The sequence below is a fragment of the Scomber scombrus genome, chromosome 6, assembly GCF_963691925.1.
Source record: "Scomber scombrus chromosome 6, fScoSco1.1, whole genome shotgun sequence".
NCBI classification, from domain to species: Eukaryota; Metazoa; Chordata; class Actinopteri; order Scombriformes; family Scombridae; genus Scomber; species Scomber scombrus.
In genome coordinates this window covers 14,271,419-14,387,805 of record NC_084975.1, presented here as the reverse complement: position 1 = coordinate 14,387,805, position 116,387 = coordinate 14,271,419, and the positions used below count along the sequence as shown (strand labels likewise).

The 116,387-nt window shown below is 40.0% G+C and overlaps 5 protein-coding genes across 9 annotated transcripts; 3 read left to right on the top strand and 2 right to left on the bottom strand.

The window, feature by feature from the left end:
* Positions 1-4,472: 4,472 nt before the first annotated feature.
* Positions 4,473-59,294, top strand: itpr2 (inositol 1,4,5-trisphosphate receptor, type 2). Its single transcript, XM_062420030.1, has 57 exons — positions 4,473-4,810; positions 9,974-10,044; positions 10,303-10,421; positions 10,509-10,595; positions 11,443-11,601; positions 12,410-12,508; positions 12,816-12,899; positions 13,007-13,153; positions 13,895-13,990; positions 14,231-14,275; positions 15,751-15,902; positions 16,674-16,773; positions 16,862-17,022; positions 17,113-17,254; positions 17,462-17,620; positions 18,805-18,977; positions 19,327-19,446; positions 19,666-19,848; positions 20,025-20,276; positions 20,368-20,515; positions 20,913-21,060; positions 21,454-21,641; positions 21,741-21,864; positions 21,983-22,040; positions 22,256-22,421; positions 22,771-22,938; positions 23,518-23,604; positions 23,695-23,820; positions 23,920-24,042; positions 24,295-24,495; positions 25,497-25,748; positions 25,882-26,007; positions 26,190-26,318; positions 26,658-26,778; positions 27,033-27,214; positions 27,337-27,476; positions 28,247-28,355; positions 38,341-38,461; positions 38,743-38,930; positions 39,060-39,240; positions 39,977-40,230; positions 40,326-40,526; positions 40,728-40,838; positions 41,147-41,242; positions 41,349-41,468; positions 43,014-43,148; positions 43,231-43,423; positions 43,648-43,773; positions 45,238-45,413; positions 45,511-45,675; positions 45,828-46,011; positions 47,472-47,558; positions 48,629-48,750; positions 48,960-49,125; positions 49,217-49,377; positions 55,961-56,122; positions 57,892-59,294. The coding sequence occupies exons 1-57, from the start codon at positions 4,719-4,721 to the stop codon at positions 57,970-57,972; spliced, it is 8,067 nt and encodes a 2,688-aa protein (XP_062276014.1). The 5' UTR covers positions 4,473-4,718; the 3' UTR covers positions 57,973-59,294.
* A 5,961-nt stretch (positions 59,295-65,255) lies between these two features.
* Positions 65,256-72,040, bottom strand: sspn (sarcospan (Kras oncogene-associated gene)). Its single transcript, XM_062421482.1, has 4 exons — positions 71,952-72,040; positions 70,753-71,011; positions 69,012-69,098; positions 65,256-67,152 (listed from the first exon to the last, which is right to left on the bottom strand). The coding sequence occupies exons 1-4, from the start codon at positions 72,038-72,040 to the stop codon at positions 66,793-66,795; spliced, it is 795 nt and encodes a 264-aa protein (XP_062277466.1). The 3' UTR covers positions 65,256-66,792.
* A 707-nt stretch (positions 72,041-72,747) lies between these two features.
* bhlhe41 (basic helix-loop-helix family, member e41) lies at positions 72,748-74,908 on the top strand. Its single transcript, XM_062420992.1, has 5 exons — positions 72,748-72,930; positions 73,025-73,091; positions 73,242-73,349; positions 73,456-73,567; positions 73,911-74,908. Exons 1-5 carry the CDS (start codon positions 72,869-72,871, stop codon positions 74,852-74,854), a joined length of 1,293 nt encoding a protein of 430 aa, XP_062276976.1. The 5' UTR covers positions 72,748-72,868; the 3' UTR covers positions 74,855-74,908.
* A 2,728-nt stretch (positions 74,909-77,636) lies between these two features.
* On the bottom strand, positions 77,637-91,196 carry LOC133982125 (ras association domain-containing protein 8). Of its 3 annotated transcripts, none has more exons than XM_062421046.1 (6): positions 90,889-91,196; positions 85,013-85,215; positions 82,952-83,751; positions 82,519-82,716; positions 81,817-81,961; positions 77,637-79,723 (listed from the first exon to the last, which is right to left on the bottom strand). In XM_062421046.1, the coding sequence occupies exons 2-6, from the start codon at positions 85,113-85,115 to the stop codon at positions 79,602-79,604; spliced, it is 1,368 nt and encodes a 455-aa protein (XP_062277030.1). In that variant the 5' UTR covers positions 85,116-85,215; positions 90,889-91,196; the 3' UTR covers positions 77,637-79,601. The 3 variants fall into 3 exon arrangements, with proteins under 3 accessions (XP_062277030.1, XP_062277031.1, XP_062277032.1); XM_062421047.1 differs by having other exon boundaries at positions 81,823-81,961; XM_062421048.1 differs by having other exon boundaries at positions 82,958-83,751.
* A 3,754-nt stretch (positions 91,197-94,950) lies between these two features.
* kras (v-Ki-ras2 Kirsten rat sarcoma viral oncogene homolog) lies at positions 94,951-106,244 on the top strand. 3 transcript variants are annotated; one of them, XM_062420057.1, is made up of 6 exons: positions 94,951-95,202; positions 97,617-97,734; positions 98,641-98,819; positions 99,356-99,515; positions 101,176-101,300; positions 103,763-106,244. In XM_062420057.1, exons 2-5 carry the CDS (start codon positions 97,624-97,626, stop codon positions 101,293-101,295), a joined length of 570 nt encoding a protein of 189 aa, XP_062276041.1. In that variant the 5' UTR covers positions 94,951-95,202; positions 97,617-97,623; the 3' UTR covers positions 101,296-101,300; positions 103,763-106,244. The 3 variants fall into 3 exon arrangements, with proteins under 3 accessions (XP_062276041.1, XP_062276042.1, XP_062276043.1); XM_062420058.1 differs by lacking the exon at positions 103,763-106,244 and adding an exon at positions 101,389-101,412; XM_062420059.1 differs by lacking the exon at positions 101,176-101,300.
* Positions 106,245-116,387: the final 10,143 nt, after the last annotated feature.

Genomic DNA, 116,387 nt, shown 5'->3' with positions numbered 1-116,387 from the left:
AAAGACACAATAATAAGTTACATACAACAAAATAGAAAAACTAAGTATATTGTATACACGTATATTGCATACACCTTGTGGATGATATAAGTATATTAGCATTAGAAAATGAGGAATGAAATGATAAAACAATTCATAATGCATAGAACTAAACAGCAGTGCCTCCTTATAAGACACTACACAAGTACAATATGGAGCTGCACAGTTTGTTAATTTAAGTACTGACAACGTAGTGTGAGACAGAAAGTTCTTTGATGTTGATCTTTTCTATTGGCAATCTAATTAAGATACTCTCCGGTCGCTTTCACCAAATCGAGATCACAACATTAGTTACTCAAAGCCACGCGAGCTCATCCACGAGGCAACAAAGGCAAGAGAAGAAACAATGCGACAACAACCTGTAACTTTTCAGACAACGAACTCTACTGGATATCACCTGTGCGACAAGAGAAACAGCACCCGGCTCAGAAAGAGTCTCATTAAAATGTAAGAAGTCTGGTTTACTTACATCCACCACCGGTGCTCCGCGACGACTCTACAGACTGGCGATGAAGTGAAGTGTGACCGGGGGAGTGGAGGTGGAGGAGGAGGAGGAGGCGGGGGGCAGTCCTGGTGGTGTCGGAGGCAAACTGAGCAGCCAGGCTCAGATGTAAGGTTGAAAGAGATTTAGAGGGAGGATAAGTCTCCTGCAGACTGGTGTTTGGCGTTATGACAACAGACAAGAGAAAAAGGAACAGATAGGTGTAGAGAGAAGTGAATGAAGTGAGGGAGTGGAGATGTGCTGGAAAGGTGCGACTGCATGGGAACACCAACGCGCACGCTCGTTCTCTCTCTCTCTCTCTCTCTCTCTCTCTCTCTCTCTCTCTCTCTCTCACACACACACACACACACACAAAATAAGAAGTCCAATAAAAGTAAATTACATGTAGGCTACTTATCTTTTAATTAGTGGAATCATAGGAGATCAAAAGAAAACACAAACAGTGTAGTGTATATAAAGATAAATTAGTCTGTATACACTTATAGGAAAATCATTTTATTAAATGTCTTTTAATCAGTAGTTCTAACTACTACCATTCAGTACTGTTTAACTATATAACCATATGTTTACCACACTTTGTTTTTCTTTCATTAAGCATAGTATGTAGTAGCCATGTAGATTTATAGTATACATTCAGTGTAGTAATATGATTGTTGTCTTCTTTTTTAAAAATCATTCTGAATTATTAGACAAGGCAATGCAATTTATTTATAGGCCTATAGCACATTCAATACAAAGTGGCAATCCAAAACGCTTTAGAAACTTCATAACAAAATAAATAAAACAGGATTAAAAAAACAGCACACTTCAACTTCAACCTGACAGCATAGTTGATTCAAAGTGCTTCCCACATAGTGAGAACACGCAAAAAACAACATTATCATTAAATTAATATATAGTAAAACCAAAGCAGGGACAAAAGTTGAATCATAGGCAGCAGAGAGCAGGTAGGTTTGAAGTTTAGATATTATAATCAGGACAGGTTGTTGCAAGCATACTTGTTACAGTATGTTTTGGTAATATTGTCCTTAATTATGGCCTATTCCACCAAAGCTGGATGAAGCACTCCTGTACATCATATAATGTGATAAACTGTTCGCATTTTAACTTCCCATTTTCTGTTAAAGACTTTATATGCACACCAGGACTGTAAACGTTTTACTTCCAGGCAGACATAAACCCATTTGTGTGAAGACATTAAATCATTTTACACCATAAAAAGGTCAGCATCTGTGAGGCAAGGCTAAACTATAAAAATCAACTCCTCTTCCAAGGACTCCAGTCTCTTTTTCTGGTTCACAAAAGTGAGTATAACATTATGCAACATTTAGGCTATGGGGTACATAAAGTCTGTAGCATATAGTTTTTAGAGTTTATAGAGTTCAGAGTTTTTTTATTTATTTTTTATTCAAATGTGTGTCACTGCCTCTGGCCTGTAGACTGAGTGAATACCCTGAGGAACCAGAATGAAAACACCATTTCTGGTCCATTTGTTTGTACTTGACATACAAACATGGTTACATATACGCTGAATCACACGTTAGTGAATAATGTGAACACTAGAGGGCGACGTAGGGCAGATGATGGGATCGCCTGTATGACGTTGCAGCTGAGCCTCAACCCTTAGGATGAGGAGTGATCTCCAGCGGCCCCTGGTGTATCAATACAGGTAGTACATTATAATGTCTTCCAACACAGTCATCATATACAGTATACTAATTATTATGATCCTCAATGCCCCTCATCATCATTTATTCCACTTAATGAATGAAATCAATAAAGTTTAAGGAGTTAGGGGTTTCTGACATAATTTCAAGTAGGCCAAAATTTCTAGCAGCACTTCTAGTATATAAAGATACACTTACAATTAGCAATATTATTAGTTTTGGCACCACCATACCTCCTTTCACATGTTTTCACAATGAAATGTTCATCTGTTTATCGTCTTTATTGCTATCATGAAGGCATACGGAAACTTTTATTGGTCAGAACTCATTAGATGTCATTAAAACGATCATACATATTTCACAAAACACTTCATCAGAACAGAAAAATGCAGCAACATTTCACAGATGGAAGAAGTAGAAAAGGATTAGGGCCACATGTGAAGAAATCAAGGTCAGAAGTCTGAGGCTGTGTCTGAAATCACTCCCTATTTACTGCATAGTGCTCTACATTTACACGTACACCATTTTAACTGAGTGTCCGAACGCTGAGTGTAAATATCTCCACTAGATAGTGCCCTCAAATATTCCAAAATGAAGAGAAAAAAGTAGCGTACATGGCATGTACACTACTTTCTACCATAATGCAATGCTCCACATTTTAAAGATGTGAAAGCTACTCTAACTATTTAGTGTCTATTATATAGGGAGTAGTGAATGAGTGAATAAGAGAGTGACTCCAATACATTTTTCACATGGCCCTAACTGTCTTCCGTAATAAAGAAGTACCCACTCACTATTTTTCTTTTTTTGTCCTTAATTCTTATTGAAATTCAACAACACCACAATAAAATATCAGAAGAATAAAATTTCCACAGTAAAATATCTGAAGAATTGAGTTGGATAAAGTCTGCTTCACTCTGCTAACCCGGTTCAACCTGCCCTCCAAGTATTTCTTACAATAAACTGCACATCTGTGTGTCATTATGTTTAGAGATACAGTGATAAGTTAATTCATTGATTAGCTGATTGACAGAAGATTAGTTGGCAACTATTTTCTTAACTGATTAGTTGTTTAATCAAGTTTCAAGCACAAATGGTAAACATTGTCTGGTTCCAGGTCCAGCATCTCAAATATGAGGATTTGATGTTTTTCACGCTCATATATGACAGTAAACTAAATATCTTTGGGTTTTGGAATGTGGTTGAATAAAACAAGACATCTCATCAGAGTTGTGGGGAAATTAAAACAAGCATTTCTCACTCTTTTCTGACATTTTATAGACCAAATCGATTGAGAAAATGATCAGCAGCGATAATAAAAATCCTAATTAGTTTCAGCCTTAATTGTGATAAAAAAAGAAAGTGAAAAATACACTAATTTGTTCACTGCCAATCTTTGTGATGTTTCTGTGAAGGGAGTACCCAAACAAGCGCACACAACCTAGCTTATTTGGATAAAGTCAAATAATGTGTCCACCGTTTTGCAGACTATTAAAGTGTGATTTCCACCATTGTGTTGTCCTTTCCGCCCACTGCAAAGCTCATGCCTTTTTGTTGATTTTAAAAAACAAATTTGTTAAAAACCCATCTCATAATAACTGTGGACCACTAGTAGGTCATATTATATCATTTCAGCAGGTTTTATTTCAAAATCTATTTTCCCAATAACTATTTTGAGATCATTAAGTCCCTTTTCACAGTTGTTATCTAAGACAAACAAAGCACTTACGTTTGATTGTCTCTCTGTGAAATGACCTGCATTAAACCCTGATGCTGTGAAAAGGAGCAGGAATATTATGGAACAAAATATAAGATTAATTCACAGTTTCTTGGTTATATTGTATATTTTGTCTACATTTACAATCACTCATTTCACTATCTATCCATCACTCCATCTACACATTCATAAAAATAGCTTAAGTTTGAAACAACAATAAACAAGCCATATTTATTTTTAATTTATGCATGTTTCAATCCAATAAATGCAAGTAGGCTGCATATGTTGTAGTCTATTGAGCAGACGTTTTTATATATTTTGATATCTATCAGCATGTCTACTTTATAAACTTACTACCACTACAAATATGGGTTTATCGTGGTGTATATTTTACTTTAAAACTCTTAAGTAAGTCATTTAAATGAATGAGTACTTTTTCTGAAGGCCTGCTCTGAATGAAAACATGTCTCTGAACGGAATTTGCTCACAGCCCTGACAGCAGGAGTCTCCTCCCCCTGAAGTGGATGTGAAGAAGAGCCCTCTTCGGGTCTGTGTGACATACAGGAAGAAGTTGAATAAGTCTAAAAACACAGAAAAATCGCCTGCAGTTCGCTGTTTTGTTGCGCTTTCGCTTTTTCTGAATCGACTGGCTTAAATGTAGAGGTGGAAGAATGAAGACTGCTGCTGAACTGGAAGCGATGTAACGTGTGGATTTACTTCACCCGAACAGGAGTACCAGTTGTTTAAATGGAAATCCAGGACGCATTTTTAGCAACTCTTCAGTAACAAAAAAATGTCAGAGCACAGATCCAGTTTTCTTCACATTGGAGACATTGTGTCTCTGTACGCGGAAGGCTCGGTGAATGGCTTCATCAGTACTTTGGGGTATGTTCCTCCTGTCTGCTTCTCATTTTCTACTCACTGGGGAGTCAATATGGATTAATCCTCTCAGATGCACAATCTTAATCACTTTCACTTCACACATGACACGAGTTGTCCCCCCTCTTCATCTCTATACGGTCACTGCGAACTGCTCAAATCTGAATTTAACGCGCGACCTGCGGCCTGCCAGCGCGCAAAGTGTTGCTTCTCAGGAAATTCGTGCACGTTTACGCAAATGTAACAGGAATGTAAAACAGCTTGTTACCCAGGTAGACAATTGGAAATGGTAACAATCAGATCATTTTTTGTCCCCCAAAGTAAGGTCCGTGGACCCACAGGTCTACATGAGGAGGTGTCAGGAGGGCATCAGCACAAATGAGGGAAGAGTGAGGTGTAACTCGTGCTTCATTCATTTCAAGTTGTTGAGACAGTTTATGATTTATTAGCCTGTCACTCCTGCTGCTCAATCCTTCTCACGTACAGCAGGAGGTTTCTAAGTTATTTGGCGCATATCCAACAAGATATGTGCAGACATTTGGATTTTATCTATATGTGAGGTTAGTGACCTCAAATGTCTCATCTGATCATCTTGTAAGGAGTTTTAGTATTTATATGAGCAAATGATTTAACCTTGTGAACACACATTTTGAAGTGTCCTTATGGTTTCCCTTAGTGTATAATATCATTTAGGCAAGGCGAGTTTATTTGTATAGCACATTTCAACAAGGCAAATCAAAGTGCTTTACGTGAAACGTAAAAGGCATCAACACAGAATGTAAAAGCAAAACAATAAATATAAAGAGACAAATGCAATTTAAAAAGTGTTAAATTGGAAATAAAAATAGTTTACGTTTTGATACAATCTGAGCCACATTCGATTTGGGAGAGAGTTGGACCTCAGGTCTTAGGTTTGGGGAGTCAGGACCCCTACAATCAGTCATAAAAAGAATCTGAGGGGCCATAAGATGGTGAAAAGCATCACTATTTATGTATATATTTTAACTGTGTGTGTTAAATATGAGTAATTTATCTTTTCTGTGTCATAGCTCCTACAGTCAAACAGTCAGTTGTTGAATGACTTCATTTATATATTTATTTATTCAGTTTATTTCTCAAGGACTGTCAATATTAATAAACACCACTGTAAATGTCCCAAATTAGCCAGGAGTGTAGTTTTCATCCACAGTCACCAGGTGAGAAGTTGGCTGCCTAAAATCAAGAAACAGTTTAAAACAATAAACGTAATGTCAGTTACAATAAAAGCAGAACTCAGACATGTGCAGCAGTACAAGCAGAGCAAGTTATGGTTCAGCAAAGCAAGAACAAGATAACAGAACAGCTTGAATTACAGAAGAGCTTTGCCATAACGTAGTAGAAGACAGACATAAGCAGTGACATAAGGAAAGGCAGAGATGAGCAATAAAACAACAGTAGCACTAAGGTAATAAACATATTCAGTGTCTTGTGTAGGTGTGATGGAAACAGCTTTGCATTTGGTCATTTTCCACATGGCAGTACAAAAAATGCCACGATCAGTTTGTTTGGCTGCAGTTCCTCCTCACTACGAGGTGAAACGCCTCGGTGGTTCCGGGTGCACTCTGGCCTCTGAGCCTGCAGAACGAGCGTGGAGAGATCGACTGGCCCCTTAGGAATGAGTCTGCCCCACCCACATCCTCTCACTCTCACTATCTTTACTTTTTCTTTCTTTAGTTCGTCCAACAACTGGTACATTCTCATGTTAAAGTCTCCCCTGCAATACCTTCTGCTGTGAAGGATAAAAGTAAAAGGCAGCTGAAATATGTCTCTACCTTGACTTACAACCTGGTTGTACACAGCGACACTCACCGACTCACTATCTGCAGGAGTGCATACAGTCAACATGCCTTTTTACTGAAAAAGCTGCTATAACTGGATAAGGCCTGTGCCAATGCAAATGTAAGCAGCAGCAGCAGCAAACTGGCTGTGAAAGTCAAAATCCAGAAGTGCACAGCAGCAATTGTTCACACCTCCTGTTGTTGTGAAGCAAAGCAGCAAAGTTCTTAGCAACAATTCAATAACTCATGTAGTTTGACAGGAGCACTGAGTATTTTATCAAGGGGCGTGCCATGCCAGAGCTTACTGAGGTCCAGAGAGAGAGTATCTAAAGCAAAGAGCCTGCAGGAACCTCCCTGAGACAAAACCCCTGTGAGCACAATGTAACCTCGGCTACAATGCCTCTGTTTGCCTAAGCTAACATTAAATCTTTGAATTCCTCACACACCTTACATGGCAAACACTCAAAGCCAAATGACCTTTTTAATTTCTTGTAATGTCATTTGGGTGATCCAGAGCCATTAGTGCCCTTAACCTCTTGGATTTTGTGCTGTCTCACAGTTTTCATTATCAGGAAGGTTCATTTTGGAGATAAATGATATTTTTGTGTGTTACATAGTATGTTTCAGACCTGTAGTACTGCACATAATAAGATAAAGATAAAGGATACATTATTACGGTTTTATTGAAATGAAAATGTTCCCATTGATGTATACCTTCTGTAAAAGTGAAATGACAACAGGATACGTTTAATGAGGAAATGTATGACTCAATTAGATTACTGGTCTACTTTATCAGCAGGTTGAAGCATGCAGTTACTCTTTCACGCATTCATTTTTTCTTTAACTGATGAGTCATTCTTCAGTTGTCTTTGTTTTAGAAAGACAACTGTACTGCATTATATGCTGTACGTTTTTTCTGTGTTGTTGTCTCAGTCCGTTCAACACAAGCAAGGAGCTATAATTAGCTTGCCTGAGTGCAGCCTGGTAGATTTATCATTAGTTCATGTTTAACTTGGTTATCGGAGCAAACTGGATAAGCTGTGAGTGTCAGGCGTCGTCAAAGCCCCCCAGTTTGAACTGCGGGCCTGGCTCTTTGCGGACTTGCAGTTACTTATTTATGAGCTTGTTGGACATTTCCAGACAGCCTTCCTGTTAACTATTTTGCACTTGATAATGCTTCCTGTTGGGCTCTATTGTGTCTCATCTAGATCTGACTTTGATACAGAGTTCGAGAAATACAAAGCCTGTGAATAGACACTGATAAAGTAACATAAATAGGAAATTGCTCGGCTCCCTTCAGCTGCCAGCTTTTATATGAATTGGAGGAATTGTGCATTGCATTATATTTCTCCTCAGCGGATGGGATGAATGGATATGCTTGTTCACTTTGGCCTTTGGTGTAAATGGGATAAAGGGAGTCGGATGATATGGTGTCTTTTGCATAGAAATTCATAGCGGGTATCATACAATGTATTTTAGCAGGTTTAAAGCACAATTTTCCCTTGTATAAAGCATTAGGCAACTGTAAAGCTGTGAGGAAACAATGTGTGTCCTAAACAACACATCAGACTTCCTGAAACACTGTGACCCTTGCCCTTGCATAGAGAACTGGTTTTACATACAGGCATTAAACCAGATTATCTCAAATATGTGGACATGGTTTGGTTAGTTTGAGTCTTGTCCTGTTGACTGAACCAGTTTCCTGAAGGAGGATTAGAGTTACTCCAGGACTAAATGAAGTCTTAAATAAAATTTACAAGGCAGGTGTAACTTCAGATTAAGGAATTATTTGGCCTGTTGAAAATAAGAGCAATGAACCACACTTCCTTAACAAATACATGCTGACAGGATCATCCAATTCAGTCATTTTGATAAGAACAGCGTCTTGCATTTTTTAAATTGCAGTGAAGACAACGTCACTGCTGAGGCTCATACTTGTGTTTTAATCACAAGCAGAAAAGCCTATATGCCTTCCCTCTGAGCTGCTGGTCACTTTAATGTTTTAGGTATTCTGTTCACAAACGAATCCCTTTTTCTGCCTTTAATTATTTTTCCTGCTTTTACTCCAATTCCACCAAATAATGGGTTCCGTGCAATGATGACTAACATTGGTGGTTGAAATAGAAGTAGTTCAGCACTCCATATTCAAGAAAGAAAAGACACTTCTAAAATCAGGATTAAATATTTTCGATTAAGACCAACTCCTGGTTTAATTTACACCCTCTCTGGAAAACCTCCATCTAAGCGGGGAGGACAAATTTTATGTCTGCAGACATCTGTTATATGATGAGACAGACCATGTTACATTCAGTTTTTAACATTATCTTTCATCAATGTGGTAAATTAGCCTATATAGGTGAATGCTGAACGAGTGAATGTTTTTTTGCGATATTAATGTATTCCTGCCAGTTCTAGTGACTCAGTTTTGCCACTGTTTATATCATCAGAATCATCGCCTTAACTTCAGTCAAATGTGTAGAATGTCAAACGTCTAACAGGTTAATTTCAATGAACCTAAACTTGTCAATGAAACATCTCTACTTTGTAAAAATGGACAGTAAGTGACAAAGAAAAATTATAAGAATGTTAAAAGCAAGGCAATTGTTAGGAGAACGACGGCCATCGTTTTCCCTCTAATCAACCCTGCACATAAACAACACAGTTTCCTCTGATGGCATCTGCCTTCTGCAGCCAATGCATGCTTCAGTAACCTTCAGTTGACTTGAAGCTCAGTCTTCAGTTACCTTTTTATAATGTCCACTCTGAAAACGTTATTTTACATACGCTATGTTGAAGTCTAGTTCTGTCTCTTTTCCATTCATCCATTGTCCCGCTGCACTACTTGAAAGCCAAAGAAACCCGGATGTCATTTCATTCCGGTTTATCTGTCTCGGAACAAACCACAAGGCTGAGCAGATCTTCCCCCTGCTGGGCTGGAAAGCAGAGATCAAAGCGCCGTTAAATTAGATGAGCTCGGTCCAGAACTGCTCAGAGCATCGGTCCAGATAACTGGGAGGGCTCTAAGGAGATGGATATGATGAACAGAGTAGTCACTCTTTCTTGTGTCTCCAGCCCTGCTTTTCATCTCTCAGGCGGCCAGTCATCTGAAGCGTGGTTTTGAACCGTGTATTCAAATGACTGGTTTGAGACTGCTTTGTGTGTTTGAATCTGTCTGTTATATCATGATAGTTAGACTATGGTTTGTGCAGAGTAAATCTTCACTTTTAAAGCAAGTGATTAGTAGAAGCTTTGCATCAGTTGCACTGAATGTGCGCAGTGGTTGAAATAAGCTACAGCAATAATATACATAAGATATATGTTGATTATTATTATTTTTTGCTCTCTTCTGCAGGCTTGTGGATGACAGGTGTGTGGTCCAGCCTGATGCTGGAGACCTGGCCAACCCTCCAAAAAAGTTCAGAGGTGTGTGGGATTATACGAGTCACACTGGCTCGAGGTTACACACACACACAGAAACGCACATGCATAAACATGAAAAAAAAGAGAGACTCAAGGTTGACCAGATCATTTGCAGCCAGTGTTATTCAACACAACACTGTGGTTTTAGAGAAGCTCTGATGTGTATAACTGACTCTACAGGTTCCTGTCTGGTAAAAACCATTAACCTAAAAAATGCCACTACACCACATTAAATAACTTCCCCCCCCCCCCCCCCCCCAGACTGCCTCTTCAAGGTTTGTCCCATGAACAGATACTCTGCCCAGAAGCAGTTCTGGAAGGCAAAACAGGGAAAACAAGGAAACAACAACACACAGGGAGACTTGTTCAAGAAGCTACAGGTAAAACCTTTTAATCTCGGCGAATGATCTTAATCCAGTTTTCACTTGCATCCTGAAGCTTTAACAAATCTTTGTTTTATTACTCAGCATGCAGCAGAACTGGAGCAGAAGCAGAACGAGTCAGAGAACAAGAAGCTCCTTGGGGAATTTGTCAAATATAGTAATGTCATCCAGGTACAACCCATCTCTTCAGTAAACACTTGTGACATTGTGTTGTCTTAAGTCCAGAACCTTGTTTTTGTTTGCCTGTTTACCAAGATTGTGTTACTGCCATCAAATGTAACCCTTGTTTGTTAACTGATATCAAGAAGTGTGTTTTGTAGTACACTTTTCTTCAAATTGAGTCCAGTAGAATAAAACTGTAGATGAGTTCATTTGAATCCAAAAGGAAGCATTAAAGGACAAGCTCACACATTTTCAAGTGTGTTTTAAAACAATATTCATGTGTCCAAATTAACATTAAAATGGTGTTTGCTTGTTGTAGTCATTCCTCTTGTTTATACTGGCTGCTTAAAGGTCCTTTGCCAATACACTTACAATGTAAGTGATGGGTAAAAAAAATCCATAGTTCTTGTTTTGTGCAAAACTGCTTTCAAAATGTTTATTTGAGTTGTAAATGAGGATTCAGCAGTCTAAGTTAGTACAATCAAGTTACAGCCTTTTTAGCACAAAATGTACTGTTTTTGTTTTGTCTGGAGTCATTTAGACGGCCTCAGATAACTTTTTGAATCCAGTTTTGCACAAAGCAAAGACTGTATTTTGTCCTCCATCACTTACATTGAAAGTGGATTAGGAAGGGATCTTTAAATATATATATAATAAGTATAACCAGGAGGAATGATTACAGTGAGAAAACATATTTCAGTGTTCATACAGGAACCTGACTGTGGTTTTTTTACACCAAATTGTGAACCTTTAACCACCATCTGCTTTAATTGCTTATTCCCCCAAAATTGGATCTGCAATCTAATCAGTGTTATTAGATCTGTGTTATCTAAACACCCTGATTCTTCTGTCTCAGCTCCTGCACATTAAGAGTAACAAATACCTGACGGTTAACAAGCGTCTCCCTGCTTTGCTGGAAAAAAATGCCATGCGGGTTTCTCTGGACGCAGCCGGGAATGAGGGCTCCTGGTTCTACATTCAGCCCTTCTGGAAGCTCCGCAGCGAAGGAGATAATGTAGGCTTCCTTCTGCTTGGCATCATCATTTTTTTTCTATAGACACAAATACTTCAGAGCAACTTGACACTGGTGTTCCTCTCTGTTACAAGTACAACAGATGTCTTTTGGTGTGAGAGCCAACTTTTTCATCCTGTAGACTGTCAGTTCATTGTTTGTCCTGTTCCAGTAACATTTCTGATTTTGTCCTTCCCCTTTGGCTTCAGCATCCTATGGTTAAAGGTATTGCTCTTGATTGTGCATGATATTTGTGCATTATAAGGTCAGACACAGATTATCATGTAAAAGCATGGTTGCACCGGCCTTCCTATTTCTATCTACTGTATGTCACTGATACTGCATCTTTGTATTTGAATTGTATTTTAGTGCAGCACTGGAGTAAGTGTGGTACCATTTTTAAAGCCACAGTGTGCTTGTGTGTGGCTGCTTAACATTTAAATATTTAGTCTACTATAATTTATATTAAAACAGGTTAGAGAGCATGAATTGTGCAAATGATGATACAGTAACAGGTAGTGTACTTTTCAGTCACCATCTCTCTGTATGCTGCATTCACGTCCACTCACCATGGTACACATAACCTGTTTGCCGTGAACAGTTCTACCACCATCTCATGTGAAGCTCAGCCTGTTGCTGTTGCACATAGCACCCTCTTTAAAAAAATAAATAAATAGGGGATGTTTGCAGATTTTAGACAAACCCCTCGCATGGATACACTCTTACTCTCTGTTTTATCATTTGAACACTACTGGAAGCTTACCAACCTGCATCTCCTGCTGGCATATGACTGTCTCTTATTTGGTTCAAGGTGGTCGTTGGAGACAAGGTGGTACTGATGCCAGTGAACGCAGGGCAGCCTCTTCATGCCAGTAACATCGAGCTACTCGACAATCTCGGCTGCAAAGAGGTGGGACTAGTTCATTCATTATATATATATATATATATATTTTTTTTTTTTCTTTTTTCTTTTCAGATGAAAGCCTACCAACTATAACTCTGAAAAACATCTAGTTTGTAGTTTATCTGATGTTTAAAAAAAAAAAGAAGAAGAAATTACATACTGACTTTGATCCACAGATGAGCATGTAATCATTTTAATTTTGGTTTAAAATCACCAAAAAAGTGGTTTTAAAAGGATTTCTGCAGACATCACGTGGTTCTCATGTTATAAATATTCTGATTTCATGTGGTATTCTCTCTGGTTCACGCTGCAGGTTAATGCTGTTAACTGTAACACCAGCTGGAAGGTCACCTTGTTCATGAAGTTTAGCGACTACAGGGAAGATGTGCTGAAGGGAGTATGTTGCTTTATTGCCTTCAGTTTGATCTATTTAGAGCATTTTTTAAGCAGAAATGCATGCAATCATCTAGCAGTGATCTAATGTTTGTACATGTCCTCTGTCAGGGAGACGTGGTGAGGCTGTTTCATGCTGAGCAGGAGAAGTTTCTGACCAGTGACGAGTACAAGAAGCAGCAGCATGTCTTCCTCAGAACCACGCTGCGACAGTCTGCCACCTCCGCCACCAGCTCCAAGGCTCTCTGGGAGATTGAGGTAAAGCACAAACAGGAATTGATGTCAATTTTTTAATTTTAAGAATATAATTGAATTTAGTTAGTTAAAGACGTATTGCTTTGTTGCTTTAGTAACCGATAGGCTTTTATCAACAAAATAAAGATCACATAGAAATTAGCAGTTTTCTCATAAAAAAAGGATTTCTCTTTTACAGTACATTCTGTAATATCCGACTGCATGCCACTTTGACCTTTTAGTTGTTCGTAATCCTCTGTCTATTGTACTGTATGTTCCTCTTTATCTGCTTGCACAAAATTCAAGTTCCTGTTGTCACTCTGCTTTTTCTGCCAGAACGTACTTATGGTACCATATCAGTTGTTGACATGTTGTTGCACCAGAATGACAAACACCAATTCCTGTTGTGCTTGGCATATAGGATGACTCAGATTCTGACTAATTCTTACACCAAAACATGCTAAACCGATGTTGGTTTATCAAGTATTTGAAAATGAAGCCATGCATCCCTGTTACATTTTGTTTATGATCATTTGACAGAAATCAGCTATTTCTGTCTGCTTAACAAATCCAGAAAAACAAACGTGTGTGTGGTGTTGAAATACCCATCCAGACATAAACTAAAAACTTTGAACAGTGTTACATGGCTTTCTGCACTAATTTCAAAGTAAAATCAAAATCTCATACTGTACTTGAACGAGGCAGAAAAACATGATAAAGGTTTTTTTTTAAACTCTCATTTGCTATTTTGTGCCTACATGGCAGGTTGTGCACTATGACCCCTGCAGAGGTGGAGCCGGTCAGTGGAACAGTCTCTTCCGCTTTAAACACCTGGCAACCGGGAATTACCTTGCATCTGAGGTGAGTTTCACTCTTCAGCAGTCTACTTATCTATCTACTTTTGTAAGACAGCTCTTCAGTTTCTGAACAAGCACATTTGAGTGGGGATTTTATGTGATGTGCTGTAGGTGGCAGTGTTCCCATTGATATGGCCAGTGTCACACATTGAATAGTTTGGATAAGGTGATGGGGACGATACTGACATAATTATCATCAGAGCTTTCTAGATCTGAGACCACTGACCACTCTGTCTCTCTGCAGGTCAACCCTGAATTCAAAGACAGCACAGTGGAGTCTAAGGGAGAGGTGAGTCATTCAAACAACCACATTGAGCTGCAAAGTCACATATGGATGACCTCAGTCTGGGGCATCAGATTGCACTTGACTGAAAGAAGGAATGAGTTGTGAACAGGAGAGACAATTATATGAGTGTTTAGTAGAAAGAACGGTTATCTCAGCAGTTATACACATTGGCTATCCAAGTTTAGGTCCTTCTCTGTCTTCTTATCTTTTGGTTATGCAATACCACCACTTTTTCTCTTACACACACACACACACACACACACACACACACACACACACACACACACACACACACACACACACACACACACACACACGCACACACACGTGCAAACACACACTGTGTCTAACTGCATCTATATCTACATATTTTTCTTCAGCTCATAGCTACCTTGCACATTTGTATTCTAGCGATGCAAGCACACATGCACACAAACTCTCTCACCCTCACACACTTTCTCATGCACATGCTGAATTTCAGACACACAGGGGGCTCCTTACATAACGTCTGGGTGTGGGGGTGCCCTGCGAGAGGGGATGGAGGGGAGGCAGACGTGCTGTCTGCTTTGCTCCACTCGCCTGTGCTAAGCTGGTGGGGTGAGTCACCAGCGGAGGGGGGGGGGGGGGGGGGGGGGCATGGGGTGGAAGAGAGGGGAGTGGGAGGATGGAGAAGCTGAGGTGTGGAGGCAGCTCTGGGGAGCTTCCCATTGACATGCAGAGAACAGTGGGAGAAATTAACCCTCGCCATTATCTGCTGCATCTGCACAGTGCAGACTGTACCAGCCCACTTACTGCAGTGTATAATACACCACACATAGAAGTCATGGCTCCCTCATTAGTGTGAGACACTGTGACAGCATAGTTTGGTTCACATCCGTCCCTCCATAATTATAGATTGTAGCAGCAGTTAGGCACATTAATAAATATTTACTGCCATGACGTGGCAACCTGACACACAACATATCAATAATAACAATGTTGCATACTGACTCATCAATGCTTACCATAAAAAATGCCTCATCTATTGAAATTAAGCTGAGTTTCAGAATATGGCAAAATTCTATTGTTCAGTTTGTGGAATGTTAATCGTGTAAGTGAAGTTCAAGTTGTGGCCTTGGAAGGTAAGTGAGCGAGAGTAGCTACATATGAAGAGGAGAGAACTGCTGTTAGTGCCTCGGTCAGTAAGTCAGTAAGCGGGCAGTTAATTGATTAAAAGCTGTAACTGTTAATCCATCCTTCGTAATCATCTAGTAATATATCAAATATTTGCTGGTTGCAACTTTAAAAATGTGAGAATTTGCTTGTTTACCAATATATGATACTAATAATTAGGTTGCTTTTTATTTTCTTGATCGCTTTTTAGCAAAGAGTGAAAAATAAGCTTTTAGACTCTGTTTTTTACTAATTTCTACTTCCTTTCTGTATGCATTTTTGTGTGTGTGTGTATCCTGGTGCGCGTGTGTGTCTGGCTGCTGCAGAATGAGACTGATACTGTATTCTCCAAGAGGAAGCATCAAGCAGCAGAGAAAATTGCTTTCACTCTTGTGTCTGTTCCCCATGGGAATGACATTGCCTCGCTGTTTGAGCTGGATGCCACCACTCTGCAACGGGCTGACTGTCTGGTGCCCAGGTCAGTCACTCACATGGGGGCAACACGATTAATAACAAGTTACATCTGCTGTAGTTGTATTCACAGGGGGCATTTTTCACTAGAGCCCACAGCACAGTACAGCAGTTGTTGTCATAACATCTGCCACTGGGGTGAGATAAAGTAACTTGACTACAAAACCACCTGCTTTTCTAAATTTCTGTCAAATAAGTGTTTTGCTGTTTGTAATGGAGCAATCTACACTGAAAGACATTGACATGTGTTACTTGATAACTTTCCAGTGAGACAAAACTGAGATAGAAGCTAATAGAAATTTCAAATTTAGACAAATACTTACACATAACTTAACATATTTTATCACAACACTAATCTACCCAATAGCACCTTTGTGAGGCTGCACTTGGAGTAAAGATGCTTTGAGCTAAATGCTAAATTTACCATGCAAGGGGATCACCTAAGTCATTGGAGTACCCATGGATGTACCCAATTTCATAGGTGACCAGATATTTCACTGAAAACCAGAAAAGAGAACCTCATGGTGGCTCCAAATGAAAATTCAAAGGACCACCGAAGTCCTCGGCGGATTCATCCTCTGAGGACCATGAATGTCTGTGCATGTTTTCATGGAAATCCATCCAGTAGATGCTGAGTTATTTCAGTGAGAGTCATATCTAGCATGGCGAAATTTAAAACTGAATATGAGGCTAATTGACTCACTAAAGTAAAAACAACAACTAACTAATCAATTAAGAATCCTATGTGGTCTAAATGACTGGCCTCATCTTTCCTCAGAAACTCTTATGTCAGGCTCAGGCACCTGTGCACCAACACATGGGTGACCAGCACCAATGTCCCCATCGATGCAGAAGAGGAGCGTCCGGTCATGCTCAAGGTATACACACCTACACATTCACGCATACACACACATATGTAAAGCAACAGATACATTACTTTGGAATATAATTTGACTGTCTCAATAGATTGGTACCTGTCCCACGAAAGAGGACAAAGAGGCTTTTGCCATTGTATCTGTTCCCCTGTCAGAGGTCAGAGACTTGGACTTTGCCAATGATGCCAGCAAGGTCCTGGAGTCCACCGTGAGGAAGCTTCAATATGGCAACATCGCTCAGAATGAGCGGAGGTACAGGCACAAGCATGATGACACATGTGACACAAGATGGTGCAAATTTTATGATTTCATATTTTATTTTTTGCTACACATATATTTCAGGTTTGTGACGAAGCTCCTGGAGGACCTGGTTTTCTTTGTGTGTGTGGTACCAAACAACGGCCAAGATGTATTGTCCGTGGTCACCTCTACACCCAACCGAGAGAGACAGAAACTCATGAGGGAACAGAACATCCTCGCCCAGGTCAGCACACTCATTCACAACACCCCGTCTGTCCTTTCTGTCCTTTCTGGGACAGAATGCAGATTGGTCTGAAGTGTGACATGAAAGTCCAGGAATGAGAGTGATGCCCAGAGTAAATCTTAATATTACCACATGACTATGAGACTATCATTAGTTAAACTGACCCTTGCAATAATCACAGACTGGCCTGGTTCTCTGTTCATCCAGATTTTTGGCATCCTGAAGGCTCCGTTCACAGATCAGGGTGACGGTCCGATGCTGAAGTTGGAGGATTTGGGAGACCAGCGCTATGCTAACTTCAAGTACATGCTGAGACTCTGCTACAGGGTGATACGACACTCCCAGCAGGACTATCGCAAAAACCAGGCATGTTTCTGCTACACTACCTTCTACACGTGTCTGAATTATATTAATGAAGAATTTTGATGTATAAATTTTGTTGGACTGTCCCGGAAAATCTATGCATGGACAACAGGTGATGTAGTGATGCACTCATCCTAAGCATACTAGTTCTCGACAGTCATTTTAATTGATTAATGGATCAATAGAAAAATAGTTCAATAATGAAAGTGAGTGAAGAAAAAGCACATTTTCACTAATTTAAAACAGAAAGCTTAATTAAAAAGCAATACAATGCAGCATTTACGCTCATTAGTGTTCCTGCTACAGTGTTTAGGTCAAATCAGGTACGACTGTGGCTGATGCTAACTTATATTAGCCAACGTTAGCAAGATTTTGTGTATCTGCTATAGGTCATTTTCCTGACTTCAGGACTTTACTCTTGTGCTGTTTGCCTACATTTTAGTGCGCCTCACACAAACCTTTGATTATGACATGAAGTTGACACACATTTCCGCTTCTGTTACAAGATCCATTTGTTGCTTTAATGTCATGCTTTTGTTCTAATGTCACTCACTGTCAGTCTAGCCTGCTAATAGTGACATCAATAAAAGCAACATGTCACAGTAGCAAGAAACATAAATGTAAATAATAATGTTAATAAAACTAAATTCCAGCGCCACCACCATCAGAGCCAATGTTCTTATTACCACCTGTGCTTTTACTACTGTTGCAAGCTATGGTTGCAAGTCATCGCTGTGTGGCACTTTGACTACTGGTAGGGCACTCATAATTGCACAATAATTATAAGTTTTAAGTGTGCTTGTCATTATTTTTGACATTTTGTAAGCTTAATTATTAATTAGTTGATAAATAGTCATCAGATTAATTGATAGAATCCTAACCCCAGGTGAAAATAACCAGATGTTGTAGATTAACTCCAAAAAGCTCCTGTTGAGCTGCTCAGTGGCTAACAGGCTGTGGGAGTGACAGACAGTGTCAGGTGTAATTATGGGTAACTTCATGAATGTAAATCAGGGTTGCTGTTTTTTCCAAGGATTTTCTTGTTCAACAGGTTTTCCCTGGTTAAATAACCTAGATGCAGTGATTTGCCACAGATTCAAGCTTCTGTGTGACTTTTTCTGTCAACTTTACATCACTACCAACTACATAAGAGATGATTATGACCATGTGTTTTTTCTGCCATTTAGGAATATATAGCCAAAAAGTTCACAATCATGCAGTCTCAGATCGGTTATGAGATTCTGGCTGAGGACACAATCACAGCTCTGCTGCACAACAACCGCAAGCTCCTGGAAAAACACATCACAGCCCGAGAGATTGAGACCTTCGTCAGCCTGCTGAGGCGCAACAGAGAGCCAAGGTCAGACATGTGCTCCTCCCAAACATTAGACAGCCCAAGGGAATAATTTCATTAAAAAACAAATACATCTTGTTGTCTTGTAATTTACTCCATTATCAGTTTTTAATGAGGTGTAGCTGTTATTGTATACACCACATTTACAAACTGTAAGAGACCCACAGAAATCTGTCTTCCAACATGAAGAATTAGAACTTTTCCAAAACAACATCAACAATGAGGGACAAATCTTGCATATATCAGTAATGCACAAATCTCCATGTGTACAGCCAGTTCAGGTATTTGTTCTTGTACTGAAACTTTGTAAAACATGTTTTAAACATGGTGAATCATGTCTGGGCTATTCATCCAGGTTCCTGGATTATCTCTCTGATCTGTGTGTGTCCAACAAGACTGCCATCCCCGTCACGCAGGAGCTTATCTGTAAATTTATGCTGAACCCCACCAACGCAGATATCCTCATCCAGACCAAGTGAGTCACACCCTGTGGTATCTATACTTAAAACATCCCAGTTGATCCTGTCATATTTCACTCGTTCTTTTTTAAACATGTACATACACGCAGAGAGCTGTTTACTCCAGTGTGTGTGTTTTGAAATGTGAATTTGCAGGAGTTTTACACCAGAGTGTAATGTGTGCAGTTTTTCTAGTGATTGCTCACTGTATCCCTCCCTCTCCTTCCTCCCCCTAGACTTATTCCAAACACAGAGACCACGTTGGAGTCGTCACTGCTGCTGGAGGAGGTGGAAGAGGAGGAAGTTTGGCTCTACTGGATTGACAGCCACAAGGAGCCTCATGGCAAATCGATCCGCCACCTGGCCCAGGATGCTAAGGGCAACCATAAGATGGATGTAGACATAATCACCTACTACAGGTGTCTGTGGCATTCTTTCCTTTGTGCTAAACCTCCTCTTCCCAGTAACACAAAAATTGCTGAAACAAGCAAGCAAGAGTGAATATTTCAACTTTTTTTCTTCCCATGTCTGCAAAGAAAAATTCTTCACATTCTTTTCCTCTCTCTCTCCATATCCTCCTCCTCCTCCTCTGTAGGTACCAGCTGAACCTGTTCGCTAAAATGTGTCTGGACCGTCAGTACCTAGCTATCAATCAGATCTCCTGCCAACTGCCTGTGGATCTGATCCTACGCTGCATGTTCGACGACTGCCTGCCCTACAACCTGAGAGCCTCCTTCTGCCGCCTCATGCTACATATGCATGTGGACCGCGACCCACAGGAGGCTGTGGTTCCTGTGCGCTATGCCCGTCTCTGGACCGAGATCCCCTCTAAGATCAACATCCATGAGTGAGCGTCTATGTGTGCGATTATGTGTGTGATGGTGCGTACGGGATGATGCGAGACGCCACATGCAAATTGATTTTGTGCTTTTCTGCAGGTTTGAATATGAGTCCACTGATACCTCAAGAGAGGAGATGAAGAGGAAGTTTGCTCCCACCATGGAGTTTGTAGAAGAATACCTCAAAGATGTGGTCAGCCAGTCTTTTCCATTTGGGGATAAAGACAAGAATGAACTCACACTAGAGGTAAAATAAACCAAATATATGTAGGGATGGCAATGTCAGTTAGTCCGTTAGTCTACCACTTTGGTTCAGACTTAAATGTCTCAACCATGAAGTTTTGTGTAGACATTCATGGTGCCCAGAGGACCTGTCCTCTTGGCATTGGAGATTCCTTGATTTAGTCTCTAGTGCCACCAGCAGGTTAATATTTGGAGTGAAAAAGTCAAAAATCTTCTTATCAAATTGTTTCAAGCATTGTCATTACGAACATGTTAGCAAGTACAGCCTTACAGCCCCAGCTAATATTGCTGCAGACTCTTAGTTTTGTTCAGGTGTGACTCTAGTGCTTTCATTACTCACTAGGTTATTTTTTCTGCGTTTTTTCTAATGATGAATTGCTTGTTTAATTTTTCTCTTCCAGGTGGTGAATCTGGCTCGTAATCTGGTTTACTTTGGTTTCTACAGTTTTAGTGAGCTTCTGCGTCTCACACGCACCCTGCTGGCCATCCTGGATATTGTCCAGCACCCGCTCACTTTCATGAACAAGCTCAACAAGAGCCCAGAAGCTGGTCAGTGCTGTTATACTGTGCAAATGCATTATTCATTGCATTAGTGAGGTCAGGTTAACAGTTTTTATTCAGCACCTTAAATGCAAGTGAGTTGGCTAAAAAGTTAAAAGCCAATAAGAAAAAAAATACATCCTGCTATATCTTAGTTAAGGGAGTTTGATACTTGCTTGGTGGGATAAAGACAGTCCCATAATTTGGGGGCATAATTTGGGTAAAGTGTTTTGGACCAGATAAGTGTCAGTGGAACTCAAACATGAAGTTACAGTATTCAAAACATGTTGACATGAGGGTAAAGATTACTCTCTGCAGATCAAAGTACAATTGGATTTTTTCAATGGTTTGACACACAAAGATAAAGGTGGTTAGTAATTAACTGATGGAGATTTCCTTTAGGCAACAATGTCCTGCGTACGATCCACGGTGTCGGGGAAATGATGACTCAGATGGTGATGAGTCGAGGTGTGCCACACAGCCTCCCTGACACGTCTCCTTGCTTGCGCTACGGGAAAGGACACTTCCTACCAGACAACGAGGATGTCATGGTGATGGACACGAAACTGAGGATCATAGAGATCCTGCAAGTAAGCGTTGCCAACTGAAATGTGCATGGTGTGAGTTCTGGATGGTGCAATTTCACCTGCTTGATTTTGTTTTTCTGCCCTCTTTTTCTTCCCTCTCAGTTCATCCTGAGTGTGCGGTTGGATTACAGAATCACATATTTGTTGTCCATCTATAAGAAAGAGTTTGGGGACAAGAGCATAACTGACAACTCTGTCTCAGTGGCTGATATACCCGTATTTACACGTGAGACATCATTCTGTCTTAATGCAAATACTGGAGATTTATTTTGTTGTTTTTAGGTGTTTACCATTGCATTCTGCCATACCCAAATTACCTGTTGTTCACTTTATTTTGTCTACAGCCTCTGAACCGGACATAGATGTAATTGCAAATAAAGCAGAGAGCATGTTTGCAGGGGGGTAGGTGAAGTTGTACTTATTTACTGACTATCTGTGTTTTAATTCACTCTCAAAATATTCACACAGAAGAACTTAAAAGATATACATCTGTTTTGTTTGAATAATCTGGCTCCTTTATCTCTATGGAGATCACTGTACCTGCTTAAAACTATAGTCAGAGCATTATTGTGCATAGGTGCGTGAGGATTTAACTGACTGCTTATGTGTGATTTCAGCTCGGAGTTAAGTGCAGTGGAGCTAGACGATGAGGGTGGCCGAACGTTTTTGAGGGTTCTGATCCATCTCATAATGCAGGATTACCCCCCACTGGTGTCTGGCTCGCTGCAGCTCATCTTCAAACACTTCAGCCAGAGAGCTGAGGTGCTGCAGGCCTTCAAACAGGTAACGACACAGCAGTTACACTTGAGCATTTGATGCTTAGTGAGCTGACAGAGCGTGGCATTAGTCACTTCCTAACTTAAGTCATTTTGGTAATGGTTGATGTAATCAGTTTGGATTAGGGCTCTCCAAAGGGCCAAGCAACAGCTGTTGTAAAGTGTCTCACTACGAGCTTCCTCAGCTGGAATGTAGCGCTGCACAAGCTCCCATTTTAACAGCGAGCTGACTTTCCATAGTGTTGCAATGAGACTTCTTGGCAGAGATTTGCTTTTACGCATATTTGTTCTTTTAGTATCACTATGACTGCTTTATTTCTCATCCTGAGTGTGTATGTGTCATGTGCTTTTTCCAGGTCCAGCTGCTGGTGTCAGAGCAGGATGTAGAAAACTACAAGCAGATTAAGACCGACCTGGATCAGCTGCGTCTGACTGTTGAGAAGTCAGAGCTGTGGGTGGAAAAGAGTGGAGTCTACAGCAGTGAAGACATGGTGGTCAGGCAGGGCAAAGAACAGAATATAGAGGTGCTGTACCATCATTTAATGGCATCCAGTATCTAAAAGCAAAGTTTCACAATTCAGAAATTTCTGTGTGATATTAATTTCTCCACAAGATATTACTATATTTATTTTAAACATCCCATTTGTCATTCAGCTACACTGGTTTCTTTGTTTGTTATCATTGTTCATCAAAGCCAATGGAAACCACACAGTTCAAACTATGTAGCTCAGCACTTAGGAATAATGAATAAAAATGCCTGGAAGAACGGAAACTGGCTGTAAATCAGTTTTTATTAGTCAGGCCCGTAACATTATTATTGTTACCATTATTGCTTAAGAAAAGTAATGATAAGAATCAGCGCAGGGACTTTTCCCATCATACTGTGACAAATCCCGGTAATTTGAGACAGGATATGGAGGTTCTTGCATGCCAAAATATAAACCTTGTGGGGGTTGAACACATGAGAATTATGGAGCCTTTTCAGCCATGTCATTTAGCTTGAGAGATTGGAATATTTAACATACTGTCAAATTTTTAAACAAAATCAAATTTGAATGTGGTTACTAAAGGCTTGTTTTTTGGTCATGTATGACTCTCATCAGGAGGTTGTCTTGAGTCCAGTACAGGATGGAGACAATAAACCCCAGATCGACAGCAACAAAGCAAACAATTACAACATAGTCAAGGAGGTGAGCTCCATGTCTTTATCTCCGGATTATTATTGTCAGATGTCTTTTTTTTCTGTAGTTGTCTATAAAATGTGCACGTTTCATCTGTAGATCTTGGTGCGGCTCAGTAAGTTGTGTTACCCGAGCAAGAAGAGTCGTGTGCAGCAGCAGAGGCTTCTGAAGAACATGGGGGCTCATACTGTGGTGCTGGACCTGCTGCAGATCCCCTACGAGCAGGTGAGGAGCAAGCACAACATCCAGCAGAATGACTACTCTCACTTGATGCTGCTGTGAAATAATCGCTCTTTTGATCTCTCTGGTTCTGTCTTTTCACAGAGTGATGAGAAGATGAATGAGATCATGATGCTGGCACATACGTTTTTGCAAAACTTCTGCAGAGGGAACCCTCAGAACCAAGTTCTGCTACATAAACACCTCAACCTCTTCCTCACTCCAGGGGTATGTTAATATGACCTCCATTTGCTCCTCCTTGATCGACTTGAGTCACTTTTTAAGAAGGCACATTTATTGTAGAGTGATGTAAAAGCAGAAGAAACTGCAGTTGCATCAGTAAAATAGAAGTTTCAAGGTTCAAAACAACAAAAGTCAGACGGTATAAGACATTTTCATGTTCTCTTATATTCAAATCAAAGTACCTCTTGCATGATTATATCTGTGAAAGATTGAAACATAGCTTCTGTTTTTGACCAGTTGCTAGAAGCTGAGACGATGCGTCACATCTTTATGAACAACTACCTGCTGTGCAATGAGATCAGTGACCGTGTGGTTCACCACTTCGTCCACTGCATTGAAACGCATGGGAGACATGTTCAGTACCTCATGTTCCTGCAAACCATTGTGAAAGCTGATGGGAAGTATGTGAAGAAATGTCAGGACAAAGTCATGACAGAGGTGAGAATTTAGTTTTTCCACTCACATTTTATCCTGCAATGAACAGCTACAGGTCATGGTTTAGATTAGAAAAATACAAATGAGGAGACAATGTATTAAAGTTCATAAAACATGCCGACATAGTACATGTGGCTATAGCTCTCCTTTGCTTCATGATTTGCTGTCATTTTCCCCACAGATCCCCTGAAGATTTTAATATGTACAGGAGATTACACTTATTATAAACATAACATTATATTTGTAAGGATTACTATGGCCTGAAGAGGTTTAATTTCTTATTTTCATTTTCATCTTTTCCGTATCATTATGTCATCTTATATGATAAATGGATGCCATATATTCACCAAAGTATGCATTCTGTTTTCTTTCTTCGTGGCATTAAATTTCATACTAGTCAGGCTTCTTGAAATTATTTAAATTCAGTGCTTTAAGGTATCCAGCTTATTGTAGTTTTTCCCCATGGGTTACAAGAAGAAAAAATTGCAAATAAAACTACTTATGTTTTTATATATTGGTTGCTTTAACTGTTAATGTACAGTGTATCCGCAGTAGGATTACAGATGAGATGCAAATTTATAGAGAACTATACAATAGTGCTGCAACTAATGACTATTTTCATTATTGTTTTTTTTTATGATTATTTTCTCAATTAATTGATTAGTCATTTGGTCTACCAAAGAAGACAAAGGAAACCGAAAAATAGTCACATCTGAGAAGCTACAATTAAAGAACAGAAGTTGCTTATTAGTTTTCTGTCAGTCAACTCATTGATTGATAGATTAATCATTGCCGCTTTGGAGAACTACAGAACGAAAAGACCTTTGATGCTTAGGGGTTAAAATCATGCACCTCACTGTCCCTGGTTTTGGACCTTGTCTGTCATCTCTCTACTATTGCTATCCAATAAATACATAAAAAGGCCACAAAAAAAAGAACTGACATTTTACACTCAATATTTCATGGTGGCAGCATTTATTTATTTATTTACTTTGTGTGTCTAGCTGGTGAATGGTGGGGAGGATGTCCTGGTGTTCTACAACGACCGCTCCTCGTTCCCAGTGTTGCTGCAGATGATGGCTTCCGAACGTGAGCGGACAGATGAAGATGGAGCTCTGGCCTATCACAACACACTAGTGGAGCTCCTGGCTGCCTGCACTGAGGGCAAGAATGTCTACACTGAACTGAAATGCAACTCTCTGCTACCACTGGACGACATTGTCAAAGTTGTCACTGATGTAAACTGCATACCAGAGGTAAATGGTAATAATCAATAGAATAATACAGCTTGAACTATATGGTATAATTTAATGATATGCAGGATATATATTTTATTTATTTTTTTATAACATTTTGTGACATTTCATTTCTTATTTGTTTTTTGCCCAGGTGAAGACTGCATACGTGAACTTTGTCAATCACTGCTATGTGGACACTGAGGTAGAAATGAAAGAGATCTACACCTCCAACCACATCTGGAAGCTCTTTGACAACTTCCTGGTGGACATGTCCCGTGTAAGGCTCTGTCAGATTGAAAGGTCACACTTGTATGCATGATCCTTTTCTAATGAGGCAGTGTGTCTGTCAAGATATATCAAATCATCCTAATATATGCTTAGTCTATTCACATATGGCATGTGCAGAGATAAATGATGTGAATATGAGCTTGTTCATGAATCTTCTTTTTGCATCTAAAGGTGTGTAACACTACCACAGACCGTAGCCATGCTGATCTGGCCCTGGAGAAGTATGTGACAGAGACAGTGATGGCTATTGTCAAAGGCTTCTTCAGCTCACCTTTCTCTGTGAACCACTCCAACCTGCAGGTATAGTTTCTCTCCACTGAAAAGCAGGTTGAATGTATCTGCAGAGGGAGGCTCACTCATGGCATAACCAAATCCTTTTCCAACTTTGAGCTACTTTACCTTCAAAATATTTGACAGCAGACTGCCTCCTTCACGGCACCTTCACCTGGGATCCTCTTGTTTCATTGCAGACATTTGTACCTAGAACAGCTTCTTGAGGTGTTTGAGATAGAAGTTTGTACTAATGTTTCCTATCAGAGACAATATTGAAGTGTTCCCAATAGGAACATCTTTGCCTTTGCCTTCACTTGTGCTGTTTTTTAAAAGCACAGTATTCCCTGTTCTCTTCCCTTTTCACAGACAAACCAGTCTGTTTTCATCCAGCTGCTCCAGTCTGCTTTCAGGATCTACAACTGCACCTGGATCAACTCAGCTCAGAAGGCAAATATTGAGAGTTGTATCAAAACTCTGGCCGATGTGGGTAAGTGTTGTTACTCTGCTGCCCAGCCTACAGTGTTGAAAATGACAGACTAGACATTGAAACACCTTTAAAAAATATTATTAAAATGCAAATCAATAGTATTAATTGTGCATTAAATCTGATTTTATATCAGTATTTATCCAGAGATGGGTTATTTTTCATGTCACATATCCTCATGTTAATAAGAGCAGCTCTACTAGGTCATCTGAGGTTTAGATGCCTGACGCCTGCTAATCTTTCATGTTTTTCCCCAGCCAAGGCACGAGCAATAGCCATCCCTGTGGACCTGGACAGTCAGGTCAACACTTTGTCTCTCAAGGTCCATAGCCACATGGTGCAGCGAGCGGCCAAAGACTGGAGAATCTCTGCGCGAACGCGGCCCCGTAAGGAGCCCCTGGGTGGCCCTGACTACAAGAACATCATTGAAAAGCTTCAGGTAACATCAGCAGGAGGATATAAGTCAAGGACTTTATGAGGGTTTTATGTATGTTTCTCCAGGAGTCTCTCTATAACAGCATTGAAATGAGCATGTGTGTATTTGTGTGTGTATGTATGCAGGGGGTTGTGTCTTGTCTAGAGGAGTTCAGTCCGAAGGTTCAGGCAGAGTTTTCTGTGCTGGTGGATGTTCTGCATAGCCCCGAGCTGCTGTTTCCAGAGGCTGCTCGGTTACGCTGTGAGAGCGGAGCCTTCATGTCAAAGTAAGTCGCTGTTAAGAACTTGTATATGGACCAAGAAACCTTTTTTTTAAGTCCTGCAGGCCACATTTTACACTTTAAAGTGTTAAAACTGGCTACAGGAAAGACCAGCAGCATGAAGTAGTGGTTTAGGTTCTATGACTTTGGGTTTTTGACTGACATTTTTTTTCAGTCAAAACTGACTGACGTTTGCGATATCTGTGATTTTTGCTGATATTCAATCACCGAAAATAAATGTTGACAGTTGTTGTTACCAGAGGAAAAACTGCAGCATTGAAGCTGAAAGCACCCATTGAAACCTATACTAATGTAACACCATTCACTATATTAATTAAATCCTGTGGCTCATATTACATTAGCTTGGGAAAAAGTGAAATGTGAAAACTAACTATACGAGTCAGATTATGTATTCATTTGCAAAGAACACAATGAAAGTATAAAATTAACATAAAACATGCAAAGAAAATTAAATGTCTTTGCAGGTTTTACAGACTTGACAATCTTGTTATGTGTCTAATGTCAGGGATCATATTGGCAGCTGACCGCTCAGTCTCACATATCAGATATTTAATACAGAATGAGTCTGATACATCATTAAACCTCCAGGAGTGCTGTTACCCTACTGCTGTCACCTGGCCTCCCTGGAGAGCAGAAAATGAGATATTATCCACAGGGATCAATAAAGTATTGCTTTGTTTTTACTTGTGAGCCAGTGACTGCATTAGCAAGACATGGCTGTAAATGATACAACACTTTTTTTGTCACTCCATCAGGCTGATCAAACACACCAAGAAGCTTATGGACAAAGAGGAGAAACTATGTATCAAGATCCTGCAGACACTCAGGGAGATGCTGGACAAGAAGGAATGTTGTCAGGAGTCTGTGAGTAGACCATCTTATGTACATAGAGAGTACATGTTACCAAGCATGGTTTGTGTTCATTTCATTTTACCCTACAAAGGAAACATGTCACGATTGTTAGAAAACTCTCCCTGTAATGCAAAAACACATTGATTAAGTGAAATTATGTAAAAGTTTGCATTGGAATTAGTCCTGTCTTCAAATATTGCCAGCAGCGCTGCACTCATATCAGCAGTCCTCTGGTCTTTTCTCCCAGCTCTGTCGGCCCAGAGCCCAGACTCTCCTTCATCAGTATGCTGTGGGCCTTTCTATGTTACATAAGGCAGGGAGGCACTTGAGGACACACTCACACTGAGGGAGAGAATAGGAGAGAGGAAGTAAGGGATGGAAGAGGAGGAGAGGGAGGAGGGGGACAAGCACTGAACAAACAAATCAATACTGCAGCGAGTGGGGGGGTGCAGGGGCCTGTCTCCTGCTGCACCCCTTCTCAGCCAGACGCCTGTAGAGTGACTGAGTTGGTAGAGGAGACTTAAGGAAGTGGCTTCATGTGTATGCTTGTGTGCACCACAGGGTGGAGGTTGAAGGTGTTGGCCAAAGTACACAACAAGTCAGACCTGTAATCACCTTTGGTAGGTTTAGGAGAGTTTATTCCAGCTGTGTGGGGAGAGGATGTGACGCTGTGCAATTCACACAACACTAAATGTGCTATTCCAGTCAGGAATTACATTTATGGGCACAGAGTTTTTATTTTATCATTAAGATTTGCTTATGCTCTGTTTTGCATTGCTTGGAGCTCAGTTTATTGTACTAAACCTTGTCCTGAAGAAAAGTAGGAAAAAGCATGTGTTGCTGTCCTCTGACCATGTGGGATTTCATGCAGATTTGATTATTTTTGGCTGACAATGCTGTCCTACTAAAGGCTGTTTTTGTTGCACCAGAACATCATTTATTAAAATATTATGTACGTGCCTTTAGGTTCTCTTTTAGCATTATTGCATTAGTAACACTACCAAGACTACATTTCTCAATATAGTACATGCCAGCTAGTTTCACTTACTGCTTGAGGAGTCAGAGTTTTGTTTTCCCGACGTGTGTTTGCATCTTGTGTCAGTCAGCCAAGCTGTTTTTCGAAAGGCAAATGATTCAACAGTTGTGTGGAACAACATCAGAGGGATTCAAAGTGAGAGAAAAAAAAGTTGCTTTTTAAAAGCAGCTCAGAAGCCAGACAGTGCGGTAACGATATGTGAAATGTCAGATTGTGTAGGTGTGCATGAGTGTGCTCAAGCATGTATTTGTGGCCTCTCTTTGTCATATCCCTGTAGCCCAGAGCGTGGAGCTGCAGCCTCACTGCACAGGAAAGAGGAAGAGAGAGAGAGAGAGAGAAAGAGAGAGGGAGGGAGAAAACGATTGATGGAAATAATGAGAGAGAGGGAGAGGCAGACAGACAAAAACAGAAGGAGAGAGAGACAGAGTGACAGCATAGGCAGTAGAGGTTGGTGGCTCCCCTGGGGTGCAATGAGTGGGTGGAGGAGAGTGAGAGAAAGAGAACGAGATGGAGAGAGAGTGACTGAGTAAGAGAGAGAAGGAGGGAGGGAGGCAGCCATGTGAGGAGCCATGTGAGTGGAAGGGAGAAAAAAAAGTGGGCAGCGGCTGCAGGGTGAGGGATTGGAGAGAAGAGAGTCTGCTCAGTCCATGAGGAGAGAGGGCAGGGGGTGCGCTTACGTAACAGCCTGCAGTGGCTGAGCCAGCGTCACGTGGAACATCATGTTCTCTCTCTCCCTCCCTCCCTCCCTCCCTCCCTCCTTACTCTAACTCTTCTGTCCGCTCGCTGCCTCTCTCACCCCCTCCCGTGCTTTGTCTCAGTCTATTGCATTCTGTCTGCCCGCCCGAGTTATTTTCTCTATCTCGCTCCCCTCTAGTCCCACCCAGGCCTTGCTCTCTGTTTGCTTGGGTCATGCCAGGAGCACTGGTTGGGCATTGAAGAAAGCTCTGCAGCAGTCACAGTACAGAGATGTGTTGGCTCTCAGTGCTGCACTTCACTTGTTTTGGCTGTCAGATAAGAGCAGCTTTATAAATGTTTGTGCCTCCACTTGCCCTCGGGACGCCTTGGGTGAGGAGGGGGTTTTAGCGGGGGAGGTCTTGAAAGAATGCATTATGCATACTCATACTGTATTTGAATATTACGCAAGAGGTACACAAGATAAATTGATCTAACACTTCTTTTAGAGCTGTGATGATTAATCACTTAATCGATTAGTTGCCAACTATTCAATTATTGTTTGGAGACATCTTTAATTAATAAAATGTCCAAATTCTCTGATTCTCAAATTCTTCTCAAATTCTACTGTATACAGTAAATTGAATGGGTTGTGGACAAAAGAAGACATTCAAGGACGTCCCCTTGGGCTTTTGGAAGCAGTGATAGTTTTTCATAATTTTGTGACATTTTATGGACCAGTCATCTCATTAATTAATCAAGAAAAAAATCAACAGATTCATTGATAATGGAAAATAATCGTTAGTTGCAGCCCTTCACTTTTTTATTGCTTAAAGTACATTATTCTATACACATCCTCTCAATACCCTCCTTTACTGTAGCAAACACCTACAAGCCCGTCTGTTGCTCATTAAGATTTATATCTTTGAAATGTGTCACAGATATGTCATTTCACTATAGTACATCTATAGTATATATTTAGTCTTCTTTAAGTAGCTTCTGAAATAATGTGCACACAGTTTTTCACAGATATCATCCAAACATGAGTTAGTAGCGTGTTTGTTGGGGACTATTTTCAGCTGCGGATTTGTACAAGCTTGATGCTTGAGTGACTATTTACGGCAGGAGGACAGTGTGTGTATTCATGGAAATGTTGCATGTCACCCAGTACGAAGGTGTGACTCATTGATGTGTTTTTAAACACAGGGTTAAGATTTATAGTGGCAGGCTTTAACAAAACAATTCATTGTTGGTTTTGGTCTTTTCATGGGATTCATTGACAATAAGAAATATATACAATATCGACAACCTTATACTTTTACTGAATGGCAAGTAACAGCAAAGTGATATTTAATAAACTTTAAATTAAACCAGATTTAATTAAACATTTCATGCATGCATATGGATGAAATGTCCTGTCATGTGTATGAACGTGTACACGTCTTCTTGTTTACTGAGGATTGAAAAAGCCAATTATGTAATTTAAACCACTCGCACTGTTTTCCTTTCTCCACTCTCTTTCACACTCATCCCTGTTATTCACATGCTGTCTGTCTGTCCTTCTTTATCTTCTCCTCCTTCCCTCTCTCCCTCTATTTCTTCCCTGCTTGCCAAGTTTCACACCACCTGCCCAAGGCAAAGCAGATTTACAGATTACCACTCTCTCGATGCTAAGCGCATCACACACACGCATGTAGACATAAAACCACTTGCACGCACACACACACACACACACACACACACACACACACACACACACACACACACACACACACACACACACACACACACACACACACACGCACGCACGCATGCACGCACACACACACACACACACTCCCATACTGGCTGTCCCTGTGTGAGCTCATCCTGCAGGGTTTTCCCTGTTTTGATGGGAGTAGTTGAACATGGCTTTGGTTCATCCACACGGAGCAGGTCAGGCAGGCAGGCAGGCAGGCAGGCAGAGAGCTGGGTGAGCTCATTGATGCACCTCATATGGTTTGACCTTTGGCTGAATTCAGGCTGACACAGCATGCTGAGTTAAGTCATAAAGTTGGAGTTATGAAGTGTAGACCTAAACCTGGACCCTAAATGCCTTTTTAGAACATTTGTATAAGGCCAAAAAATAAAATTGTGTGAAAATCTTTAACATACAAAGTGTGTTTTATTTCCTACTGATAAGGTTGTCCTTCATTCTTCTTGCCCTCCCTTTCTTTGATCCATCAGTCAGGTGTCTGTTAGGGGAGTATTATGTTTTGGTTTCCATGGCGATTTAGGGATTAGCACATGTTGTTTGTCTGTCTGGTCTGGCCGTGACTGGGCACAGGAAGTCTGTGTATGCTGTGTAGAAATGCCTCCAGAGCAGGCGCACGGTGCCTGGCAAACTCTTTTAGCTCCAAGCTATGGAGGAAAGAGATGTTGTGTAAAAAACACTTTTAGTGGGTTCAGAACCTTGCGGATCTAAAGGGGTTCTATGAATGAGATTAATTGTCACTGAGAACAGTGTTTTGACACAGTTCATAGTGTGTTATTTGAATCTGATTGCATGTGAGTTAGGTCACTTGCACTCAGTGAGGCACATGACAAGCAACAGGCATGATTTAAATGAATTGAGGCTTGTGTTTAAACTGCTTCTAGCTGTCATTTTTAATGACAGTATAGTGTGTGAGTGTGTATAGGAGCATAGATGCACACACCTGGTGGACAAAATAGAATACACAAATAATACAAAATACAATAGTCTTGCAGTAACAATTTGGCTTTTGTTGAGACAGTCAGAACTCAGTGGTCATTTTTGAGGTTTTGGTTTAAAGTGCTATTAAGCAAACATCCCATTAAGTCCCTCTCTTGCCAGTGTTCCTGTTTTCGAAAACACATTTTCCCTGAATTTGGCACCCTCTTTATGTCATCATTGGCTTGAAACGTTTGCCTTGCCACTTGACACATATTTTGTCAATGTTTGTTACTGATGCACCAGCAATCTAGGTGGCAACTATCTGGCTTTTATTTCCTACTTTGAGTTCCCTTATGTTGCTTTGGTAACTCACTCATGAAAATGATGATCACATCTTTATGAAAGTTGCAAATCTGTATTCAGTTTTAGTCACTTGTAGACTCTTTAATTGCGACTGACTGAAGAGCTGTCACACACATTAGAAAATGTCATCGTGCACTATACTATATAAACTCACCAACACTGATGGAAAAAACTCCACAAAACAACTTTGAATGATGTTAAAATGATTTAACACCTGTAATTAAAAAAAACAAGTCATCAGCAATTTTTATTTATTGCAGGGCTGTTTTTATTGTAAGGTGTTCCTCTTATTTTGTCCACCTTGTATACATGCTCGAGTGACAGACGAAGCAAACAAGCCTTGCTTGTACCTTGCCAGTCAACCCATCTTCAACATCACAGTGTTCCTAACAAACACAATCAGTACTTAACAATGTTAGAGAATCACATGTAACACTTCCACTGCAAACCCGCCAGCTAACAGTTGGCCTTTTGCTGCATGCTTGTTTACGCTGCTGGTCTTGTCTGAACCAGTCTTACCAATTGCTCTCACATGTGGGCCTAATTTGTTTTGCTGATGTGCTTGTTTGTTGGATAAAAGCATTTTATGTGCTGTGGAATTGCTGCTTGAAAACATTGTAAATGGCGGCACGTGAGGCCTGTGACCATGCATATGTGTATATGGCACTTAATTGAACAGTGTCACCTAACATAGCATCATACAACCCTCCTTAAAACTAAGTGAAGGATCAGTAATTCAACGACTGATTAACGGTAGCAGCAGATAATGCTAACTCTGTTTCCTGTTTACTCATTCGGCCGGAATTTTAGAAATGAAGAAGCCATGAGTTTAAGCCACCGCCACCACGTTCATTTTTATTTTCTGTAAATTTTTCCTAAATGGAGCACTTCCTCAAAATCGACAACTGCTTATGAACTCAACATGACCGACTATACTTTTAACTCACAGTAACTGTCTCAGAGCTGTTTCTCTGTTTTCCCTATAATTACTGCCAGATTACGTGGTGCTTTCCAGGAAACTTCCTAAAACATTATGGACCTGTAAATTAACAATTTAAATGCTGATCAGAGCGCTCTCTGCACTGCCAGGAAGAATATTCTGCTGCAGAAATGCAAAATCGGGGAGAAAAAACCCAAACTAAAATCATCCTAAAAAATGTGCAAGTGTCTAATTGTGTATAATGTGAACTCCTGCAACAATTTTAAAACAAACCAAAATATCTATGACCCAAGTCTCCTCAGTTGCAGCTACAACCCTGCTTGTATCCCTCCTCATCAAATCTCGGTCTCTCTCGCTGCACATGTTCCCACAGCGTCTGTACTAAAACAGCAGGATTATCTAACTGTCTGTGTCTTGATTTCCTGATTTTGTCCTAGTCATGAAACAACTCCCTTGGCAAGGAAGGCTTGCAAAACACATTGATATGGATATGTATTACCTTACGGAAGGTAATCTTTTCATTTTCCCTCCAGTTCCAGGCTGTTTGAGGAGCTCACTGATGCCTTAGAGACAACTCTTTGTTAGATAACATGCACCACATGTGCTTACATGACGATAGTATCATGTGCTAATGACAAAGAATAATAACCATAAGGTAGAGTTTCAGTTTTCTTGTTTGTTGACCTGAATGAGATCTAAAAGTTGCTTCCTGATGGTAAAGTTTTTTTATGTTGCTGAGCCCTCTCATAGCCTGTGGGGAAACTCTTGGGCTGTGTCACAGTGTACTTGATCCATGTCCCCTACTGTTTACAAAAGACAACAGTCAAGAGTCATCTCATGTCTCTGTTGTAGGCAAAAGTAACCCTCTTCCTGATCTGAACTTGTTTGGGTAACATTCTCCTACTTTGTAGCCTGAGTCTCTGCCGTAATCGACCTTGTCTGACCTGAAAGTTCAAGCCTCCCCCCGCTTTTTCGTGGCACTGTCTGTATTGCTACCCTCTGCTGCCTGTGTGAGTTTTCAGACCGCCTAAAGAACCACAGGGCAGCCTATGTCTTTGTCTTTTTCTCCACGCTTCTCTCCAGAGTCGGATAGATCTGCAGACAGCAGAGCTGCGAGGGGGCTGGAGGAGGGAGGGGAGAAGAGGGTGGTGTGAGGATGCCGGAGGTGGGGATCGGCAGCTCATCCCCGGCTTGGACACCAAAGCCGCAGTGTGGCGTGCCGGTGCACATTTTAAAACACACGACTGTCTGCTCCATGCTAGGTTTTGTTTGTTCCTCAATCCTTCTCTCCTCCTCTAGTCCCCCCTCACCCATACTTCTGTCAGTTCTTCTACCTCTATTTCTATCTCTCTTTCTCGTGGCTCTTACATCGCCTGACTGGAGTTTTTCTCGTCAATGCAGCAGCAAGCAGATGAGTCAGGCTGGGCTGACTCTCCTCTCCCGCCATTCTCTCTCTCCTCTCCTCTCCTCTCCTCTCCTCTCCTCTCCTCTCCTCTCCTCTCCTCTCTTCTCCTCTCCTCTCCTCTCCTCTCCTCTCCCTCTCCCTCTATTTCACTGCTCTCCTCTCTCTCTGTAGACCTAGCCAGCAGACTGCATCGCCCAGAAGGGAGGTGAACATGAGCAAAAACCTGTGACCCCCACCTCTTTTCGACTTCCCCCACCGGAGCGTTTGTTTTTACTGGTGTCTGAGAGAAGTGCAAAACCAACACGTCCTCTGTCAGAAAAAGGGGAAATGTTAAGTCAAACATGATTCAAAATGCAATCAGTCAAAGAGCGTGCGTTGGGATAGACTCATAGAGTGTAGTGCTGAGTTTGTAGTTCCCTTGAGAATGTGTCTGTGCACCACTGCATGGAAATGAGAAGAGCTGGCTCAATGGATCCTCACCTTCAGTTCAAGAAGTATGTGTGTGTGTTTGTGAGACAGCAGCCAGACAGTGCAGGCAGACAAGTGTCTCTGCTGACTGCAGATGAGATGGAGTGTTTACTGACACAGGGAGCATCCGCTGCAGGTGCTCCTCCACATCTTTGCTCTTCACTACACTTAGTTGGAGGCTCTTAAGCTGCACTGTACCTGGCCAGTGTCCGTAGTGAGGCATGGCTTTACCTCATTTGGCTCATCTCTCATCTCTTATGTTGAAACTGTAGTATCCATCTATGGTGGGGGGTTTGTCGAGTGTATAGTTGCAAGTATTGTGAAAAAATATACTGTCAATGTTTGTTTAGTTTGTGTACAAACTTTCAGAAGGTCATTTTTCTATGTTATGCAGAGATTTCTCCATTTACGACAATACAGATTTGCAATGAACCCGCAATTTACTGTAAGCAGCAACTAATGAAAACAATGCTTACAAAGGCAGCTACACAAATGAGTCATATTTAGCTGAATACCAATTAGAAGTATGTATCAGCTTTAATATAGGTGTGACAATCACAATAAGGGAACTTGCAGAGGGACCAATAGGCCAGATATTGCCCTGAATTACTGGTGTGCAGTCGTAAACACTGCAACATTCTGTATTGTAATATTAAAGGGAAAAGTCTCAAAACTAATGTATGCCAAACACAGGAACAGGAATGCTTTAACTGATAGGAACAATGGGTTATTGTCCTTTTTATATATGATTTTTTCAGTTGATCAATGCATCATTTGGTGTATAAAATGTAAGAAAAGATTGAAGAAAGATATTTTGTTCACAATGATATAAAACAGAAAAGGCGTCAATCCTCTTATTTTTGCTTGATAATTGATTAAAGGATTAATTGTTTTCAAAATGTTTGTGACAAATACTATACATGACATACACTATGAATGAAAAGTGTGGTATTATTATTATAAAATATATTATAATTAATTGGTTAATCAACTAATGAAACAATAATCAAACAAACAATAAAAGAAACGGTATGGGCTTTATAAAATGTACTGTAAAACTAGTATTTTCAGTTATTTCTGTCATGTTGTCCACCACCTGTCTTTAGGGAAAGCTGAGTGTCCTACAAACACGCTTCCATGGCAACCATAGGTGGCTTCCTACAGTCCATTCATCCTTTTGCTCCACCCTTTTAATCAGTTATTTTATCCATCTATTCATCCATCCTTCCACGCAGTTGATCAATAATGACGGTAGAAAGATATCATCAAAACAAGGCCATTTGGAGTTGTGAGGTTGCCATAGAAACTGATGCTGACCACCCTTAGTGTCCATAAGTTCTTTATATTCCATCCATCCATCCAGCCATCATTTCCCCTCCCCATTGCACTACGAAAATAAGGTGACAACCACAATCCAAGTGACCCACCTGTCAATCACATTCGCACTTTGATTACACAACCACCATAGGGAGATTATCTCCATGAATCCTTTCATCTCATTTCTGCTCATCTGCGTCACATGTCACCAGAGACGCAGAGAGATGTTTGTGAGAAATGGAAAGAAAATAAATGTGTTTCTTATATAAATGTGTAACTATAAACAACCTGGTGTTGTGTAACACATCATTTACTGCATGTTCTGCACATAAAACATTTTCTCAAGCAAATGACCACATTCAGCCTCCTTTTATCACTTTTTCTCTTCAGTGCTTCTGTGTAAATGGAAAATGTGTGTTTTCTCAATTGAGATTCAGTTACTCAGTTTATGTTACTTAATCCTCTGCTATTTGTCTACTCGCTCAATGCAATTTTGCAATGCAATCACATACATATTAGTGAAGTTTCTATTTATGAACTTGTGTATATGTTGTAACCAACACAAGGTGGTGGTCATAGTGCTTGCAGTTGTTAGGCTAAGCAATAAAGAAACATTTCACCAGTCCAAAAAAAGAAAGAAAAGATCGTCATCATGAATTGTAACAAACCTAAATGTAACCTCTCTTCATCTTTGTGATTTTTTCATAAATACTGTCTCTGTTGCCATCGCTCATAGATGCTCCGTTAGGAACTAGTAACTGGACACACTATTATTGTCATGCTCCTCAATGACAGGCTCCATTTTCTTTGTTGATAAGTGATCCTGTAAGCCGTGCCTCCCATCAAGACAGAAGTGCATCATGGGACAAAAGTGATCATTCCCATTAGATGGAAGATGAAATCTGTTAGGGATGATTGGATGTATTTCATGCTAGTGAATACACCACAACGCTGTGATACATAACCATCAAGATGGAACGTGTCTTTGTTTTGACGTTGTTTTTATGGACGAAGTAAAAAAGCTACATTTTCAAATATGTTACCATGTGAATTTCCAAGTTTGAGACTGGTCCTTACCCAGTCTGTGATATGGATTTAACATTAAGATTTCTCTCTCTACAGGGACAGGAGTTAAGAAAGATTCTCCTCACACGCTACTTTGGAAATCAAAAGCTTCTCTCCAAGTCAGAGCTTGGGAGTGGAAACAGCTCATCTGGCGGCTTTGTCAAGCCATCATCCGGAGGTACTGAGAACCCCAAATAAACCCAGTAGACACTGCAATAACTACTCAAAGCAGAGCAAACAACAGCAGCTAACATGACAGCACTCCTTTTCTTAGGGAAAGTGCTGTTTGACAGTCGCTGGCAGACTGTGAACCTGTCTAAAGCTATTTCCAAGCACCACATAAATGTATACAGTATTCGTGTCAAAAAAGTTGTGGATTAGAGTTACTAGAATTCAACATCATCAATAATGTGTGCAGTTATATCTGCTGAGAGAATAATTTATGTTGGATCTGTGCAGGAGGTTCCCCCATACTGGACTCTGACAAGCCAGGTAGCAGTACAGCAGAGATCCAGTGTCTGCTGGACAATGTTGGAGCATCGGAGCTTGTGATTGATCTCATTGTCAACACCAAGAATGATCGGGTGTTTGAGGAGAGCATCCTGCTGGGCATTGCCCTTCTGCAGGGTGGAAACACACAGATACAGGTGGGCAAAATAGACACTCAGATCCTTCAATTTTCCATCTACATTGATCAGCTTAAACCCAAAGCACACATGCACACACTCAGATGCAGAATTAGCTTTATGCTAATTGCCAGTCTACCTCCCACCCAGGACTCCTTCTACAACCAACTGTACAAGCAGAGGAAGTCCGAGAGGTTCTTCAAGGTTTTCTATGACCGCATGCGCTTGGCCCAGCAAGAGATCCGAGCCACCGTGTCAGTCAACATGTTTGAGCTCAGCTGCAGAAAAAGGGATGATGATGGTGACATCAGTAGCGCCAGGTTCAAGAAAGGTACAGATGAGTAATGATGCATTTTAACCTTTCTGTGCTTAAATTATTATCAACACACCACGACTCCTTGGCTAATGCTGCTGTCTCGAACATGGAGCAAACCACTGTGTCAAGATGTACCCGGAAGTAAGCAAATAAGGTTTATTTAAAGTGAACCCACTGTGTAATAATGCCAAAGGTACCTGGAGGTGAGCATTTAAAAGTGACATACTGAGTCATAGGAGCTGTGTCCGGAGCTCAGCATTTCCATAGAAACGGGCCTGGAATGAGTGAAAAGCCACAAAATAGGCTCAGATATAAACTTGCAAACCATAATGCGTTTACAGTATGTGTGGTCCTGAAGTTGAGTCGAAACAATGGTGGCAGATAAATCCAGAATGATCTTTGTTGCTGTGCTGACCTCTGTGCAGACTGTTGTTGCCAGTTCCTACAGTCACATGTCAGGGGCCATGTGACGGCCCACATCACAAGCCTATCAAAAGGCCATTGTATCAAGATTGGGTGCTTTCATGCTAAAGAACCCCACTCAATAGTTGCCCACTTGTTGAGTGGGGTCTTTGAATTTCTTTTTTTTTTTTTTTAATATGCGGAGAATATCAAAGTGCTCGCTGCCATTGATCATTACTTGTTTCATATATCAGGTTCATCCACTTGCAAGGACTTTTCTTCCACCTAATATTACTGTACTGTCCAGTGAAACATGCTTCTTTATGTCTGCTACCATGTTGCCCTGTAGGGAAAGACTCAGGTCTTCATATGAGGGAGGACATGCGAGGGCAGCTGAAGGAGGCCTCATCTGCAACTTCAAAGGCCTTCTGTGCCTTCAGAAAGGAGGTGGATCCCGAGCTGGAAGGTTTGGGCCAGAACAGTGAGGGGGTCGGGGCTGAGGAAGTTTTAGAGGAAACTCAGATGAGTCCAGCCATCACTATCATGAAACCCATCTTACGTTACCTACAGCTGCTCTGTGAGAACCACAATTCAGATCTGCAGGTACTGGCTACTCCACTGCAGAAATAACAATACTTTTACATCTCTACTGTTGAATTGACGACTGATTGACTGTTGTTTTTCTATTCTGAATCCAGAACTTTCTGCGCAACCAGAACAACAAGACTAACTATAATCTGGTGTGTGAGACTCTTCAGTTCCTCGATTGTATTTGTGGAAGCACCACTGGAGGCCTCGGTCTGCTGGGCCTTTACATAAATGAGAGTAACGTAGACCTGGTGCGCCAAACATTGGAGACCATCACTGAGTACTGCCAGGGCCCCTGCCATGAAAACCAGGTGGGGGGGAAGACCTGTTAGTAGTAGCAGGTTTACTGTAGTGGATAATTAGTAATATGGGAATTAATATGTTTATTTTTCTGGTATTCCCAAACTTTAGTGCCATTTTTATCACTTTGATCTCACAATTATTTCTTGAAGACCTGCTCTTTAGTGTCCATGCACAACTCAACCCTAACTATACCCCTCTTACTTTCCCAGACTTGCATAGCTAAGCATGAGTCAAATGGCATTGACATCATAATAGCACTGATTGTCAACCCCATCAACCCCCTGGGTAAGCATCGGCTGGACCTGGTACTGGAGCTCAAGGTGAGCAGCAGGTGTCTCTGAGAGGCTTTACGCTGTCACACACAGCCATTACCATCACTATTCGTGCAATTCGCTCTATAGTATTCATTATATTTGCAGTGCTAGAGACTGATCACAAGATGACTGGGAAGCAATTATTTAAATTACTGCGGTGTTTTAAGTACTTTGGTCAAGTGTTTCACATGAGTTTTTAAAAATGTTTTGTTTCCTATCAGCTTTAAATTCAAACAGCAGTTTCTGAATAGTTGGTGTCTCAGCATCCTGTAATGTGTAATTTTAAAGTTAATTGATTGAACCCTATGTTCTAGAATAATGCCTCCAAGCTCCTATTAGCTATCATGGAGAGCCGCCATGACAGCGAGAATGCAGAGAAGATTCTCTTCAAGATGAGACCAACCGAACTGGTAAGTGTGTGTGGGGCCATGTAAACAATGAAAATCCATTGTAAAATCTGATTTTAAGTTAATTTACTGTACTGAGCAGTGAATTTTCCTAACTTGTGTGCGTCAGGTGGATGTAATGAAGGAGGCCTATGCTCAGGGTCTGGAGAGTGAGGAGGATGAGGACAGTGTTGGGGACCAGATCAAGCCCAAAGATGTCGGGCACAACATTTACATCTTGGCCCACCAAGTAATAAAAATTCCTGAGCGTGTTTTTGTGTGTGACTGAGGCATTACTGCATTTCCTCTCTCTCTGTCTGACCTCCTCCCGCTGACCTCGGGGCCACGCAGTGTAGGAGTGTGTGTGTGTGTGTGTGTGTGTGTGTGTGTGTGTGTGTGTCTGTGTGTCTGTGTGTCTGTGTGTCTGTGTGTCTGTGTGTCTGCGAATGTCGTCTGTGCTACATGATAAAAGACTGCTCTTTTTGTAAAATGAGCTTTCAGGGTGTGACACAGCAGACCGGTTGGCTGTAGGTCTTCACTTTACTACTAAACAAACATGCTTCATCTCGTCCAAGGTATCAGCAGTAAATAAATGAGACGGGTGGTTGTTCTTTGTCTGCCTTTCTCTTCAGCAGGCAGGCCGAGTCTAGCGGGTTTTCACTTCTGCCTCTTTAGAGCCAAGTGTCAGACAGGGTATTTTTGTCCACCCAAGTGACTAGTTTCATCATGACAAGGAAGGGAATTTTTTTTTACTGGTATACTGGTTGTTTTTTTTTTAAATCTCTGAAAGTGAAAACACATACATACACACACACACACACACACAACCACACACATGTACACAGAAACTTAGACATTAGTTGTATAGTATTTTCTTGATTTCATTTCTATTATGATATCTGGTGTTTGCTCCTTAGGGCGGCTGTTATTCATGGTATGAGTATGAGATGATGAACAGTAGATCATAAAACATGCGGACAGTAAACTACTGTACACATTTTTACTGGCAACCATCGGATTTACAGAAGCAGATTTACTAAAGCTCTATATATTTCTCGACCTGTTTTGACTATTATATATTTAAAATAAGTAAATAAGGTTAAAAAGAAGAAGATAAAAAACACTCACTCCACCTCACACAGCACTTTTTTCATTACATTCCAGTGTTACAACACAACCATCTATCCCTACTGTCACATGAGATCCGTTATAATCTCGTCCTGCTGCTCTATGGCAAACTTTGATCAACCACTTGGAGATACAGAACAAAGGGAAGGAAAAAAATGTAAACTTAATTTGGAGTTCACCTGTCAAATGCAAATTAAATTGGATGAAAACTGCGAAAAACTTCCTTGCTAGTTAATTTAATTGTATTTGTGAAGTATCTATTATTTCCCAAGAACAATATACATTGAACTGGAACAATGTAAATATGCACATGTTACATAATTGTCTTTTATGTAAAGTCTTGTCAGTAAGTGACTGTCAATTTATCTTGTTGTACTGTGAGGGAGAGTTAATGTCTCTTTTTTATATATATAATTCAGTGTCTTTGTTATATTTACAAACAGACACAAACACACACATATATGTATATATACATACATACATACTTACTTCATACAAACTTCTTATTGTAATATCAGGTTGCATTGTCTTGTTATATTCTCATTAAGATGTCTGTGTTCATATTTAACGCACTGCATGATTGTAGTGTGGTTATTACAATCCAGAGTTCGGTGTTCCATGTATATTGAAACTGAAATGAAGAAGGTGTTTTCTTTTTGGATCCTAGCTGGCCAGACACAATAAGATCCTGCAGCAGAGCCTAAGACCAGGGTCTGGGTTAGGATCAGGATCAGGGCTGGACCCTGACAATGAGAAGGATGACGCCCTTCATTATTATGCCAATCACACAGCTCAAATAGAGGTAAACCTACTCATCACATCACCCATGTATCCTCTAAATCAATAAAAATCTAATAATTAATGTTATTGTTTTAACCCTTAAGATTGTGCGTCGTGATCGCACCATGGAGCAGATAGTGTTTCCAGTCCCTAACATCTGCGAATATCTCACCGCGGAGTCCAAGTCACGTGTGTTCAACACCACTGAGAGAGACGACCAGGGCAGCAAGGTTAATGACTTCTTCCAGCAGTTTGACAACCTCTACAATGAGATGAGGTGGCAGAAGAAGATCCAAAGTAAGTTTTGACATCCTGAATCTAGCGCTTGGAAAATAATAATGATGGTGGCACCAGAGGCAAGGTGCAGGATGGTTAATCATGATTATCATTCAGGGTGTCCGGTTATTTCTTACTTCCAGAATAAATTCAAGGGCCTGCAGCGATTTTGTGTAATTTAGTTTTAAGTTTTAATTGTACGTTTTTTGTCCCCATACTTACTCTGCCTTGTTATGTTTGTGCAGAAAATACGGCTCTGTTTTGGTTCTCACGCCACATCTCTGTTTGGGGGAGTATCTCCTTCTACCTGGCCTGCCTACTCAACATCTCTGTGGCTGTCTTCTACCCGTTCGGTGATGATGGAGATGAAGGTGATTTTTTTTACTGCTGCAAATTATCTGTGATGTGTTGTATCAAGATTGTCTTTGCTAAAGCGAGACAGTGTTGTTGATGCCAGTTAGAGCTGCAGCCTCCTCTCTGGATAAGTGATAGGGTGATTGTATTAGTTTTTTATGTTGCAAAGGAGGCCCATTGGCCTGGAGCTGGCAACCAAGAGTGACATTGATTGCACATGTTAGGGTCCATTCTTCTGTAAAACTACTGTTGTCATTATCCAACATTACTTGTAATGGTTTGAGGGAGACGTGACATGTTTTATCAGAGTGGAGGTGCTGACATTGGCTTTAGCTTGTTTTAACAGCTGACCTGCCAGTCATTAATGGATCAAACAGACAATGTCAGATTCATGATAACTTTAGGTGTAGGTGTATTAAAGGAGCTACACAGCATGACTAAGGTTGGCTTTTACTTACTAGCTATTTGATTTCAAATAAAATCTAAATTTCTGTGTCTCCAATGATAAAAGTGCCTCCTGGCCAAAACTAATTGCCAGCCTCTGCATTAAATAATTTATAATGTATTGACTATAAAAATTACTCTGCATCAGAGGTGCATTTTATGTGAATGTGTTTTCGGTGGTTGAAAAGTTTAATATAAGTCATACCATAACATACAGATTTGCCTTTTTCACAGAACACATTTGACTTGTCGCAGTAGGAAAAGTACTGGTGTAAATAGTTAATGATGACTGAATTTTGTTTAGCTGCTTTAGTTTCATTGTTAATGTAATTAGTAAGACTTGTACAAGTTTAAATGTCTGATGTTGTGAAAAATGCTTATGATTTTTATTTTGTGTTTGCATTTGAAAATGGCTGCTCTATGCTATTTATTTAAAGACCTGACACACCCACCACACAGGTGTTTTAGATTTATTTGACTCATTACACTTCTGTTTAGTGTAGGTATGTTCAAAATGTGTTTGACTGACATTTCCCTGACTCTGTGAAGGTGGCACAACTCTTCCAGTTCATTTCCTTACATCACATTTATCTGTGATGTTGCCAGGTTGTATTCAGGTTAAATGTATGTGACATTGCCAGCCATATCAGTGGGTTTTTAAGAAGCAATTCAGATTGCTGTTTTTGTGTCATTGTGAGATCAAATGGTTTTAAGCCCAACTTAAACGTATACATGGCTCTTGTGCTCTACTGATAACGTAGGTGTTGGAATTATTTTCCTTTTTAATCAATAAATCATCAGAACATTGCAGTTTCCTGAAAAATCGTCACTTTGTGTGATTTTACAGCGTGAGCAAGTTTGAGTGATGAAGTTGACGGTCCCTATGGATCAGTGTTTGAAATTTTAAAGTGTTGCCTCTGACTGTGTTGAGCCAAGTTAAGCTCTTAGCTCAGGTGAATAATTCATTAAAGAAATGCCACAATGTTTCAGAGCTTTAATGCTCCGCACCTTGATTGATGTTTTATTCTTCTGCCCAGGCACTTTGTCCCCGTTCTGGAATATCTTGCTGTGGGTGGCCTTGGGGGTGTTCACTGCCTTACTTCCTGTATTTCCCAAACCATGGGGGATCCTGTTCTTCCTGGTCTCCCTCATTCTGCGTGCCATCTACACTATGGGTCTCGGCCCCGCTCTGTTGTTACTGGGTACCGTCAATGTAAGTAATTGAACATTTAAGCCATTGGCTAAGGATGTGTTTGTGCCTCCTCATACATCAGAATTGTTCACTCCCTGAGTTTTGTTTTCTCTTTCAGCTGTTCAACAAGATAGTGTTTCTAGTAAGTTTTATGGGAAACCAGGGAACATTCACCCGTGGCTACAAAGCAGTTGTTATGGACATGCTCTTTATCTACCATCTGAGCTATGCCATCATCTGTGTTCTGGGTCTCTTCGTGCACGAGTTCTTCTACAGCTTTTTGGTAAAAAATCTCACACACATTTCTCTTCCTTTGCATTGTGACTTGTTGATCAGCTTAGCACTTCAGGGACAAACATTGTAATTATGTAAGAAATGTTCTGAAAATATACATTTACTGATGACTCACTGATGTTTGTTGATCTCCCTCTGCAGCTGTTTGACCTGGTGATCCGAGAGGAGACGCTGCTCAACGTGATAAAGAGTGTGACGAGAAATGGCCGCTCTATTATTCTGACTGCTGTTCTGGCCATCTTTCTTGTCTACTTCTTCTCCATCATTGGCTTCCTCTTCCTCAAGGATGACTTCCGCATGGAGGTGGACCGCCTTCCTGCACCAGGTTAGAACTCTTTACTGTGACCTGATCCCCTGCCTTAAACAGATGCGTAACTGATAAAGTAAGCTTCTCTATAACATAATGTAGATGTTGCGTGAACATGTGAAGCATATATTTCCTTTATTTGAGCAAATTAAACTTCTTTATGGAATCCAATAAAGCATGTGCCATCCCCCACCTCTCTCCCCTCATTTCCTGTCAGGTATAAAATGTCCCAAAACTGTTTTTTTGTTTCTCCAGGCAGAATTATGACAGTGCCTTCTATTTCATATTTTTAGTCACTGTATTTTCTTTCATGCTGTGGCTGCAGTACTTCTGCATATAACCATTGTTAAACCTAAAACATGTAATAAAACTGTGCTCTCTTACATTTCTGTCATAAACATTTGGTTGTGTTGTCTTCCTCCTTTGAAGTTATCGATAACTTAGAGATTGCACAGCATCAAAGTTAATCAGTTTCAAACCTCAGGCGAGAAAAAGATAACTGATAGACTGAGCAGTTGGTGGACCTTCATGTCAAACAATTCAGCATTGCTGCTTATAACTTCCGAACTATCAAGTCTAAAATCAAAAAGAATCTCAGTTTCAACTTTATAGATTTAAACATTTCTATATTTTGTCTGCAATTTTTTACCTGTCTGGTTTACAATATCTTGATCAAAACCTGTCAAATCAATGTTTGCATATATACATAAAGAATATGGTTTGAACATGTTTTGAAAACACTGTGGTGAGTGTGGGTGTGTTAATGAGCTTTGGCACAGTGCTTCAGTGGTCAGGAAAGACAACCTGCTAGCACATGTGCACCTGTTGCATAACCTGGTGGCCACGCCATCCTGTGTTTTGCTGAATAGAGCACAGCAAAAACGGCAGAGCAGTGATGTGTTATGTAACCAGCTGGGCTCACGCCTGTCTGTCTGTTAGCTGAGGGGTAAGCTGAGGCACAACCAAAGCTCCATCAAGGCTGAGGAGCAACAATGTCCACACCATTTCTGCCACCTCAGGGCTCTGACCCTTGCACCACCGCAGCCCTCCTGTCCCCTCCACTCTTCTTCTTCTTCTTCTCTGCCTCCTGTCTCCCCACCTTGCCCCCAGTCATAGTAAAAGGCCCTTTTGGTTCCACTTTGGCCAAGGTGTAGAATTCTCCTTCTGCCTGTCTGCCTGAGCTGATCACAATCAAGCACAGCAGCTCCTCTGCTGCTAAGGCCTTTACCGGTGCGCAAATGATTTGTTCAGGTTTTTTCAGCAACACTTCACCACCCACCCAGCAGTTGCTGCCTCAGTTTACATGATGTCTTACTATATCTTTCTTGCTGATTTTACTGGTGCTGATTAGAATTAGTGGCAAGGAGTTGTAATACCAGATTACAATTATATCACACTTTTTTATTTGTAAATTCTGTGCATGTACCATTATCATTAATCAACTGCACACAACAATTTTTCCTCTCCTTTCTTTTTAGGAAAAGGGGACATATTGAGTAACACTAAAGCTCCTGACTCATGTATGAAAGATAACTGCCCTGTTTCCTCACCTAAATCTGTTCCTGGTAAGTTTAATGTATGAGTGACTTTCTTTTTTTCTTTTCTTTGCACAACACCCAGCCCATAGTAAAAGTCACTGTTGAGTGGACAAGTTTTAAGATTTAGTCATTTGACTGGGCTGTGGGTGTGGATGTGACCTTTCCGGCAGTAGTCAGTTCCTGAAAGGTTACTCAGACATACACACACACACTGAGAGACACACACGAACACATAATCATACAGTGTATCTCACACTCACACATACACACACACACACACACACGAAGAGGACACAAAGAAACTTGATGAGGCAGAGGGGGTGACTCACACTCATGTTTGTTCTCCTGCGTCTCCATGGATCACCTGCACTATAGGGGCACACACGTGATCTCATCCACATACTTCACCTCCTGTTTCTCCTCAACAGTCATGCTGTGAAAGCCATTTCCTATTTACAGTATATGTACATTTCATATTTGATATAAATAATACATAACATTTCTTCATAATTTATAGCACTCTTATTCTTCTAATTTTTTCCCAGTTTTATCCTTGCTTTTGAGGAGGTGTGGGAGGTGGTGGTCTCATTTTGATCTTTAGTCACACCATTACCAGCTGTTTCTATGTAAAAGTGTTTAATTGTCATCTCAGAAAGTCAGCTGAGGGATTATTTCCTGTATTAAGTAAGACTGTAGTTTTATTTAAATCTTTTACACATCCTCAATTCACTTATATTGAACTCAGCTCAGACTAACTTCAACTGAGATTAATGGTTTGAAAGAATTGTTTTAAGTCATGGAAATTTGATTGATTCTTATGTCATCAAATAAGAAAAACAAAATAAAGAAAAGGGTACTTTAGATTTAGATTTACATTTTAAGCCTGTCAAATTAATTATGTGTAATTTCCAGTTTGTTGGGTTCTACTGTCTGTCCTTATAGCTTTCAGAACAGTTTGGTACTGAACATTGAGTCTCGTCCTGTCTAATGTTGTTATGTTTTCTCTTAATTTATTTTCCTTCCTCCTGTGTCACTTAAATTCTGCCTAAATCTGCCTCACTCTCCGCTCACATATTGTCCTGTGTGTCTGGTTATAGAAGAAGACGATGGAATAGAGAGGGTGTGCGACACTCTGCTCATGTGTATAATCACAGTGTTGAACCAAGGGCTACGTAATGGAGGTGGGGTAGGAGACATTCTCAGAAGACCCTCCAAAGAGGTACGAGAAACGTCCAGTAAATGAATGTTAATTAGCATTAACTTTTTACATTAAGATATTTTTTCTACATTCAGTGTTTGTTTTCATTGTCTGAAGCTATAAATAAATGGCATGTGTGGCGCATCAGCTTCTGTTTAAGATGAAATTCAAATCTTAGAAGTTTTTTAATGCATTTTCCTCTATATTTGACATATTATTGGACCATCCAGGAGCCTCTGTTTGCAGCCCGTGTGGTGTACGACCTTCTATTCTTCTTCATCGTTATCATCATTGTTCTTAACCTCATCTTTGGTGTTATCATTGACACCTTCGCGGACTTGAGGAGTGAGAAACAGAGGAAGGAGGAGATCCTAAAAACCACCTGTTTCATCTGTGGTATGTACAAACCTGTGGTTCACTCAGTGTATGAAAAACACTGCACCATATATTTGGGAAAATGATATAATATGGAGTTCATGTCTTGCAGGGTTGGAAAGGGACAAATTTGACAACAAGACGGTGTCCTTCGATGAGCATATCAAGTCTGAGCACAACATGTGGCACTACCTTTACTTTCTGGTTCTGGTCAGGGTGAAGGATCCGACTGAGTACACTGGTCCGGAGAGTTATGTGGCCCTGATGATCAAGGTCAGTACCTCAGTAACTCAGTACCTTTCTGATGCGGTTTTATGCAAGCTGTAAAATGGTGTATTATTCCAGGAACATTCGGACAAACAAGCACATTCATTTCACATCCTAAATCATGTTTTTCTGGCGAGCTGTGCCAGCAATCAGCACACAGATGTCAGAGTTATAGTGTTTAAAAGTTGTGCAGCCTTCCTTTCTTAGCAGACTGGCACAGTGTGTTAGAGAGGCGTGAGGCTCTACAGCAGACGAGATGATCGAAAAAGGAGACAGAGCCTCCAGGCCTGGGCCATGATTCCCAATTTATTCTCCTTCCCCCTCACTGCTGGAGAGAGATGGGTCTCTGTGCTCAGGTAGTCTTCTTAACCTGCTAGGACACACTGTGGTTAAATAATAATTAAACCCAGTCAAGCTCTATTATCATCAATGCACCAACTTGCTGCACTGACACAGACAAGAAGTTGAAGGATGTAAGGACAACTAAAGGTGTTGCCATTAAGTTAATGGATTTAAATGAAGTCTCGGTGCACAATGGCACATTTTGTGATTAACATTCGACCGTGATGGGCATAAGAATGGTCGCATTATAATGAACAATTTGCATAACAAACAGGTGACAGACATCAAATTAATATGCATCAGCAGGTCCTCCAACAGGTTGTTTTTTCTGAGGCCAGGCCAAGGTATTGCTGTATGATGAGGTAATGATGAGTCAGGAATTCATATTAACACCACTTGATAACCTGCAGAGCACAAAGACTCACAGGAAGGTAATACACTCTAAACTAAAGCCATTTTTTCTGACCATTTTATTTATTTGTGCAGCACGTATGTGTTTTATAAAGTTATATTCTTTCATGATGCTCACAAAGGGGCACAGCAATGTTAGAGTGAGGGTTTCTGGCATAATTTACACTACTTGTAGGGCACATGGAAAAGGGACAAAAAATCCCAGCTGGGCATATGCTCATATCAAACCAACATGAGGAGCCCCAAACAAAAATTTGTCAGAACATGCTGTGTTTATATAGGAAGCCATCACTAAAAAAAGATAAATATGGAAGATATGGAAGAAAACCCCTTGAAACCCTTTTTTTCTCTCCGAAGTTTTCTTGTGTTGTGGAGTTTAATAGACAGATGTGGTCAAGTAAGGTCATATCTGGTTTTGAGAAAAATGTCTCTGCAACTATCAGATGGATTGCTATGAAACTTGGTACATTCATGTCAACCTCAGGATGAATTCTAATAACATCTCCTTAGACTGAATGTAAGTGAGCATACTGTCACTTTTTTTGCTTAAGTTTAGCATTTTGCTCAAAGCCCCTTTGTAAGTACCTATGTACAGCCTCACAGAGCCACTAGCATGTCTGTAGACCTGCTTCAAATACAGTAAGCTACTTTGGATTAGCAAATAAGTGCAGTGAAAGAAGATGTAAAAAAACAAAAAAACAGCTACATTTGAAAATGGAGTCCATATTGTTGATCTCTGCACCAACCTACCCCACCTTTCCTCTCTACACCGCAGGCATGAGTAGGATTTTAGGATTTGACTTGACATATAGGTAAGAGAGTATGTATCTGTGTCTGTGTGTGTCAGGTGGGAGAGCACCAGTGTGCAGTTGGGGCTCCACACGTTAAAGTCCATTTTTATCCTAATCTCCTGCACTACTGCACTACAGTTTTTGGGCCAACAATTCAACATGAAGCTACTTGGCTAATTAAAACTATGACCTCCTGCCCACATGTTGGAAAAGAACTGAAACATGATGACCTCAAACACACACATGCATGCATGAACAGACTCACACACGGAATCTGACTTTCAAAATGAGTGCATGTGGTTGGGTAGGATAGAGTGATGTGGTGGTAAGCAGCAGAATAGGATCGTGTTACACTGTCTGATGGTGTGCTGTGCATGCGATGTGAATCTGTGCGCGGGTGTTTGTGTGTGAAATTATGACAGCGACTACAGGCCTAGCAGGTACTGCAGCAGCCACAACGCTGTTACATAACCCATCTCAAGTGGCCTGCTAATAGCTCAGCCTGCCTGGCACGTGCTCTCCTGTCCCTTTCTCTCTCTCTCTCACACATACACACACACATACAGAGTTGCCATCACATCATGAACCCTTCATTTACTTAACAACACACATGTGTCATGCTGTCTGTAACAAAAGCAACGCTGAATAGAACAGGACCCTGCACTTGTGCGGTAAAGTGAGGGCAGAAGTCAAACTTTGTCTCACGAGTTGTTGGATTATAGCTCTCATTTTAAAAAACAGCTACGCCAAAGGTGTGTGGGTGTGTGTGTGTGTGTGTGTGTGTGTGTGTGTGTGTGTGTGTGTGTGTGTGTGTGTGGGTGTGGGTGTGTGTGTGTGTGTGGTAACTGTAGAACGTGATACTATGTTTCCACTCATCTGGTACACTCTCTGTTTACGTGTGCTGTCGTTGTCTCTCAACTCTCTATCTTTGTGGTTGTTGATTATATGAGTTGTAGCACTACGTCATTCAACAGCTGGAACTTTGTTATTTTTAGTTTAAATTCCTGACCAAAGTGCAGTACTGCATACAAGATAAATAATCTATATCACTGTGGACAGAGTGCAACCCAAAATGCAAAGAGCAACAGTGATGTTTCATGTGATTTTAATAAAACATGGTAGCATTTTCCTTTAGGAATATCCAGAGCACAACACACCCTATTTCATAATAAATACATTTAATGATTATTCCTTCAATAATTTATGAATAATGAAGTCCACTCTATACCAAGTCCAATATATACAATAATAACAATTGCCTGCTTAAAGTTATTACAGTGCATTGTGGTGTCTTCAGATATCTTAAAAATATAAAATTAAAATTAAAATTGTATATAAAAAGGAGAAAAACAACTAAATCTTCACATTTCAGAAACTGTAATCATCAAATGTTTGAATTTTTCTTTGATGAATGGATGCATTTTCTGTTGATCAGCTGTGGTTATATATTACTAGCTATCATTATTATTACTATTATTATTCCTGCACTCTTTTATATTACCTTTATATGTACCATTTAGACCATGTTTAGAGCTTGTCTTATACGTAAATTAACTACTATATCAAAATTATAAGATGTGTTTTAATTTACAATATGTCAGAAAAGGGATTATAATAATGTCAAACAGTTGCATTTCCTTTTATTTTAAAACATCATTATTAAATACATTTTGGGGAGAATTTTTAAGCTAGACGGTAACGTAGACAAATAGAGACCAGACTGCTAATTGTAGCCTCACTGGCCTTTGTCTAACATTGGAAACATCTGAGGTTGTTCCCACAGCCTGTGTGCAGCAGCGATCAGACTTTTTTTTGTTTTTTGTTGTTGTAGCGTTTCTGTTCAGTTGAAGTGCAGTACGTGGTGAAAAACACTAGCAGTATGGTGGCGGCAGCAGAGTGAGAAGCACATGAATGTCTGTAAATTCATGCTCACTGAGGTGTTTAAATTGATCACTGAAGCAACACTAAAGCTGACTCATTCAGATGGTACAACACACAGTGGACTACTGTACAATCCAATGAAGAGCAACAAGTTAAGAATGGGGCAGTTCAGAATTCTATACAGTCACACTTTAATTTTATTACATTAATTTAGAGATGATGCTTCAACCGACATGAGCAATTGTACATTCAAACCAGATACTGTATTCATCCCTAGTACTGTCTCTTTTTAAATCTTTGAGGTTACTTAATCCATCAGTTATGGATGACTTTATTAAACGAGCATCAGATAGCCCTCAGTGTCAGAGATGTTGAAGCTTTGTGTTTGAGCTCACAGAACCTTTGCTGTGTCCTCCAAGCTGTAAGAAAGAAAACTATTCTATTCATTCAACGCCTCAACGCCAAAGGTCCAAATTAGCCCAAGATTCCCAGGCAAGCTCTTATAGAAAGACTTGATTCATAATGTGTAGCTCAGCAGTCATACTTAATCAGTCTAACTGCTTCTCCTGTAATCAGGGATGAAAAAGTATTATATTCAAGAGTACTGATAGCTAACTTTAATGTTGTTCAGAGTAGAACATTTTGAAGTAGAGGATTACTATAATACAAGTTAGATAAAGAGGTAATGTATATCTTTATGCAGTAATCTGATAAAGATACACTTTGTTAAATATGATAACTGTAAAAAGACCAATGTGGCATCCTGACAATAACAATCCTAACCTACTTACAGTAGGATGTACACGCAAGTAGATAAAAAGATACTCAGTTAAAGTAAAATTTGTAGTTTTACATTAACTTCCACACTTCCCAGTGTTTCTTTCTCTTTTAGCTAGCTACCTTAAGCTACAAACATGGGATAAATTAAAGAAAAACCTGTACAGGTTTGAATGCTTGACCCCTGTGATGAGGGGATCTGGTGGCTCTGTTATGCTGTGGAGGCCATTTTGCTGGCATAGTTTGGATCCACTTGTCCCTTTATATGGAAGAGTCACTGCAAATGTTGTTCTGAATGATCACGTTTATCCTATGATGAAACATTTCTATCCTAGTCTCTTCTAGGATGACAATGGCCCCATCCAAAGGGCCCCATCCACAGTGACATTATATCATTGACAATGCAAATGACCGAAAGAAAACAGACTGTTTTTTTGTTGTTGTTTTTTTTTGGTGCATGTGCCCCGTGCCTCCCCCGGCAATATACTGCCCTGGGCGGCTGCCCATATTGCCCATATCTAAATCGCTACTGATTAATGTGCTAATGTTAAAATTGTTAATATGATAAGACAATATACATCTGAGTCTGAGATGACCTGTACAGAGGATAAACCCTTCATGTAACAACATGACCTTAATAGACTGGTTCACATTTTTTCAAGTCTGTCCTGAAAAACAGTCAGGTCCCCATATGAACACTTTGTCCCCCATCAATTACATTGAAAGCACACTTGGAGGGCATCTTCTAATCATCAATATGAACAGAGGTAATGATTACAACCTGTTTCAATGTTTCAATGACTATTGTTTTAAGAAAGGCTTGAAAAATGATGAACCTATCTTGTAATTTTCTTTGTCATCATCCTCAGTTCAAGAATGACATGTATTTTGCGACTAGTGGGGAATATTTGATATTGGCAATGCTTCCCTTTCCCACCTATTCAGCAGTGTTTTTGTATGGTGTGTAATGAGAATTATGGCTTCACAGACCGTAATGCTTTTGCTCTGACCTAAAATGATTGTTTTGATTATTGTTAGTTGTGTAATGCCATGAAATGAATCACAGGCCTAAATGTCTGTTTTATAAAAACAGCAAAATATGTCATAAATTTGGAACAATTTTATTTACTTTTACTTTTACTTTTAATATATATAGAATTAAAGCAAAGATGTCTTACTGGTCATCATGTAATAATGGTTGTCTAATGATGAATGATAGAATAGGTGACAAAAGTATATTAGTATTGTTTTCAAACTTTGGAGCAGAAATCCCATGATATCACAGCCATTAATGTCCCACTCAACAAAGTGTGATAAACTCATTAAGTAAAGAAACAACAACAAATAACCCACACACTCCACATTCCTCTGCATCTTCAGACTCCACTCTTCTCATGCGCTCCTCTCTGTCCTCAGCGTCTTACAGTCTGATCAGTCTTTTTCTCCCTGAAGTCTGCTCTTATATAAGAGTAGGTGGGAGAATACCTCACTCCTCCTACTGGACTTACTGTGGTGCCAGTCAAATCCCACTCTCAGCACCTTTTAAGTAATTTTTATCAGAAGAACTGGCAAAGGAATATTACATAAGATCAGCTGATGGCGGTTTGTCTCACTTTCAGGGACATGCGTGTTGTAAAACACACACTCTTGCTCATATCGTGCTATGTACACAACCATACAGATGCACACCAACAGTAAACACACCCACACAAACACAGACACACTTAAGTCCATTACATAATGCTATAGGTTCATTTTGCTCCCTGTTTTCTCATGTCGTTACTGCAGATGGTTTGCTCTGTCCACTGCACTGTTGGAAAAACAGATAATAAATTATATGTCTGTTTTGCATATGAGCATACACACACACACACACACACACACACACACACACACACACACACACACACACACGCAGATACACAATATAACACTAGACTCCCAGTTGTGTTCTTGATAGACGACAGTGACTCATCCCCACATCAACAGTGTGTTTATGGAGTGGGTGAGAATTGAAATGCCAGTTACTGTTCATTTGGTGTATAATTGCTTTCTGCAGTATCCAAGAGATAGCAGTGCTGGTTAAAAAAATGTTACACTGTCAAGCGCAAAGCAGAGAGCAGCTTCCATTCTGATGGAATGATTAATATTAAACCTTCACGCCCTTCTCCTGTTACCAATACCTCTCTGTTTACTCTCCTCCTGCAGTCTGGCTTTAGCACTGTAATGCTCCCCGCATGTCTATGCAAATCCTGCTTGTCATTGTCTGAGCCAACATACTGTTGCTGTTGTCTCTCTGACCTACTGAGTCAGCTTTATTTCAGCTTTTTATGCCTTTAACCTCTCACTACTTCTCTCATATTCTATTTCCCCCTTTGGTCTCCCAGGAAAAGAACCTGGAGTGGTTTCCCCGAATGAGAGCCATGTCTCTGGTGAGCAGCGAGGGAGACAACGAGCAGAATGAGATGCGCTCTCTGCAGGAGAAACTGGACAGCACTGTCACTCTGGTATCTCAGCTCTCTGGCCAGCTGGCTGAGCTCAAAGAACAGGTAGAGTGACATTTCAGGCCGCTTTCATACTGTTGTGAGAAAAACTCTGATATGAGCACTGTGATAGTCTAAACTGCATGACTAACTCATAACATTAAGCAAAAGTTTCCTGTTTTTAAGAAAAATTGTAAAACATTGTTTTTAGCTGTATGCTGTTTAAACAACTATGCACTCCACGTGCTAGCTGACCTTGTGACTCCTTTCACCTCAAAACACCCGCGGGGCAAGAGGTCACATGTAAGAGGAAGCATCAGCAGTCTCATTTTGCTCTATATATCTCTGCACTGAGCAGTCTTGATGGATTCTATCAGACCTTTGATGCTCCTGAACGCAGCACGACAGGTGACTATCACGTCAGCAATCAACGCAACTGAGAGCCTCCAGTGAGCCTCTGGCTGTTTGGATGACTAGCTCTGCTGCTGCAGTGTGACTGTTCACTCTTATCACCTGCCTCCCATGCATGTGATTCCAGTCACAGGCCTGTCCTTGTTCCTCTTCTGCCAGATGTGTGAAAACAGCTCCTGCTGGGGGAGGATCACACTCCAATAAACAAAACAACAACCTATGTCGACCTCAGCAAGCAGTAAAGTCTGTAACAACTCCCTGCTGACCAGCATCCTATGTCGAACCCCTTTAACAAACAAGTTTGTGTGCTGTTGTGGTGCCCTTGAGCAAGAGCCTTATCTCTGAATCTGCATCTTGGGTCAACTACAGGCTATCTTATTCTCATCTAGGTTTACATTGATCAATACTGACTCATCTGGAGTCATTGGGTTAGTCAAGAATTTCACTCCACCTTTATTATGAACAAGACATTTGGAAAACACTTCATGAAGTGAGTGTAATTGCACTAAATTAGGTGAGGCCCAATCACAGCTCTGCAGTCACGAGGGGAGGCCTGCAGGTCTCAGTGTTTCTGATTGGTAGGAAGCTCGTGCAGCTCCTCCCTTATTACAACCTGTGCTTGACCCTCTTTATATATCACAGTGTGTGTATGTGTGTGCGTGCACTCTGTGTTTTTGTGGGTTTCACAGTTCTGCACCATGAACACAGTTTCCTGTAATCTGCATGCACAGTTCATGGTTTACAGAGCTACTGGCCTTCATACTGTATGTGACGTCAATGCTGAAACCATTGCAAATGTAATGGCTGTGAGAAATCAGGCGCTTCTGATTCATGAAATCCCCCCCACTCTTACATCCAACGTGCAGGTCACACTTCTGCACAATAATAGGCCCCCACGTGATGGTGTCCTCTAAAGTTTCCACAGGACACTTTGGTTTCCAGTCATAACATCAGTGCTGTACAAAGCAATTTGCATACAACTATGGAGAGGATTTATCTCTTTTATAATGTCTAAGTCAAATGTTGAAACGGAAATTTAAAATGAATACCAAACTGTTACAGAATACTTGTTTGCTGAGTTTGAAATTAGTAATTCAAAAAGTCTGGTTGTGCTATTCAGTATTTTTAACATGCATCAGCTAATCCAGATTCATTTCTAAAGTAATGAGCCAATGAGTCATTTTGTTTTGTCTAAATAAATTTACTCGCTCTTGGAGTAGAGATTTACAAAGTCATTTTACCTACACTCCAAGTTCAAATACATAAACGTTCCCCTCTGGAATGCAATTATGAACATAGTGGGAACATTTTGTTTTGCATAATAAAGTGCCTATTAGAACAGTAACAGCACAAATATAAGTTTGGAGATCATGTGTATGCTCGATGCAAAGGTTGATGTTTTTATTTCTCTGTCTCCTCCACAGATGACGGAGCAGAGGAAGAACAAGCAGAGGCTTGGATTCTTGGGTCCTCCTCAGCCAAACCATCACATCCCAGCTCATTGAGGGACTCAAGGCTAAAACGGGACACAAAAACCAGCCTCTCAACTGCAGGCTCGCAGTATGAACTAGATAGAAAAGCAGACACACATAAACTCCAGCCTTAAGAACAAGATATGTGCTTAGATGTACACCTACAGTTACTAATGTAAAATTGCAAGAGGTCAGCAGCTGCTGACATGTAATTTTTGACATAGTGCCTTTTCTATGATACAAACACTGCCTTATATGATACAACCTGTGCTTTATGAGCTCACTCAGCCATTACGAGCACACTTTACAGGCTGTCTGCGCACACTCTGGTATGCAGTGGGACTCGCTCTGTGAATGATTGGCCAGGCATGGCACACATCTGCCAGTGTAGTGTTAGTGTGCCAGATCGAGGTCAAGAAAATGTTAAGGTAAGGTTCATGAAGAAGTGCTGTTAAGTCTGTGGATAGCCTTCACTTTGGCGTGATTCCTTGACTGTCTCAGTGTTGATGTGTCAGTGAGCGGACAGACCGCTTTCACAGAGATCAGTGATTGGCTGTCAACTGAGAAGTTGGGGATGTTTTCATCACTGATTGGCCCCCTGGGGAAGAGTGTGTCCACTAATATTAAGTATTCTCCCCTTTACCTTTTAGATTTCTGCTTGAATTTATAAGAAAATGTGTTGTTCATAACTGGAGTATTATTTTTGCATTTTGGAAAAGGAATCATGCTGCCTCACTCATTAAGTTTTATAAACAGTACATTGCAATAGCTGAAAGTGCACTTTTTTAAAAGAAAAAAGGGAAAAAGTTAAGCCTGTAACTGGAGACATTAGTTAGTTTTGGGTATTATTTCCGCATGCTTCGTACTCTGTTTAAAAATGCTTTCACTGCACCATTTCAGTTGCCTTTTTACAGATTTCTACAGAGTATATAAGTAACAGAAATGTGAATAAAAATAATGATTACATGTGTGCAGAACTTACTTGAAAATTATTTTATGTCTAAATCTAATATTGGTACATAATGTAGTATGGACTGGAGATGGTATGCTTACAGTTCCTTGTTACAATATGAACATCCTCATTTCCTTAGAGATGTCAGTTAATAATGTAATATTTACTGTATTTGCTATCTTCATCTTCTACTGTTTCTTAATTTTTTGTGTGTAAATCATTCTCACTAGTCTCTTGTACTAGTCTCTTAGGTCTGAACTTGTGTTTTTAAACTTGCACATACTAAAGGCAAAGTATGAGTGCATGCACCTGATGAAAACTACTTTGACACTTTTTGCTTAAACAAAGTGTATAGAAAAATGTATTTTATGTGGTCAGATGTTGTAATAAATTTGTAACAAGACTAACTGGCGTGGTTTTTAGTCTGCAGCTAGCCTCAGTCCTTGTTGTTGTTGTTGGGGATGACTGGGTACTATCCAACACTCACCCTGACCCCATACCAGCCCACACACACACACACACACACACACACACACACACACACACACACACACACACACACACACACACACACACACACACACACACACACACACACACACACACACACACACACACTCACTCACTCACACTTGGACTTGTCCATGAAGTGGACAAGTCCACAGGATTGTATTTCAGCTCATGAAGCACGGGTAGTCATCTAATATTAAAAGCAGAGTTCATAGATATATTGTGCATGCTGTCACTGTAATGCTTTTGTTGTGCTCATCTTGATATTTCGTTGCAGCTAATTAATACTGCTGGTGATAAAATGCACAGAGAATCTGAACCAGACTCTGGAATTTAACCTTTGTTCTCACATCAGTCCACCTCATGAGAGTTTAATACTCTTTAACATTGAATGAAGTAATTAAAATACAGATTAGACCAGCAGATGTGGAAAGTAGTCTTCTGCAGATACTGTATTGAGTTCTTCTGTCTTTTCCAAGCCTTATTTTTATTTGTGAAATAATGAATTCCTTCACAAGTATTAGGGAATGGTCACCACATATCCATCCACAATGTTGGTAATTTAGCATCACTTGTGGAAATTGATTATTCAAAGCTGTAGGCTGGTTGATTATCTGCATGTTTGCGCTTGTGTAACACATTTGAGATAATATATAAGAATCCCAAAAAGGCCTCAACTGGTCTTCTATCCTGTCCTGTCATTTACCCTCTACAGAGAAGCCCATCCATCTTGGCTCCAGTCCGCTGTTTACGCTGGCAGGCCTGCATTTGCTCCTGCTGCCTGTGACAGCCATTAAAATTAGCTCACGCAGTGCCATAATGGTGAGCAGCTGTCACTGCGTAGACAAGAAGGGTGAAGTGCAGCATTACTGGAATGTATTGGACTCAGAGAGGGAGGGGAGGGGAGATAGTAATACTAGGACTATCATTACTGTCTGGCAAAGTCTTATTGCCATCGTGTGACACCAAACAAACATCCACTGCTCAGATCTGCATCACTTCCTAAACAGATCATGTTTATCAGCAGAGATTTATGTTTGGACCAGGAAGAGAAAGCATTTAACTTTGGTGTCCACTTACCAAAGAACTTTTTAAATCACTTGGGAAAAATCAGCTTAGGAAAATAGGAGGGTCGATTACATTTCATCCTCATCCTCTCAGAACACACTGAACCTTTTAAATGCACGTGAGGAAAAATGTCATCTCTTTGCGAGCCACAGTTTAAATTCACGTGCTTAACTGGTGTGTATTTAATAGTGAGAGGGAGAAAAACACCCAGAGAAAGTCAATAAATGCAAGGCAACGTCCCAAACTCTGGCTGGAAGCAGTGGTTTGTCCACTTGGAGTGAGGCAGGCATTTTCAGTTTCAGACCAAACTGACATCTCACAATAACACATTTAAACTATAAATTAAAACTAAATTAAATATTTAACCAGATATCAACAACATATACTCCAGAGAGAGATTATCAACTGCATTGTTAAAATATTGAATGAGAGTCCAGTATGTTGTTAAGTTTCTGTGAACGTTGTTGTCATTTGTGTCAATACACATGTTGATCTTCTTTCCTCTGCTCTCTCCTCTATAGACTCACAGCAGTGTCAGTGGCCACCAGAATCAGATACCACTCAGAGGTTTTGCTCTGGAAGATCAATTGACCACACAGAAAGTTATCACTGAGCAGGAAGAAGAGGGCGGAAGGTCCCTCCTTGCTGTCATTTTTATAAATAAACATGCCCCCATGATGACTGGCATGTGACTTCCTGTATCTGGGTGCAAGATTGAGCCTTGGTTGTCACATGATGCATTGACACCATAACACAACACGGAAAAACACTCGTCTGTCATCCATTACTGTACATGCAGCTGCAGTACATACAGTGTGAGGTTATATGTGAAATGCATAATTTCATGCAGAATAAAAGAACTTGTTGGTTTTCACATTAATATTGCAAACTGTTATCCAACAGAGCTCCATCATCACTCAAAAAATCAGAGAGAGAATACAGATGAACAGATAAAGCCAGTGGACCAAACACTGAAACAAATGATAATTCAGATAACAAAAATGTTATACAGGTTACATACATTTACAGTTTTAGCAGCTTTCCTAATGTTAGAATGAAGGATTGTTGTAATGTGTTGCTTGATTTCATTTTCAAAAACAAAAAAACATGGTTTATGGTTGAAAAACTGATTTAGCAAATAATACATTTAAATTGATGATATAGTATTGATTTGCTGTTGTAGAAGTGGAAGTTAAAAAGCCACATTTTTATAGGAAAGGAAACATTCAGAATAAATATATTGGGAATATATATACAGACATCATGCTAAAAAATACAAGAGTGGGGACCAAAATAAATAACATAAATCTTCCGGAACTAGTTGCCAAAGTGAGCAATCCACATCCATCCATGTTCTTTTTATTTCTTTGTAGACATAACTTTGGGAGGGGGGGGATAAAAATGATGAATCGTTTTAAAAGTCACTCCCTTAACCTTATTTATAGTCAGATTATTTAGAAGGTAAACACCAGATTTTCTTCTAGTTTAGGTCTGACGTAAAGTTATTCCAGTAAGAAACTACATTTGGAACAGAGGCTATTTCTCCTTGAGATAAGCACAGAGACGGATGTTACTGAGTTTTCTAAGGAGCATTACGAAACCAGAAGGAACTGCATCAAAAACTAAAGCATATTCCCTCTGTGGTATAGCATTACCATACTTGTCTAGACGTTCAGAGCATGACATTAATACACCACTAGGATTGAGGAGATGATTAACCAGATAAATTCCATGGACAAACCAGTTTTCCAACAATAATTTATGTTTGGATATTATATCTCTATTGATCCAGAGGTAGTATCTGTGTGGGAAACAAGTATGTTTATAAATTAAAGACCAGGAAAGGAGCATTTGTTTGTGAAAATTTGACAATTTTAAGGGGATTTTTTTTCAGCATTGTACCTGCAAAGTAAAATAAATTTAAGAACTCAGAGCTAAGAAGTTTTGAGAATAAGTACTTGGGAATACATTTCAAAATGGAAGTTGCACCTGTTAACCAAATTTATCTTGAAAGTATTGTTAAGGAGCAGAAGAGCAGATTGGATGTGGATCAACATTTTTATGCAGATGACATACAAATCCACCTTTCATTTAAATCCAGTGAGGCTAACAAAGCTTCTTGACTGTCTTAACGCCATTAAAAACTGGCAAAAAAAATTCAGCTCAGTGTTGAAAAGACTGAGGTTCTGGGTTTTGCACCAGAGAAGGATGTCCCTGTCATTATGAAATATTTGAGATCTCTTTCATCCACTGCCCAATCCAGTCTGCATAATCTAGGAGTAACATTTGACCAATACACATCATTTGACACCCATGTTAAGCAGCTGACCCGATCCTGTTTTTTGCAATTGAGAAACATCAGTAAATTAAGATCTATAGTTTTTTTTTTCTTTTATAGTTTCTAAGACTGAGCTAGAGATGCTTATCCACACTTTCATCTCACTATTTTCCTCTCTGAGTATTTCTGCCCTTGATCATCTTCAAACAGTCCAAAATGCTACAGCAAGACTTCTCACCAGATCACATAGACGGGTTCATATAACCCCTGTTTTAAAAACTCCCCATTGGCTTCCAGTAGCATTTAGAATACAATTTAAGATCCTCATTCTCACCTTCAAAGCATTACATGGTCAGACCTCTTACACCACTACTCATTAGCTCGCTCCCTTTGGTCACACACGCAAAATCTGCTCTCTGTTCCACGCAGCCACCTAAAGACCTGTGGTGATCGGGCTTTAGAGGCTGTAACACCTAAACTCTGGAATGCTCTGCCTGCATCCATGCAGTCTGTTAATTCATTTGTGACTGAGTGTTTCACAGAAAAGTAAAACAAAAATGGAACATTACAATTTTTGAGGGTGGGCAGCGACTGATGTTTCAACAGAGCCCCGAGGAATGAGAAAGTGTCTTTTATGTAGCAATGGCAACTTAAACCTGTGAAGCAACTTTTAAAAAATAAGTGGTGTCATCAGGCAGCTGACTAATAATGATCTCATTTTCAGCTGTTATGAAGTATAGAAGTATAGTGTGTAGAGAGGTGCCTGCATACTTTTTACCTAAACAATTTGCATTCATATACAGGGTCCTGATAGCTGCACAAAAGTAAGCACCAGACCCAGATTTTTTCCATGGCCAGAAAAAGTTGTGTTTGACTTTGTCAAATACCTTCCAGAAATCAAGAAACAAACAATCATACATACAAAACATATCATCACTGCAAAAATTACCATTGTAATCATTGTTAAGAAAGTGAATTGGCTGTCATCTCAATGCAAAGCAGATCTTTCCTAGGCTTTGGAAATAGAGTTAAAAGTTCATGAAATAAAATGGGAGAAAGAGTTTGATTTTCAGTGCTGTCTATAAACACATTATGGGGGGAGTGGATTAGTTGCTCTGCAAAAGCAATTTAAAATTCAGAAGCTGTCAACCCTGGTGATTTATGAATGGCAAACAGGATTTTATCTGAAGCTATTGGGCTATCATTTTTTTGGTCATTTTTAATTGACTTAGATATAGTAAAAAAAATGGTTAGTTGCAGTCTCATTAGACTATGACATGTACATTTAAAAAAATACATAAAATGTGAAACAGTAATTAGCTATCAAATAGGAATCATCAGTAATAACTCAATTGATATCGAATTTTTTGAAAAATGTGTTACAATAGGTAGTGTTTTGCTCCCCTTCTTCCAACCATTTTCTCCTCCACTTCACAAAAGATTCCTCCACTTTCTTTCTTTTTTTAAATGAAATCCTGTATATCATTTTCTGATAATTTTTCTGGTGTAATTTCAGTGAGAGCAGTTATTCTAGTAATTACCTCTCTTTCTTCAATTTTCCTAGATTTAGACAAAAAGGACCCATGCTCTGTCAAATATTGGGTCACCTCAAATTTAAAAAGCCCCCAGTATCTGAAAAAGCATTTGTCAATTACAGCCTTCCAGAATCATTTGATCAGTTTTTGGACCTCCTCATCACTAAATCATGTTTGCATTTCCAATAAGAGCCTCTTAATGAATAGTGTTAGACCTAAAATAAACTTGGAACAACACAGCTCTATGGTCCGTTGGTGGAGTTAGTGGACAATCAAATAATAACCAATAATCTGTGTGACATAGAAGTGCACGCAGGGTGCAAAATTAACTTTTTTTCCACTGGCCAAATGGCTAGTGGATATTCAAATTGACTCAATAGATTACCATTGTTTTTATTGGCTGATGATTGAAGGAAATCTACCAGCCATTTGCATATTTTACCAGCATTTGGCTGGTGGTTGGTGCTAATTTTGTGCCCTGAGTGCACGTTCTATTATTCCATTCATAAAGTCTAACGTTTTTCTCCATGTATCTGTCAAATGGGGCTTTTTTTATTAATAGCAACAGATAAAAAACTGAAGAATTGTTTGCACTTGGAGGCCAACAATGTAAACAACCATCTTAAGCAATGTTGAAGTCACCACCCAAAAAATGTGTCATACTTTTGGATTCAGTCTTTACTTTGAGAATTATTACAATTTATATTTTCCCATAAATTTTGATGGAAATGCTGAACTACATACTGTTTACATACAGTATATTGCGTTTGAGCATCTTAAAAATGGTCATGTCTTGGAGAATGCAAAGATAGAGATGTTCTCTTTGTGTTCAGCTTTCAGTCTTTACTAATAATAATGCAATTAATTGCAGAAGCAAATCCATTCATTTGAGTATGACTGACGTTCTTGGTATGATTTGGCTGCTTCTGTATATGTGTGGTGACAAAAAAAAGAAAAGAAAACTGCACATAACTGACACAAAATGTGTATTTGTAACCAGAAACAATATGACATTCATGAAAGAGAAAATTCACTTATTAGCATCTTTATCCAGATGAAACGCCCAGTTCCTAATCGAGACATGTAAGGCTTATGTGAAAAATAAGTCATATTTATAATCCCCAGTCAATCAACCTTTTTTTCCCCCATCATTGACAAAGTAGATGTTACACTGCACCCTTATTACAGCCTCCCTCAGAGTACATGTGCCACCTAATTCGCAACGGAAATTGCCTCACGTTCACCATTCCCTGCTCAGCATGTTAGACTGTAGGTGACTGCTGCCAGCGCCTGAGCAGGGTAAGAATAAAATTTAACTGAAAGCCTTCATAAGGCTGCGCATGTCAAGCTTGTTTAAAAAAAAAAAAAAGAAAAGTAAACCTACAAGAAACATGGTTGTTTCATGGCTTTCCTCATTCTGTAAATATACTGAGATGATTTAGTTGCTACAGTCCAGCTGCCTGTCTGAGTCCCCCTTTTCTCACCCCACAGCCCATTCCCCCTCCCTTCTGTGGCTGCAGTAGTTTGACTCCTACAGGCTGTTTGAGTCATGCTGGCTAGTGGCCTGGCATCCACCTTCGCAAGCCACAGCCCAGTTCGGAGCCCCAGTCTAGAATCCAGTCTCATGAAGTGTACTCTGCCCAGGTTGTCTTAAACAGTTTTTGGTGCATGTAATTAGACTTTTTGAAGAATTACAGGGTTTTTAATACTTTGCTTTTGTTTTCCATCAAGGACCTTAAACAAAATACACACAAATCTGCATAAGATTAAAGAGCAGCAAATGAAACAAAGTAGGTTATTCATCAGCTTTTTTTAAAGTTCTGTTTTTGCAACAGCAGCTAGTGGCAAAGAATATATAGTTAAAAGCTTCATACAATGCAATTTTCTGGTTGTAAAGCAATACACTAATAAAGCATGTGCTCTTTTTTTGTATAATTCAGATTAAAGTAGATTTTGCACTGATTTTGGCTTCTGTATTCATCAATGTGTGATCTTTTTACTGTGTGAAAGCTGTTTTCAAAAACTTGAGGCAGTGTCATTTAACATTTGTGAACCATAATTTGATAACACAGTGATTCAGTGTGCCACCTAAAGCATCACTGAAGAAAAATGATCATGATTATTAAATCTCAGTAGCTCAAACTAAAGGAAATTTTGAGAGACCATGTAGAGTTTTGTGGTCGATTCTGTGCTCATAAATTGTCTTGTGTTACATACACTGTATGTCACAAGAGCAATTGGTTATGCTTTTCAAAAATAGACCAGTTGTTTTTTCCTCTTTTTTCATCTATTTATGTTCAGGATTTCCGTAACAGTGGCAACTGGAAGTATGAAGTTACATAATATACAGAATTTGTACAAAAAGCCATTATAATATAACCACCACATAAAACAAATATGACATAAAAGAAAACACACATAGGCACACACAAAAAGGCAAATGTCCCTGTCCTGAAGAATGTAATCACACAGGTGGCATGTCTTCATCTCGACCTGACATGGTCATGACATTATACCTTCTGCCAATGCTGGAAGGAGGGAGAGCCAATCTGCAGACCAGTGAAGAAGACCTGGTAGCGGTGCTTCCACATGATGAAGGCACCAACAGCACAGACGAGCGCTTGTACCAGGTTCAGCACAATCTGGAGCAGGAAGTAGAGTGTGAGCGTCCCATTGATCACCTCACAGTCACTGACTCCCTCATAGGTGAAGGTGCGAGCTATCGGGTCCCCTGGGTTCAGTGTGCACATGCAGGCCTCTTCCACCTCGTCACAGCTGAAGCTACTGGCCTGTGAGTAGTGGTGTCCAGCAAACGCCATAACCACAACTGAAATGACCAGGCCAATGGCACACAGGACAAAGTACAGGAACTGTGGAGGGCAGAGAAAAAGTGTGAGATTGTGTTCTTTTACTTCTCTCAAAAAACAACAACAACATTTTCTTATCTTCCACTCAGTGTGTTTTTCACTCTAGAAATCTGGCTCCTGCTTTAGTCTGTTGTCTCATGATTAACCCAGAGAGCCAAAACTGTAGCCTAGAAACAGACATGCTGGCTCAGTGCCTATGGCAAGTTCATTTCAAAGAGATTACCCACAATACTACAGGGCAAGGTCTGACCCTCAGAGTAGGAGCCCAGCTCTTAACACCAAGCAGACGCCATACATGTAAGACTGCCCTGCAGCAACAGCCGCAGAGCTTCCCACCTTTAGTGCAAGTCCTGTGCGAGTATGTGTCTAAAAATACAGCTGTAAAATGTGACAGAGGCGCTGGGTTGTTTATGCAATTGCACAATCTCAATAACACTAAACCATCTTAATCCATCGCTTATATAACAGGAGCCCTCATTCATTGGTGTGTTCGCTCGCAGTTACATGCTGCTTATGGAATTATGCAAGTGATGAGCGGTGCTTGATTTGAAATGGCGTTTATGTTAATTTTGGAACAGCTGTGAAATCTGGAGTGTGGTTGGTGACAGGGAGGTGTATGTACAGCAAGTGCATCAACAAGTGTTTCCATGCACATCATGTGCTTGATTTAGCAGGTAGAAACTGAAAGGAGTCAACACTAAGTTGCTTATAGTCCATGTAGTATCCTGGAATACCTTTTAGTGTGAGAATACAAACTCCGCTTGAGAAACAGAATTCCTAGACATAATAAATACGGATTTGAAAGGGTTATCAGAGAGCCAAGACAATTATCTGACAACATAGCAACACTTCACGTCTCCAGCTACAACCCATTTTCTACTCCCTCGACTTGTTATTCGCCTTGCGCTAAGGGCAACTGCAATAAATAAATGAGCCAACTGTAAAGACAGAAATTCCTACGTAAACGTTGAATATAGTGAAGACAGAAGTTTACTGAGGTGTTAATAAGGAGTTAATGATATTAATAAATTAAAGCACCATTTGTTTTGAGGGCCAAATAAAGAGACAGGGTGCTAACTGCAGCTTTTCTGGGACACACAATATTCATTGTTTTAAAAGGAGTATTTTTTTAAGGTTTATTTCTGTAATCAGTATAAAAAAAAAAATTTTAAGGGAGGAAACAGACTTAAGACCACAAACATAACACTTAGGAGTAACTTGAACCTCCAGAACTCAAGACTGTTGTAAATGTATTTACGTCACTGCAAGACGTTGTGCTTCCTTGACAATCCTCACACTCTGAATACTCAAAAATACTCAAATTCCAATATTTACTAGCTTCCAGCTTTATATATTTAGATGTAAATTAAGTTAATCCCTGTTTTTGGCCATTCAGAGAGTCTGGTGGTAAAACGACATAGCACACATACACTTGGAGTTAGCTTTTTATCTTGCCTTTCTTCAAATACCATGTTGCAAATTAACTGAACCACTTCATGCAAAATACTTGAAACACTTTCTTAAAAGCAAATGTACATATTTGAAACCAGGTATGCACACATGAGCCCAACAAGAAAATGGGTGCTACCTTCAATGATCTGCTTCTCAGTACCAAACAATGGTGGACTAATTTTAATTGAAATTCCGACTGCATATATTGTATGGCTAATTAAGCTAAACGCTAGAGTCACATTAATGAATGCGCTAATCCACGCATAGGAATCCCTGCAGAGCTCTTTTTGCTGCAGTTCCCTACGAACAGACGGGATTATTATTTGTGTTATTGGTTTATTTGAGAGCCTGATTTGGGTTAATCACAAATAACTTCTACAAACATTATGACAGGGTGTGTGTAGACTCACCTTGACAATGAATTGCATAGATGACCTCTCATCAGGGAGGTAGTTGATACAGTACAGGATGAAGCCCACGATGGAGACCAAACACAGCTGCAATACGCAAAAAAGTGATTGGCATAGTTCAGTTAGATTCACTCATATTTTACCATTTCTCAATAGAATACTCGTTTTGTGGACTTTCATTACCACAAAAAATGAACTCAACCCATGCATTCCTGACGTGATGCAAGCATGATATTATTTTAATACACTCTACCTTGTTTCTGTTATGCAGCATGAGATTTACAGTATGTTTGCTATTTATTAATAATCTTGGTTTAGAAAATCTTGTGTCCAGTTTTTCAGGGGTGTCGGTTAATATTGCATGATTCAGCAGTAAGCTATCATCTGATTACATTACTCTCTCCTCTCTCTCTCCCTCCTCTCTCTCTCTCACACAGACACACTCACACTATCTCTTCAGTGCAATTGGAGTCTTGTGACTAACGTGCAGCATCTTATTTAAATGTTTTTCCCAGGTTCTTAAGCACTCAGGACTCTCTGGAAAGTTCTTGATGACCTCAGTGTTTTTCACTCGGCTGAATCTCGTGAGGATCTAACTCGGGATGTTGGTGTCCAGGGATGTTTGCGAGAGCAGATGGCATCTGTAATAGGCTTGAATAGGACCCAAACAGGAACAACAGTTTTCTTTCCTCTCACCAAAATGTCACCTTGAAATTTATTCTAAACTATGATGATAAATACAATTTATCTTTTGTTTTTTGTTTTTGTTTTGCTAGAAATGAGACAAATGTTCATGCTCGTTGTCTTTGGATTAATAGATTAAAGCATTAACACAATCATACTGGTTCCTGAAAAAGTGCTTTCCACACATAATGTAATCTGACAGCTGTCAACACATTTGAATTTCACTTGCTTTCATAACATTTTCAATTCAGCTGACATTTAAGCTTTTATTTCCTACTCTTTAAATTTAATTTCAATTCCTTTCCTCTCTTACACATAATTTTACACTTTTACGCTTTATTGTAGAGACATTTCAGCTTCTTTCATGTCTTACTCTACAGCTCTTAATTCAACTATTTTCAATGCTTTTGTGCAAACCAACAACTTGTCTTTCTACATGGCTAAAATTCCACATGCTTTCAGTAGTTAGAGTTAAACTGATCTTGACGGCTTTTACCTGCAACACTTCAAGTGACACCTCAGGTCTTCTTAATTCTTGAACCTCAACTACTTTAGGAGCATCAAGTTAAACTCCAAACAATATCTTGCATGCAAAAGATGTTTTACATGCATTTTCTTTAATTTCTTGTGATTTAGCCTATTGAAATTACATGTGTATTTAAAATATACGGCTTACATTCAAAATGAAACTTTTTGATAGAGTAACTGCATGTGTGCTGCAATTTATGTGAATGTGTCCTGATAAGGCAGATGGTGGGCTGAAGGATGATGAGGTGTAAGCAGGCATGCACATCACAGTTGTAAATAATAATTTGGTTAGATGCTACTTAAGTGTTCAAAGGTCAACTTTGAGTTTGGTATGGCTTGTCTCATTCGCCCAGATGTTCTAGATGGATTGGACATGCAACCAATCCTGCAGAAGGTGCAAACAGGCCTCAAGTATGTACAATTACACACAGGTATATATAGCTGAAGGACATGCACAAGTATCAGAAAATGGAAACTGAGGTTCCATGCAAATATGAGAAGGACGTTGGAGTGTAAGGATGGAGCTTACAATGATCCCAGCCCAGTGTGGCGTCTCCCTGGTCAGGAGTGAGGGGCTGATGGCCAACATAAGGAAGGCCACAGCTGTGATGGCCACCCCCAACAGCAGCTGTAGTATGGCGACGAGCAAAGGAAAGCGACAGACTCTGCACTTATGGCTGTCCATTGGCTCTGGGCTTTCATCTCTCATCTTCCTGCCCTCCTTCTTGTGTGATGAACCTTTCTGTCCCTTCCCTATTTCTCCTCTTGTCTTCAAACTCTTTACCTCTCTGTCCTCACGACTTTTACTGTACTGTTTTGGGTGGCTGAGTCTGCCTGCCTGCTGTCTGCCTCTTTCCCCCTTGCTTCCCCTCCCTACCGAGGCCTCCTCTCAACATAAGCCCAGATCGGCTGCTATTTGGAAACAGAGAAGGCTCTGAACTAATATGGAAAACATTTGGACTGGATTCCTAAAGCAGCTCCAGTGCCACATATAGAGCAGGCAGCATACTGTGGAGGAAAGGAAGAGGAGGGAAGGGGGGCAGGAAGATACAAAGGGGGATTCCAACATACGGCTGCGAGATGATTTCACTTGTAGTCACATTTAAGAGAAGAAAGGGAAAGTACAGAGGTGGATCAGCAGGTATGAGTTAATGAAAAGCCAGCGCAGAAGAGGTCACACTTCATTTGAGAGCGGGAGTGATTGGATCGTTCTTTGTCAGCACTGTTACACAAGAGAGCCATATGCTGCCAGCCAGAAAATGTCACATGACTTACAGGAAGAAGTAATGTGATCATAATGCATGTGAGAGCATTACAGCAGCTCAGATTTTAGTGTTTTTGACCGCTTTAATGTTCATAAGAAAGGAACAGGTGTCACGCACAATCAGCTTAAGTTTATAGAGTCATTTATACAACTTTTGTCATTTGTAATAACACATTTTGATGGAAACTGCTTACTTACATTTATGACTACTAAAATGAGTGTAGTCTCCAAAAACATTATGAATTGACTGACTTTGTATTCTTTTGGAGAAATGTGATGTGAAATTTATATTAATTGTTTTAGGAGATTCAACAGTCTCACAAAACGTTGCTTTTATTTATTTATTATTGTTGTTGTTGTTGTTGTTGTTGTTGTTGTCGTCGTCATTATTATTATTATTATTATTATTATTATTATTATTATTATTATTATTATTATTATTATTATTATTATTATTATCACACCCAGATGAAGGCGGGAGAGTTGCAGGCATGCTGAGATTAATAAAGAACCGCGATGCACGTGTTTGAGCACACAGCTGGGCTGGTGCCATGGTTACTGACAACGCAGCTTTCGTCGACAGGAGATGTGTGAGTAGGTTACCCTGTCGGTCCTGCCCAGGGCAACAATACAACAGTGACTGACTCGCGTGAACGTGCATGCACCTTCAGTATGTTCACCCTGTGTCTTTACATTAACATATATGATTTCAATACAGATTAGCATGGGTGTTATATGGTTACATAGACATCTGGAAGTGGCCAGATTTAGCTCCAATGTAACCCCCCCCCCAAAAAAAAAACACACACACACACACCACCCCCTCATAGAACAAATTGCATCTTAAAAAGTAATAGAGGAACGTTTATTGTTCCCTCTAAACTGTGCAAGAGAGTTTGGTGATTTCGGTCTGATGTATCATATTAAATTATACACTCCAGATGCAAAGTTTAGGAGGGAAATGGGAAATGTTAGATGAATGATGCTCATGTGGATTAGACTGTTTCTTTTCACGCCTGCCACATTGTGCGAATGCATCACGTTTCATCAACCAGGTCAAACCGGTTAACACTACTTCGCTATAGGAGCGGCGGCGATATAACACAGAGAAGGTCTAATTACCGGACTTTGTGCTGGTGCAGACTACACGTGAGTCGGAAGCTGTTCCCTACCGGAGGCGCGCGTGCGCTCTCACCACAGCACCGACGGCTTTGCAAAGTGGCAGCTCAGGGAACTATAGACATCAGTCTGAAGCGCAGCTCCACTGGAGGACACGCACAGTGCATCATCTCCCCTCAGCCAGCCTTGCCTCTGTGGCTCTTGGAATAAACAAACATTCCCCAAAGAAGCTCAGGAGCGAATAACCAGCAGCAGAGAAGTGATGGATGAAAGAATACCGCATTTACAGGACAGGCAGTTTATGGAGCACGCAGATTTCTTGGGGTGAGTGTCGCTTTTGGCAAACTCTGTCAAACTCTGTCTTATAAACTGTTATGACAACCTGATGGTTAATCGGACACTTTCTCTTTTACTTTAGGGTGGACTACCCCTCTCTCTACATGTGCAAATCCAAAAGAGGAATCAAACGAGAAGATGGTGGCAAGGTGCGGGCTAATAAATAATTCTTATACAATACTTTGTTGTTATGGTTAACCAGCATTTGTTAATTCACAAAACTTAATTCATACTGTAACTTTAAAAAACAAAACATTGTTCTTCTCTGATACAATAAACGCCTCTATTTCTGTCAGCAGGACGCATACAAGTTACCACACCGATTGATAGAAAAAAAGAGAAGAGACCGAATCAACGAATGTATTGGCCAGCTGAAGGATTTGTTACCCGAACATCTGAAGCTATCGGTAAGATCACGACATAACAAAAGTTTTTACCTGCTCAGCGAACATGGCTTTACATGACAGAGATCTCGCAAATAGCCAACCGAACCTTTTTGTTTTTTGTCTATAGACGCTCGGGCATTTGGAGAAAGCAGTTGTCCTGGAGTTAACATTGAAGCATTTAAACGCACTGACTGCTGTCACCGAGCAGCAGCACCAAAAGATCATCGCTTTGCAGAATGGTAAGATGAATTTACATTAACAAGTTTAAGATGAGTAATTGTTTAAACAAGTCAGATCGCATAGCCTAAAACGTGATTGATTGTAGATGTGAAACTGTGTGCCTACAGTATGAAATATAATAAATTGTATTGTGGATAATACGCAGAGTGCACTTCAAGAATACCACACAATCTAATACAATTCTTGTTTGATTAATGTACACCTTAGAAGCAGATCTGTTCACCGTGCTTGTATGCAGACATGCAAACGTGCTGTTGACACCTGCCCACCATATATTGTCGTGAGCTTATGATGTGCTGCACCGTACAGAGTAAGTTAATCTTTGAACTGCATGTTTCGTAGGGGACCGGTCGATGAAATCTTCCATTCATGCAGACCTGGACGCCTTCCACTCCGGGTTCCAAGCCTGTGCCAAAGAGGTCCTGCAGTACCTGAGCCAGTTTGAGAACTGGACGACACGGGAGCAGAGGTGCGCGCAGCTCATCAACCACCTTCACAAGGTGCTGGCGCAGTTCCAGTCCGGCGGGCTGCCTCTCCAACACCAGCTACCCACCGGGGACGCACAGGATGGGCAGAAAGCTGACAGCCAGACCAACTGTGTCCCGGTCATCCAGAGGACCCAAGGCGGGGAGCTTAACGAGAATGACACAGACACGGACAGTGGATACGGGGGCGAGGCTGAAAAGAGCGATAGCAAAGATAAAGAATGTGAGCGCAATACGACGGAGGGACCCAAGGCGGTGAAAATCAAGCAGGAGTTTGGAGATGAACGCGCTGCCAAAAAACCAAAGATGAACTGGTCTGGGAACGGGTTAGGGGGCGCGGACCCCACCAGGCCCGATGTGGCGCTTATGAGCTCTCTGATGGGAATAACCAGTGTGGGACAGCAGACACCCATTTGCATGCCTTTCTACTTCATCAACCCCTCAGCCGCAGCGTCTTATATGCCTTTTTTCGATAAGAGCAACATTGAAAAGTACATGTACCCAGCTGCGGCCGCTCTTGCACCCCCTTTCCCCTGGCTATACCCCGCACACGCTTCAGCAGCGGCGGCCGCGGCTGCAGCTGCTGCTTTCCCCGGCTTGTCTGCGCACTTTGGAGCCTCTTCTGAACGCAAGGACTCCCTCTCTCCAGACAGCGACGGGTCACGCGAGGCTGAGACAGGCTCACCTGAGGAGCGCGAGGAAAGTCCCGCGGGTGACGACGATAACGATGACGTAGCTGACATGTCCCAGGAGAGCAAGAATAGCCCACACCATCAGTTTTCTGCTTGTCATGCGAGCTAACGTGTCTGTGTTACCTTTCCGTGCATTCTGCTGAGGAGTTTCCGTATTTCTTCTTTTTTTTTTTTTTTTTTTTTTTTAAATAGGCTAGTTTTAAAACGAGGTTTCACAGAAGAGTTTCTCATGTATAATAACATCTTGGCGAGACGGGGCAGTTGTGACGGCGTGTGCCTTTTGCACTTATGCTAGATTAATCAATCTGAATGATTATCGACAATGATTGACACTAATACACGGTTGTGTTGTGCTGGAGTTAGTTTTTTATCCTCTTTGATAAAATATTTTCAAATGGCAGCATTGGTGCCAAAACTTTGAGTACTACAACAGTGCGCAATAGCCCAATCAGCGAGTCTCCCTGGATGTATGAAGCTGCAACTGACCTCTGTCAAGGTTATTAACAGCTTGGCTGACTCTGACTGTAAATATTATTACCTGGAAGATTCATTAACGTTTAGATGTGCACTAAATAGGCCTATTAAAGAAGTGCTCCTCGGAGTGTACGCGTACAGTACCTCATCCCCAACTTTGCCTGGGGTAAGCTTATTGGGAGGCACAAGAGCCTACTGTCCCTCCTGAGAGTAAATGAATGGTGCCCCCTCCTTCCCCTTTCCCCAAACACTCACACCATCTCCATCAATACCACCAAATACAAAAATCAACTTCAACAATCATACATTTATAAAAATGAAATCATGGGAGAGGGGTTATTCCTGATTTTCCTCTGCTGGTGTTTAACAAATCTGAGTTTACTCTTTACTTGTTTGTCTTTGTGAGGAAAGAAAAACAACAATCACTTAAATAATTAAAAATCACAGAAAAAAGAAGCCCTTCATTCACAAGGGTAAGCTTGACCAGCATATTGTACGTCCCTTGAATGAAACATTTCTGCAGAGAGATGCCATGACCTCCTGTCCTGTACCTCCAGGAAACATTGTAGGATAGCACCTTATTGATCTTTGATATTGAATGTACCTGTATTTTCCCAGCTGTTAAAGTTTGTATGTAGGCTGATCTTTACTCTTTGAGATGTAAAGTGCACTTTTTCTGCTTATACCCCCCCATCAATTTGAAAGTCAATCACTGTAGTTCTCTTTGAACCTTTCTTATTGTGTTGTTTTTCTTGAAATAAAAATATGATTTCAACTCAGAAGAGAGAGCAGAGATACCAGATGCTTTGTGATGATTTCATGCAGTAAAAGTGGTGATCAAGTAATTTGCCTAATTTAACAAATCACTGCTCATTTTTAGCTATTTCAAGGTAAAATGATTCAGATCATAATCGGCTTTCAGAGCCCTACACCCCCACTACACACCAGACTATCCTTGATTCTGTTATATGCTATCATTATGTAAAACCTCGCTTTTCAAATATTTGACAAAGGTGGGAAAGAAGCTGTGGTCATGTGACCGTCTGCTGAGATTAATTCCTACAAGTGTAGTGTTGTTTAGTTTTTTTTAAGTGTCACACGTGACTGAATAAACAGATTATTTTCATTGTATTTTGCATACATGACATTGCTTTTGTAGTTCTCTTATGCTGTTTTTTTGCCTCAAATCTGTTATCAACTGTTATATAAAGTGGCATGTGTGTCTGTAAATAGGTTTTTTTGTGAATATACCATAAAGTATACATGTTTATGTCAATGTTGTAGAAGTCTATGTTTTTTTTAAAAGATTTAACTGAGCAACTGTTGCACACTTCGTTAATTCTTTACACATATGCTGTTCTAAATTATTGCTGATGAGTTGTAAAATAAATATCAAAACTAAACTCTGCAGCTTTCTTGTTATTTAACACAAACCTTGTACTGATTCACAGTCTCTAATGTAATCAAATGTAGACAGTGAGGATGAGTAAATATGTTCCTACAAATAGGTACGTGTAAAATTGAGGTAACGGGAAGCAACACACACTGCACAAAACAGACAACTCAAAGCATATTATTTCTAATAGCATTCATAGATACACAATACTGGAAGTCTAGTAGATCAAATACTGTATATTGTTATTAAAGCTCTAATCAGCTGACAGGTCAAAGCAGAGGAATGTACAGTAGGCCAAGGCTTTAAACAAATGTCATGTGATAAAAGGATGATGGAGTGAGATTACCCACAGTCTCTGCAGGCTGATGAAAAACAAGGGGCCTCCTCCCGACTTGTCAAAAGCTTAGAGCAGGACCTAACCCAAGCTTTGTTGTTGCCGTTTTGGCTTATTGCAATATCATTTGAATCTCTATGAGTAATTACGTCACTCCTGATGACCCAGCACCTGATTTGATTTTTTTCTAATTATCTTGGCAACACAGACGTCAGATTGTTGCCAATTTATACCCTTCAAGGTTTTAAATAAACATGTGTTGCCTTAAGGTGCAGCTCCATTTTCAATCTTTTATACTTCAGTTTATTGGCTTCAAATTCTGGTAATCGATACAGTGAGAGGTTAAGCAAATGTATTTATTGGTTTATTTGACCAGATATACCTTCTTGTTATAATCCTCCTATAAAGCCATCGGTTGTTCTTTAAGATGAATATGCATTTGTATTGGAAACATGTTTTATTATTTCATTTTTCTGTGAGAAAAAGTGGTTCTTTTCAAACCATGTTGGAAGCCAATACTTCCACTATTACCAAGCAAATGTCTCCATCTACTGGCCAAAAGCTTGATAGACATTTAGAGCACATTACTGAATAACACATTATGAATTCCCTCTCATTTACATCCACAGAAAAAAACAGTCAGCATGTGCACCAGTTGTGACACATCAAATTTTGTAAGATGGTTTATTGAATCATGCAATCCATGTCATATCAGCAGCCAGTTACAGCCATACATCTGTCAACACTTTGCAGTATATTAAGGCAAGAAAAAATAGAAACAGGTATGTACAGTTGACATCTTACAGTTCTCTAGAACATATACAGTTGTAAACAGTGATCATAGCTACATCTCGTCCCAAGGTGGTAGGGAAAATCCACCATAATTTGTAGACCATTAAACTTTCATGATCTAGTTTAAACTGTCGAATTTAAAAACTCTCCTTAAACTAAAAAGCAGAGAGACACACTGTAGTGATAATGTGTTTGTGTGTTTTGTACATAGCAACTGTGACAAGGTGGACCTCCCTTTTGTATAACACCAACCATCTATTTATTCCTGGACAACAGTACTGATCTAAACTGGCAACTACAGTATACAGTATGTGTGCATGACAGGAGACCAATCAGATTAAATGACAATGCATTTTACAGCACACAGTATTATGGTGACAATAATACAGTAGCAAAGTGGAAAGCACTGTCAATAATGTTCTTTCCATTTCTACAAAGTACTGACATAAAAAACAAGCATCCTCTTTGTTGCCATCCTATTGCCATTTCTCTCTGTGCAGCAATGTGGCACTAACACAGCTTATAACATATGATCTAAACTGACTAAGATCATTGTTTCAATGTCTCTACTAAAGCTTTACTGTACATTATTTAAATACACCAACTGCTGAACGAATATAAAGGCACTTTGCTGTGGTTAGCAGCTGAACTACAATCTAAAAAGGGATTCACACCTTGGCTTTCTATGACTCTGAACAGACACAGACACAGACACAGACACAGACACAGACACAGACACACATCCCTTTAATCACTGATTTACTCACATTCACTCATACTCACAGTAACTGTAGCAATCCATTGTAATATTACATGCCATCATTTTTAGATTCTACTAAAAACTGATTTACTGTACTGTGGGTGCTCTGCACATCCAGATATGGCTATATTCACAGCACAATCATGCAATAAGACCTGCTAATCTTTGGCCACAGATCCTAAGAGCAAAACAAGCACAATCAATTTGGCAAAAAATATAGGATGTCATCTTCACACAAAAAAACCCAAAAAACAGTTTATGTGTAAAACTAACACTTTCATTTTGCAGATACTACTGCCGGAATGAGGACACTGCATTTCTGTATCTGTGAATGCACCACTTTGTAATAAAACATAATAATTCACTAAATAATGCTAAAAAGTAAGAAAACACATTTACAATATGCCATTTTGGTACGTACAGACAGTAACATTCTTCAGTAACAAAACTATCAACCATTTGTGCATAGTTTTAACATAAGTCAGAGCTATGAGAATAGATTCTGATTTACAAAATGATAGACTCTATAGTTATAGTTTTATTATAGACACAAGTGGATCCTTCATTGCTTACATAAGAACCAGTCATTATGCTTGGTAAAGTGTATTCACGGCAGAATTATAAATGTTTTCATGGATGAAATGTATAGATTCACAAACCAGATTCCCAAGGATACTGTTCAAAGAGCCATAGTTTTGAATCATGATGCAAGTGAGAAAACAATACAAATCATTCTGCAGGTACTAAAGTGAAAGTAAAAGTACATTAAGTGGATATGTTTATAAAGGAAGTCCATGACGGCCTAGCATGTTTAGAGACAGTGTGCCATGAAACATGGTGGCACTGTCGTGCTTTTCTTCACGCCATAACTTCACATCATCTTCCATTCACACCAAGAGCTTCAAGACTTCTGTTCAAAGGTCAGCAATGTTCCTTCACTGCAGGCTTTCACACTCAAGGTTGCCTTCAGTTAACTGAGACAACAGTGCATAGTGGTGTGCTACTGAGGTATCCTGTACCAAGATATCCACTTACAAATGGGCTCTAGAGAGAAATGAGTTCTTCTGTGTTCCCTCCAAGCAGACATGTGCAGCAGAGCCTCAAACGTAGATCCCCTCTGGGTTCAGGCCAGAACTGAGAGGGCTGTGGAGGACCCGAAGGTGACCCGACATAGGGTGCAAGGACACGGGACGCTTCAGTGAGCCAGACAGGGGAACTAAATCTGAGAGACAAAAAAAGTTAAAATGAGACAAAACACAGTTTGTTCAGTTGTGGCATGTGACAAACTGAGCCTTCACTGATGTTTTTGTCAAGCTACAGTTTCAAAGGTCAAGAATGAAATTTCTTTCTATTTAACTTTATTTTTTGCTGTCAGACTTTCCCACACGTTGTTTTTTTTTTTTGAAGGTTTTTGTTCTTATCTTATTTTTTAAAAGTACCTCATTAATTAACATCCCTAATACCAATAAATCCTCAGATCAAAAACCTAAAAAACTCATGTATGTTACATGATAGCCCTCATATTGTGCCACTAGGGGGCAGTACCGAGCTAGGCAGAGAATCAGCCAATGCAGTGAATTTTATGGCCACACAGAAATTCTCTTGCTGATCACACACACACACACACACACACACACACACACACACACACACACACACACACACACACACACACACACACACACACACACACACACACACACACACACACACACACACACACACACACACACACACACACACACACACACACACAAAATGGAAGGTTACTAGAAGGACATGAACATCATTACTCTTCATAATTGAAAACTATTACCATGAAGTGTAATAAAGAGACTTACAGCTCCAAACGATGTTATGATGAAGTACATGTCATGCAGGAAGAAAAATATCTGGGCTCTTAGTAGGGTGAGCTGTACAACTGAAGACTGTTTTATATTGAAGATTTCTTCCAAAATTGATCTGAGCAGTTATAAACCATTTCACCATCACTGTCCCATAGCTGCAGTCCCACTAGTTTTCCATACGTGTCACAAAACTGAAGAGTGCAACAAATATTGCAATATGCAACAGTTAAACTAGTCCACTAAAAATGGATTTCCTTCAGTTTAGCAACTCTTGTTATTAAATTAAAGGAAACCTCTGTTTTATGGCCTGGCCTGAAAATGTTGGTTTAATTTAATGCCGACACTGAAAACCTCAGTTTTACAAGTTTGTATGTTTATTTCTGTGTGGAGGCGTATTTTAAAAACATGCGTATTTAGGTTTCTGCCTTTTTTTTTGGTTGTTGAAATTTTCTCATTCAGCTGCATGCTTCAATCTTAATTCTAACAAGCCGGTGATATCCCTGGTTACAACATGCACTTTTTCAACTTCTGTATTTGTTCAATCCGTTTGTTCAATCTGTATGACTATAATATGACATATCTATCTCTTAAGTTTTTTAATATAGCTGGTTGATAGTTGATATTAATGGACCATATTTGGATTGTGACTGCTTTATTATGCAATGCACTTAGTTTATGTCTTCCGCTCTCTGCCATTCTCCTGTAGGATGACAGAACGTTGCTCAAATGAGTCCACCACAGAAACTACTGAGCATGTGATAGAGGGACAATATGATGGAAGGAGTGAATGAAGGACGGAGAAAGTAGGGTGAATTAATGGGTGCCAAGTTAGTCTGTATTCAGGCAGCTGTTGGCATGGAAACTATAATTGCCACTGGAGTGGGTAAAAACTAATACTGAACTCTCTGCTCGCCCCACACCCCCCATTTTCTCTATGACACATACTCACACATACTGTACACACAGTGAGCGAGCTGAGTCATTTTCACTCAGCAAGATGTCAAGACATAAGGTGGAATAATAATAAGCACCTTGATGGAACAGCAAGAATTTACTCAAGCACAGACAGATTCATAGACACTTAATGCACTTAAATAAAAATAATTAATATGTTGCCTGTGCGAAAGGCAACATTAGAGCACCATTTACCCTCAGACTGCTTGCACTATGACATACTCTTACATTATAATGCCTGTCTTGGGTCAGACCAATTTTTATCAGTTGGAGTTAACTGACCCTTTTCTCCCAGGCTACATATCACATGAACATGGTCAGTACCCTATTTGACATTTATGTTAACAGCAGGAGATACCTGGGTATATATAACACTACGCATAACTGTACACTGATGCTTACAGCATGTTCTGTGGCAAAAGGTTCAGAATTTATATTAGAATATCATAGGAAGAGTTGTATTACAAAGTTGCAAAAACAACCTATTAAATATATAAGAGCAAAATGAAATTACCTATACCATGAGTGTTGCTGGTGCTTTCATCCTCAGTGGGTTCAGCTGGCAGCACTGTGACTTTGGTGCCGGTTTGCTTGATAAACTGCTGCAGGTTAACTTGCCTCAACTCCTTGGTCAGCTGCTCCAGCTCATGCTGCATGTCCTTCAATGAAACAGCACCAAGAGAAATGATGTTCAGGAAACAGTAAAGCATCACCAGTCACAAAAAAGATTGATTAATTCTACACATTGCTGTGTTTGAGCATTTTTATGTCTAGACACTTGCAACATTTGTTTAAATATTGAAAGCCCTTATTCATCACAGTTTTTATTGTTTTGGGTCAAAATATATCTGCTGTATGTCATAACTCAGATCAGTATGTTGAAAAATCCCACATAAACAGACTTAATTATTAACACGCACCAGAGAGCACATCACTTTACTCACTGACACAAATCAGACACATTTTTAGATTTTTACAGAGCATTATTTGACCAAATTGCTTGGGAAATAAAATGTATTTGCTATTTTTTTTTTTTTTTTTTTACTGATCACAGTCAGGAACAATTCAGATGGACAGGAAGTGTTCTGAATGAACACATTCTTCCTGATGGGTGGTCTCAGTACATCAACCTACAGCAGTATGTTGTTATACCACTCTGGGAAAAAAAAATTGAGGAAACGACCAACAGGTACCTGAATGCATGCATATGTCTCACCTGTAGTTTCTTGCTGCTTTGCACTAGTGACCTGTCCACAGCTCTACAGCTGCTCTCCAGCTGGACAGCCTGTCTCTCCTGGGCCTTCAGCTCAGTTTTGACCCTTTGGACCTGAGCCTGAGCCTCTGCCTCACTGACCCACTGGGTCTCCTGTCGCTCCCTTTGCAGCCGCTCTTCTTCCAGACCTGCCTCTATACCCTGATGGGACAAAGAGAAACAGTTAAGGAAAAAGATGGAAGCCACATACTTAAATATACATGGAATAAAAAGACTAGAGTGAGGGCTCTTAGTTTAACGTGATAAAAAAAGATTTGAAGAAAAAAATCATATTCTTTAATTTTAAGCTGGTTATTTTAATCATTTCTGAAAGCTTGCTACTATAATAAATTGTTTTAAATCAATTATCCCAAAAAATCTCCCACAGATAGCACACCTGTACCATTTCCAGCTTCTCTTCAATCTCTAGCTCACAGTCTTGCAGACGACCACGAAGCTCCTGCAGCCTTTCCTCCAGCTGTCTCTCACTCTCTATCTCAATCTGCAGCTCAGTGGCCCAAAACTCCTCCTCCTCCATCTCCACCTCGTTCTTCCTCAGGTGCTTCTCCAGCCTCAGGATCTCGTCTAACAGCCCTCCACCTCCACCTGGGTCCCCACCGCATCCTGAGCCTCGCCCTCCTCGCCCCTCGGCCCAGGCCTGGAGCTCAGCCTCATAAGCTCCCAGCTTCTTCTCCAGGACATTCAGAGTCTCTCTCTGTAGACTGACCAGTCTAACCAGATCCTCCATGCGACAGGCCCACAGGCCAGGGGATGCAGACCCAATGGCTGCTCCTGCATGGTGGTGATTTCCACTGTTTCCCAGAAGAAGTCTACGTTTGGCTTCTGCCTCTCCAACCCGTCCTCCACCCAGTATCTCCCTGAGACCTCTGGGTGCACCGGTGAATGTGAGAGACTTGCGACGCGGCTCACGGCGGCGGAGGGAGCGCTCATTGGGATGCCGAAGCTTTGCAAGGGGAGGGAGGCTCTGCCGATGCAGCCCACGTTCAGGCCCCCTGAGAGGAGGTCCTTCTGAGGGGGGCCGTTCGGTCAGGGAAGGGCCTGTGCGGTGCAAGATCAGCTGGACGTCACCAGCATACTGGCCCCATGTGTTGAGAGAAGCAACAGGGCTCTCATGAGGGGCTAGGTGACGCTCAGTGTCTCGCCATTTTTCTACAAGAGTGTATCTCCCAGTGCGACCTGTGAATAACACAAGAGTAGAAGATACTCAATAACTTAGATTTTTGACTCTAGTTTTAATACAAGTAGATGATAAAGCACAACTGAAAGTCCAGTGTCAAACAGGTTTTCTGAGTTGGGCTGCTGGAGACAGGCAGCAGTGATTTTATAAGTAAGAACACTCTGCTAAAAGTGACTAAAAGCTGCATAGATTTCCAGTGTTTGAGTGTTATTTCTCATTGAGTTTGACACTGTAAGCAGCCCTTTCACTTTACTTTTCATTTGATGCTTGAAAAATTAATTGCCTAATGCCATTTAAAGAAAACCTAGACAAAACACTTGTAGTACTGTGTAGACAGAAACACTTGAACCACTTGTAAAATGCCAAAGTACCAAATAAATATTGGTATCTGATCACTTAACATAGTGTATATGTTTTTAATAGGAAAAGAAAAGGCAAAGGAGGGGGCTCAGTAGTGCTGCTTTTTCAGCTTGGCAGGAGAGCCAGGGATGAGTCAGACTTTCCCTCCTCCCACCCTCCTTTTGTGGGAAGTGATGTCAATACAGTCTGCTCAAGTGCCCCTGTTCCTCACGGAGCCATATGGGACAGGGAGGAGGCTGTAGATCCCAAGAAAGTACCAATAAAGCCTCTGACTATGACCCACTGTATCTCAGCAGGAGCTTAACATGTAGGCAGGGGACTCAAATACTTGTTTACTTCATAGAGATTTCTTTTCAGTTAACAATAAGCCGTTTGGCATTTTGGAAAGCCTTACACCCAGATTACAGCTGAGGGTTGATGAATGCTTAACAATACCCTTGATTCAAAGGCTTTTCTTGTTTTGGACTTTCAAGTTCTTCAAGTGTGAAGAAAATGTGCAAAGATTACTTTGTGTGAATACAATGTAAACCAGCAGACATGGTCAGTGCAATTTAATAGTATTAATCATGATTTTAAAAAAAAAATATTTTCTGAACAGTTGCTTTGTTTGACATCCACCGGCTCTCCATGAGTGAGACATGTGAAACAACAAAAATGCAGCAACTTTTTTAAAAGAGTAAATATTAGTTGAGTACATGACACTGTTAGTCAACTCAGCTCAGGAAATATCAGTTTCCAACATTTTAAAATAACAGGGACATACTAACTTAATAATTATCTCTCATTTCACTTCACAGGGAAATCAAAAATACATTAACTCAGCAGAAAAATCCCAACAAGCCTGATGACAGCTTGTATCGCAGGTGTGCGTTTGTGGATTTCTTGTACAGCATAATTTACCTATGGCCTGAGCCAGAGCAATCACCACTTCCTGGCAGGTGGTTGCCTCGGTGACCCCACAGACGACCCTCTGGACTCCATCCACCCAGACCTTGAGCTCCATGTTGGGTCAGAAGTGTGGAGGCCTGTTGTAATGTGTTGGCCCCGACATTCTTGAAAGGCTCCAGTGGTGCAGGGCAGCTGAAGCCCCTCTGGCTACTTCTCTGCAGCGGAAACACAAGGGAAAACAGGAAACAGTTAGTCAGGATGTGCTCGAGGCCAGGGTTGTAATGATCTGTTCCCTGAAAGAATCAAATCTGAGGAGACATAAGATGCAAACAGTTCCGTCTGTGATTATATATTATTTAATACAAGGTATGATTAGGCTATTTTAGAATTGCTTAAAAAAGGTAAAAGGATAGCTCATACAGCCAACCAGGCATGCCAGGACCAGCTGGCCATAACACTGTTGTTTTGTGCTTCTCTATGAATAGGTACATGTCTATTGGGGTTGCAGGAAGAAACTGCCAACAGACATTCCCAAACTGAGTTCCTGCTTTTGTATAGAGAAATGCATGGAAGCAGTGAAGACTGAGCAGGAAGATTGACTCAGTGACCAGGACTAGACAGGAACAGAGAGTGAAACAGAGAAGGAATGTTACATTTAAAAAAAAACAAAGACGCACAAGCTGGACGGGATCATAACACAAAGAAGTTAAGTGAGGTTTTGTTTTTGATGTCATTGTTCTGTGACATATGTAATTGAATTAAGAGGCCTGCTGTCTGTACTTACAGTACACATCATTCCCCAAAGGCTCATTAGAGCAGTCAATACTATGATGCAAGTAAAAATACTCTCTAAATTTAAAGCTTGAATGACTACATGAAGCTTGATATAATAGCCATTGATCATATTATGGATGCAATTTAAATGATTCACATATGAATCTGTGCAGAAATACAAATGTGAACCGGTTACTAACATTATCAGATTTACAAAGAACATATTAAAAATGTGAAGGAGAGGTTAACTACCAGCATAACACAGTACCTGAAAAACCCATCTAGGGATCCTTCAAAATGTTCTTCAAGGACATTGTGCCGGGAGAGAATGAATGGCATCTCTCCAGATCTGTATCTCTCTTCATGGATCTAACCTTCACTGCACCTCCACTACTCAGCCAAAAGGTCCTTTTGTTTGCCATTCCCCCCACCAATTACACCTCCCCCATCTCCCCCACCCTGACTCTAGAGCACATTTGTTTCATAGTCCCTATCCACATTCACAAAGTCACCCATACCAGCCTGTCCTACCCGCCAACCACTGTTTTTTCTAAATATGGTGAAGACATTAAGTAGCACTGCAAGGTAACATTTGTAAGGTTAGATAACAAATGGACCATAAGCTAATGATTATTTAATATATTGAGTACTTCAGTTGGGGGATTAAAGGTTTACTTTATAGAAAAAGGTTTTTTTTTTAAATTGTCACAAGTTAACAAAGCCCAAGATGTCATATTCAAATTACTTTGTTTAACTTTCTCACTTTTTAGAGGATGAAACAATCACATATTAGTCATTTTTGCTTTTAAGTGATTTAAAAGGTTAATGGATTATCAAGTGTTGCCGATTAACTTTCAATGAATTGTCTAACCAATCGACAAATCATCACAGCACTACTAACCACCAACAAAATTTGGCAGGTGTCAGAGATTTAGGTGTTCAGATCAAGTGTGAGTTATGTGCATGAATAGACTGAATTTGTGTCTCATTTTGTACTTAAATGACATACATTTGCATTTATATGTACACAAGTGTCATCTTTGTCTGTGGCCTGGCTTTTGAACGCTCTGTTCTTGGCGTATTCACAGCTGGTTGGGAAGTGCTTTTGTCTTTTATTGAGACTGCCCTTATATGGCATTAAAAGGCTGAAGAATGGAAGGGAACAGGAACACAGTCATTCACAAGAAAGCTGTGAGACTGACCCAAAACACTGTCACCATTTTGTTTAACCCTTTTTCCAGAGGGCTGTGGAAACAGTAATAGGGACCGAAGAGGTCTTGATGCAAAGCAGGCGTAGGGGATCAGCCAGGGAGAGGGTTTGGATACAGTGGAGGGGGAAGGGTAAAGTGAAAAACCTACAAAAAAAGCTACCTACAATAATAACCCTTAAAGCCATCTGAATCAGAGGGATTTACAAAAACTGCTGAACAGAATTCTGTACAAATGTACTGGCACTAAGAAAAGTTACAGTAGTTGTTGTTTTTAGTCAAAAAGAGACAAAAAACACAAAAGGTACGACTGTTCAAACAAAAAGAGAACACTTTAATGTTAAGTAAAGACGAAATAAACTGATTCAATGCCTTGTCTTTGCATGACCGTGATAAGACTCAGTGGGGCATTTATAAATGTCAGCTGCTCTGGTCCAGACTTGTAACATTTATATTCATTAACATTAATCCAGAATACCCAACTGATGATACAGGCGCAGCGGTGTGGGGCAGAGTGCCATCCTGAGCTCTGCTAGCTCCATTCCTCTGGCCTGTCAAAGCCGCAGCCTGGGGAGATGCCCGCTCCCTGATTTGTGCAGCCCGTGTTGTGCCAGAGAAGCATTTCACGAGACAGAACACGGCTTAAATTCCTATGAAATCTATTTGTATTCAGTTGAGAGATGATCAACTGCTGCAAAACCTCAAGCCCTCATGACTCTAAAGCACATTTGTTTCACTCTCGTACTGGTTGAGTATTGTTGACTCAAGATGAATTCCTTCCTGCGCAGTGAGGTGTGTGAGCAGCACTGAGCAGCCAGCCTGCCTGTCCTGCTGCTGATGACAGTTCTCCAGGCCTACAGGAGGATGCCGAGTTGGCAGGGAAAAGGCTTCAGCTGGCTGCTGGTGTAAGCAACCTACCATATGCTCCTGTGGGTGTTTCATCACAACCAACACACTACTTTAACATACTCCATGAAGAAATACTGTAGGAGTTTTTTTATTTTTATTTTTATTTTTATTTTTTTACTGTAGGAGCTTAAATCTGGTCCTGCCTCTTTCGGGGATTTACATTCTATTAAGCATCATAAACTGGCTTCGAGTATTGTGCGGTTTAACAGTTTGCTGAACAAGAGGGAATTTTAGCAAAACAAGAATGGGAATTTATAACATTAAAACAAAACCATGAGTAAGCTCAGCTCAGGAGAAAGCAGGTGGGGCAGAAACTTAACCAACATGAGAAATCATTATGTTCCGTAAGTACTAGCTCCACAAATAGGGAGGTGGAAAAACCATGCAGCCAAGTTTTAGGCATTGTAAGTTTGAATGCATTTAAACCCTAGTAGCTAATTAAATCAAATAGCTAATATATTACACAGAGTTTCTGACATGCAAAACTAACCCACGCTGCTGTTAATTAAAGACAATGGGGAACATCTTACAGACCGGAGCGACAGCAGTCCTGTTCCAGTGCTTAAAACCTCTGCCTATTGCTAACCAAACTTTAATTCAAATGTAACTTCCTGTAGCGCAACATGTAATTACTAGCAATTTATACTCTGCTGTAATTGGTAACAGATCTGTTGTGAGACGGAGCTCTGTGAGCACAAGGACAGACGCTGGTTTATTGTGGAGGCGCTGGTGTTGTGTGGGGCGGAACAAACTGGAGAAATCTCTTTACCCTTCTTCTGTATTTCTTCAGAGTGTCATCAAGTGCTGTAACCCAGAATAGTCTCTGAGCCTAAAGCATATTGGGTGGCAATAGTATACCATTTATGTGAGACATGCAGACCGGATGGAACCACTGTGGTTAAAAGTAAGTGCAGTGAGAACCTGATAAGGAAGTTCCTCATCCCAAATATGCCAGCCTGGCCTGTTTATAATACCCTCTGTGAAGTGTAAACATTATAGAGCATGGCAAAGACTGTTGCCAGAGACAGGCCTTGATCCTGTAGAGTAAAAACTGATAACGTGCAGGGTATACATTCCTGAGCTGTGAGAATGCAACGGGCCGTGACTACAAGATAAGAAAGCTATGGGTCCCCCTGCTTTGTGATCTTGATGGCTGTGAATCAGGCAGCAGCTATGCAATGACACTTCTACACACTGTACCAAACATGTAGTATTTTTCATACTAGAGAACTATTGCAAAATCAGCGAACTTGCTTCCAACATTCTGCACAAATGAAATGGCCAATCCATTAATGGATGTTTCCTATTTTTCCCTGAAATCTCTAAAAGCCACTGCTGTGCACAATGTCTATGTCCTATTTCCTGAGAAATTAAATATGACACTGTACCACCTCTCTATTAGGAAGATAACAGACGGTTGCAAAATGACTTAAATTTCCCCTCTACTCAAAAATGCATTTTGCTTATTGTCACCTCAGTGTGATGTTTAAACTTCATGATGAAAGATGTATGTGCAGAGCTAAAATAGTGTACCTAGAAGCCTGATTTGTGACATCAAATACATATCAAAAATTGTTTTCTTTCTTGATGAGACTTAGATGAGAAGATTGACAGCACTTTAATATCTTGGTTTGGGGCCAATCTTTGGGTCCAGTATTCAATTTACACAAATGTGATGTGGAAATTTGAAGCCTCCGGGGCACAAACAGTGAGAATGGACCTTTCATTGAAGTAGAACACATCTTGTGTCCAGCAGTTAAGTTTGAGATGAAATGTACTTATACATTGACTGATACTAGATTTTAAATGAGAAGGGAGTAAATGTAATTGTAAGGGGATAATTTAACTTTTTTGTGGGAAAAACTATGTAAAACAGATTATTATTCAAATGATAGTATTTTACAAAGATCAACAAAACAAAATGAACTCGAATAACATAAAATCCCACACACACACACACACACACACAATCTCTCTCTGCCTGGCTGATATTAAACTATTAGGCACTGGAGCGGCCTCCCCATTTTGGGAGGTCAGTGCTGGACGGCACGTTTGGCCAGCAATAATGCCGCCTTTGTTTCCTTGCCATATTCACTGCTCCCTAGCCAGCTTTGAAGAGCCAGTGGGGCAGGCAGCAGGCTCCTGCACAGGGGGAAAAGAGACGCAGCAGCAACACAGCAGGGCAGCAAGAGGCCTCTGGCTAAGGTTTACATGTAACAGCTGTTTGTAAAACATCATCTGGTGCTGAATAACACTCTTGCATATAGCATTTATAGAGCTGCGAGTGTGTTATAGCAGTGGCTGGCAGCGACACACAAAAGCCTCCAAACTTATTTATTTTTCCAGTCTGTAGGTAGCTCTTTGCATTCTGGTCTTTGCCATGCTGTGATGCCTTTCAATGCAGCAAAGATCTATCTAAACTGAAGTAGTCCTTAAAGATCAAATTGTATGGCTATGGGATATACCTGAAACCCAGGATGAGTGCATCCACTCTACAGGTTGGTTCTACTACACCTGCTGTATGCTTATAAGTAGTGTGAAATGAAAGGGATTTCATATTTAGTTTATGTGATGATGAGTAAAGATCTGTTGAGACCATGAAAGTAAGCAACTTCTTAAAGTGAAAGTTCTACAGAATATTAACGCCAGGTAAGATGATACTGCATGGTAATAAAGTCTTAATCAATTCAAAACACATCAAATGCTTACACATTTCTCACTTAGACTTGATTTAAAAGCAATACAAGTTTGTTGTGTCTGCACTAAAAGGTCCTGAAACGTAACACAGGAGTATCTTTTGACATAGAACTGTATTGTGCCTAGTATTATTATTGTGGGGGGACGAGGCTGGAGAAATGGCGATAATGGGCTGCAGTGAGCTCACAGAGTAGCCCAACTACTCTACTACAGAAATGTTTCCGTTATCTCAGCCTCACAATTACAGCAGGCTCAACTGCGGCGCATTCTGCTATAATTAGTATCGTGTAATGGTCTTACCTTCGAGATGCAAAGAGGATTCAACTCACTGCTCTCTATCCGAAGTGAAGTTGAGAGGAGAAACGTGCGTAAAGGCGAAAATTCCGCAAAATGTATCCTTCTTCACCATTGCCCTGTAAATCACTTCCAACGAATTGCGACAAAGTAACGTTTGGCAGCTGGGCGAAAACTGGATAAAAAGGCAACAGACGCCTTTAAAAAGACGGATAATTAACGTTTTGGATGACTGTCCGAAAGTTTGTGTCTCTCCTCTCTGTGCGCTAGTCTTTTGCGGTCTCACCAATAGGCTGCGGAAAATGCCCCTCTCCCCGTTTCATTACTCCTGCTAGTTAATACATCGCATTGGAACTGGGACACCGCAAGGCATTGTGGACTGTTTAAAGCTGCAATACACTCTGAGGGGGGAGGCTACCTACAGCCAACTTTTACGCATCCAGAACATTTCAACAGAAGAATGGCACCAGACAGACTCGTATTTTTGATAAGATACAGTACCGAGGAGGTCTCCACTTAAATAAGACACACCTGTTGTTAGATAGGAATCTGACCACGGTGTGGTCTTCTTACATCTGCACGCAATCTACGCACAGATGTGTTTTGAAGAACATCACCTACTAAACTTCAAATCCATTCAGTTCATTGTTTGTTGAGCTCTTGTGACCAGCTGTGCCACTTGGTAGTTAGTGTGAGTTGTGTCCTGATAATTTTTTCAAGATTTAATAATGTATTTGATTGAATTTGAATGATTTTATGTTTTTAATTTTCATCATCAGCATAAACATATAAACTATTGTAAATAAAACCCAAGTGTCTGGTCTCATTTCTAAAAGGAACTCCTCAAACTCAGTTTCCTTTGTACATAAAGGTACTTTAAGATTCCTTTTCATCTAAAGTTGCTTTAATTCCCCTGGTAGGTGCAGTGCTGGTAGTAGCCAGTGTTTAATAAACAAACCCTCACAAGTTGCTCATTCACCTTCCTGAGAGAAACACACCAAAGGTTGAGGATGCTTTCAGAGAAAGACAGATCAATCAGTGTGAAGATAGATAGAGATACACATTTAGGCACAAAGGGAGAACTGACAGATGAATTGCAGAAGTCAAGTCAATATAATTTATATAGCACCAAATCATAACAGAAGTTATCTCAGGGCACTTTTCACAAGGAGCAGGTCTAGTACAGTACTTTTTAATTTACAGACACCCAACATTCCCCTGTGAGCAAGCACTTGGTGACAGCAGCAAGGAAAAACTCCCCTTTAATGGGAAGAAACCTCAAGCTGAACTGGGCTTGACCAGTTGGGTTGAGAGAGAAAGAAGTAGGATGAGAGAGAAGAGAGACATAGAGAAGCACAACAACAACAACAACAACAACAACAACAACAACAACAACAACAATAATAGAAATATGACCAATAATGATAGCAGCAGCACTGAGAAAATGTTGGACAGATATATACAGCTGACCTGATAGACACAGAGAGACTGTGGATGCTGATTGTTGAAGGGTTTGATCAAAACTGAAACTAAAGTAAGACTTTAAGTTTACTCCTGAGTACTTTCATTGATTCATCAAAACTTTACTGAACAATACATGTTAAGAGTCCTTAGTGAGTTAATGAGTGCTACTGCAGAATAGAAAACATGACTAGACCTATATATTAATGCAGACATTCAATTATTAATTATTAAACACCAATAGTTAAGTCTGGAAGACCATATTTTTGTTACACAGTCTGGTGAAAATAATTAAACACAGTCACTATTTTGCTCATTATGTACTCTCTAAAGTAGGCTCTGGTGGATTAAACAGTTTACCACTTCACCTTGCACACAACCTATAAAACTTGTATTAAATTAGAGTAGCTGATATGCTTTAACAATGGGACCATATAAAAATGGAGGCTTACTGCCCTCTGGTGACAGTCTTGGAGCAAAACAGTCTTTCCTGATGTAGCAAAATGCCAGTTGGACTACCATGCCTTTAAATATAATATTTTCTCAGATGAGTTGCCAGAAACTACAAGGTGCTGTAATCAGTAAGTAAGTTTTCTTATTCATCAAGTCTGATTAAATCAGGATCACATTTTTATTCTCTCAACACAGTCTTTCATAAAGCTGGAAAGATGAGCTCCATGTTATAGAAGTGCTTTTTATATAATTGAAATGATCATTACCATTACCACTACCATTTGAATCTTTGGCAAACCATTAAAAACAATGCCAATATAGAACAGACCCTTACTGGACTTCAGCCATTATAATTATTATTTTAAACAACTGTGATTAAAGATACATATATATTCTTTTAAATGTCTGCCATGAAAAACTCGTTACATCAATAATATATATATATATATATATATATATATATATATATCTGTATTATGGCATATGTCTGAAAAAACAGACAGAAATTATTTTGCTTTTAGGTAGAAATGTACTGCTTGCACTGATGCTTTTTAATATGCATTATCACAGATATTACAGGTAAACCCCAGTAGGAACAGGCCCATCGCTGTGGGCAAATGATCTAGAGCCAAGGATGAACTTTACACTAAATTCACATTTGCAAAGCCTAACCGACAATATAACTACATTATTTTAGTGATATGTATATCCACCAGTGTGATAAGACATACATTGACAAAGATTATATCCAACTGATTAACAGTAAAAACATTTTATAGCAGATTATGTTTCACAAACATTTTCTTGTTCTCCTGTTGGGGACAATGAACCATATGATTTTATTTGTATTGGATGCAACTACAACTAAATGGGAAACTATTATTATATAGACTACTGTGTAAAAGTTGTCTGTGCCTTCTTACAAAATTAAAACACTCATATAAAATATCAGTTAACCCTAAAATTGGTAGGTATAATTCTTAATATTAAGTAAGATTCAACTTTATTGTCACTGAACAAGTACAAGTACTTAACAATGAGATGCAGCTGGCATATAACCAGAGTCCAATTTAGATATAAAGATTTAGATATAAAGGGCATACATTACTATGAGCATTTGTATTGTTATCATCAGTCATCTACTTTTTTCAGACGGACTTTCACTTCTTTCTTTCTTTTTTTAATAACCTCACTATCAGCTGTGATCTCAATAGACATGCATAGGCTATATATAGAGGAGACAACAGTGACCTCTAGCGTGTGTGCTGTCTGAAGTGATAAACACAGGATCGCCTTTTTGCATATTAAACTAATGCCTCTTGTATTTGTCATTGCTATTCATTATTAAATTTGTTGGGTGGTTCCCTCGTAATAGGCCGTCAATCATACCATTATTATGTCTTTTACCAGAGACTGTCCCTTTCGTGAAATAACTAATGTATTACGAGTAACTATGTATTTAAGTGCGTGAAATGTAGTTTAAGTGTTCTTTTTTTTTTTTTACTTCGTTACCATACTTGTGTATTTTAGTTTTTCTGTCTTTGTTTTCTGTTATAAACCCTGCCTTGTGTTTATGCACATAAAATGCGCAGGAGGCAGAGTCGTGAACACTTAGGAAAACTGACATGGGATTGCCAAATCATTTCCTTGCCTGGGAATGACGTCCCTGTAGCACATTCCAGTTATATTTAGAGCCTATATATAGTGGAGTCGCCCCCTAGGCTTTGTTGACTCTGCAGAAGGCGGCAGCAGGGGATCATCACACTGAAAGGAGTCGTCCTGAAACTGACACCATGTGACCTATATAGTTGCTACATTGTTTGTGATCATTAAAGCATGAATGTTAATCACTCTGTCTGACTTTTTCAAAATGAGATACAGTAAAATGTCGTGATAATTGCATCGACTGATGTTGTGCATTAGGGCAATAAGGGGTTACTGATGTGCTTACACGGGGTTTTATGGGTTGGATTCATCCACTTTTATAAATGAAACCTATTTAAAATACAAATATTGTTCCAACAGATGACAAAAAGAATACGTAGCATAATATAGCGCTGTTCATATTGCGACATAGAGTGAAGCGATATGCCCCAAACCGGTTGAAATCCCCAGCTATGCTTTCTGGGTAAAGTGCGCCCCGGTATCCGCCCATATTTCGCGTGAAGGAGGCCAACCTGAGCAGCGAGGCCCGGACGCTGGATCAAATGGAAAGTTCAATCGATTAATTTGTCTACTTCTTTTTTTTTCTTTTTTCTTGCATGGTGTCGCTTGCTTCTGAGACCGACTTTAAATGCAGGGCGTTTCGTTGTGAAATAGGAAATGCAGAGATCGTGTGAAACGAGAGGATTATCAGCTTGACTTTTTTGGTCGCTACTTCGGACGCGGAACTCCTCTCACTAAAAGGTAAAATAAATGGATAACATTCACACATGCCGTGTCCCTCTTTTATTTAAGGGTTCATTGCAACATTTTACTCCCTAATGCCATGGCTAGATAAATGCGTCCACTTTATAATCACTGAGCGACATTGAAGAATCATCCATTTTCGTTTGTAAGTGCAAACTACGCCCAATTGTTAACCTACCGTCTGGCCCTGCAATGCAGACTTTCTGGCTAGCTAGCCTGTCCATGGCGGCTTTAAAATCTGCACCATTCCCCCTTTTATTGAATGAATGATACTGAGTTGGTCCAGGACACACGGTGCACACGGTGCTGCATTAATGAACGACTTTAGTAAATAGTGTGTGAGGTAGGCTGAATGAAAGGCTGGTTAGCTTCGCGGACGAGCTCGTATGCTAGGTTAGCTAATAGCTAACAGCTAACATAGCAGCCTACTTGTTCACAGAGCTCAGAAGGTTTTCACACAACCAAAATCTGGCAAGAGCGGTGGATTTGAATTCAATTCCTTTCGACTTTTAAGCCTGCTTTAGGTGTTATTGCCTGCTTTGGACGCAGCACAGGGGCTTTAATTGAAAAGAGGTGAGGCCTGTTGCAACCTCGGGTAATTCATATAGGTTACTATCTGTTGCAGCGTAGGCTAATATTCATATGGCAGCTAATTACTTGCTTGTTTCTCCAACGTGTTTTCACCACGTTTGTATAGTCCCACTGGTCTGTTATTCTCTGATAAATGTATAGATTTCCATTTGATGTAGCCTTGTTGTCAGTGATGTTGTAGTAAATAAAAAGCTGGGTACACTATGCCATCCAGATGGCGTCAGCACAAGGAAAAAAAAACAACCATGGCAGGCAGATATATTTAGGAAGTAATTTTTTCCATTTAAATACTGCATCGCCATGACTAAACCACAGTTTGCAATCTTTAAAAGTATTTTTAAATCTAGTATCACTCATATGAGGACGATTAAACTGAGTTGATCTATTATTGAGCCCTACATAAGCTGTAACCCTCCATTACATCCCTGTGTGTTGCTGAATAGAGTTGACAGCTGACTGTACTTGAACTATGTTCAGATATTCGAAGGCACTTTTATGGCATCGTAAGGTGAGAAGTGATAGTATTTGTACAGGCATGGCAAGCATGTGGCGGACAGCTTTCCAGTTCTTCTGAAATGATGTGTAACATTGTCAGTGGTTATCTGCTCAGGTAAAGATAAAACTGTTTTCTGATGTCTCTTTTACTGCCAGCTGGCTTAATGGACAGAGTGTGTTGTTTGTAAAATATTACATGAGGCTGATTATTTGAGAGAGCATTTTAAAGTCTTGAAAGTGCTAACCAGGGTGGTAAAAGTATATCTTTTGTTGGCTAAATACCCATCAAACCGCATTCTGGATTTTGTTTGTCTAGACAAGGCAGTAATATTCAGTGGAGCTCCTCCCTGACTGCAGGCTGTGAGCTGTAACATCTGAAAAAGCCTGTTGCCACTATTGATGGGTGCTGCTCCACAAAGCAGCCAGTCAGCAGGGAGCCTCCCGCTCGCTTGTCAATTTTTGAACCTTAATGTAATGTCATAGATTTCTGCCTGGGGTTAGTCTCTGTTGTGCAGCTGCAACTCAGAAAATACTGAATGTGTTGCTAGAATTAGACATTTGATTACAAAGAGAAAATGTAACTACTGCCGTCTATACATGGTATTTATTCATCTTATTTCTTTCACTTTGGTACCTGATTTAAGTGTGATCCGAAGTTATTTTTCTGTCATAGAAACAGTTTTAGTTGGAAACTGTTTTAGTTCATCAACATTTGATTGCTTTTTAGGGATGATAATGACTAAATTTGGCAACTTTTCCTAAATCCAGTAGCTGTTTCTCAAACTTTTAGCATTTTGGAGACACTATCTTGTAGGTGAACCATTCTATTCTGTTTTTGTTGATTTTAATGTCCTCTGTAAGCTTCTTGTTAAATAATGAAATGGGCATTTTGTAAATGTAAAGCGAATAAACTTGGCAGCATGAAATCAAATTTTCCAGTGAATTGGCAGTGTTATCAGAATGATATTTGAGGATATTTTTTACATTAGGCGGTATGATTTACTTACTGAAAGTGATATTGACACATTTTCTAAGTCAGCCAATCCCAAGTACAAAGATTTCCCAGCAAGCGCACTACTTGTCAGACAGTAATTAAGAGCTGCAAATGGAGCCAGTTAACCAAATAGTTTTCAGCCACAACACAGTACTGGAAACAGCACCAACCATTCACAACAGGATCAATTACTATAATGCAGAGAAGCTCAAGCGTCCGCACATCTGAACTATTCCTTCAGGTGTTGATGATACACTAATTGTTGTGAATTGTCACTGTGCCAGATGAGTGTCTATGTTTGAGTATAATGTGCTTTTCTTTGCTCCTGCAGGTGAATCATGACAGAATATAAGCTGGTAGTAGTGGGAGCTGGTGGTGTCGGCAAGAGCGCACTTACTATTCAGCTCATCCAGAATCACTTTGTTGATGAATATGACCCCACCATCGAGGTAAAGAAGCTGTGTGTGTATGTGCGCGTGCGTGCATGCATGTATGGGTATCTGTGTTTATGTGCACTCAAGTCTCCATAACTGCCTCCATGGTTTTTGTGTGTATTTTGGTATGGGGGCAGAACAGGGAGAAACTCTAAAAAAAGTAGTTACAGCAGGTTCTACTGGTTCAAGTCTTTAAAAAGGCACCAAACAGGTTTTTAATACCTTTGCATGCAGGTCTGTCTGCCTACGTTTCCCATGGGGGCAACCTATGCAGAGTGAATAGTCCTATGATGATTCCAATCAATTATTGATGTGCATTTGCAGGTTAGAGCTCCACAATAGATTATTTGAATACAAGATAGCATCTGAAACAATAGCTGCTCACTGCATCAGACAGTAATTATTTCTGTTGGAGTAGAGTGAGTGGGGCCATCAGTGTGAGTGCCAGTGAGGGAGGGCTTTGACACAGTGGGAATTAGGACCTCATTATAATTTGAGGCCTGCTGATAAATGGAGTTGTCTACTACAGTTGAAGTAGAGCAATCATTTAATACAGTACTGTGGTATCTCTCAGTAAAATCATATCAATACATTCATGTGTAGGATGAGCCATTATACATAAATCTGTTTTAAATATGAGAAAATGTGCATCACGCAACATATTTTTATGAATTATAATGATGTTGTTCATCATTATCAAAGTTATTGTGATATTAGTTTGTCTTAATAGACAATAGAAAAATCATGCCCAGTGTTAAAAATATCTGCACTGTATTTTGACATAGATGTCTAAAAATGACAATGAAAATGAATAATGAATAAATTCTGTGATTGACAACCACCTTTTTTTATTTTTCTGAAGCTGCTATTTGGAAATTGATCCCTGTCCTGATCACTTTTTCTGACCTCTTTCTCCTCCAGGACTCTTACAGAAAGCAGGTAGTGATCGACGGGGAGACGTGTCTGCTGGACATCCTGGACACTGCAGGTCAGGAGGAGTACAGTGCTATGAGGGATCAGTACATGAGGACAGGGGAGGGCTTCCTCTGTGTCTTTGCCATCAACAACACCAAGTCCTTCGAGGACATTCACCACTATAGGTGAGCTGGGAGGCTTAAGGTCTGCAAAGTGTTTTAAACACGGATAAAAAGTAATACGATTTTACGTTTTGTTTTGTTTTAAACAGATTTGCACTTTGTTTAATTGCCTCATGTGGTTCATCACGGACTGCCTTTTGATATGTGTAGATCACCTATTGACATGCACAATTTCAGTAAAGGAGAAGAAAATGAATCAAATCTAATGTAGTTGTAAGACTGGCTGTTAATTCAATATGTACTCCATATAATCACATTGTGACACAATTTATAAAATAGCGGTTCACATGTGGAAATGAAAGAAAGAACAGATTTTGAGCCGTTAAAATGGTAAAAGTGAAATGTTTTAACATACAGAAAAATGTGAGAAACCCACCTATGTATAGATGGGTTGAAACATTAAGTAGATGTCACTGTCAGATGGGTTTTTACTGTGGTTATGATGTTATTTTAAATATTCTACTTCAAGGTCAAAGCTTTTTTTTTTACTTTATGAGTACTGCCTTAATTGACTAAAAATCGTGTCTGTTAATGTCCAGAGAACAGATTAAGCGGGTGAAGGACTCTGAGGACGTCCCCATGGTGTTGGTGGGGAACAAGTGTGACCTCCCGTCCCGGACAGTGGACACCAAGCAGGCTCAGGACTTAGCACGCAGCTACGGCATTCCCTTTATTGAGACCTCAGCCAAAACCAGACAGGTGAGAGTCCAGCCAGAGTCGGCCACACCCTCAAGACTAAAACAGTGTTACTTGTCAATCTGTCACCAGACTGCTGTAGTATTCCACTGCGGCTCTGCAGAGCATGTAGAACGTTGAGAAGTTGCATGTGGTCTCAGGGGTACTGGCTTACAGGACACAACTGTCACTATAAATTTCACTTGAGCATCAATTTTCATTAATGGGGAGGCATAAACTCAAAGTAATTTTGACAAGTGTCCTTGCAAAGGATTGATAATCTTAGTACTTGGTTCACAAGAAATGTTTAATGTCTTGAGTCATGTGCTGCTATTGATTTGTGTCACATTTAGTGGCTCTAATGGTCTTTTTTTTATAATAATGTTGCTTGGAAATGTGCTGCGCATCATTAAATCCCTTTGGTTAATTGAATTTTTAATTTATGGGTGATAACATAATCATTGCATGCCACTTTGTCATGAATATGTGAAATTACTTCATCATTAGGGCCATCTGCACAGGATCCTGCATTATAAATAATCAGCAAATTTGTAAATGTGTGTCAAGGAGTCTGCATGAAAGGTCATGCTGTCAGTAATTTCTAAGGAGGGGGGGGTTAATGATTCTGCTTACTGGTATATTGTGACTGGATGTTGGAAGATTTGCTGTGGCGTGGTCGAGTCAAATGGTGTGTGTTGTGAGTGTTGCCTTAGGTGATTGGCTGGCTGACGTGGTGATCTGTAAACACATCCTATCCTGCTTTCTCTGACCCAGGGTGAATCACAGCTCCTTCTGGTGCGGGGAAAATAATGATACAGTGATTCATTTCTTACAGCTCGGTTCACCTGTTTGTACCTGAGCGTACCAATAATTCACTATCCACCTGGTGCTGCTGCTGCTGGAGCAGTAACAGTTTCTTACATTCAAAGCCACTCTGTGTTTCCCAAATCTCAGTGATTTTTGTTTTTGTTTTGTTTTTTGTTGCAAGACTTGTCAGGGGAATCTCCCACATATAATGCACAATGAAAAATACACCTCTTATGCATGCACTTCTCTTTTCCATTAGCCTATGCAGTCTAAGTGCTACTCCACCCAAATCTTGTTAGTGTCAGCTCACCCACTGTAGGCTTGAAAGGTGGCTGTTCAGAGTTTATCATGTTGTTCTGTAGCAGGTTATGTTGAAATGGATTTAAATGGTGACAAGTTTATATTCATGAGAACTAGTTATGGTAAATTAATAGGTTCATAGAAGATTCCTCTTGTGCATATGAGTGCACCTATTCATTATCCATCTGTATGTTCCAAATACAAGTTGATGCATTGCTTCTTTTAGAGATTGACACAGAAGCGTTGTGCTTTTTAGCAAAATGGTAATTGTTTGGAAGATACTAAGAGGTGAAATCTTAAAACTTGTCACCACTGGAATTCAGTTCATGGCGAGGAAGAAAACTGAAAACCTTTTCAAGCCTACAGGAGGTAAGTGTTCGATATTCAAAAGATAGATTTTGGGTAGTGAGAGTTTATGTAGATACGGCCCATGCAGATTCAGCAGGCCAGATGTTTGCAGGGCGATCAACCTCAGACCATCAGTCTGCTTTGCTCCTTTTGTATCTGTAGGCTGTATCACATACAATATGTCCCCTGTATTCCTCAACATTGAGGGAAGTTGTGTCTCATACTGCAGAGAGTGGAAGATGCCTTTTACACTCTGGTACGGGAGATCAGGCTGTACCGGCTCAATAAGCTCAGCAAGGAAGAAAAGACTCCGCGCTGTGTCAAGCTTAAAAAGTGTGTTGTGATGTGAAAGGGGTAAGTGTATGCAGCCGTGCCCCCACCAGCTTTGTGTGTGTGTGTGTGTGTGTGTGTATATATGTGTGTGTTTGTGTGTGTTCATAAGGGAGAAGGCAATGGGACAGGATTCACAGTGAGAGCTGGTGCTTCATGGGTTCTCAAAGCTAACATGCTGGTTTCTACTGGGGCTGTGGTGAGGAGGAGGTGGCTGAAACAGCTGATGATTTCTTTCCCCTTTAGTGTCTGTGTATCATGTCTGATTATTATCTAAGGTCGTTTTCACACTGGGTTGATGTACTGGAATCTGAACTTGGTTTCACTTGTCTTTTAACTCCATTTTTATATGTGTGTAATTTGGTTCTGATCTGGGTTACGTTGGCACAAGGCTTTCCTCACCAATGTGCAGGTGTTTAGCATCACTTCCATAAGGAAATGATGACTGCTCCCGTTTTGATAAATGGAAGGAAAATGGCGGACAATGTACAAGCAGACATAGCCACATGATTGACGGAGCAACCATCAGAACAAGCTGCTGCAAAGTAAAAAAAAAAAAAGAAAGACTAGCATCACGTCTTCTGCAACACTACTAGTGGACAAATGTACATGACTTCACATACAGGTTGATAGTAATTCTATGTCTACACAGTTATTTTATCGGTACAATTTAATTCCAAAAAAATGCAGCTGATGTTATGAAATGCGCACTTATTCATGAGGGAATTTAGACTGAATTTTGACTGCGCACAAACTCTATTCACAGTTGGTTTATAACCAATCTCAGTGGTTCCTTAGTGTTCACTCAGGTTAAGAAAAAGCTGTCAAATTTCCAAATTTCTAGGCGAACCATGCCCAGATTCTGGCTGAACTACCAGTGTGAAAGTGTCTCAATCTGCTGAAATCAACCTGAAGAAATGGGTTTTGGCTCGTGAGCCAACTTGTGTGATTAATGGAGATTATGGTGAATCTGGGACCAAATCATGTGCTGAATGGTTTCAGAGGAGGATGTGTGTTAAGATGATGTTGTGAACAAAAGTTGATTGTGTGTTTGAGGGTGAGAGAGTTTTTCTTGGAGACATAAATCCCTTCTTTTATTCTTTCCTTTACCTGTTGTCTTTATCACAACTTGAAGTGAGTCCATCTATTTCCTCTGCAGCTCTGTGCAGATTCAGCATCACATTTATTGAACCATTCAAACTGTTCCAGTACTGACATGTACTCGCCTCGACAGAAAATAGCTGCATTTACATGGAGCCTTTTATTCACTAATAATCAGAACAAAAGCTGAGCAAGCTGAAAAAAGCCTTATCAGAATAAAATGGCTCATTGAGGAAAAAAATAAAGAAATAAATACACTCTAAAGTGGTTTTAAACCTTTTTATAAAGTGTCTTGCAGATAATTCTGGATTTTCACAATATATCTATACTCCCTTTTGCATTAATTTAACTGAATCAAAGATGTTCACCTGAGGGAGATGTTCCACTTTCTCTTCTTATTTGTTGCTCACAAGTTTTTTTTAACCACCTTTTTTCCGAGTGTTGCATCTCTCCCAGGGAAGCAGCCTTTGAATACTTGTTTACTAGTTGTGGAGCGATAAACAGAATATAAACAGAAGGCTCGCCTTCTGTTTCTGTATTTCTCACTTTCAATAACTCTGATAGCAGAATATTTTTATAAAACTGTTACTTCAGTACAAAACCACAGCAGTAAACCAGTGCTGGTGCCAAACACTTCATGCAGTACCAACTTTTCATTTTTCTTCTTTTAAAAAAAAAAACCCAGTTTGCTTATGTTGGCAGACTGCACAAACACCACTGAAATATGAACAGGACAACTTGTCTTGTCATTTTATTTAGCCGCCATTTAAACACTGTTTGAGTCGTTGGCTGGACTGATTAAATACAGAAAGAAAACAGTCGGCCCGTGTAACTGCAGCTATTTGTCAGCGAGTGAAGTGCTGACTTTTACTTCTGAGATACACAATGTTACAGATATGTATGCTCTGTTCTTTTTCAGCTGTCTCACACAGCCTCAACTGGATTGATGAAATTACCTCCACTCTGATGTGTGTCAAGCTGATTTACGCTTCAAAAAGACATAAATGTACATTTACATGAATCAAAATTTAAGTGTAATTCATGGTTTTGAATTCGGGGGAGTGGGGTGAAACTGGCATAGATGTAGAAATTATTGCAAAAGTTGTGAATGAAGCTTTTTAAAAAAAAAAAAGTGGAATAGCTTCATGTTATCAGTTTGACATTGCAGAGGGGAGTGCTGGTTGTTTAATTTCCGGTTTCCGACTGTTAACAGAAATGTTTTATCTGTCCCAACAATTTTTAAGTTTAAGATATCACACTATCACTAAGAATCAAAGAACACTGTCAGTACTTAAATACTTTTAATTTTGTTTTATTTGATCATTTTCAGTATAAATATGTGAACATGTGACTGTAACCTGTATTCTTTTCATGTTTTTTTCCAGGGCGTCGATGATGCCTTTTACACATTAGTGCGAGAAATCCGGAAGCATAAGGAGAAGATGAGCAAGGAGGGCAAAAAGAAGAAAAAGAAGTCCAAGACAAAGTGTACACTGATGTGAATAATCATCCCTTTTCAAGACAGACTAAAAGCAGAAACTATGTTGAACAGTTAAAGTAATACATTTTGTACATTACACTAAATTATTAGCCTCTTTCTCAATACCCACCATACTGAATACTAAACCTGACCCGATTTTTCCTGCCTTTCTGTTATTTGCTACTTGGACACCAATAAGCTTTATTTTCATTTTAGTGCCAGTTGCTCACATTTGTTGGTCCAATAGCTTGTTTGATCTTTTATAGGATGGAGATGATGTTGATTTGGATAATTTTCTAGAACTGCTGAGCTGTGAGTTAATTGCGTGACAGCTCACGTCTGACAAATTATTCAGTAACAACTTGGAGGATTTTTTTTTCTTTCCTTTGTTTGAAAAGGTCATGACCTGCAAAAATCTGTAATGCCCTTTTGAAATGTGGGATGCCAAAGAATTAATTTTCATCCCGATCACATAGACAAAACAGACATGAAGAAAAGGACCAACATTCAGCCAGGTGAGATCCAAATGTCCCTGCCACAATGTAATGTCCCCATCTCTAATGACCTCTGGGTATGACTTAGTTATGTCACTGATATAAGTATGCATGCAAACTCCTACTCTTCTCCGAATGTTTTAACACCCTAATTAGCTATGAATTAATTTTGCAATTTGTCAATGCTTTGTATTGTGTGGGGAGTGATTTCTTGCCTACATAAGAAGTTTGTGTTTTGTTTTTTTCTTTCTGCATGCATTGTGTCCTAGATGGCATGGGTATTGCAGACTGCCTCTGGTTGATACAATTAACAGAGCTAGCAATGAGGAACTCTGACCCAAGTGGACATCAAATCTAGTTTTTCAGGTTTATATACAGTACTCAACGTGCTTTTGTGAGAATGAAATTAGCCATTTTGCTTTATATGTGACAAATTTAATGATCCAGATTTGACAAGTTCTGTGATATAAAAATGTGACTAGAGGCCAGGTTTTGTGATGGTCAGAGTTATATTATGTTGCAAGCATTCAGGCCTCGTCACAAGCTAATGTTGATCAGCTTGTAACATATTTCCTGCTATTGTTTATACTAAGGCTTGACCGCAGGATTATTTTAATTCATCCTGACAAAAATCATTTCATCGCTATTTGTTACAAGCAATTAAAGGCAGAATAAACCTGTGAATGTCCCCCAAATAGAGGACTTCATGTTTAAACGGTATGCAGACATTTTCACCTGCTCATTATTCAATGTTTTTTTAAATTTGAGGATGTTCGATGCCTCAGTAGCCCTTACAGGTGTCATTTTTTCCTAAACTGACTCATTTGCTTGTGACTGGCTAGAAAGCAGAATGCATCTTTTAAACAGCTTTCAGGAATATTTCTCTTGGTGTGGTGTTGGAGGTTGTTCAAAATGTTGTCCAAATGGATTTTCAAATTCATCCCCTTTTCTTTCTTTTTTTTGCAAGAGTTTTAAGTTGAATCCCCTAAAGTGTTTGGTGGGCTGCCTTTCAACAGAAATGACTGTCCAGCAAAATAATTTGTCATTTTCTCTCACAAAGCTTGTGTATCATGGTGATGTAACTGGAACTGATGTTTTGTAAATTAGGCAATAATTGCCATAAAATTGTTTTTTTAGACAAGATTGTCTGAATTTATAAAAAAAAAAAAGAAAAGTCTTAGTTTCTTTGGTGGGTCAACCTGTATTTCACCTTTTCCATCGCACTTACAAGCTGTCCCCTGGGGAGATTTATTTGCCTTTTTATGTTTGCATTAGGTGCTACATTTAGACGGTAGAAAGAGCCGAGACAACATTTACTTTGTCTGCGTGCGCTCACGAAATACACAACATGCTGTTTTTAGGGGAGTAATGTTATTCAGACAGAAAATCCAGACATGACACATTTTTCTTTCAGGATTAATGAATTTTGACCCAATTTATTATTACCTCGTTTTTTTCATGAAGTAGATAATAACTGTTGATGCATTTTTAATTATGGAGCCCTCTTGTTAACAATACTGTTTCAAAAGTAAATTTATGTTCCTCTTCCTTTATTGCGTGCCAACAGCTGATTTCTGAAATGTATCATTTATACCCTGATCGTATTTTAACAACCTTTGTATAGTTGTGATACTGAAAGGTGCATATTTTGTAAATTGTGCTTCATTTCGTTGGTGTGTCTAAATGAATGTTGCTTTAATGGAGTTTCACTCCGCTCTGTGTATGTGACTAGAGAGTGTGACTGTGTCCAGGTCTAGGGAAGTGAATGAATGACCACTTACAACACGCCTGTTGTGGGGAGTGTAGAGTGGTGATCTCTCTCAAATGAGTCTATTTTTTGCCATGAATCTCACCACTCCTATTTAATGTGTAATAAAGAACAAAGTAAGAGGAATCAAACTTTGTCATTCTTTCTTAAAGATGTCCTCCAGACAAGTTTAAAGGTGTACTATGCAGGATTTTCCCCAAAACAACACAGAAAACAACTTGTACAAAAATCCCTCTCAATGATCACTTATCTTCCACTGCTTTCCAGTGTGTGGCGATGTATATACAGTATCTACAGACTCTGCTCTCTGCCTGTATTTTCTTATTTTGCTGTGTTCAGGACCCTTCAGGGCATCAACCTTTGGACAGTGGGTGTGACGCCCCCAGCTAATAACAGCACACAGGGTGTGAGGTTGGGAATCGTAGCATAGCGACCAGTTTACATCTCTGCTCTCTGTCTCTGTGTCTTAAATGCATTGAGAGCTGCTGATCTGTGTGTCAGCTTGACTGAGGGCATGCCTGAACTACACAGGCAAGAGACAGCGAGGAGGGGCCAACTTTGAATGCTACGAACACTGACATATCATGCATAATATATCTTTGAAGACATAATTATTCTTTCCCCCCATTTTCCCTACTTTTCCCCCCGCCAAAATGTTAATTTCCTCCATTTTAAATATTCTTATAATGACATCTACTTCTCCATCATTGAAAATCAAGAATCAGTGAATTTGAATTTTTTAAAACAAGTGTATGTGCACTGGAAACTTCAAGTTTTCACATCACACTTGTGTAAGTTGAATACTGGTCTGTGATTGGTTCCCGACTAGTGATCGAACAAGTCTAACACATTTTTCAGGTAAGTATAGAGAAACTTCCCCCTTTGAAAGACAATCATAAAAAAAGCCTTCTTGTAAAATTCTGTATTCATCTATATGTAATTATCTATTTGCTCAAGTACACCCATCACAGCACACCTAACAGGCAACTGGAGATTATAAGTATACAATTAAGTATCAAATGTGTGATTTTTTTTTTTTTACTGTTTCGACCGGTGTAATATCTGCACATTAGAAACATTTCCCAGCAGGTGGCACTGTTAACTCACTCTTGCTTCTTAAAGGCCACAATATCCATGAGGGGGCTGCACTCCCACACAGAGTGAGCCTGGATTTAGCTTTTATGAGATGTCTACATTTCCCAAAACAAACAAGGACTAAACATATTAATATAATCAAAACACTGGCATTCCAGCTGTGGAAATGCATGGGAAGTTACTTTTGGTCGGGATTAAATCATTTCATGCATTGTCAAGTTGATTTTCTATGAATTTGAAATCATTTGGACCTTGAAATGAATAAATAACAGTTTAATTTCACTAGAGGACTAAAGGCCAGAGGAGTCCGTCAAAGTATGTGTTTCTGTTGCTCGCTGCAAACACATCACTCTTCCTGTCTCTCAAATGAGTAAAATCCTACTCTAAAAGGTGATTAATTACCAAATGTCAAGTTTTATCATTAGACTATTTTTTAAAAGTCTAAAGATTTTCAAGGCCACATTAGTAAAGCAAATACCAAACAAATTATTTGGGCCAACAGATGCATTTAATACCCCAAAACATTCTTTGCACTGAAAAAAAGGTAACAGTTTGATACAAATGTGTTAGATGTAGTCATCCGTGGACATGTAATTTTAGGCAAAATTCATATTTTTTGTTTGCATGCAAAAGCTCTTTCTTAAAAACATTTGTGTCTTCTGTTGGATGGATGCAGCAATTAAGATGATCATACTTCAGTGTGCAGACTTTCCAAATAAATCCAATTGGCTGATAGTTTTGATGCTTTGATGTGCAGGGGATGTCTGCCTGATGAAGCTCCTCGTCAGACATTGTACAATTTTAATTATACGCATCGTTGCTTCATATCATCATGTCCAAACAGCATATGCCCTTTTCTTCAGAAAAACTTGTGTTCACAGTACAGGTTCAACATAATTTAGCCATACTATATCTTATTAGCTTAGTTAGTCAATTGGCCATAAATAAAAATGTATAGCCCTGGAATGAAAGTTATGCCAATTACATCCAATGTCAAGAATTGCATCTGAAGGACATCAGATTTAAAAAACAAAACAAAAAAACAACCTAATATCAACACTAGCACTACTTGTTATGAGTATTAAAGGACAATTTGATTTTTGATTTTCTTGTTTTTCACATTTCCATTCCTTCACTATTGATTCATAATGTTGTTGAGTGGGACTCAATTGGTTTAAATCTGTTTTGCAAAACATTGCAGGCTCAGATTCAATATTAAACAACATAGAAAATAGCCCAAGAGATGTTTGATCCAGCCAGCAGAGGTAATCCATAATGCTGACTGAGAAGTCAAGAGTGTTTTGCACAGAGCAGCAGCAGAATACTAATATCCGGCTAAAATCAGTTCACTTTAATGTCAGTGAAATTCATCTTTACTGGGAACAACTTGTACTATTCAACCAGTGTTTGTTTACAAAACATTGAGCTTCTCTGTGCTGAATCACTGACTGTCCTGGGGCCTCTCTCTACCTCAGCTGTCCGTATACCTAATTCCAGATGTTTTGGATCTGGATCTCTGTCCTCCAGGAGATTTAGCCTCACCTCCAGTCTCTGTCTCCCTTGTGTGAATGGTTTTCCTGTCTCCTCTCCCTTCTCTGTGAATGATGTGCCTGAGCTTTGCCTCTTGTACACTGTCCTCTTTACAAGTCTGCATGGTGAGAGGTCATGTGGTCATTATTATTATTGTTATTATTATTATTATTATTATTATTATTATTATTATTATATGTTAAAATCTATCTATAATTGTACATTTTACAATCTATTTTGTGCAGATCGTAAAAGTCCTTGAGGCTTTTTCATTGGTGATATTAAGCTATATAAATAAAATTTGACCTGACCTGTGTAGTTTGGAATGCAACTACAGAAAGGACATATGATATATGTCTGTATCAGTATTACATACATGATATGTTGAAAAACTGCCCCAAATTATGTTAAACCAATGGTGTAAAAATATCACAGAGAGTTATTAAAACATTCAATAACGCTGCAACTGTCTGTTACAATACTATATATCAGGACTGTACAAATATTCATTACTGCTCCTTTAACTTCAGCTTTAGAGCTAGCCTTTAACTACTTTTGAGCTTAGTTGTGTATTTTTCCATCATTATCATCATCATCATCATCATCAGCATAATTAGAAAGTTGATATTGTAATAATAACCAAATTATTTTCATAACATAATTTAATTGATTCTATTGAAAAATGCACAATTTTATAGTTGATTGTAACCTTAGACTGAAGCTGCCTGCACTTAAACTCCCTTGTCACTGTACTGCTTGATAAACGAAATCCAACCAAAAGGAGATAAAACATCTTTTTTAAAACAGCACCGGTGTCAACACATTTCTGGAGTTTTTGACACATTATACACATACTTGGTGCTTTAGAGGTCAACATAAGTGTATTGGCACAGCTTCATATAAAGTCCCAGCTCACCAGCCCTTATTTTCTGCCAAAGTGACAGAAGTTGTCCTCTGGCTTCAGCATGGAGGACTGTGTTGGAGGATGTACTTGTTTAGTCACATTCTGTGAGGGGCGATGTCATGTAGCATCAAAGATGAGATATTTTCCTTTGCAGATTTCCAAGAAATAAATGCCAGCAAGATCATGACCAGGGACAGTATACAAGCTTCAAAAGGACGTGGCTGTGTATGTGTCATATGCAGGCAATGCTGGGGTAATTGGCTGAAAAACAATGTTTGGTGCAGAAGCAACCTCTATAGTGGTATGCTATTTTTGGTTACTGTCTTAAAGCCAACGGTGTTTATTGACATTGCAGCTAAGATGATCCTTACTGAATCCAATTGTCAATTATTAATGAAAAGTGGCAAGTGTTAAATGTTTTATCTTAATAGGCCATTAGAATTTTCTTTTATCTTCATAATTATTCTACATTGGATGTGCCGGATAGCCCGATTCAAAGGAAGTTAAGTTGTTTCCAGACTGTTGCTGTGAACAATAAACTATGTTAACATATTGTGACAAGCTCCATTACTCTTTCTTTTTAAACAATGGGGCTACGGTGCCTGCCACATAGCAGCCAGGAGTGAAAAAGAGAGGAGATCTAATGAATTATGCAGAGAGAGCTTTCTCTCAGCCTGACAGTCTGAAACCAGCCTGGAGAAAATTGTAAGAGAAGTACGAGTCAGTGCAGCCATCACAAATCCCCCTCCCTTCCCCCCCAGGGACTGCAGAGGCCAAGGCCTGTCAGTCAAGTGCCCCCTCCCTAAACTGTAATCTGGGGACAGCGCTGAGAAGCCTGCAGGTCTGATAGAACGCTGAAAAGATGCCCCAGAAAGCAATCCGTGGCACTCTGGGCTCCTGTCAGGGAGAAGGGTGGGGGAGGAAAAGACATAGCAAATGTTCCTAAATTGCTAACAACAAGCCTCAGACTGGTTCCACACAGAAACTATCCAGCCCAGGATGGCAAATCCGTCTGCCCGCTTGCCCTGTGCACACTATATGGAGCGAGCTCAACCGCAATCACCAGTTCTGACCCCTGTGAATGTGTGCAGAGGGGTGAATTCACAATCATCTGACTGTCTGACCTCTGCCTTGTTAGTGCACGGAGCAAGAGAATTTCCTTTTTATTTTAATGAAGCGTGGCTTCCCTTTCTGGCAGGCAGCTGTGTGTGGGGCGGCAAGAGCGCAGTCTGGTAATGAGAGGCCAGAAGGTTCAGGTGTCTTCAAACTGCAACACATAGGAGAGACTTAATACCGACGTGTTTTCACCAGCCCTGGAGGAAACAGAGAGCTGGATGAATATTCATGGAGCGGTGATGAATTGTGTTGCCTACAGCGTCGTGCCACTTTGAAAGCCCTCATGCTGCTTCTTTTATCACAGGAGGTCCTTGCCACTGAACCTCACGGGCCAAAACACAGCGCCCCGGCATCCAACTACCAATTATCATCTGAGATCATTAACTTGTTATGTTGACACAAACACTGCAATTTCAGATGCCCTTCTTTATTCAAATGACCCTATTCATGAGGAGTGGCTGGGTGAGTTGATTGGATTTTTTACTTGCACGCTTTGCAATCACTCAACAAGTGATGTTTGGACACCAAATTAATGAACAGCGTGCAATGCTTTGAACTGTGTTTCGAGATGGATAAACAAACTTTATAATATCTTTGAACGTATGCATCAGCACAGATTGATACAGTAATGGCATACTGTTGAATGTTTATACTTTGTTCCATTCAGGCAGCAATCTCCACATAATGATTCTGAGGCACAAGAAAGAGAGATAAGGGGATGGAGGGATGGAGGGACGGAGGCGGAGTGGGGTGGCAGGGTGGAAGGCCTGGGGATTGAGCAGCGTCATGTTCAGCAGCCCCAGACGGGTGATTCATACCAGCCTCATCACTGGCAACAGACAGGACATCCAGGCCTTTATTACCTCCATCCATCACCATCACTTCATCAATCTGAGCTCCTGTGAGCCAGCTCTCCAACCAGTCCCCAAACACCCATCCCAACGTGCTGCCGGACAGAGATTTACACCCACCCACAAACACCCTCTCCCTCTCTCGCTTTAACACACACACACACACACACACACACACACACACACACACACACACACACACACACACACACACACACACACACACACACACACACATACACACACACACACACACACACACACACACACACACACACACACACACACACACACACGCACACGCAAAACAAGAGAGATGAGCTTCTGTGTCGACTTTAGACACACAAACACACACACACACACACACACACACACATACACACACACACACACACACACACACACACACACGCACACGCAAAACAAGAGAGATGAGCTTCTGTGTCGACTTTAGACACACAAACACACACACACACACACACACACATACACACACACACACACACACACACACACACACACACACACAAACACACACACACACACACACACACACACACACACACACACACACACACACACACACACACACACACACACACACAGAGGGAGTGTGTAAAGGCCATTCTGCAACCAGACATGGTGTGAAGCTGTTCCCCAAAGGGCCTCGAGCTGACAGGCTATCCTGCATTCTGAAAGCCACTTACACTTCAGCCACATCATACCACCTGCTGCTGCTGACCACTGTGTCAGGGAGGCATATCATGATGGATACACTAAGCTGTGAGAGAAATCATTAAATCATTTTCATTGCTCTCCCCATTATATAACCCTACAAACTGTACCGTGCATATTTAATACACACCTTAATTTTCTCTCCTGTTATATAGGAGGTGGACACAAGATCATGAATGCACAATTATGCAGCAATACAACAGCCAATAAATAAATGCTACCTCATTGTGGTTATGTTTTTGCCAGAGGAGTTGAATTTTTGTGTGGCATGGATATTGCATTATATTTTAAAAGATAAGGCCAGCCAAATACCAAAGGGGAGTGTTTAAGTCAGCAGGACGGAAAATGTTGGAATGACTCAATAAGCTTTTATCAAGCCTTAGCTACACAGACAATACTCGTAGGATCAATTCAATGTTGGCTTTGTCTCTTTCTGGGGATTTGTTGGCAGTATCATTTAAGGTCTTCATGGTGTTTCATCCTACCTGGTAAGTATGTACAATAGGAAAGCAAAATAGATAGCGAGGTGGCAAAACTTTACAAGGAATGAATGAATGAATGAATGAATGAATAGTCTTTATTGTCATTATATGATGTATAAAGACATTTTCAAAGGCATTTCTGCAGCACACTTGATAAAAAGAGAAAGAATAAACAGTAAAAGAATAGATAGCAGCAATTCAATAAAATGAGTGCAATGTCAAAAAGAAAAAATCAGTTTGATGAGGTAATTCATGGAGCGTCGGTACAGATGCATAGCAGCAGAATACCAGCAAAGTTAAAACTTGTAAAAGTGCAATACAGTACATCAGTCTGAATTACTTTGATGGGTGGGGGTGGGCGGGGTGGTGGTAAGGAGTGATGGAGGCCACAGCTCGGGAAAAGAAGCTGTTCTTTATGGACTGGACTTTATTACTCTGAACCTTCTACCAGACGGCAGCGGCTCAAACTGTTGGTGTCCATGGTGAGTGGAGTCTGTGGCGATGCTGCTGGCTTTGATGTAGTCATTGAAGTGCGGGAGGTCCATCCCCACAATGTGCTGGGCAGTCTTTACCACACGGTGCAGGTGTTTCCGTTCAGCTGGCATACCACACAGTTATGCAGTTTGTGAGGATGCTCTCGATGGTGCTTCAGCAGCAATTTCTGAGGCAGCTGAGCTTGTTTCAGCTTTCTCAAGAAAAAAAAGTCTCTGCTGGGCTTTTTTAACCAGGCCTGAGGTGTTGGAGGTGAGTTTGTCTGACAAAGTGACTCCCATGAACTTCAGCTCTGTCACACTGTCCACTTTGTCTCCATTGATGTGAAATGTAGTTGAATCTCTTAATAATGCCATCTACAGCAACAGCACCACAAATTGCAACCACAAAACTCCCCAAAGAGTTAAACCAATCCTCTGACAGTCTAGACATAAATGTAACTTCATAAGCTTCAGTATTTATTGCAGGGGTGCATGAAATTGTATGTCCCCATGATTATGTGTCCAACTCCTGTCTACTCAGCGAGCACAGCATCACAACTTTTACTATAAATAGTCATTTTGTAGAAAGATAAAGCTCCAGATTATTTAAAAAAAATAATCTGCTCTCTCTTTATATGATTAAATTGGTGCGTGATTAATGATATGTTCTTATTTATTCACAAATATCTTCCCAGTCGGCAGTTTTTATGCTCACATGCTGCAGAACTTTCTCACTCAAATAAATCATTGTTTTGAATTAGTGTTGTATTAAACACTTTACAGGTAGAGAGATTCATACTCCAAGAGGCCGTACCATGTTGAGGTTGTGAAGGGGATTCAAAGGACAAAAGAAAACCAATCACTTTTGGACATCGTGTCATATTGATTTATGGCTGGTACACTTACACACGTGGACAAAATTGTTGGTACCCCTCTGTTAATGAAAGAAAAACCCACAATGGTCACTGAAATAACTTGAAACTGACAAAAGTAATAATAAATAAAAATTTACTGAAAATTAACCAATGAAAATCAGACATTGCTTTTGAATTGTGATTGAACAGAATAATTTAAAAAAACAAACTAATTAAACAGGCCTGGACAAAAATGATGGTACCCTTTACTTAGTATTTTGTTGTACAACCTTTTGAGGCAATCACTGCAATCAAACGATTTCTGTAACTGTCAATGAGACTTCTGCACATGTCAACAGGTATTTAGGCCCACTCCTCATGAGCAAACTGATCCATTCTCAGGTTTGAATGGTGCCTTCTCCAGACGGCATGTTTCAGCTCCTTCCACAGATGTGGGACCGAGGATTTAGATCCGGGCTCATTGAAGGCCACTTCAGAATAGTCCAATGTCTTGCTCTTAGCCATTCTTGGGTGTTTTTAGCTGTGTGTTTTGGGTCATTATCCTGTTGGAAGACCCATGACCTGCGACTGAGACCAAGCTTTCTGACACTAGGCAGCACATTTCCCTCCAGAATGCCTTGATAGTCTTGAGATTTCATTGTACCCTGCACAGATTCAAGACACCCTGTGTCAGATGCAGCAAAGCAGCCCCAGAACATAACCGAGCCTCCTCCATGTTTCAAAGTAGGGACAGTGTTCTTTTCTTGGTATGCTTCATTTTTGCGTCTGTGAACATAGAGCTGATGTGCCTTGCCAAAAAGCTCCAGTTTTGTCTCATCTGTCCAAAGGACATTCTCCCAGAAGCTTTGTGGCTTGTCAATATGCATTGTGGCAAAATTCCAGTCTCGCTTTTTTATGATTTGGTTTCAACGGTGGTGTCCTCCTTGGTCGTCTCCCATGAAGTCCACTTTGGCTCAAACAATGATGGATGGTGCGATCTGACACTGATGTACCTTGACCTTGGAGTTCACCTTTAATTTCTTTGGAGGTTGTTCTGGGCTCTTTGGTTACCATTCGTATTATCCGTCTCTTCAATTTGTCATCAATTTTCCTCCTAAGGCCACGTCCAGGGAGGTTGGCTATAGTCCTGTGGACCTTACATTTCTGAATAATATCTGCAACTGTAGTCACAGGAACATCAAGCTGCTTGGAGATGGTCTTATAGCCTTTACCTTTAACATGCTTGTCTATAATTTTTATTTCCAATCTCCTGAGACAACTCTGTCCTTCGCTTTCTGTGGTCCATGTTCATTGTGGTACACACCATGTCACCAAACAGCACAGTGACTACTTGAAACCCTTTAAATAGGCAGACTGACTGATTACAAGTTTGAAGACACCTGTAATGCTAATTAGAGGGCACACCTTAGTTTAACATTTCCCTATGGTCAAATTATTTTCAATCTTTTCTAGGGGTACCATCATTTTTGTCCAGGCCTGTTTAATTAGTTTTTTTTTTTAAAATTATTCTGTTGAACCACAATTCAAAAGCAATGTCTGATTTTCCTTGGTTAATTTTCAGTACATTTTTATTTATTATTACTTTTGTCAGTTTCAAGTATTTCAGTGACCATTGTGGGTTTTTCTTTCATTAACAGAGGGGTACCAACAATTTTGTCCACGTGTGTATACCTATTCCTACATCTATGTACACAAACCTTTGTCATAGTATATGATGTGACACAGAGGGTGTCATTAGAGAGTATGAATATAGCCAACTTGGGTGAGATAAATCAATGTTCTGTTCAGAGAAACATTTTACTCTGGGCCTTGCAACGTTATTGATTTAGGCACCACGTAGTGTTTCACCACTGGCTTCAATTTATTTGAAAAAATATTGAATACACAGAGTTTTTTCTAAGGGGGCTTGTGAAGACTTAGAACAAAAAACACTGACTGTGAGAGTTGCACAGAGATGTTTACTTGCTCGACCACAGGATGGTAAGTGATGACGGGAGAGAGACATAGAAGGAAGGGGCTTAATAGAGGGAGAGAGGGGAAGACACTTTTAATGTAAGTGTCCATCAGCGTGGGGATGTTTGGGTAATGGCGGTTTCCGTGGTGACAAAGCGAACAGCAAATACACGAAGAGAGAGAGAGACATCTTGTGCTTTGCGGGACACAAGTTGGGAATCTAGTTGCACAAATACCTCCTTGTGTGCTATATT

Excerpts from the sequence above, each read along its gene's own strand:
- itpr2 (XM_062420030.1), top strand. The coding sequence starts at position 4,719 with ATGTCAGAGCACAGATCCAGTTTTCTTCACATTGGAGACATTGTGTCT. Across the intron at positions 17,255-17,461 it reads AACAGAACATCCTCGCCCAG|ATTTTTGGCATCCTGAAGGC; the intron begins GTCAGCACACTC and ends CTGTTCATCCAG. Across the intron at positions 22,939-23,517 it reads GCAAAGAACAGAATATAGAG|GAGGTTGTCTTGAGTCCAGT; the intron begins GTGCTGTACCAT and ends GACTCTCATCAG.
- LOC133982125 (XM_062421046.1), bottom strand. The coding sequence starts at position 85,115 with ATGGAGCTCAAGGTCTGGGTGGATGGAGTCCAGAGGGTCGTCTGTGGG. Across the intron at positions 83,752-85,012 it reads TGCTCTGGCTCAGGCCATAG|GTCGCACTGGGAGATACACT; the intron begins GTAAATTATGCT and ends TGTTATTCACAG. Across the intron at positions 79,724-81,816 it reads CAGCAACACTCATGGTATAG|ATTTAGTTCCCCTGTCTGGC; the intron begins GTAATTTCATTT and ends TTTGTCTCTCAG.
- bhlhe41 (XM_062420992.1), top strand. The coding sequence starts at position 72,869 with ATGGATGAAAGAATACCGCATTTACAGGACAGGCAGTTTATGGAGCAC. Across the intron at positions 73,092-73,241 it reads AACGAGAAGATGGTGGCAAG|GACGCATACAAGTTACCACA; the intron begins GTGCGGGCTAAT and ends TTCTGTCAGCAG. Across the intron at positions 73,568-73,910 it reads GATCATCGCTTTGCAGAATG|GGGACCGGTCGATGAAATCT; the intron begins GTAAGATGAATT and ends CATGTTTCGTAG.
- sspn (XM_062421482.1), bottom strand. The coding sequence starts at position 72,040 with ATGGCACCAGCCCAGCTGTGTGCTCAAACACGTGCATCGCGGTTCTTT. Across the intron at positions 71,012-71,951 it reads ACTCTCCCGCCTTCATCTGG|AGAGGTAAAGAGTTTGAAGA; the intron begins GTGTGATAATAA and ends TCGTGAGGACAG. Across the intron at positions 67,153-69,011 it reads CTATGCAATTCATTGTCAAG|TTCCTGTACTTTGTCCTGTG; the intron begins GTGAGTCTACAC and ends TGCCCTCCACAG.
- kras (XM_062420057.1), top strand. The coding sequence starts at position 97,624 with ATGACAGAATATAAGCTGGTAGTAGTGGGAGCTGGTGGTGTCGGCAAG. Across the intron at positions 97,735-98,640 it reads AATATGACCCCACCATCGAG|GACTCTTACAGAAAGCAGGT; the intron begins GTAAAGAAGCTG and ends TTTCTCCTCCAG. Across the intron at positions 99,516-101,175 it reads CCTCAGCCAAAACCAGACAG|AGAGTGGAAGATGCCTTTTA; the intron begins GTGAGAGTCCAG and ends CTCATACTGCAG.